Source organism: Castanea sativa, chromosome 5 (assembly GCF_040712315.1).
Source record: "Castanea sativa cultivar Marrone di Chiusa Pesio chromosome 5, ASM4071231v1".
Lineage (NCBI taxonomy): Eukaryota > Viridiplantae > Streptophyta > Magnoliopsida > Fagales > Fagaceae > Castanea > Castanea sativa.
Window position 1 is genome coordinate 44898195 of NC_134017.1, and position 144179 is coordinate 45042373.

The 144179-nt window shown below is 35.2% G+C and overlaps 4 protein-coding genes and 2 long non-coding RNA genes across 6 annotated transcripts; 4 read left to right on the top strand and 2 right to left on the bottom strand.

Annotated features, from left to right (window-relative positions):
• The first annotated feature begins 2190 nt into the window (after nucleotides 1–2190).
• Nucleotides 2191–3161, top strand: LOC142635263 (uncharacterized). Its single transcript, XM_075809452.1, has 2 exons — nucleotides 2191–2517; nucleotides 2859–3161. Exons 1-2 carry the CDS (start codon nucleotides 2191–2193, stop codon nucleotides 3159–3161), a joined length of 630 nt encoding a protein of 209 aa, XP_075665567.1.
• Nucleotides 3162–10723: 7562 nt separating this feature from the next.
• On the top strand, nucleotides 10724–28436 carry LOC142637365 (GDSL esterase/lipase At1g31550-like). The gene is made up of 5 exons (XM_075811645.1): nucleotides 10724–11069; nucleotides 11170–11394; nucleotides 25932–26077; nucleotides 27164–27440; nucleotides 28042–28436. Exons 1-5 carry the CDS (start codon nucleotides 10730–10732, stop codon nucleotides 28275–28277), a joined length of 1224 nt encoding a protein of 407 aa, XP_075667760.1. The 5' UTR covers nucleotides 10724–10729; the 3' UTR covers nucleotides 28278–28436.
• Nucleotides 28437–42186: 13750 nt separating this feature from the next.
• On the top strand, nucleotides 42187–60426 carry LOC142634190 (uncharacterized). Its single transcript, XR_012844074.1, has 4 exons — nucleotides 42187–42314; nucleotides 42413–42645; nucleotides 44005–44067; nucleotides 60227–60426. It is a non-coding gene; the product is annotated as an uncharacterized LOC142634190 (long non-coding RNA).
• Nucleotides 60427–62108: 1682 nt separating this feature from the next.
• Nucleotides 62109–70118, top strand: LOC142637006 (GDSL esterase/lipase At1g28600-like). Its single transcript, XM_075811298.1, has 5 exons — nucleotides 62109–62483; nucleotides 62584–62811; nucleotides 67750–67898; nucleotides 68795–69071; nucleotides 69749–70118. Exons 1-5 carry the CDS (start codon nucleotides 62228–62230, stop codon nucleotides 69982–69984), a joined length of 1146 nt encoding a protein of 381 aa, XP_075667413.1. The 5' UTR covers nucleotides 62109–62227; the 3' UTR covers nucleotides 69985–70118.
• Nucleotides 70119–101958: 31840 nt separating this feature from the next.
• On the bottom strand, nucleotides 101959–103554 carry LOC142635264 (adenylate-forming reductase 03009-like). Its single transcript, XM_075809453.1, has 3 exons — nucleotides 102810–103554; nucleotides 102224–102725; nucleotides 101959–102160 (listed from the first exon to the last, which is right to left on the bottom strand). Exons 1-3 carry the CDS (start codon nucleotides 103552–103554, stop codon nucleotides 101959–101961), a joined length of 1449 nt encoding a protein of 482 aa, XP_075665568.1.
• A 35915-nt stretch (nucleotides 103555–139469) lies between these two features.
• Nucleotides 139470–142441, bottom strand: LOC142634233 (uncharacterized). Its single transcript, XR_012844082.1, has 3 exons — nucleotides 141544–142441; nucleotides 140892–140943; nucleotides 139470–139771 (listed from the first exon to the last, which is right to left on the bottom strand). It is a non-coding gene; the product is annotated as an uncharacterized LOC142634233 (long non-coding RNA).
• Between the last annotated feature and the right edge of the window lie 1738 nt (nucleotides 142442–144179).

The following is a 144179-nucleotide window of genomic DNA, read 5'->3' on the forward strand; positions in this document are numbered from 1 at the left end:
TAAAATTAGGGATGACGGAATCATTTAAATAAACGTGATGGTGCTAGAACTGATTTGATGATAGTGGACGGGTCCAAGGGACACAGATACAAGGTGGACGAATCCAAGGGCCACGTGGCATCCCCCTATCATTTAAGTAATCTCCAAGAACTCTTAAGTGGAAACAACTTGCACCTCACGATTGACTCTAATAGTCCTAATATGAATAGAATTCTAATTAAGAAAGATTCCACAATATACACCATTAATGATGATCTCCCCTACAAGGAAAAGAACTCTAGGAAATACCAAAATCCAAGAGGTTCTCTCCTAAAAGGAAAGAACCTCTTGGCCAAGGCATGGATGTCAACCCTACATTACTATAAATACCCCAAAACCCTCACAAATCAAGGTACGCATAATTCATTAAAGCTCTGGCATTTTAGAGTTGTGTGAAGTTCTAACTTGACCTTCGAAGGGTATTAGGCCGGCACCACACTAGTACTCTTTGTTGGGTCATCTCTTTTTGTATTGTGCAAGTATTGTTTCAATCAAGGTAGTGGTTTTTTTGTCATCATCAGTGGGCGTCGTCTGTGGGAAAAAGATCGTTGAAATAAGCCATACGTACCACTTCCTGGACAAAAGTTACATGGTACTCACCCGTTCGATAGCAACAACCAACAATAATCAAGGTGACGAACCGCGTACCATGACCTTGGAGAGACAAGTTCAAACCCTCGCGGCAGTAATAGAGCGCCTAACCAAGGCAAAAGAATGCTAGCCTTGGTATGCAGGAGGAAGAGCAAAAAGGAACCGGTGCTGAGAGGAGAAACCAGGAGGGGCTTGAGGGTAGCAACGCTACAAGCAGACTAGAACGACAAGACACAAGCCGACCATCTGTCTCTGAAGCTGTCCCACCTCACATGGTCGCTGAGATGCAAATGATGAAGGAGCAAATGGATTTTATGATGAACGCCCTCACAGGACGGGTATCTAGTGATCTTGATGACCTAGTCTGGCAAACCGACTCGCCTTTCACGGCATCTATCAGTTTGTTCCCTCTTCCCCCGAAATTTTGCATGTCGCAGGTAGAGAGTTAAGACAGGTCTAAGGGCCCCTTAGACCACTTGGAATCCTTCAAGACCCTAATGCATCTTCAAGGGGTACTGAACAAGATTATGTGCAGGGCCTTCCTTACTACGCTGAAGGGACTTGCAAGAATCTGGTTCAGCAGATTGACGCCCAACTCCATTGGTACCTTTAAGGAGTTAAGCGCCCAAATTTGCCTCACACTTCATCGAGGGTCACAGCTATAAGAAGTCTACCGTGTGCTTGATGAACATTAGGCAGCGGGAAGACAAGATGCTAAGATCTTACATAACTCGTTTTAATAAGAAGGCTCTCTCAATTTACAAAGTAGATGACAAAATACTCGTGGCAGCGTTCACCAATGGGTTACGGAAGGGTAAGTTCCTATTTTCTCTATACAAGAATGACCAAAAACCATGTCAGAAGTGCTTTACAGGGCGACCAAATACATGAACGCAGAAGACGCATTACTGGCCCAAGAAGAGAAGCCCAGAAAAAGGGAAAGGCAGGAAGATGTGCGGCCAGACAGAGGACGAAAAATGGCTAGGACTGGAGAACAACGGGAGCACAAATGCTCTAAGCCACCTACGGGGAAATTCACAAGCTTCACCCCGCTGACTGCCCCGATCGATCAAGTGTTAATGCAAATTAAGGATGAAGGAGCCCTAACTTTTCCTGGCAAGTTGAAAGGAGATCCTAACAAAAGGTCAAGAGACAAATATTGCCATTTCCATCGTGATCACGGCCACGATACGGCTGACTGTTATGACTTGAAGGAACAAATTGAAGCTCTTATCAGACAAGGAAAGCTGCAAAGGTTCGTCAGCAAAGAAAAGACGGATCCACCACAAGACCAGGCTTCACGACGAGAAAACGAGCACCCCAGACCACCAATATGAGACATTAGAATGATCATGGGGGGCACTACGACTGCGGGGTCATCCAAAAAGGCTCGTAAAACATATCTAAGGATGGTTCAGAGTGTCTAACTGATGGGCTCCATACTGAAGATGATGAGGAATTAAAAAACCAATCATCGAGTTTTCGAAAGACGATGCACGACGTCTACACCACTCGCATGATGATGCGCTTGTCATCAGTATACGAGCGGGAGACTACAATATGCACCAAGTTTTGGTTGACAATGGAAGTTCAGCTGATATCCTCTACTACCCCGCATTCCAGCAAATGGGGATTGGAAGGAAGCGACTGGTTCCGAAGAATGCCCCACTCATCGGCTTCGGAGGGGCAAGGGTCTACCCCTTTAGTGCTGTCACATTGACAGTGACGGTGGGTGACTACCCCCAACAGATCACTAAAGACATGGCGTTCCTCATGGTCGATTGCTCATCTGCTTACAATGCCATCCTAGGACAGCTCGCTCTCAAGTCATGGAAAGCCGTGACCTCGATCTACCATTTAATGATCAAGTTCCATACCGAGTATGGAGTAGGACAGCTGCGCGAAAATTAGGTGGCCACGCGTGAATGTTACATAGCTATGATGGAGATGGACGACCACCTCTAAACCATGAACATAGAAGAATAGCAGACGGTAGCAAAACTAGTAAAAGAATCGGAAGAAGTACCCCTCGATGATTCTAGGCCCGAGCGAACCACAAGAATAGGTACTTCGGCCAGTTAACCAGTACGACAAGCACTCGCAACATTCCTAAGGAAAAACCAGGACGTATTTGCTTGGAGTCATGAAGACATGTCAGGGATCGACTTGTCGATCATAGTCCACAGGTTGAATGTATCATCCTCATTCTCCCCGTTTGACAAAAAAAGCGAGTGTTCGCCTCGGAGCAAGACAAAGCCATAGCCAAGGAAGTGCAGAAGTTACAGGAAGCAGATTTCATACGTGAAGTGTACTGTCCGGATTGGTTGGCAAATGTGGTTATGGTTAAGAAAGTCAATGGAAAGTGGAGAATGTGTGTAGATTTCACGGATCTAAATAGGGCCTGCCCTAAGGACAGTTACCCGCTTTCTCATATTGATACCCTAGTAGACTCAACTGCAAGACATGAACTTTTAAGCTTTATGGATGCATTCTCTGGCTACAACCAGATCAAGTTGGATGAAGCTGACTAGGAGAAGACTTTGTTTTGTACAAGCCAGAGGCTCTTTTGCTACAAAGTGATGCCCTTCAGACTCAAGAATGCAGGAGCCACGTATCAAAGATTAATGAACAGAATGTTCGCACACTAGATTGAAAGAAATGTGCAAGTTTATGTAGAAGACATGTTGGTGAAAAGCATCTAGGAGTCCGACCACTTAAGTGACCTCTAAGAGACCTTCGACACTCTTCGGTCTTACAACATGGAATTAAATCTAAGCAAATGTGTGTTCAGGGTAACTGCAGGAAATTTTTTGGAATTTATGGTATCCCAAAGGGGTATCGAAGTAAACTCGGAGAAAGTAAAGGCGATAATGGAATTTGCTCCGCCAAAGACGGTAAAAGAAGTATAAAGCTTGAATAGCAAAATAGCAGCCCTAAATAGGTTTGTATCAAGGGCGATGGATAAATGCCTCCCTTTCTTCCGCACACTAAAGAGATCATTTGAATGGACGGACGAATGCCAACGAGCATTTGAAAATTTGAAGGCATACCTCTTTTCTCCGCCGTTACTTAGCCCTTCCAAACCGGGGGAAGAGTTGTTTCTATACCTGACTGTCTCCGCAACAGCCATCAGTGCAGCTCTTGTTAGAGAAGAAGATAAGGTGCAAAGGCCCGTATATTTTATAAGTTGAGCACTCAGAGGAGCAGAAGAAAGGTACCCTTAAATGGAAAAACTAGCCTTCATATTAGTGACCGCAACACGAAAACTCAAGCCATAGTTCCAAGCACATACCATAAGTGTCCTAACGGATAAGCCCCTAAAAAAAGCTACAAGTAGCCCCGAAGCTGCGGGATGGATGGCATTATAGGCAGTCGAGCTAAGTGAGTTCGACATATAGTACCAACCACGAACCGCTGTGAAGGGATAGGTGGTAGCTGACTTCATCGCTGAGTTCACCCTCATAGAAGACCAGGGGGCAGAGGAAGTCCCTATGTGGAGTATCCACATAGACGGATCCTCTAATAGACACATAGGTGGGGCCGGCATGGTACTTCACACCCCAGAAGGAGATTAGATCAAGTGCATGTTCCATCTGGAATTTTCTACAACTAATAATGAAGCAGAATATGAAGCCTTGATAGTAGCAGGAGCTAGGAGTGTGGTTGTATACTCCGATTCCCAAATCATAACCAGTCAGGTTAATGGCAGTTATGAGTGCAAGAATGAACGAATGAAGTGATATCTTGAGGAAGTGAAAGGTTGAATTAGTAACCTCCATGAAATTGGTTCAAATCCCAAGGAAGGAGAACCAATGTGCCGATTGGCTTGCTAAAGCATCTTCAGCAAAACCTATGATAGTCCCTAACCAGGTATTATCCTTCATTCAACTCTCATCACTAATAGACAATACCGACGTGCAGGAGATAAGCGATGAACACTGTTGGATGGCCTCAATAGCCGCCTACTTGAAGGACGGCAAGTTACTAGACGACAAGAAGGCCGCAAAGAAGTTGAAGGTTAAAGTGGCCCAATTCATTTTAATTAAAGACGTCCTATACAAGAGGGGTTTCTCCCGACCCTGCCTGAGGTGCCTCGCCCCCGAAGAAGTAGACTACATTATGAGGGAGATCCATGAAGGAATCTATGGAAATCATTCTAGATTGGGGTCTTTGGTGCATAAGCTAATCCAGGCAGGATATTATTGGCTAACCATGCAAAAGGATGCCGATGTATATGTCAGAGCATGCGATAAGTGCCAAAGGTTTGGCAACCTCATAAGGCAACCAACAGAAGAGCTCACCCCTATGACTGCCCCATGGCCGTTCGCACAATGGGGGCTAGATATCATGGGTCCCTTCCCAACAGCGGTAAGACAACTGAAGTTCCTAGTGGTCAGCATTGACTACTTCACCAAATGGGTGGAAGCCGAAGCCTTGGCTACTATCATGGAAAGGAATGTACGAAGTTTTGTGTGGAGGAACATCATTTGCAGGTATGGCATACCCAGGGTGCTCGTCTCAGACAACAGGAAGTAGTTCGACAATGATGCATTCAGAGACTTTTATTCGCAACTGGAGATCAGGAACCACTACTCGTCACCTGCCCACCGCAAGCTAATGGACAGGTTGAAGTCACGAACCGTTCCTTGCTCAAAATCATCAAGACTCGGCTCAAGGGGGCAAAAGGCATATGGCCGGATGAATTACTGAGTGTTTTATGAGCATACAGGACAATGACAAGGACACCAATAAGGGAAACACCATTTTGACTAGCGTACGATAGTGAAGTGGTTATCCTAACAGAAGTAGGGCTCACGAGCTATCGAGTAAGGGACCACGACGAGAGTAAGAATGATGAAGCCATGCGCTTGCAACTTGATCTGGTGGACGAAGTCAGGGCAACAACCAAGCAAAGATTAGCGCGATACCAAAACCTCACAGAGACTTCCAGGTTGAAGATCTTGTCTTAAGAAAGGTAACCGGCGCTACAAAAGATACCTCCCAAGGAAAGCTTAGACCAAATTGGGAAGGACCGTACAGAATTACATCATGGCATAGGAAGGGAACATACTACTTGGAGACATTGGAAGGGCAAAAGTTGCATCACCAACACAGAGCACCTGAAGAAGTACTACCAGTAGACGGCGTCAAAGACGACGATAAAATCACACTCCTCAACCCCAGTTTATTGTTTTTTAGTTATCGTATTTTATTTTAGTTGAAGTTTTTTACTTATAGTCCTTTTAGCCCAACGGGCAAGTTTTTTACAGAACAATTTTAAATACGTGTTTACCGCAATAAGAGGAGTCATTCAGAAATATCGTGTTATCTCTACGCATTTATGCCTTTGCTAAATTTGAAAGGAAGGTCATCCAAAGGATGACGGTAATAAAATCCCAAGATGAACAGCTTCAGCAATAACTCGAATAAAGAGTGGACGGCCCAAACATTGTGCATATCCCAAAAAATGCATGTCCAAAAAATGGAGACAACAATGGGGTAAAACCACATAATGAACAGTTTCATCCAATTAGATGACAACTAAGCAAAGGATCCATAAGATGGGCTAAACCACGTTGGTTCTTAAAACAGTCCATAACTGGACGACTTAAAATAGTTATATTAGAACCACAAGTCCATAAGTGGACGGGTTTCTTAAAACCACAATTCCACAGGACAGATTCACCAATAGGATGAATCACAAGTCCACAAGTGGCCCAGTTTTTGAAAATCGTAATTCCACAGGATAGATTCACCAATGGGATGAATCACGAGTCCACAAGTGGGCGGGTTTTTCCAAACCATAATTCCACATGATGGATTCACCAATAGGATGAATCCATAAGTGGACGGATTCTAGTAGCATGCTAGAAACACAAGTCTATAGGACGGTTTGACAAAAACACTATTAAGGGTAACACCTTAAAATATAGCAAGACATAAGTAAAACCAGACGGATACATACTAGGTGGGGGCATTATGCCCTATGTTGTTTCGACGGGCATATACTCATTGTCACCAAGACGCCACATCCACCCGTCCCCTTCCATAAAAAATACCGACTCTTCTAGTTTCTATTGGAGTCAAGGGTATCATGAATAAGCCTCAACAACGGGCTCCTGGGTACAAAAATATACATACCCTTCGACTGAGCAATCTTAGTTGGATGGTAGTAGTGAAAAACTTCTTCCACCGTCAACCTTCATGCTCCGTTGGACATAGCCCTGTACAAGACTTCTACCCTAAGGAAGACCCTCTAGGCGTTTAGGGAGATCTGGGTGACAGACAAACTTAGATATTGAAGGAGGCGATGGTGGAGCGAACTTATGGGAAATCTAAGCCTGGCCTTTAGCATCTGCTCGTAGACACTGACACCTTTAACACCCTTATAATAACATCTCTCTGATTTTTCGGGTAGACGGAGAGGAATGTTGTCAGGTATTTGCTACTTGGCCCTAAGTGTTTTGAAGTGCGACTCTTTGACCAAGGACCTAAAATTGTTAAACGTCCACAAGGGTAGCATTATGAACTCCCTGAATCTGTCAGAACCGATGACGGATTGAATTGGGGGATCAGTGCCGTCTAGGTTGTCACTAGAGTCATCCTCTAGCCTGTCTGTCTCCAAACCCTCGTCCTTTAAGGAAGGATAGGTGGCGGAAGGATTCCTTTCTTCACTTGAAGTGTTAGGGTCTTTTTGACCTAACGGGAATCCCTCATCGTATCCTGTCTTGTCGCGGATAAATGATTGGTTACTTGATGCACTAGACATCTGTCACCTACACTTGACGGTAAACCCTAAGACACTGATGGATCTAAAATAGACGATGGTAGTACAAAATCAAAAAGGAAAGACCTTTAAGGAAAGAAGAATACATACCGGTCAGACGGGGATAGATGATGGATGATCTAGCTGAACGGTATGATTATTTGATACAGGCGACAGTGGTGCTCTAATCTCAAGATTTCTGCGAAAAGTGAACAATGAGCGGTGGAAAGGCAGGTTTATATAGAGGAAATGGCACAAAATACAAAGGGACGCTTCGTTTTGAGTGACGAGCTACTGGGTGAACGCCACATGTCCAGCGTTATTAATAACCCCTAGCCAGCCTGTCATGGAAGGTTTTGTTTCTTAAGAAAAGAATTGAATCGTCATTCCATGGGTTTGTCCATTCAGAGATCACGAACCCATGGAGTGAGGGGGCAATTGAAAAGGGTAAAATTATGGATGACGGAATCATTTAAATAAACGTGACGGTGCTAGAATTGATTTGATGATAGTGGACGGGTCCAATGGCCACTGATACAAGGTGGAAGGATCCAAGGACCACGTGGCATCCCCCTAGCATTTAATAAATCTCCAATAACTCTTAAGTGGAAACAACTTGCGCCTCACGATTGACTCTAATAGTCCTAATACGAATAGAGTTCTAATTAAGAAAGATTCTGTAATATACACCATTAATGATGATCTCCCTTACAAGGAAAAGAACTAGATGGATGCATACCAAGCAAGGGCATTATGCCCCATGTTGTGTCGACGGGCATATACTCGTTGTCACCAGGATGACACATCCACCTGTCCCCTTCCATGAAAAATACCGACTTTTCCAATTTCTGTTAGAGTCAGGGGTATCACGAACGAGCATTAACAACGAGCTCCTGGGTATGAAACTATACATACCTTTCGATTGAGTAATCTTAGTTGGACGGTAGCAGTGAAAAAATTCTTCCACCGTCAACCTTCGTGCTGCGTCGGACATAGCCTTGTACAAGACCTCTACCCTAAGGATGACCCTCTAGGCGTTTGGGGAGATCTAGGTGACGGACAAACCTAGATATTGAAGGAGGCAACGGTGGAGCGAACTTAGGGGAAATCTAAGCCCAGCCTTTAGCATCTACTCGTAGACACCGACAACTTCAACACCCTTATAATAACATCTCTTTGATTTTTCGGGTAGACGGAGAGGAATGTTGTCAGGTATTTGCTACTTGGCCCTAAGTGTTTTGAAGTGTGACTCTTTGACCGAGGACCTAAAATCGTTAAACGTCCACAAGGGTAGCATTATGAACTCCCTGAATCCGTCAAGACCGATGAAGGATTGAATTGGGGGATCAGTGCCGTCTAGGCCATCACTAGAGTCATCCTCTAGTTTGTTTATCTCCAAACCCTCGTCCTTTAAGGAAGGAGAGGTGGCAGATGGATTCCTCTCTTCACTTGAAGTGTTAGGGTCTTTTTGACCTGACGGGAATCCCTCATCGTAGCCCGCCCTGTCGCGGACAAATAATTAGTTACTTGACACACTAGACATTTGTCACCTACACGTGACGGTAAACCCTGAGACACTGATGGATCTAAAATAGTGACGGTAGTACAAAATCTAAAAGGAAAGACCTTTAAGGAAAGAAGAATACATACCGGTCAGAATTGGACACCAGACGGGGATAGATGACAGATGATCTAGCTGAATGGTATGATTATCTGATACAGGCGACAGTGGTGATCTGATCTCAAGATTTCTGCGAAAAGAGAACAATAAGCGGTGGAAAGGCAAGTTTATATAGAGGAAACGACACTGAATACAAATGGACGCTTCGTTTTGAGTGATGAGCTACTGGGTGAACGCCATGTGTCCAACGTTATTTATAACCCCTAGCCGGCTTGTCATGGAAGGTTTGGTTTCTTAAGAAAAGAATTGAACCATCACTCCACGGGTTTGACCATTTATAGAACACGTACCCATGGAGTGAGGGGGCAACTAAAGAGGGTAAAATTAGGGATGACGGAATCATTTAAATAAACGTGATGGTGCTAGAACTGATTTGATGATAGTGGACAGGTCCAAGGGCCGCGGAAACAAGGTGGACGGATCCAAGGGCCACGTGGCATCCCCCTAGCATTTAAGTAATCTCCAAGAACTCTTAAGTGGAAACAACTTGCACTTCACGATTGACTCTAATAGTCCTAATATGAATAGAATTCTAATTAAGAAAGATTCTACAATATACACCATTAATGATGATCTCCCTTACAAGGAAAAGAACTCTAGGAAATACCAAAATCCAAGAGGTTCTCTCCTAGAAAGAAAGAACCTCTTGGCCAAGGCATGGATGTTAACCTTACACTATTATAAATACCCTAAAATCCTCACAAATTAAGGTACGCATAATTCATCTCAGCTCTGGCATTCTAGAGTTGTGTGAAGTTCTAACTTGACATTCAGAGGGTATTAGATCGGCACCACACTGGTGCTCTCTGTTGGGTCATCTCTTTTTGTATTGTGCAGGTATTGTTTCGATCGTGCGAGGACCGTGTGACTAACTAGTGATTTTTTCGTCATTATCAATAGGTTTAGTTAATTGGTTAGGTTGTCATTTTTATATGAATATCACTGTCACATGAACAATAAAAGTCAATGATTTTTTATATGAGAGTTATTTTTATGTTAAGAAACAAAAATCACGTGGTTTTCAGTTAATTTAATTAGTAAAATCTTTAATGATTGTATAAGAGATCTGGGTTTAATTCTTGTTATACCAAATACTGTTTGGTGTTTTGGTTTGATAATAAAGAATTATCATTAGGAGTAGATACCATAAGTAGTAACTCTCTTTAAAAAAAAAAAAAAATTAATTTTTACTATAATTATCTTACGTGGTAAATTGTTATTAGTTATTGATTGATTTGAAATAGATCCACAATTTTTTCCCTATCATTTATAGTCATTCATCTTATGTGGTAAATTATGAATGATTACGAGTTAATTCATATAGATCCACAATTTTTTCTCCGTGAATAATACTCAACCATAAGAACATTTTTTGGCAAAATATATATAGTCTATTTGGAATCCACTTATTTTGTTGAAATTAAAAGATTTTTACTAAAATACTAAAAATAAAAGTAAAAGTTAGCTGAAATATTTTAGTGAAACCCATAAATAGTATTAAAAAGTACAAAAAAACCCATAAAGAGTAGCAAAAATAAATTAAATAATTAAATAAGTTAAAAAATAATTTTTATCAAACATACCCATATTATTATATTAAATATTTATTTATTTTTTCTATTTTCTGTCGTCCTATAAACTCTGTTTGTGGAATGGTTGGTCAGATTTTAGACATAAAAAGCAACGTGCTTATTTCATTGGAGAATGGAAACGCCTCTTCCATTGTAGCGGGATCCATGGCTAATCATCGTTCCTCTGTTTTCTCAATGAAATTACAATTTATCAAACTCTTCCTCTCATTAGCCACCATTAAAGGCGTGTTTGGAAATTGCTACACGTCAATCTTTAGCTTCGGAGACTCACTTACTGACACTGGAAACGACTACTTCACTGATCCAACTGTACAGTGTCTCTTTCCTCCATATGGAGAGAGCTACTTTCATCACCCCACAGGTCGTTGCAGCAATGGCCGTCTTGTCTTAGACTTCACAGGTGAGCAAATTGATGAGCCTCAGCTTTTTAATCTTTATTCTTTGCCCTCACATATATACATTATTGTTGATGGGATTTTCTTTTTGTTTTTTGTTGGTAGCTCAAACTCTAAGACTGCCATTGATAAAGCCATATCTTGTCTTTGAGAATGGGAGTACTGTAACAAGTATTCAAGAAGGAGTCAATTTTGCTGTTGTGGGAGCAACAGCATTGGATGCAGCTTTTTTCTTCGAAAGGGGACTTGATGTGTCTACAAACGACTCTTTAAGTGTTCAATTGGATTGGTTTAAGAAAATGCTTCAATCTCTATGCAACACATCGTCAGGTCAGTTTACTATCTAATCATCATCATCATCATCATCTTCTTCTTCTTCTTCTTTTTAGTTCTCAATTCCACCCAGTACTTTGACTAAAATAATAAACCGTTTGACTGATTAGGCCTCTAGACTAGTTAGTTTGGCTTTTCATGATTTTTTCTGCAAAAATTTTAGCTCCGCAAATTTTTGCAGAAAAAATCTTATGTAAGCAACTTGCAGAGAAAAAGTAAAGATGGGTAAAAGTAAATCTGTTGTGACAGGCAGTCGTCACATCCTTTAACTATAATATCTCTTTTTGCTTGCATACTTTAGGTTTCAAAAGTTTTCCATGTGTTAAAAGAGATAAATTATAAATATATAATTATTAGTTCTAATATAATATTTTCAAGGAAAAAAAAAACACTTGTTAATAATTTATCAGTTTATAAATGCAAATTTATTGTAACTATAATGTGCTTTTCTTAATATTTGTGATTAAATTCTTCATTTTTAAGAAAATTTATAAAAATATCATTTAATAAAATGTTAAATCCAACTTACCCTTTTTTTAAATTTTTTTGAGAAATGTTTGAACTTAACCCATTTTATAAAGGATTCTCTTTAAAAAAAACAAAGAAAAAAAAAAGTAGGAAGATACAACACTTCACATACAAATCATATTGTATTTTTTAGAGTAATTTTATGATCACAACTTTGATGTGGTTAAATAAGAGTAATTGTTTATCACTTTTATGATTTGCATCACTCATAGTCGATCACATGTAAAAGTTTTGGCACAAAAATTGTATTTATGATTTTTTTTTTTACCTATCATAATTTGTATGAACTATTGTTGTTATATTCAATGTAAAAATGATATTATTCTAATTACTATCTTAACGTAATCATTTAATTTTAAAAAAAGTTTTAAACACGTTATTATTTATTTATTTTATTTTATTGAGAATACATTATTATTTATTAGTTAATAAAAATTATGTGATTCAATTTAATGCCATTGGCCTAGAAGGCCTTTGGCAAGTTCTCATGAATTTGGTTTGGTAATGAAAATATGAAATGGTTAAAAAATGATTAATTTAATCATTTAATCATAATTTTAACAATTCTCACATATTTGGAACCCAAAACTTCAATTTTTAATATTTTTAATGAGAAGTATAGTAAAGTGGGAGGTCAAATTTAGGATCTTTACTCTCTACCATATTAAATTATTAACTCTCTCAAATACTAAATTGTTTAAAGAATGAAATTTAATCATTGAAAATATTTCAAAGCTCAAACACAATTTTCAATTGACAAATGAATTGTTTCAGCAATTATATTAAAAAAAATAAAACAGAGTTTCTGCTTCAATATGAGCATGACTGTGATCGTCATGAGTGACGCGGCACTTTGTTTTCTTTTATGGGAAATACTTTTAAGATAGAAATGATAATATCTGTCGGTTTACCAAAAAAGAAAATTAGTAACATTTTTCGTCATTTCCTTGTTGCAATAAGAATGACTATTTTTCTTTTCAACCATTTTAATGAGACAAACAATGTGATGGCTACGCAAAAAACAACGTGATGGCTACGTTCAAAAAAATTAAGAAAAAAAAAAAAAAAAAAAACCGTGACGGCTACTATTCTCCAAATAATTGCGGTTGGTGCTCATATGCTAAAACCGGTACGAGCCTACCAATCAGAGCAGCTAAAAAAAAAAATTATTCATAATTTGTATAAGCACTCCAGCTTTGATTTCATTAATTTCAGAATTCTAAATTTCAGATTTATTCAATTAAAGTATTTTCATCAATAAAATTAGAGAATTGAAATGAATTTTGGTGAAGTGTAGACAATAAGTTTTACATTTTAACTTAAAAAAATAGGATCATATTAACAGATGTACTTAGAATCATTATTTATAAATTATAATAGGAAAGTTTTAACCACCACTTTCATGGGTAATATAAAAAATTGTAAGAAAAATAAATTGCTTAGTCATTTTTCCATAGAATATTTCTAAAAATAGTTCCTCAAGCAATACTATCAAGGAATTTGTTAATATTTTCCATATATATAGAGTTTAAATTTAAGTTTCTGTAGTTTGAAATAATGCATAAAAGATGAGCTTATAAATCGAATGGTAAATTACATTCGGTTGACATGAAAATTGGCACGCATGTTAAAAACATATAGAACATGTAATTCAATGATTGGATTTTCAAATTATGAATTCAATAACAAGTTATTAAATGATATAACATTACTAGTTACACCAGGTGTATATGTTAAAAATATATAAAATGTGTAATTCAATAGTTGAATTTTCAAAATATGAATTCAATAATAAGTTATTGGGTGATGTAACATTATTAGTTACAACAGGTGTAATATGATCCTAATCCATATATATATATTATAATACTACAATGTGATTGTTTAATACTAGTATTTTATTTTATTTTTAGTTTAAAATCCAAAAACACCTAGACTCTAGATCAATTACAAAACACATATTGGATTTCAATTTTTATTTTTTCTTATAACTCTTCGTGGTTTTCATATTCGATATCTGACCATTGTGATTAACTTTTGTTTACTCTTATGAATGAAAATAATCACTTGATCAATGTTACAAATCAGTAAGTGAATATGTTTAATGCAATCACATGATTTTTCGCTCATAAAAACTAACAAAAGTTAGTCATATAGATCAATTTGAAAAATATAGAAACCTTAATAAATTATAAACCCAAACCCCGAGATTAATTTTGCATTTCGGCCTTTTATTTGGGTTAGTGAACCACTTTTCATCATGAGGTATGGGTCATGATTAGTCAAATACAGGAAATCAAAAAGTCTAATGCTACAACACAACGAACGACATAATTTTTGTCACAACTCACCCATGTGGTAAGTTATTAGTGGCAGAGAAAAGGTGATGAATAATGTAAATTCATAATTTTATCACTCAGAACTCATGATGAATTGTGGCATAAATTATGTAGCCAGACTTTTTGATTGTAAATGTTTTTCTATTCGGAATAAGTCAAAGTCCACTCTGGTATAATGTCCGTTTAGGTAACGCTTGATTCTTCAAAAAAAATTTAAGAAGTCCCTGCTCATAGCTGGCTGGACTCCTTTCTCATCTACTCTCTTTTGTTTATCCAAGTTAATAATCTAATAACGTGTCAAATAAGGTTGTGTTTTTTGTTATTTTGGGAGAGTTATTTTTGTAGAAGAGTTCCAATCAATGACGTTCATTTATGATAATAATAGCTATTTATCATTAAACTAAGGCATCAATTAGTTTTTGATGTAGGTAAGTGTAAAGTTGTGATTTACAATTATGTTTTATGTTGGCTTTATTCCATGAAAAAAAGTGTTGTAATTGCTTTATTTTGTTCCTTGTATTTTGTATGATTTTATTGTATTGGGTTTAGTATTAAGTTGGTGAAGAATCAAGCATGAATTTAAGAACAAGTGGATTTTGCAAGAAGCTAACCCGTGAAAAAGTCATGTGAAAAACATATGCTAGAAACTGAAGAGTTATGTCAGACTATTGATTTTCGAGAGTGTTTTGCGGGTAAGGCCTTTCTGCGAAATACTTGAAAATACCTGCGAAACTCTTTACCTAGAGGATTTAACCTAGAGGATTTTTAAATGTAACTTTCTTAACATTTACCCATACTATATATATCCCCATTACCCATAAAAGTAAAGGAGGCCATTTAGGGGGAAAAACCCTAAATAGGTTTTCAATAACATACACACCCATCCTTTTAGAGAGAGAGCTACTCATCCTTAATGAGAAATCGTTGTAGCCTTATCTCCTTCCCTCTCCCACTGTCATACCTTGAGAGGAGATTTGTATTCAAACACAACCCACACATTTTTAGAGTGTAAAGAGTGTTTTGGAGTTTGGGAAGCTTTGAGAATTTGCCAAAAGAAACCAGTAAGGCTTGGCAGATGCAATCAGGCATATTGCGGGATCTGGAAAGCTAAATAAGATACGATTCCGAGAAGTCTTATTGGAGTAGGAGCTTGGAGGATTTAGATGCATTGGGTAGATTAGGCTTGGAGGGTCTCTTGCTAATCGCATATCCCAACTTATGGTTTAGTAGATCGATTTACCACTTGGAGGGCGACGGAGAGGTTTTTCGCCGAGTTCTTTGGTTTCCTCTTTGATAACACATCGACTTGTTATCTTGTGTTTGCATCTTTCTTCCTTTACTCTTGTATTTTACTTTTATTGTTTGTTGGTCATGTTTATGCACTAGAGTAGTTATCGGTTTATTGCACCTCATTTACTCTTGTTCCGCACTTAGATAAGTTAGAGTTTTACCCGTAATATTTTATTTGGGGGTCTAAACAAGCTCTTGTGTATTCACACAAATCCGAATTTTCAATTGGTATTAGAGCGGGTACACTTGTTTTGGTTTCATTACCTAAGTGTGATCCTTGACCCCCTGTGTATTTTGTCATGGATTGTGTTTTGTATGCTTCTATGGATGTTATTGATTGTAACATGCCATGTGTTTGTGAAAATGCCACTATGAGTTTTAATCCTCATAATTGTGATGACATGTTACATGAATCTATAGGTGTTGTTGTTGATATTCCAAATGTCAAACTCTTGAAGAAAAAGGCTAAGAAGTTTTATGAGAATTTCAGCAAATTCATTTGTGAAAAGGATGATTTGATTGCTAAGCTCAATGAATCCAATAAATTGGTTGAAAAGTATAAGAAACTTGCTAAACATTTTTTTGAAAAACTAAAGGATTTTGCATGTTTGAATGTTTGAATATGGACTTGGATGCTAAACTTGTTTTGTCTAACAAACTTGTTGATGAGCTAAAATGTGAAAATGAATCTCTTAAGATGTATGCCAAGTGTTTGATTGCTGAACCTATTACTAAAAAGGATGAAAGTATTTTTGCAATCATGTTGTGGTACTTGATTGTATGTCTATTGTGTGTTTTACCTTAAAGGAAAATTGGTGTACATTCCTCCACACAAAAGAAATCAAAAGGTGGAGAGAAAGACTCTTAAGCCAAAGTCTCTGTTTAGGTCCTAATCTAAGGTTTTGGATGGATCTAAATTTGTTCTAAGTTGCCACCATTGTGGTGTGATCGGTCATATAAGACCTTAATATTTCAAATTGAAGAGAGAACAAAACCATATTGCTAAATCCCTTCCCAAAAAGCCTAGTAGACCTAAACACATTGTTTGTCACCATTTTGGTGCCTTTGGTCATCTTAGACCTTATTGCTTTAAGTTTAAAGCTCTTAAAAGAATCAAAAGAAAAGAGAAACTTGATCTTTCTAGAAGTTGTACTATGAAAGCAAAACCGGTTTTGGGGGAAAATGGTAAGTTGTTGGAAAAAGTTTTTGATGTTCTTACTTCCTTGTCTATATGTATCTCCAATTCTCATTCTTCTAACCCTCATCTCACTTCTCATAAGACACTCATTCTAGATAGTCGTTCCGTTTGGATGAGGGAGGGTTCATATGGTTGAGCTTTTGCTCTCTTGGTCCTTGATCTAATTCTTTCGATCTTTGTAAGACCCTTTATGCATTAGATGCTTCATTGTCATGCCTTTGTGCATCATGCATCTTTTTTTTTTTTTTTTTTTTTTTTGCATTTGATCTTACTTTTATGCTTTTGTTTTTGTGTGTGTAAAAAATCTAAAAACACATAAAAAGTGAAAAATTCAAAAAATTTGATCGTATATGTTTGAGCACATATCACATGTGACTTTGGCCTAATACCTTCATACTGATGGCGTAGTGCATTTACGAGCGTAGCTTGTTTTGTATGCACATCTATCTTTGTGGAAAAAATCTTGAAATCTACGTATGATTGTTGTAAATTGATCTTCAAGCTTGTTATGAATGATTAGTCAATAGTCTTGTTGATCTTGATACACGCATAGACTTGTGCCTATATATCTTTCCATGTTTTTTTTGTTTTTGTTTTTGCTCTATAGCTCATCAAATGTCAAATCTCAAAAAGAGATAATGAGCTGCAAAAGCTGTTGCACATACTGGTATTTGACTAGGAAAAAGGAAAAGTGGGCTTGTATTGAAATGTATGATGCCTCAAAAAGCCAAAGGCTTACTCTCTATATTGAAATATCAAATTTTCAAGCATCGATTCAAAATGAGATGTAATGTTCTTATATGATCAAAAGTTATAAGTTGTAAGAAGTTAAAAAGAAAAGCTTCAAAGTTTTGTGATCATTTACTTGTGGGATGTCATATATGTTCATTTCTATAATTGAGATAAACCCCTTGACTTGGTACTAGTTGTGTATGACTTAATTGAATTGATCCTTGAAACTTTACTCTAGACTAAGGACTATTCCACCTTTGATACACACGCACAACACACAAGTTTAATGTTCAATGAATGCCTATTTCATTTATGTGTTTGTACATGATCAAATGTGATGTGATGTGTGTGTTTAACCATATGTGGATCAAACTAAAAAGATTTTTGTTCTTTTTGTTTGCTTTTGGAAGTGATTTGTATTACCCATGTTTTTCAAAGTTTTTTAAGTTGTTTTTGTGTGAAAAACATGTTTTCTAGATGTTTTCGTGACCTATTTCATGTGTAAGTATAGTCGCAAGTTAAATGGTACAATTCTCAAGTTTTTCAACTTTGGACAGAGAATTTCGTGACTGTTTCGTGACTGTTTCATGAGTAAGGCTTTCCAGCGAAATACCAGCGAAATTTTCGCAAGAAGCTTACTGGTGAGTTACCCATGAAAATCTCTAAATTAGCTTTTTAAAGGGCATTTTGTGGGAAATTTGTTTTAAACTTCTCACATCTTCTTCCAAACCCCTAGTGTAATGTTTCTACTTCAAAACTCAATTAAATTCAATTTTTTTTCATTCCATTAACATCTCTAAGGTAATCTTTAACTCTTTTCATTGATTTTGATTGTTTGATTATGTTTTTGAGGTTTTTATGTTCATAGTTGAGATTTTCTCAAATAGGGTTGGAAAACCTTTTTTTTTTTTTTATCAATCTTTTTGACTGGTTCTTGTTTTAAATGATGATTTGCTTTTGATGTTGGCCTCTTGTGTAAAAAATAACATATATTTAGGCAAGTTTTTCATATGTTCATACATTGTTTAACATACATGTTTAGTGTGTGCACTCTAAATATTTGATAAAATGCCCAAATGGAATTTTCTCATTGTTTTGGACTCCGATGAGTACCAATTTTTGGGGATCACCATAATTATTCATTTTTATCATGTTTTGATCACTGGTGGTGTGTTTTATACACTTTTCCCAGTGAGTGCTTATTTATGCATTGGTCATGCATCTCACATGTATACTAGATGCACCTTTGCTACATACGCTTTAACACTTGACATGTTTTTACTTTCACTCATACTAGTTAAGTCTTTTTAGACATTTGAGCACATATAACATGTTCTTGTGATTATGTCATGCCTTCGGCTATACTTTGTTTCATCATTCTTAGCATGTCATGTTTACTCTATGCTTTGTAGCATTTTTTATTTTTATCTTTTGTTTGAGCTTCACTCATTCATCTTACATCCCTCATGCATCATCTTTTACCCTTGTTCATATCTTCTTTTCTTTCCCTCATTCCTCTTGATTCTTTTGTCTATTCGTGACAAAAAGAGGGAGATTGTACCAAAGAGTATACATCGTCATTTCTATATGACCCATGTGTACATTCTAAGGGAGAGAAATGAAATTCTATCTCATGCACATTCGTAGGGGGAAAAAGCCATAGGGGAGATGCATATACCAAGGGAGAGAAGACAACTTTTATGAAAAAAATCTTGTTTTGTCTTGTTCTACACTATTCTTGTTTTCTCGTTGTTATATAGTGCTTAGAGTTACATTTAGTATCTATACTTTGTTGCTTTCATCGCATTGTGTTTATGTGTTGAACATGCATACATCCTTATGCCATTGTGCTTTATTGGTTGCATGTTTGGATGATCAGTTTCTTTGCTATGTGATCATTGCAATCATTTCTATATGACTATTTTGGTGTATGATCAAGTTGCTCATATGTTTTACATCATATTTACTTGATCGCAATTTATTTGTTACATTATACTTGTCCTTTTATCATTTGCTTTATCTTGAGGGTCTAATGCATTTTGTGCAAGTGTTTCAAGTTATAGGTATATATGTTCCAAGTTCATTATAGCTCTTAGATTTAGGTGTGAGTGAGTTTTGTCATTGTTTCCAAACTCACGTTTAAGTCTAGAGTCTGTTATAGGGTGTTTTGTCACGGAATAGCCAAAGGAGGAGATTGTAAAGTTGTGATTTAAAACTATGTTTTATGTTGGATTTATTCCATGACAAAAAGTGTCGTAATTGCTTTATTGTGTTCCTTGTATTTTGTGAAATTTTATTGTATTGGGTTTAGTACTAAGTTGGTGAAGAATCAAGCATGAATTGAAGAACAAGTGGATTTCGCAAGAAGCTCGTGAGAAGCTAACCCGCAAAAGAGCCACGTGAAAAGCACATGGTAGAAGCTGAAGAGTTATGCCAAGCTGTTGATTTCGCGAGTGTCTTGTGGGTAAGGCTTTCCCACGAGATACCCGTAAAACTCTCTGCCTAGAGGATTTTTAAGTGTGACTTTCTTACCCTTCACTCATACTATATATATCCTTATTACTCACAAAAGTAAAGGAGGTCATTCAGAGAGAAAAACTATAGATAAGTTTTCAACAACATACACACCCATCCTTTTAGAGAGAGAGCTACTCATCCTTAGTGAGAAATTATTGTAGCATCTTCTCCTTCCTTCTCCCATCGTCATACCTTGAGAGAAGATTTGTGCCCAAACACAACCCACGTCTTTTAAGAGTGTAGAGAGTGTTTTGGAGCTTGGGAAGCTTTAGACATTTGCCAAAAGAAACTGGTGAGGTTTAGCGGATGTAATCGGGTGTATTGTGGGATCCGGAAAGCTAGACAAGACACGGTTCCTAAAAGTATTGTTGGAGTAGGAGCTTGGATGGCTTAGATGCATTGGGTAGATTAGGCTTGGAAGGTTTCTTGCTATTTATGTATCCCAACTTATTGTCTAGTGGATCAATTTACTGCTCGGAGGGCGGCGAAAATGTTTTTCGTTGAGTTCTTCGATTTCCTCTTCGATAACACATCGACGTGTTATTTTGTGTTTGCATCTTTCTTCCCTTACTCTTGTGCTTTACTTTTATTGTTTGTTAGTCATGTTTATACATTAGAGTAGTTATCGGTTTATTGCGCCTCATTTACTTTTGTTCTGCACTTAGATAAGTTACAGTAAAAGTAATCTAGCTGTAATATTTTATTTAGGGGTCTAAATAAGCTCTTGTGTATTCACACAAATTCAAGCTTTTAGTAGGAATTGAACCCTAGATCTTTTATTCAACCATCTAGGACACTAAGATTATGTTTGTTTCAAAGGTGAAACGTTTTTCAATAATTATTCCACTAAGGATCTGTTTGGATATAACTTATTGCTGAAAACTGAAAACTGAAAACACTGTAGAAAAATAATTTTAAAATATGTGAATAGTACTGCGGGACCAATTTTTAATGAAAAAGTTGCTTAAAAGTGAAATTTGTGAGTTTGTGAACAGTGCACAGATGCACTGTTCACGGAAGACTTGGTCAACAATTGCGGCTAAGGAAAAAAAAGAAGAAAAAAGCTGAAAACGCGAAATGGGCAAACGCAAAACGTAAACGCCGGATCCAAATCCATCCTAAATCTCTCAAAACCGTTTTTAAAAAAAAATTATTAGACTAATCAATGAAGTCTTTTTTATTTTTGTCTCTTTCAGTTATATTTTTTTTCTTCTCCTCCACGTATTCTCTTTAATGTTTTCCCATATTTGTCTATTTTTTTCACCTCCACCATAAGTTTGCTTTTGTTTTTTCTTTCATTTCCTTTCGCTCTATGATAGCTAAGGATGGCAATGGGGTGGGGCAGGGCTGAAGAATGGGGTTTTCGTCCCCGCCTCGCATGGTTTTGTCTTGCCTCATCCTCGCCTTGCCTCGTATGACGGGGAAAACTTTCTCACCCCATCCCTGCCCCTTGGGGCCCCTCGAAGCCCCATCCCATCTCGTAAAACTCTACTTTTTGATAATTTGCCCTATAACTAGTGCAATTTATTAAATGAATCTATTTCATTAATAAAAATATTCTTGAAATTATAAATAAAATTATCCCATCAAATCAAGTCAAATTTTAGAAAAAAAATTGAATAATATATCCAAGTGTTTAACAAGACATTCACAAAAAAAAAAAAAAAAAAAACTCACAGTATAACACATAACAAAATAAATGTAGAGAGCCACATCAGGTCGAATAAAATAAGCTAATATTGATATGTTTGTTTAAATAGTAGGGTTTTAGGGTATGAAAAATTTACAAATTTAACCGTCAGCAACACGGGGTAGGGATGGGGAGGGGCAGGATAGGGCGGGTCTAAAAAGTCTAAACCCATCCCCGCCCCGCTCCGTAGTGTGGGGCTAAAATCTTGTCCTATCTTCGCCCTACAACTTTTACGGGGTAGGGAAAACCTGCGTGGGGCAAAGTAGGGTGGGGCTGGTTAAGTGGGGCGAGGATAATTGTCATCCCTAGTGACAACCTATTGTCTGGGGATGTAAATTGTTTTCTCTTATATTATAATAATGATTGGGGGAGGGGAGGGGGGGAAGGTGTAAATTGTTTTATATTATATTGTAAAATTGATCAAAAGTGGTGGTTTTAAATTACCACAGTAACTTTCTTCACAATAAATTGTTCAAAAAGACTTGGAATGACAATTATTGTTGCCTTATGGGGGTGATTTTCTTAGTTTGTTGAGACAATTTAACCATTACATTTTTTTTAATCAGTGTTAAAATGTGACATATCATTTATCTCCTTAACCTTTATTTGAGGAAGGAAATTACTTAAGTTACTAAGCAGATAATATTTAAGAAAAAGCACAAAATTTCTAAATATAAATTATTTACCAAAATTTCTTGAGATAGGTTGAGTAGTCTTTGAGTTCATCACAATTAAAATTATTTTGAAATTACGATATTGATAATAATAATAATAATAATAATAATAATAATAGAGAAGAAAGAGTATAAATGTTAAAAAAAAAACAATAAAGCTATAGTTTACAATAAAAACTCACAACATTTCTCAATTTATTTATCAACCAACACGTGGGCCCCTAAAATCTGTAATTTTGTTATTATTATTATTATTATTATTTATTTTTTAGCATGTGTTAGGTGGTACAGACATTTGTTTGTTATTGTGAAATTGTTCTAATCCTACCTAATTTTTATTTTTAAAAAATACCCCACTTATATTAATTAGTTGAGTGCATCAAATTTTGAGAGAAAGATTAGACTGAATCCAAATTATTGTTTAATTGAATCTCTGAACCTAATTTTCATTATAAAAAGGATATTAATTTGAAAGGATACTAGTTTTATTTTTTTATTTTAATTTTTTTTATATACAAGATAGAATTCTACTCTAGTCTAATCTAAGTGTATATGTGTGTGAAGCTCCCTTCTAGAGACTTAAATCCTGACCCTTGCCCTCCACACCCCATAAGCACTCATACTTGTGGAGTGACCATCGCACCAAGAGTGTGCGGTGGTGAAAGGATACTAGTTTAATGACCCAAAATACTGCATTATAAATTATTGATTTGAAATGTGTTGATAAACAATTATTTTGTTAATCTTCATTATTTTTAGCAGAGTTAATCTACATTCTTGTATTCTAATTCCTTTTTGATTAATGGTTTGGTCCACCACAATTAAAATTCTGATTCGGCTACTGATTATTCCTCGCTATGATGAAGTAGTTTATAAACCTCTTGATAACATGATATTTCAAAAAATAAAATTTCTTGATAACAAGTTCTTTTATTGAATTATCCAATATGTATCATCGATTTCTTTAAAAACACGCTCCACTAATTAAGGTACGCACTTTGCGGAAATCTTTCTCTGAGTTGGCGATATTTGAGAAAGTATTTGATAGTACCATTACTAACCAAGTTCTTACAATAACCATTTTTTTTTTCTCGATTTAAATCTATTAGAGGTGAGAAGTGACCAACTAGATATAAAGTAAGGCTCAGGTCAAATTATCCCTTGTGCACTTATTCCAACTCGAATGGCCAACCAAGCTAGGGGAACATACTTTGTTCTTTTGGTCTATGTGATATTCTCCCACTTAAGGGTCTATTTCAAATTTGCTTACGTTGTTAAAATTAAAAATTTTTTGCTAAAAATATTGTAGATAAAGATAAAAGTTAGCTGAAATAAACAAAGTGACCTATGAATAGTACCAAAAAGTGCAATAAAACCCATGAATAGTAGTAAAAATAAGCTGAATAGTAAAATAAGTTGGCAAAAATAATTTTTGTCCAACGGACACTAAATGTTAATGTATTGATTATAAAAAAAATGATTATCAAAAAGTTTAATGTTAATGTACTTGTGCATATGAAATCATGGATGCAACCTTAACTAGTTAACCAGAAAGATATAGGTAGGGCTATCCATGGGTTAGGTTGGCTTGGGTTTGGGCTTGACTCGGACTCGACCTGATTGAGTCGGATTACAAAAAATGTGACCTGTAGCTAACCCGATATGGGTCGGACCCAGTGGTTCGGGTTATTGGTTGAACGGGTCGGATTTGTTCGTTTGGCAGGTTTGGGCTTCGAATTGGGTCACTCTTCACACGCCTTACTCTCAGCACACTCTCTCCAAAGCTCAGTTGTGACCACTCATCCATCTTGGCAATAGCACTACTCCAGCACCACCTCACGCACCGACGAGACGAAGCTCTATTCCGACCACCCAAGCCGTCCATTTCCTCCACTCAATGGTGAGTTTTCTCCATCTTTTCTTCCCACTTAACCTCACTGCCATGCTCCACTGCTGCATGTCTCCAATCCACCGCTGCCATCATCCACCCCCGCCAGTATCCAAGCTACCCTCCTCCATGAGCTTCGATCTACATTTAAGCTACCCATCTATGCACATAACCCAATCCCCATTTCGGCAAACCCACATCCACCTTGGTTGATCCACATCCCACATACCCATACCCATCGATCCACATCCAAGATGAAAATACACCTGAGAGTCTAAGACTAAGAAGTTGAGAACAAGAGGTTGAGAAGACTTAACCCATGGTGGAAAGTGAGGAAAAGTAGTGTCAGGTGTGGTGATGAGGCGGCAACGACAGCAACAGCTAAGGTTTGGAGAGGAGTGGAGTGTAGACTGTGAAGGCTAGAGGGTGTGGTGAAAAGTTGAGACTAGAGAGACTTGAGATTGAGATTTGAGAGTAGAGAGAACGGAGAGTGATTTTTAAGAGAGTGAGATTCTGATTTCTGAGAGAGTAAGATGAGATTGAGGACTAAGAGAGGCTTTTAAGAGAGGAACTGTGGAAGAGATTTTGATTTGAAGTTTAGTACTGCTTTTCGTGTGGACTGAGGCTTTGCATTTGTGTGTAATCTCGGCAACTCAGTGTTTAGTCTTATCACTTATCAAGTCAATCTTCACGTGTTCACCTAAAAGAACTGATTTTTTATTATTTTTTTTATTTTAAATCTTAAACTATCGGTCGAGTTGGGTAATACGAGTTTATAATACCTGAATCCACTACCCGAACCAAAAATTCGGTTTTTGTGAGAGGCAAACTTGAATCCGACTGACTATGGACTTTAGGTCCACCTACTGGGCCTCAAGTCGATGGGACCCAATCGGTTTGGTCGGGTCTTTTACCCGTTGGACAGCCTTAGACATAGGAATAAAAATTTCTCTCTACATTTGATAGGCTACTAATGTAATTAAGCTCAGAAGTTTCTTGGTCGTCACATGTTATTTTTCGTTCCTATGTTGACATTCAATGAACAGCTAGCTAAAAAAAAGTTGTTTATTCCTAACAATAATTTTACATGATAGTGTTTGTTGTAAAGGTTTTTTTTTACTTACTATATTTTATTCATTTTAGTTTAGATTCTCTCTTTTCCTCAAAAAAGAAAAAGAAAAAAAGATTCTCTCTAACTTTGCTTGATTTTCTGTATTATATAATGTGTTTACACTTTACAGTGCAACTAATTACCCTAGAAAAAATTATTGAGTATTCTCGAAATATCATAAATGTGTACTCTTCCCTCGCATATGAATTGTGAGTCCTACCATGAATTTAGTTAGTGAGACCCATAATTATGTGAGAGAGGGAATATGTATTTATGGTACTCTAGTACTCAATAATTTCCCATTTTTCAGGCCTTCAACATTTTTATTTTTAGATCTTGCACTAGATTTTCCTTTTAATTTTTGAAATTTTATTTATGACCAAGAAAAAAAAAAGTGTCTATTTGGTAAAAGACTTTACCTATTAGCTTTTTGTTTTTTGTTTCAATTTTTTTTTGAAAACCAACTAGTTTTACTTTTTGTGTAAACATGGATGACATGAATTTGGTTATTGTGAGAACTTGGTTAGTACCATTCTTTTTCTCTAGTAATGTGACGAACATTTACAGAATGCAATGAAATCTTTGGAAGTTCTCTATTTTTTATGGAGATTGGAGGCAACGACTGCAATATTCCATTTTCCATGTATAGGAGCATAGAAGAGATTCTGACTTTTGTGCCACTAGTGATTAATGCAATCGCTTCAGCCATTAATGTAAGAACTTATGTTTAGTAGATTGCAAAGTAAAATTATTTTCCTTTTAGAAAAATTTCTTGATTATTGCATCATGTTTATTTTTTATAATCATTATTGCACTTAGTGTAATAATTATCCTTCACAAATATTGTTTTTTGTTTTTTGTTTTTTTTTTTTTGAAAAACACACACACACAAGGAAGAGAAAAAGAGCTCTAAAACATCGCTTATATGAAAGATAGAAAACATCTTGAACAACCCCCCCCCCCCAAAAAAAAGGAACATAGAACTTCTATAAAGATGGTTATATCAGCATATGAGAGTGCAAACAATAGAGTGGGAGTCGATGTGTGACTTTTTCTTTGATACCAATAAAAGTCAGAAAATTACAAAATAGCTGGATGAATCCAGCTGTGATGTCCTGGAATATTGGCTGCTAGATTAGCTATACAAAAAACTGAGCTCAAGATGGCTCTGGGGACACAAAAAGGTTTATAGACAATACCCTGTTGTTGTAAAGCAACAAGATCTGCAACCATAGTCTTTTCCTGCCATCTAGTAGAACATTTAGAGTTACAAGCCTAAACTATGCTACTGCTGCTGCACAAAAACAAAATTCTGTAGAATCCCAAACTCCTAGCTTTTAAGGCTGTCTCCACGATTGCTTTCTGTGATTTGAATCTTTTACCATCAAGCAAGTTCAGCATGAAGTGAAAAGAACAATGAAATTTAAGTTTTCTGCTGATCACTGAGAGTTTAGTTTCGGTAACTTGAATGCTATAAATAAAAATATTCTATCCCACTTTTAAGCGTTCCACTTAAACTACCAACCGCAGTGTTAAATTTAACTTTTTTTTTTTTTTTCTCTCTTTAAAAAAAAAAAACTTAGATAACTTTATAAATAAAAAGTACGTGACAAGTTATGATTGGTAAAGTATAAAGTAGAACACAAAATATAAGATAGTGAATTTCTATTCAATTTGAAGTTGGAGATACTTTAGTTTGTAAATTGCATATGCACTATATGACACTGCACTCTAATTGTATTTCTATAAACACACTACCTTTAAAGAGACTTTTTCATGATTTAAACATTGCCTTGCAGGAGTTGATTGAGCTAGGGGCAGTGACTCTCATGGTTCCAGGGAACCTACCAATTGGATGCTCTGCAGCCTACCTAACATATTATGAGACTGCAGATACGGACCAATATGACCCCGAAACTGGCTGTCTAAACTGGTTAAACAAGTTTTCTGAGTACCAGAATGATCAACTTCAAAAAGAACTAAGTAGGATCCAAGCACTACATCCACATACCAATATCATCTATGCGGATGTTTACAATTCTTCAATGCGTTTTTATCGTAATCCAAGCCAGTATGGTAACTCAACCTTCTTAATAATTTTCTTTATTTTGCACATATTGACAAAACAGATTGGAGATTGCATTTGTTAGTACTTAGAAGCCCTCATACTTGAGAATAAAAGTCAAAAGACTAACTTTTGGAACCACAAGTCTCGTAAGGGAAGTATATTATGTGTTTTAAATCTGGATGATTTGCTAGAACCCATTCTTGGAGTCAAAGTATTTCTTAAGGATTGCATTTATTACACACAAATTGTTACATACACCATTTTTGAATTGAAACCATGACTTGAAGTCATGATTTTAAACTTGAAAATCTCACGGTTTCAGTTCAAAGGAGTTTCTGTGTTTATTACACAAACTGTTACACACATCCCATTGTTGAAATAAAACTGTGACTTGATGTCACGATTTTAAACTTGGAAATCAAAATTACAAGTCACTGTATTGGTTAAAAAAAAGTGTGTGTAACAACTTGTGTGCAATGAGTACCACTCATTTTTTTAGGAAACAATAATACATATCAAAACACACAAACACAAAAGTAATATATAGAGTTTGTTAAACAGACTTATAATACATTACATAACCAGAGTACCATTTCATGTTCATTTTAGGTTTTACTAGAGGAGCACTCACAGCATGTTGTGGAGGGGGAGGCCCTTACAATTACAACACATCAGCGAAATGTGGTGATCCTTCAGTGAGTGTTTGTGATGACCCTTCAAAGTATGTTAATTGGGATGGTACACACTTAACAGAAGCAGCATGTCGATGGATTACCAATGGTTTACTCGAAGGGCCATACACCATTCCTCAAATTAGTATCTCCTGTGTTTCACAAGATGCATAATATAAGCCGTGATCCAATTACAACTTTGTCGGGTTCTGTGAGTTTTGGCATTACCTGGATTGCCCTGTTGGAAAATTAAGCTTTGTTGGAACGTGTTGAACTAAATTACTTCGTTCTGTGGCCTCATAATGAGTTATTTAGTCCATAAAGTTAAACTGAGATCGATAATGTAATGTGACGACTTTAAAAAAGGAATTTTGCAAATTTGTTTGCACACACAATACAAGGCTAGCTATCAGGCCATACACATACGAGAGGTAAATATAAATGCATAGCTCATAAAAACTGAAATCATATCATTGAAATGGCCTGAAATATTCTTGTAGGTAGACACCAAAATAGGATCCATAGCCATATTATGAATTGTTATTTACTCAATTACAATCCCTTCATTTATAGACTCTAGAACCAAACTGAAAGTTTTTTTTTCCTTCTTCTTTCACAAATAAAACCTATATAAAAACAGATTTTGGAAACCTATTTCAAAACAAACCCTTTTTGAATGCAATGTTTAAAAATTGTGTTTTACAAATTGCAATTGTTCCAAGTGGGTATACTCTTTTTATGTCATATAAAAAAAATATATATTTTTACCCTTTAGATTACACACTTAAATGATCGCAACATATATAGTTGATTAATATTTTACCTATTTAAAAATTATTAACATAGTTTTCTTTAGGTAAAATTAAAACTGTATTATCAAAATTTCAGAATATCACATTATTTAAGAAGCAAAAAAAAAAAAAAAAAAATACTAGTTCTCAAAACAGATCTATCTTATCATATTTGGAAAAGCTAGCATTGCCAAATTAGCCCTAACAACTTGGAAGTTAACTAAAACAATTTGTAGGCTAATTTTTAGCTAAATTGAATGTTAATTGATGGGGGTAAAACCCAAGGCAGACAGATCTAATTACTTGAGTTAGTCATAAGCGATGGCGTTAAGAAAAGGGACGGTCTAAATGGACTAACAGTCAAAGAGCTAGTAGAAGGAATCGTGTCCCGGACGGAAGGGCAGGGAGACGGACGAACTCTTTGTAGTGGACGAATTCCAATAAGACGGGCGCAAGGGAGACAGTTTGCAAATCCACGTGGCAACTACGTGGCCTAAGTGATCTCCAACAAACCTAATATGAAAATGTCTTGTATCCTACGATTAACCCTAATCAACGAAGTCTCTACAAAGAAAGGATCCCGCAAAATATGTGTATTAATGAGGATATTTCCCATAAGGAAACACCTTCTCCACCAAGAAACGAAGGTTGGCTCTACACTACTATAAAAACCCAAAGCCTTCAGAAATCAAGGTACGCATGCGATACCCCAGCTCTGGCACTCTAGAGTTGTAAAAGTTCTCTAACTTGACCTTCAGAGGATATTTGGTCGGTACTACACTGGTACTTTCTGTGGGGTCTTCTTCTTCTTTGTTTCGTAGGTTTTTGTCTAGAGCACATGAGGACTGTGCGACTTACTAACGATTTTTGGCATCATCAGTTGGCGCTGTCTGTGGGAAAGATCGTATTAGAAGCCATACTACCGCTTCCTAGACAAAGTTGTATGGTACTTACTCGCTCAATGGCAACCAACAACAACGAAGGAGATGAGCCACGTACCACTACCCTTGAAAGACAAGTTTAGACTCTTGCAGTAGCTGTGGAACGCCTTACTAAGTAAAACCATGACCTGGATGAACAACTACGCCAAAGGAACGTAGGGCCTAACACTCATGGGGAGGAGCAAGATGGTACCAAGGCCGAAAGAATGGACCAAGAAGGACCGGAAGGCAGCAACGCCCCAAGCAGACAAGAGCGACAAGACACCAATCGTCCATCCGTCGCAGATACGGCTCCACCATACATGGTTGAAGAGATGCAGATGACGAATGAACGGATGGACTTCATGATGAACGCCCTTAGAGGACAGGTGCCAAGCGACCTTGAAGAGCTGGTCCATTAGACGAACTCACCCTTATTGCACCCGTCTCTTCGTTCCCCCTTTTGCGAAGTTCTACATGTTACAGGTAGAAGCCTACGACGTTTGTAAGGATCCCTTAGATCACCTGGAGTCGTTCAAAACTCTTATGCACTTGCAAGGCATGGCAGACGAGAGTATGTACTGAGCTTTCCCAACTATACTAAAGGGTCACGCAAAGGTGTGGTTCAGCAGGTTGACGCCCAACTCCATCAGTACTCTTGAGGATCTGAGGGCGTAGTTTGCCTCGCACTTTATCGTGGGTGTAATACCCCGATTTGATTTTATGATCATCACCGTCATTGTCATTATTTTTATTGCTTTCTATTAATATAGAGTTGAGGTACTTTTTGTGTGTGCATAGTAAGATGGGAGTAGACAATTTTGTGGTGTTACAAAATAGGTGAGAAGATTAAAGTTTTAACGCATACAATTTGGTGCGGTAGTTTAAATAATTAAATAAATAAATAAAAGAGGAAGACGTTTATGGGCCTCTTGGAGACTAAAAATATAAGTTTAAGTGGGTTTTAAACTACAGCCCACTACCCCACTAAGTCCACATCTTTGATGTGTTAAATATAAGGTGGAGGAAAAGTTAAATCAGGGTTTTAATAAGAAGGTTTCATCACCAAAGAGGATAAGAGGTGTTTTTCCCTTGGAGTTTGGAGCATATTAAAGTGAAGAGGCAATCAGATTTTTCAAGGCATGATTCTTACCGTCAGAAACAAAGAATTAAAAGTTTGGAAGATTAACTTGGAAATCAGTTGTGATGTTAGATGGTTCAAAAGTTGAATTTTGGTCCTAAAACTCTATTCATATTTTTACGGATAGATATTGCTGCTGTGTATCTATGAACAAAAGCATCACAATTTCGTTTTCATTAGGATATATATATATATATATATATATATATATATATATATATATATCTTAGGATAGCTGTAAGGTTTTCTACGGTGGATATATATATATTGGGTAGCTTTAACGTGTTTGGGGTTATGTATATTAACTTAAACCCTAAAGTATTAGCTGCTGCCTCTGAGTTTTGATAAATTCAAGGAAAACACATTTTTGGGTAGAGATACTTTGCATTAGTGCTATCATTTAGTTCAGCAAAGTATTTTACTAGTGAGTCAGTTTGTATAGTTTAGTAAAATTTATATTTTGTGGAGGATATTAAGTAATTTCCATGATTGATTATAGGTCCTATTTAAGAGTATTTTGAGGCTTTTTGGAGGTTGTTTCGGCTGGACTTTCAGATTGATTTAAGTGCTGTAAGTAATTAGGCATAATATGCACAAGTATTGTCCTTTAGGTTTTTAGAAGTTAAAAGTTTTTAAAAGATTCTCAAAAAGCATTTTTACACTATTGAAAGAGAAATTTTAATTGGCTTTTAAATAATGTTTTAAGAGAAATTTTGAATTTTAAATAACGTTTTGAATGTCCAAATCCCATTTAAAAGATGGTTTTTAAACTAAACTATTTTTCGAAAATACTTGAGTTTCAAAGTAAGTATTCTAAAAAGATTCTTGTTCTTTAAATTTGTTAAAACCAAGTGATTTCAAGCCATATTCCTAGTCTCCAAATGGTACTTAAAATGTTTCTTTTAGCAAATTGAAATTTTAGAATTACTCAAGAATTGTATTATATTTGTATAAATTCCTCAATTCCTATTTGGTTCCTAGAGGAGTCAAGCATCCTTTGATTTATGTATCAATTCAATATTGTGATATTTGATATTTCCCTATCTCTGGAATAATTGTTAATATTAAGAAAATTATTCTATTTTGTATATATTTTGTTTTGTGATATGTAACTCAAATTAAGTTTTTTTTAGAATTGATCAAATGTATATGTGTAAATCCGCTCATAGGATTGTATGTGAGAATATGTGTTGATCCCTCACCAGCAGGGGTTAGATGTTGGTATCCGCTCAAGGATTGTATGTGAGAATATGTGATGTGTATATGTGACGCTGTGCACTGATCAATTATTTGTATGTGTTTTTGAAATACTTTAAGATTTGATTACATATGCATTAAGTGATGCATTATATGTTTTGGAATAATTATTTTTAATATCATTGAATGAGTTTGTGAAAAATCAAAATACTCGTGCCTTGCTTGACTCTACTCCGTTGTGTATTCTGTATAATTACTTACTAGATGTGTGGCTCACCCCATCAATTAATATTTTCAGATTAAAGTTTAGTTGGGAATTAGAACCCTTGGATCGCTTTGTAAGGTGCAAGGTAGAGCGTGGAAGTTGTAGGCGACTTCAGTATTACTTGAAGACTCATAGAATTTTAGCTACCTTTGTTTTAATAATTCACGTTTAATGTAGTGGAAATTGTTTCCAATTTGTGGAGTTTTGAAAAGATTATTAGTTATTTTTGTATTTCCGCTTTAGAACTCACAGTATTTTGGAGATTATTATAAATTGTGGATTTTAATTATTGTAAGAGATTTATCAGTAGCATTGTTTATTTGGAGATTTATGGAACTATGTTTAAATAAATTATTTTTATTGAGCTAGGCAAGGTTAGCAAGTTAGTCACGCATCTAAATTCATGTTTCATGGATTTGGGTCGTGACAGTAGGGCACAGGTATAAGAAGTCCACTTCATGCTTAATAAACATCAAGCAAGGGGATGATGAAAACCGCTTCAACAAGGAAGCCCTCTCGATATAAGAAACTGATGACAAGATGCTTGTTGCTGTGTTCACTAATGGATTACGGAAGGGGAAGTTTTTGTTTTCCTTATACAAAAATGACCCAAAAACCATGTTAGATGTGCTTTATCGAGCTACTAAGTACATGAATGCAGAAGATGCACTACTAGCCCGGGAAGAGAAGCCCAAAAAGAGGGAAAGGCAAGAAGATGCACAGCAGGACAGGGGATGGAAGACAACTAGGACCGAAGATTGATGGGAGGATAGATACTCCAAACCCCCCACTAGAAGATTCGTAAGCTTCACCCCGCTAACTGCACCGATTAATCAGGTCCTGGTGTAGATCAAGGATAATACGGCCTTGACATGGCCTGGCAAATTGAAAGGGGATCCTAGTAAGAGGTCCAGAGACAAGTATTGTTGTTTCCATCATGATCACGGTTATGACAAGTCTGAATGCTACGACTTGAAGTAATAGATAGAAGCCTTAATCAGACAAGAGAAACTACAACGATTCGTCAGCAAGGAAAGGGCAGACCCACCATAAGAGTAGGTTGCCAGGAGGGATAAGGAACGCCCCAGGCCACCTCTAGGGGACATAAGGATGATTGTAGGGACCACCACAACTTCCAATTCGTCTAGGGAGGCACGTAAAACTTACCTTAGAATGGTCCAGAACGTCCAGCTAACGGATTTCGTTTCGAAGATGGCACGGGTCAACAACCCCGTGATTGGGTTCTCAAAAGAAGATGCTAGATGCGTCCATCACCGACATGACGATGCATTCATTGTTAGCATACAGTCAGGGCACTACAACACTCACTAGGTCCTGGTTGATAATGGAAGCTCTGTTGATATCCTCTATTACACAGCATTCCAGCAAATGAGGATTGATAGAGAATGGCTCATGTCGACCAATGCACCGCTCGTTGGGTTCGAAGGAACAAGAGTATACCCCCTCGATGCGGTCACATTGCCCATAACGGTTGGTGATTACCCTCAACAAATTACTAAGGACGTTACATTCCTTGTCATTGACTATTTGTCTGCTTACAATGCCATACTGGGCTGTCTTACCCTCAATTCGTGGAAAGCTGTAACTTCAACCTACCACTTGATAATCAAGTTCCCCTCCGAGTATGGGGTAGGAGAGGTACGTGGAGGCTAGGTGGTAGCACGCAAGTGCTTCATAGCCATGGTGGAGATGGATGACCATTTACAAACCATGAGTATAGAATAACAACAGACGGTTGCGGAGCCTATGGAAGGGTTGGAAGAGGTACTCCTTAATGACTCTAGACCTAAGCGAACGACCAAGATCGGCATCCTCGCTAGCCTACTAATCCACCAGGCACTCACAACATTCCTAAGGGAGAACCAGGACGTTTTTACCTAGAGCCATGACAACATGCCCGGGATTGACCCTTCAGTCATAGTCCATAGGTTAAATGTATCACCTTCTTTTTCCCCTATCCGTCAGAAGAAGCGAGTATTCGCACAAGAGAGAGACAAGGCTATAGCTGAAGAGGTTCACAAATTACAGGAAGCGAAATTCATATGAGAAGTGTACTACCTTGATTGGCTGGCCAACGTGGTGATGGTCAAAAAAGCCAACGGAAAGTGAAGGACGTGTGTAGACTTCACGAACTTGAATAAGGCGTGCCCAAAAGACAGCTATCTACTCCCGTGGATCGACGTCCTAGTAGACTCGACGGCAAGACACCAGTTGTTGAGCTTCATGGATGCATTTTCTGGTTACAACCAGATCAAACTGGACGAGGATGATCAGGAGAAGACCTCCTTCGTCACCAGCCAAGACCTCTTCTGCTACAAAGTGATGACATTCAGTCTCAAGAACGCGGGTGCAATGTATCAGAGGTAATCAACAAAATGTTTGAACATCAGATTGGGAAGAATGTCCAAGTCTACGTGGATGAAATGCTAGTGAAAAACCGATGGGAAGACGACCATTTAATACCTTCCGCTTTTACCACATAAAGCTCAATCCGAGTAAATGCGCGTTTGGGGTAACGGCGGAAAAATTCCTGGGGTTCATGGTATCTCAGAGGGGCATTGAAGCCAACTTAGACAAGATCCTGGCCATAATGGAAATGGCACCGCCTAAGAATATAAAAGAAGTACAGTGTCTTAATGGCAAGGTAGCGGCGTTGAACAGGTTTGTGTCAAAGGCAACAGACAAATGCCTACCTTTCTTTTGCACGTTGAAGAAATCCTTTGAGTGGAAGGTCAAGTGTCAACAAGCATAAGAGGACCTAAACACATATCTCTCCTCTCTACCACCTCTAAGTCCTTCCAAAGCTGAGGAAGAGTTATTTCTCTACCTGGCCATCTCCTAGCAGCCGTTAAGGCAGTCTTAGTCCCTTTAAGAGGACGGGTCTTATCCTCGACCAACTTAACCTGATCGTCATGAGGAGCAGCCTCTCCTTTTGTTCAAATCCCAAGGGAATAGAATCAACTTCAAACAGCTCATCAGTACCTGGCACCCACCGTGGGTGCAATAGCCCATATACTACACTAGCAGAGTGTTCCAATGTGTAGAAAAGAGATACTTCCTAATGGAGAAGCTAGCCTTCGCCTTAGTGACCGCAGCTCGCAAACTCAAACCATATTTCCAAGCACGCACAATGATTGTTCAGACACATAAGCCTCTACGGAGAGTAATGAGCAGCCCTGAAACCATCGGACAGATGGCGTTATGGGTAATTAAGTTGAGCGAATTTGTCGTGCAATACTGATCGCGCACTACCATAAAGGGACAAGTGGTCGCCGACTTCTTCGTGGAGTTCACCAATATGGAAGGCTAGGGGGCAGGAGAGCACCCTCAATGGAATATCCACACGAACGGTTTGTCTAACAGGCAGGTTGGCGGAGTAGGTATACTACTCCACTCCCTAGAAGGGGACGAGATCGAGTGCATGGTTCGACTCGACTTCCCTACAACCAAAAATGAGGCGGAATATGAAGCTCTAGTGGCAGGACTAGATCTTGCTAAAGTGGCAGGGGCCACAAGTGTAGTTGTTTACGAGTGGTCACGAGTCAGGTGAACGATGATTACAAGTGCAAAGGCGAACGGATGAAGAAGTACCTAGAGCAAGTAAAGGAAATGGGTGGAAGACTTTCAAGCCAAGTTTGTTCAAATCCCAAGGGAAGAGAATGTGCAAGCTTACCGTCTTGCCAAAGCCGCATCAGTAGAACACACGTTCATCCCCCGTAAGGAACTTTCTTTTGTTCAGATTTCACCTTTGATAGATAGTGTCGGAGTGCAGGAAATAGACTCAGGAAGCAACTGGACCACACCAATAGTTTCTTACTTAAAAGACAACACACTATTTGATGGTAACGAGGCTATAAGGAAGCTAAAGGTTTAGGCGGCACGATTCGTCCTAGTAAAGGATGTCTTATACAAAAGAGGTTTCTCCAGCCAGTACCTAAGGTGCCTAAGCCCCAAGGAAGCAGCTTATGTCATGAGAGAAGTCCACGAAGGGATCTATGGGAATCATTCGAGATCACGGTCTTTAATGCACAAGCTGATTCAAGCAGGATATTATTGGCCTACCATGCAGAAGGATGCCCAAGCTTATGTCAAAATCTGCAACAAGTGTCAAAGGTTCAACAACATCATTCGATAGCCAACAAAAGAGCTCACTCTAATGATGGCTTTGTGGCCTTTTGCTCAATGGGGATTAGACATCATGGGCCCATTCCCATCAACAATAACATAACTGAAGTTCTTAGTGGTCGGCATAGACTACTTTACCAAATGGGTGGAAGTTGAAGCCCTGGCCACCATCACGGAGAAAAATGTACGAAGCTTCATTTGGAAAAACATCATCTACAGGTATGGGATCCCTAGAGTCTTGGTCTCAGATAACAGAAAGCAGTTCGACAATGACTCATTTAGAGATTTTTGCTCACAGTTGGGGATCAAGAATCACTACTCCTCACCCACCCACCCTCAGGCCAACGGACAAGTTAAGGTCACGAATCAATCCTTGCTCAAAATCATCAAGACTCGGCTCGAGGGGGCAAAGGGCATATGGCCAAAAGAGTTGCCAAGTGTAGTACGGGCCTACAGGACGAAGGCTAGAACACCTACAAGAGGGACACAGTTTCGACTAGCATACTGGAGCGAAGCTGTTATTCTAGCTGAGATCGAACTCACAAGTTATAGGGTAAAGAACCATGATAAGAGCAGGAGACTTGGTGGACGAGGTTAGAGCAACAGCTAAACAAAGGTTAGTACAGTATCAAGACCTCATGGCCAAACACTACAACTCCAAAGTCAAACGTAGAGACTTCCATGTTGGAGATCTCGTCTTGAGGAAGGTGACGGGCGCCACAAGAGATCCCTCCTAGGGAAAGCTAGGACCTAATTGGAAAGGACCCTACAAAATCACTTCATGGCAAAGGAAAGACACCTACCACCTAGAGACGCTGGACGGGCAGAAGTTGCACCATTTATGGAATACCAAGCACCTCAAGAAATACTACCAGTAGACGATGGCATGCAGAGCACCACTCCTCATTTCCATTTTATTTCTTTTCAGTTAATTTTATTATCTACAGTACGTTTTAAGCCCAAAGGGAAGCTTTTCATTTTTTAAGAACAATTTTTGGCTTATGCACTTATCTATCATAATAAGAGGAGTTATTCAGACATGTCATGTGTATATATATGTCTTGCATCTACTATTAAGTCCTTAAGTGGAAGGATGCATCCCAAGGGATGCCCTAAAATTTATTAAGACCTTAAGTGGACGGATGCATCCCAAGGGATGCCTTGAAATTTATTAAGTCCTTAAGTGGATGAGTGCATCCCAAGGGATGCCTTGAAATTTATTAAGTCATTAAGTGTACAGATGCATCCCAAGGGATATCCTAAAATTTATTAAGTCCTTAAATGGACAGATGCATCCCAAGGGATGCCTTGAAGTTTATTGAGTCCTTAAGTGGACGAGTACATCCCAAGGGATGCCTTGAAATTTATTAAGTCCTTAAGTGGACAGATGCATCCCAAAGGATATCCTGAAATTTATTAAGTCTTTAAATAGACGGATGCATCCCAAGGGATGCCTTGAAGTTTATTGAGTCATTTAGTGGACGGATGCATCCCAAGGGACACCTTGAAGTTCACTAAGATGGACATGTGAACGGATGCATCCCAATATTCAGTAACTTATTAAGTCCAAAAGTTGCTAAGTTTATGGACGGATAAGAAAAATTGTGCAACGTACGACGGACCCCAAAAAGGAACGGATAGGTGTGTTTTACCACCTAGATGGAAGAAATCCGTTGAAATGTAATGGCAAAAAACATGTTCAGACATATAAGTAAAAAATATAAGCGATGGATATAAAAAGATAATAAATAAAAGCCCATGGAGGGCAAATGTTTACATCCAAAACCCAAAAACAATGGGTGACAGCAAAAATAACATAAATATTGTTCTCCCAAGGATTTTTGTGATAAAAAGAAAAAAAAACAGAGACAATAATGAATTTTTAAAAATTAAGGTTGGTCAACAGCGGCCTCCCCATCCTTCTCTTTATTGCTCGTCTTGGTCCCCTCAAGAGGACGAGTCTCATCCTCAACGGACTTAACCTGATCGTCCTGAGTAGCAGCCTCTCCGTCATCTTGAGCATTGGGAGGAGAATTAGCTTCAAATAGCTCATCAGTACATTCAGACTCGACGGGTCTAGTTGGGGTCTGGGCCGCAGAGTTAATAGAAATCTAAGACAAGTCTAGATTAGGGAACGAAGCCTTGACCTGATGGAAGCAGTCGTTGAAGTCGTCAGCAAAAGTATTGTCGAGCTCATAAAAGAAGGCATCGGAGTTACAGACCTCTATCTTCCCGTCCTCCTTAGCCTAGAGGACTTGCTTCCTTAGCGTGGAGATTTTCCCCTCCTTGTCCTTGAGCACGTTTCCTAGCACCTCGGTCTGCTTCTCCAACTCCTTCAGGGCCTTCTTCATTAGGTCAAGCTTCTTGATCTGGATCTCCTACCAGGCCTCAAGTTTAAGCGGCTTCGTCTCCACGACCTCAGCCCTTTCTCTCAGACGATCCACCAACTTCTCCTGGGCCATGCAACAATCCATCAGGCCCTTCATCATGAGCACCCCTTTAAAAAATAAAAAATAAAAAGGTTAGAAAACAGGGTAACAATGAGATGGGAAAGAGAGAAGGACAGATACACACTTGTGCTAAGCTGAAGAGGCCTGTCTCCCCCATGGCCTCGGTTGCATGGTTGCCCAAGTCCTCATAATTGTCGTCTTTGATGATGGACAAGAGCTGCCCAATAGTGTACCATGAGTCTTCGCAGAAGGGGACGGGGCACTTCTCAGAGACAGGACCTTGGCCCAACATCAAACCCTTCCTTTTCCCAGGACGGGGCGGATGAGGCAGTTTGGTGGACGGAGGCGTCTCCCCGACAGTTGGACCGGTCACCACCTTTGGCTTCTTTGGTGGACGGTCACCTTTGTCCATCATTTTCCTTTTAATAAAAGGCTTCAGTGGACCCATCCCCCCTGTAGAGGCACACCCTCTTTCTGCTTCTTCTTCACCTGTAGGGTGGCCTGTTGATGAATGTGAGTGCTCCTCTTGCCATCTTCCATCTTTGTGCCAAGGGGAACAGAAATAAAAGTTAGACGAAAATTACTAAAGAAGTTGAAAAAGTTAAACAAGGAATAGGCGACGAACTCACGTTTGCACACTTGTCTATCGTAGCGACGAGTAGTGGCCGTAAGCTCGAGACCCTTATAGTACCAGTGTAGGTTGTCCAAAGTGACGAGATTCTTCCACGTCCTCTCTTCCAACTTGATTTTGAAGATCCTCTCCAAAAAACTCCCCTGGTCAAGATTAACCTCTGGATGGTCCTGAGCTACAATAAGAGACAGTTAGACTAACAAGTAAAACTAGTAAGACAAGTAAATAGGCAAAATTTAAGCAAAGCAAAATGCCTACTAGATGGAGGCATTATACCCCAAGTATTATCAGCAAGAGGCATATTCTCCCGTTCTTTGGGATGGCACATCCATTTATCCCCCTGAATAAAGAAGTATCGATTCTTCTAGTTCCTATTAGAGTCAGGGGTCTCATACACTAGCCTAAGCGACAACTTCCTCGCCAGGAAGCTATATATACCCCTAGATTTGACAATTTCGGAAGGATGGTAACAATTGAAGAATTCCTCCACGGTTAGTTGACGTTCCCCATTAGTTAGAACCCTATATAATACTTCCGCACCAAGGAAGGTTCTCCAAGCATTCGTAGCAATCTGGGTGATGGTTAGCCCCAGGTATTGAAGTAGACGACGATGTAGAGCACTCAAAGGCAGTCTAAATCTTGCCTTGAACATTTGTTCATACACCCCGATGTCTTCAACATCCCGGTAATAACACTTTTTGAACTTGAAGGGTATACGGATGGGAATGTTGACGGGAATCTGATATCTCTCCCGAAGGGTGTCAAAGTGTGGTCTCTTAATAGTTGAGTTAAAATCATTAACCATCCACATAAGGGGAAGAAGGAACTTCCTAAAACCGTCAGGGCCAATGGAGGATCTAAAAGTTGATTTGGCATTCTCAACATTCTCCTTGCCTTCTGAATCTCCACTTGTATCACTCTCTGACCTGTCCACATTCGAGTCCTCATCCTCCTCCTCAGAAGGTGAGTTGGAAGACGGAACCCTTTTAGCATAAAAGGTGTCAGGGTCATCTTGACCTAACGGGTACACCTCATCGTAGCCCACTCCTTCACAGACACACGATTGCTCTCTCGACGCTTCACTAGACATCTATCATACCTACACGTGACAGATAAACTCCTAAGACTCTACAGGTCTGCATACGTGATAGACATACAATATTTAAAAAGAACGAGAAAAGAAAATTTTCAGTATAAGACGGAGAATACTTATAGTTGAATGGTGCAAAGAGGTGATGGGAATAGCGTAGCAGACAAGCACACTAAGCTGACGGTATGACAATTTCTTGCAGGTGATGATAGTGCTCTAACACTGGAGATTAGTTGTGGAAAGTAGAAATGAAAGGGAGAATCCACATATATATATAGAGGAAACGATGCGGAAGATGAAGAGACACTTCGGTCCGAGTAACCAACCATTGAAATTGTGCCACGTGTCCCTCCTGCATTTATGACTCTCAACTAACCTGTCAATCAAAACACAACTCCCCAGAATTGGGTTAGACCGTCACTCCACATGTCCGTCTGGGATATCTGGTGATGGACCCATAGAGTGAGGAGGCAGCTGATGGGGATAAAACCCAAGGCAAATGGATCCAATTAATTGAGTTAGTCATAAGCGACGACGTTAAGAAAATGGACGGTCTAAATGGACTAATAGTCGAAGAGATGGTAGAAGGAATCGTGTCCCGGACGGAAAAGCAGGGAGACGGGTGAACTCTTTATAGTGGACGGATTCCAATAAGACGGACGCAAGGGAGACGAGAAGCAAAGCCACGTGGCACTTATGTGGCCTAAGTGATCTCCAAGAAACCTAATATGGAAATGTCTTGTATCCTACGATTAACCCTAATCAACGAAGTCTCTACAAGGAAAGGATCCTGCAAAATATGTGTATTAATAAGGATCTTCCTCATAAGGAAACACCTTCTCCACCAAGAAACGAAGGTCGGCTCTACACTACTATAAAAACTCAAAACCCTCAGAAATCAAGGTGCACATGCGATACTCCAACTCTAACACTCTAGAGTTGTAAAAGTTCTCTAATTTAACCTTCGGAGGGTCTTTGGCTAGTACCACACCAATATTCTCTGTGAGGTCTTCTTCTTCTTTGTTTCACAGGTTTTTGTCTGAAGCACGTGAGGACTGTGTGACTTACTAATAATTTTTGGCATCATCATTAATTAAACATGAATTTAACTTGAATTTATATAGATTTGAAATCATTTTATTTTTGGTTCAGTAATTGTATCATAACTGAACTAATGATTCGCTAAATCACTCGTACAAACAAACACCAGTCCGACACAATCATATATCCAAATGTTATAATATTAACACGTAATGCACATGTTAATATAAAATTAATACGTGATACTAATGTTATTGTCCAATTTATTTGATAAAGAAAAACATCATGAAGTGCTGGATGACTCATGAAGTGCTGTATGAACTTTTATTCGCACTATATAAAATTTTCTATTTAAAATATAATACAATTAGGTAGTTTGCTTTCTTCCTTCCTTTATTCTTGTTGGATTACCGGTGAAACTCACAAGTTTTTCTCCGTCAATCATACTCAACTATAAGAACAGTTTTTGGCAAAATATATATATTTTCCTCACCCCACAGGTCGTTGCTGTAATGGCCGCCTTGTCTTAGACTTCACAGGTAAGCAAATTGATGAGCCTCAGCTTTTTAATCTTTACTTTGCCCTCACATATATACATTATTGTTGATGGGATTTTCTTTTTATTTTTTGTTGGCAGCTCAAACTCTAGAACTGCCATTGATAAAGCCACATCTTGGCTTTGAGAATGGGAGTACGGTAACAAGCATTCAAGAAGGAGTCAATTTTGCTGTTGTGGGAGCAACAGCATTGGATGCTGCTTTTTTCTTCGAAAGGGAATTGATAATGTGTCTACAAACGACTCTTTAAGTGTTCAAATGGATTGGTTCAAGAAAATTCTTCCATCTCTATGTAACAGTAACACATTGTCAGGTAAGTTTACTATATAATCATCATCATCTCCTCAATATTGGGAGAGCAATACAATTCAGACTTGTTGAAATTTATAGATTGCCCTGATAAGGAGCACTACCACAAGATTGTTGTTTTGAGGGCATTAAGGGAGCTTTTGTCATTTTGGAAGAAAAAGAAGGAATCATTAGCAAACAAAATGTGAGTGAATGAAAAACCATTCCTTCCTATCTTGACACCTTTAATTTTCTTTTGGTTCTCCTCTTTGGTTAGAGTTATAGAAAGTATATTGGCACAAAAAAGGAAGAGGTAAGGGGAGATAGGTTCACCCTGTCTAAGACCTCTAGAGGGGCGGAAAGGTTTTGTGGGGCTGCCATTAACAAGTAAGGAGCACTGAACAGTTGACACACATTCCATTATCCGGTTTACCCAAGTTGTGCCAAAATTCATAGAGAGTAAAACAGCTTTGAGGAATTTCCAATTGACCTTATCATAGGCATTACTCATATAAATTTTTAAGGCACCATAACCTTTTTTCCTTCCTTTCTTTTTCCTTAGGGTGTCAAAGATTTCATGGGCTAACAGTATGCTATCTGTGATGTTTCGACCTTGAATGAAATCATTCTGATAGGGTGTTATGAGCATGTCCATAAAAGGCTTTAGCCTATTTAAAGAATTTTTTAAATGATTTTGTAAATGACATTACAAAGGCTGATAGGTCAAAAATGAGAAACATCTTCAAGGAAGTGAACTTTAAGAATTAGAATAAGGAAGGTTTGGTTAAGGGATTTGAGGAGAGAACCTGAGTGGAAGAAAGCATGTGTGAACTGCTGATGTCCTGCCTCACAGTGCTCTAGAAATTCTGATAAAAAAAATACAGGAATCCTATCTAGATCAGGAGCCTTATGAGGCCCCAATTGGTGTATTGCCCATTCAATTTATGCATCTGTCACAGGTCTTTCAAGCAGCTCCTTCTAATGTTGATCAACCTTGGGGATTGGGAGAGAAGTTAGCTCCTCCAGCAGCTGATTTACTAATTTAGTATCATTTTCCTTGACCTGATCCTTAAAGTGCTCTACTAACATACTTTCTATTTCTGTTAAGTCTTCAGTCAAGTTACCATCAGCTGTCCTAAGTTGTAAGATTTTGTTTCGAGCCCTTCTTTGTTTGACCACTGTTTGGAAATACTTAGTATTCCTATCTCCTTGAGTAATCTAGTTAGATCTAGCCTTCTGAGCCCACATAATCTCTTCCTTATCCATGAGATTTTCTAGCTCCAACTTGAGCTACCTTTCCTTTTTAACATCCTCCACTGAGTGAATAGAGTGACTTCGTGTTTTTGAGAGGAAAGATTTACATATATTTGTTTTTTTTTTGAAGGGGACCAATCCATGGCACACTTTAGAGGTTGTTGACTTTAGTAAGGACAAAGGCGTAGTTGAGGTAACTTATCTTGGTGACAAACTTACGAAACCATTATAAGCTAGGTTTTTACTTAAATTATCTTCTTCTTCTTCTTTTTTTTTTTTTTTTTTTTTTTTTTACTTTTAAAAATAAATTAGTTTTTTACTGTTTTGTCTTATATTACACAAACTAGTGTGTAGCCGTATGCATATAAGTTCAAATTATACATAGTGTTAGTTTATAATTTTTTTAAACAATACATTTTTAAAATATCTAATGGTTTCTCATTATATATATATATATATATATATATATATATATATATAATTTAGATTTTAATTGGTTTTAGACTCTTTAGTTTTTGTATCCAATAATTCACTTGCCACAAAAATAAAAAACTTAGATGGACATGTGGCGAAAATTTGGATTCCAATTGAAATCCAATTGAAATATAATTAAATTTGGACTCTTCCATTTTTACACTCAATAATTCACTTGGCACAAATTAAAAATTAAACAAAATACATGGCGCAAAATTGAGAATCCAATTAAAATCTAATTGAATTTTCTCTCAGCTTTAACTATATATATATATATATATATAGAGAGAGAGAGAGAGAGAGAGAGAGAGAGTAGCATGTAACATGGATACACTTAAAGATATACAAAAAGATGCATAGTATAATTTCTATATATATATATATATATATATATAATTTAAATACTATTGATTAGGTATAAAATGTCTTGTAAGAATATTACTTCTTGTAAGAATATTTTGTTAACTCTTTAAGAAGTCTTGTAAGAATGTTCTTAGGTATAAAATATAAACAGTTCATGTTTATTTATTACTTCTTAATTTTTGTTATTGTGAAACACTTTTTTTTCACAATTTATTTATTCTAGACTTATTGATTTTTGTAGTTAATAACTCACGTAGATGAATATTTATGATTCTAAAATTAGGAAATAAAACTATCTCTAAAAATAAATAATTTCGGATACATGGCGCAAAATTGGACTTTAATTTGAAATTTTAATTGGACTTTCTCTTATATATATGGACTAGCACATAATCCATGCAAATACATGGATATGCATTTAAAATTAAGCAAAATTTTTATTATAAAATATAAATAATTAGTCAAATTATTTTTATAAAAATAGCATGTAACACATGCATACATATAGACACATTTAAAATTAAACACAAGTTTTATCTTAAAAATATAAATAATTAGTCATTTAAAAAAAGTAAACATAATTAGTCACCTATTAAAATTCTTACCTAAATTTAATACTACTCATGATAATTTTTTTTTTTATAATTTTTAATAAGATAGAATGTGTGGTGATTTTTATTGAGTATATGCGATTTAAAAAATAAAAATTTATAGTTCATTAATATTAGATTCTTAGTATTTTGCACTCATTAACTTCATTTAGTACAAAAATTTAAAAACTTAAGTAGATAATTATGGTGTAATATCATCGCATAAATTTAGACACAGCGCAAAACTGAATTCTAAATTCAAGTTTTAATTGAACTTTCTTTAACCTTTATATATATTAACATTAATTGCTTTTTTTTTCCCATAATTTTTTTTTTAAAATGGATTATTAACCATTACCGTAAGACCATTCGTTAGCATTTCCTCTCTCTCTCTCTCTCTCTCTCTCTCTCTCTCTTTATATATATATATATATATAAGATGAGTTTAAGTTAAACCTGATGTAACTCGACTATAGTTACACCCATTTTAGACCATTGATTCTCATTAAATCTATCGGTCAGCAAAAGATTACCTCTCACATTATTAATGTAAGGACACAATTTAGCCCGAACCCACAGTCAGAAGGGGATGGGTCTGAAAGGCCTTTTACAATAAAATTTGTAAAGAGTGAGTTTGAAATCTAAGTTCTAGTGATGTTAGATAACAAAAATGATGGGCTTTGATCACAATGATACCCACAGGGAACTGTTTATATGAAAGAATCTTCTCCTCGGACACAAGCCGAGGATGATTTATATTATTTCTTCCCAAGATAGATTACAGTTATGGATAGTGAGGTATACAGTGTTTTTTCTCTCTTTCTTCCTGATCCCATTTGCTGAAGGTCCCTTCTTCCTTTTATATCCCCTCCTTCTTCTCCTCTTCATCCTCCATGTCAGAGTTGGATTGTTGGTTTAGATACTTGTCCCATCCACCTCCCTTAAAGTCTTTGGAGACAGGAGCCAGGCTAAACTCTGATGCTCAGGTCTCACTTCCCCGTTAATGCGGCCAGAATAGCAGTTGCAGAGCATTCAATGCGGGGGCGGTGGTAACAACTTTATCTTAGATATTCCACCACCCTTCTTCTTATCTTCCATGTTTACCCTTACCTATAGGATTTTTTAGAACATTGTCTGTGGATGTTAACCAGCCCTTCACCTTCCTCGAACTATCTTCTTGGACATACTTGTTCAGGCATTACCTCTTTACTATTTAGTATTGCTTTATGAGTTGACATTCATACATCCTCGGACCATTCAGTGTCCTCGGATTGGGCCTTTAGCCCAAAGAATACTCTTGGGCCACCCCACACATATTCCTGGGCCCAATGACCTACAATAGCCCATCGAGATTCTCATTTTGCTACCTCGGGAGGAAAGGAGGATCTCGACATCTGTTACCGTTAACTTGTGTACACCACACATCTTTGCTGACAGGGATGATGACTTTTGAACTGCCCAGCGCACATTCTTGACATTTTGGCATGCGGAGCGTCCCCAAATTAAATTCTAACGTCTCTCTGTTCCCCACGCTTAGCGACATGACGCGCATCTAACGGTTGAGGGTTGCATTGGGACATAGGCGGGAATTTTCCCGCTTCATAATTCCCATTGATATAAATACTAACAATTCAAAACCTTTTTTACACACTAAAACACTCGTTCAATGTATCTGCCACCCTTTGCAATCTACACGCGCCTTCACATTTACCAAGTATTGGGCCGAGGTGACTTTGTCATTTTAAAGTAAGTTCTCCCAAATTCTCTTTTTCATCATCTTTTTTCTTCCTTCTTTCTCTTGTGTTTCTTTATCCTCTACTCATCTATTTTCTTAGTTCTTCCACCATACCCACACCTTGCTCCCACAAATGGGTAGATTTTCATCCCTAGTAGATTCAGACGAAAAAATAGGACAATTTAAGGCTAAGTACAGAATTCCACTGGGGTGTCTGTTACATACTATACAGAAAAGGAGTAGTATGAAAAAAGACAAACGGGAGAGGTAATAATCCCGATGATAGCATTCATAGAAAAAGGGATGAAAATCCCAATGGGGACCATTACCAGGGATTACCTTACTGCGTTTAGATTAGCTCCTACCCAATGCGCCCCAAACATGTTTAGGATTCTGGGTTCCATAGATGCCTTAAATGAAAAGATGAACCTAGGACTCACCCATCATGATGTGAACTAGGTTTATAACCTTCACTTCCTAAAGAAACAAGGTGGATATTACCTAAAATCTAGGTATCCAGAAGTTAGATTAATCCAATGCCTCATTGAATCCAACAAGGGTATGAAAAATGACTTCCTAATCATATCAGAGGATTGGCACGACGGCATGCCCTGTCCAACAAGGGAGGGGAAACCAGGTGAAGTTTTGGATCCGGTTGAACTGTTCATAACCATTCTTTTTAAACCTAGGTTTATATAAAACATTTACTTATTCTAACTTTGTTTTTCTTCTCAACAATTTTGCAGACACACACGCAGTGGATCGCCATCCTCATCTTGTTGATTTCGCAAGATTAGACAAAATACTGCAGGCTGAAGTATTTGTGCACACAAACAATCAACTCCGAGCAGCTTGTTTAATCCTTGGCTACGAACCTATATCCAAAGCTTTCCAGGCCCCGAAGTGCGTGATCAGAGTCAAGGACCTACGCTTACACCAGATAAGTGTTGCTGTCGAAGATTTTCTGTTACCTGAGGGAGTTCCTATTTCTCAAGCTACCCTTATCACACAACTCATACAACCCTTACAACCTATACTAGACGATATTCCCCTCGTCCCTCTTCCAACTCAACACACATCTAGCGAAGCAACCTCTTCTCAACCTAGTATAAAGGAAGAAGAAGAGATTGTTGAAGTATTAGATTCTGAGGTCGAGTTTGAAGTTTTCAATCAACCCCTTCCCTTAAAGACCAAGTTGTTGTCCTCGGCACATCCTCTTCAAATCCCCCACAAGGCGACACCCAACAATCTGACATAATGGGCATCCAACGTAAGCTTAGACAAAGTCTTAAAGATGTGCTGGAAGCTCAAATGGGGACCCAAGAACTTCTAAAGGTACCTCAAACCAAGTCCAAAGATAGAGGTACCGAGAAAGTCCCTCAATCCAACCTTCCTTTTCCTCCACCTGTCCAATCCCAACGCATCGACCAACTGATCATAGGAGCAAAAGGGATCAGCAAAAGGTGAAGGATGTGCTTGAGGGAGGGAAAGACGCCCTTCCCAAGGAGCTGGAGCCCCCAAAGGGAGGAAAACAGGCTCGCATAATGCAGACGAGGTCAAAAAGACAGGCCGAGACTCATGCACCTGTAACCTCCCCAATTTGGGCACCCCCAATGATCATGGATGACCATGCGGTTACCGCCAATGCATCCATTAGGAGTTCTAACACAAGGACAGTTGCCTGCGTAGCAGATGCTCTGGAGCAAGCCCTTTTATTGCTCGAGGACATGGGTGAGCTCAGGCGAATGAGGGACCAGAATGTCTTCATGACTTTAAAGAAGGAGCTTGCTATGGTAAGAGTCCCATTCAACCATTTTTTTTTATTTTTTTTTATTATGCTTAAAATTTTTAACTGTGCCTTCTTGCTTTACTATCTCTCGTGTATAGGCTGTCTAGTCTACTCACAAGGTTGAGGAGATCGCTATTAGCACATACAAATCCTTCAAGGCTGAAGAATTAAGGGCCAACAACGCCCAGAGGATCCTTGATATAAAGGTCAAAAAAGTACAAGAGGTCACGACTAGTTTGAACAAAGCTAAGAATGAAAGATCGAGCTCTAAGGCTGCTTTAAAAGTAGCCGAGAGGCAGGCCGAGACCCAAAGACTACAGCTTAAACAAGCCGACGAGGATTATGCTGCAGCAAAGAAGTTGATTGAAGACCTCAAGAAAGATTTAAAGGAATCTGAGCGGGCAAAGGAGGAGGCCATCAAAGCCAAAGAAGAGGCTACCAAGGCCAAAGAGGAGGCTGAGAAGGCAAAGGATCAAGCTGAGCAAGAGGGCTATAAAGTCGGAGTGGTAGAGACCACCGAAAATTTAAAGCTCAAGTCTCGGAGGTATGTAGGCATTATTGCCTCCAAGTATGGAATGAGGCACTTTCCCAAGCTGGGATTGATGCTTTTTCCAACCTTTGGAAGACAGAAAATGTCTACTTCCCTCCAGCCATCCGAACTTCTGCCCCTCCCCAAACCAAGGATGGTGCTGCCATTCACGGAGCAGAGGATAAACAAGGTGATGTGGTTGAAGACCCTGTCTCCACTGAAAGTCAGCCTCAAAAACATGCTGAACCAACAGTAGGGGTGGCATATGAGGATACACAGCCTCCCAGTGATCCCAAGGAATCTTCCCAGGACAAAAAGACCAACGAAGCACTGGAGCTTGTCTTAGCGACAGTTCCCATAACCATAGAGGAAGATCCGAAAGGCAAAGGGATAGTTGCGGACTCTTTGGCGCAACCTTAGCTTCCAAAAGATCCTAAAGGTTATCTAAAGATAAAGCTGAAGCCATGAATGCTCCTCTTCTCTCCAACTTTTCTTTTTATCTTTATTCAATGTAATTTTGACAACTTGCAAGTAAATGTACTTCCAAAGAATTTCAAATCAATGAAAAAAAGAAGCAAGTTATTTCTACTATGGGTTTAAAATTTATTGCCCTTCTTTTTTCTATATTTGTTATCTTTTTCATCTTACTTGATGCTTGCTTGCCACAATAGAACAATAGTCTATTTCCTTCCATAAATTAATTAGCAATTCTAAGGAAGCAATCTTGCATGAATTAGGCAATAAATATGTTCAATATACTTGCAAATGCTTTAAGTGATGCTCATGAACTTCTGTCCATTTATCACTATTTTGGGAGTCTTCAAGATTTGCAAGCAGAATGGCAAGCTTAGGCCTAGATCCATGTTAAACATAAACTGACCGAGGATTAAACATAATTAAATTTTAACCCGTGCCCAATAGAATATCAACATACATAAGATATATGGATGACATGAAGTGTTAATTTCCCCAAAGTGGATGATCCGAGGACTAGACATAATTAAGGCTCTGTTCAACACTTAATAAAAATATTAATTTATACAAGGTATGTGGTCTGAGGATCCAGGCACGACCAAGCTTCAGTTTGATACTTTCGAAAAATGAACTGAAGTGTTAATTTCTCCAAAGTAGATGATCTGAGGACCAGGCATAACTAAGGTTCTGTTCAACACTTAATAAAAATATTAATTTATACAAGCTATGTTGTCTGAGGATTCAGGCACGACCAAGCTTTAGTTTGATACTTTAGAAAAATGAACTGAAGTGTTAATTTCTTCAAAGTAGATGATCCGAGGATCAGGCATAACTAAGGTTTTTTTCAACACTTAATAAAAATATTAATTTATACAAGGTATGTGGTCTGAGGATCCAGGCATGACCAAGCTTCAGTTTGATACTTTAAAAAAATGAATTGAAGTGTTAATTTCTCCAAAGTAGATGATCTGAGGACCACACATAACTAAGGTTCTATTCAACACTTAATAAAATATCAATTTATACAAGGTATGTGGTTCGAGGATCCAAGCATGACCAAGCTTCAGTTTGATACTTAGAAAAATGAACTGAAGTGTTAATTTCCCAAAAGTAGATGATTTGAGGACTAGACATAACTAAGGCTCTGTTCGACACTTAATAAAATATCAATTTATACAAGGTATATAGTCCAAGGAGCTAGGCATGACCAAGCTTCAGTTTGATACTTAGAAAAATGAACTGAAGTGTTAATTTCTCGAAAGTAGATGATCCGAGGACCAGACATAACTAAGGTTCTGTTCAACACTTAATAAAATATCAATTTATACAAGGTATCTGGTCCGAGGAGCTAGGTATGATCAAGTTTCAGTTTGATACTTAGAAAAAAAAACTGAAGTGTTAATTTCCCCAAAGTAGATGATCCGAGGACTAAACATAACTAAGGTTCTATTCAACACTTAATAAAATATCAATTTATACATGGTATGTGGTCCGAGGAGCTAGGCATGACCAAACTTCAGTTTGATACTTAGAAAAATGATAATCAACGCAACACTGTGTCAATAGAAATAAAATGGTAGAAGTGATTTTCATTTAATAATAGTACCTTTGTAGGTTATTTATATTCCAGAGACGTTGTATAACATGTTCATCTAGATCTTCAAGATAGTATGCCCCTATGCCTGCAACTGAGGTAATATAATAAGGTCCTTCCCAGTTAGGCCCCAGTTAGGCCCATGCTGGTTTTTTGCAGTACCTAAAACTTTCCTTAGTACCAAATCTCTAGGTGCAAGTGGTCGTAGCTTCACATGGGAATCATACCCCTGCTTGAGTTGGTGTTGATAATAAGCTAACTGAACCATGACATTCTCCTGCCGTTCCTCAACTAAGTCTAAGTTTTTTTCTAATAAATTGTCATTACTACCAGGGATGAAAAAGCTCGTCCTTAGTGTCGAGAATCCAATTTCCAGAGGGATTACAGCCTCAGCTCCATAAGTCATAGAGAAGGGTGTCTCTCTAGTGGATATTCGAGGTGTAGTTCGATACGTCCACAAGACATATGGAAATTCTTCCACCTATCTCCCTTTAGCATCATCAAGTCTTTTTTTGAGCCCATTAACTATAACTTTATTGACTGCATCGGCTTGCCCATTCCCTTGCGGATATGCTGGAGTGGAATATCTATTCGTGATGCCTAGATCACAACAATATCTTCTAAAGGCCTTACTATCAAATTGTAGGTCATTATCTGGAGAGTGTGAGGGATTCCGAACCTGGTGATAATGTTTTTCCAGATAAACTTCTTGGCTTCCACATCTCTAATATTTGATAATGGCTCAGCTTGAACCCACTTAGTGAAATAATCTGTTCCAACGAGCAGCCACCTCCTATTCCCTACTGCTTTTAGGAAAGGCTCTACAATGTCCAAGCCCAATTGAGCAAAAGGCCAAGGACTAGATAGAGGATTAAGGATACCCCTTGGTTGATGGATGTTGGGAGCAAATTTTTGACATTGGTCACATCTCTTTGCATAATCTTGTGCCTCCCTCTGCATATTGGGCCACCAATACTCTTGTGTAAAAGGTATATGATATAAAGACCTTCCTCCTGTGTGACTTCCGCTAATCCCTTCATATAACTCTTCCAAAAGTAATTTTGTTGCATCTGGGTATATACACAGCAAATATGGTCCTGAAAAAGAGCGTTTATACAATTTCTGGTCCTCAGATAGCCATAACCGAGATGCTTTCCTGCGTACTTTATCTGCTTCAGGCTTTTCTTTGGGCAAGACATCATCTTTAAGGAAGGATACTATAGGATCCATCTAACTATGTCCCACCCTAATTTGATGAATTCTGATGGCGTTGCTATTCGTCCCAGTGGATTTACATAGATCTTCAATAAGGATGACCCAAGGTAGGCTTTGCGCTGAGGATGTCGAAAGTGTGGCCAAAGAGTCAGCATGGGTATTCCCACTCCTGGATACACGTAATAAGGAAAAAGACTGAAATTTGGACTGTATATACCTGACCCAGATTAGGTATCCTTGCATTCTTGGATCTCTTGCCTCTAACTTCCCTTCCACTTGGCCTACCACCAATTATAAATCCAAAAACATTTGTACTTTTTTTCCACCCATTTTCTAAACCATGTCCATCCCTACTAGTAAAACTTCATATTCTGCTTCATTGTTGGTGGCCGAGAACCCCAGTTTTAGGGATTTCTCAAAAGTAATTCCCTTAGGGGACACCAGAACTAGCCCCACACCTGATCCTCTTTGATTCGCTGCTCCGTCCACATACACTTTCCATAACGAAGGTTCTTTGCACGAGATCATGCCAATTGATTTTTCATCCATGTCCAATCCCTTAATATTCTCTTCTAATGAGGGCTCAGCAAATTCTGCTACTAGATTAGTAAGGACTTGTCCCTTTACAGAGGTGCGAGGCATATATTTGATATCAAAAGCCCCTAGGATGGTACCCCATTTGGCAATCATTCCCGTGTAGTCAGCACTCCGAAGTATAGACTTAAGAGGGAGTTTAGTTAAAACAACAATTGTATGAGATTGGAAGTAATGGGGAAGCTTACGCGTAGCGTGCACCACTGCTAGGATTGCTTTTTCCAATGGTAAGTAATGCACCTCTGCCTCATGCAGAGACTTGCTCACGTAATAAACTGGTCTCTATACATTATTATCATCTCGTATAAGAACCAAACTAACGGCATGATTAGCCACCGCAATATATGCGAACAGAACTTCATCAATTTCTAGCCGAGACATAATGGGTGGTAGTGAAAGGTACTCCTTAAGTTGTTGAAAAGCCGAAGCACACTCCTCGGTCTACTCAAATTCCTTCCACTTATTCAACAACTAGAAGAAATTACTGCACCTATCCGCGAACAGAGAAATAAACTGATTGAGGGAAGCAGTCATCCCTGTCAACCTCTGAACCTCTTTGGGATTCCGAGGTGGCTGCAAGTTGTTAATTGCCTTGATCTGAGCTAGATTAACTTCAATCCCTCGGTGAGATACCATGTAGCCTAGAAATTTACCTGATCTTACACCAAAAGAACATTTAGAGGCATTAAGTCGCAACTTGTACCTCTTTAGTGTCTGAAAAGTGTCATACAGATCCTCCACATGCATGGAAACTGCTTTACTTATCACCACCATGTCATCCACATATACTTCGATAGTCTTTCCCAGTTGTGGCTCAAACATCGTAGTCATCATCCATTGATAAGTAGCCCCTGCGTTCTTCAAACCGAAAGGCATTACCTTATAATGGTAATCTCCCGTAGGAGTGACAAATGCAGTCTTCTCCTGGTCCTCAAAAGCTAAAGGTACTTGGTGATAACCTTGAAATGCATCTAAAAAACTCATCTGAGGATGCCCAATAGTAGCATCCACCAACTGATCTTTCCGAGGCATTGGGAAAGAATCTTTAGGACAAGCCTTGTTTAAATCTATGAAGTTCACGCATACTCTCCACTTCCCATTGTTTTTCTTTACTACCACTGTATGAGCTAACCATTCAGGATAAAATGCCTCTTTGATAGCACCAGCCTTCAGCTTGAGAACCTCTTCCTTAACAGCCTCGGAATGCTCTTTAGAGGAACGCCGAGGTGGTTGCCTCCTTGGCATCACAGTTGGATTGACATTCAAATGATGACAAATGAAACTCGGATCAACCTCGGGAGCCTCATAAGCATTCCATGCGAATACATCCACATTCTTCTTCAAAAATATAACCAGCTCTGCTTTTTCTTCAAGTGGCAACTGAACTTCTACCTGAAAGAATTTTTCAAGGTCGTCACCTATAAAAATCTTCTCCAATGCTTCACACACAGGTTCTTCTACCGATGGTACCTTGGGCGTGGCCAGAGACATTGATTGCTATGGCCTTCCCTCAGCTGAGGCTGAGGACTTCGGCCCAGGTTGATGCAGAATTGCAGCCGCCATGCATTGTCTAGCCACAGATTGACTCCTAAGCAGTTCCTCGATCTGATCCCCAGATGGAAATTTAATTTTGACATGTAAAGTTGAGGACACGACACCCAGAGCATGCAACCAAGGTCTTACCACAATGGCCGTGTAGGGAGAATAGGCGTCTACCACAATGAAATCAACGTTTACCACTTCTGGGCCTGTTGAACAGGCAACCTAATTTTCCCCTTTGGTATGACAGCCTTCTCCTCAAAGCTTATTAAGGGCGAATCATAAGTTGTAAGATCCTCAAGCTTTAAGTTTAGCCCTTTGAACAAGTCAGGGTACATGATATCTTTACCACTATCCTGATCAACCATTACCCTCCTCACATCGTAACCCCCTATCCTCAACGTAACCACCAAAGCATCATCATGTGGTTGGATAGTCCCGATCTTGTCCTCTTCTGAGAAACCTAAAATTGGTAGGATATTCCCTTTAATCCTTTTCGGCTCAGACCTAGAATCCTCTACTAGGGTCCGAGCTACAGACATCACCCTAGAAGGATGAGAGCCAATTCTTCTGGGTGCAGCAAAAATAACATTGATCGTGCCTAGAGGAGGCCTTGATGAAGTGCTGCCCTGGTTCATCGCCCCTGAGTGGTTTCTCTACCCATTAGGCCGATACAATAATTGCTTTAATCTTCCCTTCTTAACCAACTGCTCCAAATGGTTCCATAGAGTTCGACAATCCTCAGTGGTATGACCCCTCTCTTGGAGATACTAGCAATGGAGGTTCTAGTTGCGCCTCATGGGGTCCCCCACCATCTTATTGGGCCACTTAAAGTATGGTTCATTCTTGATTTTCTCCAACAGCTGATGCACTGGCTCCCTAAAGATGGTATTAACCACTTGAGAAGTGTTAGGGCCAGTTTGTCAGGCAAAATCTCTTCGGGGCCTGATATTGTTGTATTTGTCCGACCTGAAATCCCTCCTCTCCTGAGGGATAAACTTCGCCTTTCCTTTACCTTGCTGTTGATCTTCCTCAACCCTTTTATATACATCAATACGATCCATGAGCGACGTACACTCTTTACAGGCTTTTTGGTCAAAGATTTCCTCAAGTCGTGCTTTGCAAGTAAGCCGACCTTGAAGGTTCTTATCACCATGTCATCAAAGTCCCCATCAATCTCATTGAACATCTCCCAGTATCTATCTGAGTATGTTTTCATGGTTTCCCCTTCTCTCATGGCCATGGATAATAACGAATCCAAGGGCTGAGGAACTCTACTGCATGTGATGAAATGAGAACCAAATGCCCTAGTAAGTTCCCTGAAAGAATTGATAAAACCTGCCCTTAAGCCATCAAACCACCTCATCGCCACAGGTCCTAGGCTGGAGGGTAAGACTTTGCATACTAATGTTTCATTCTTAGAATGCACCACTATCCTCTATTTGAAATGACTCACATGCTCCACAGGATCTATTCGACCATTGTAAATGGTGAAAGCTGGCTGTGTGAAGCGCCGAGGAAGCTTCCCTTCTTCCACCCTGCGCGTGAAGGGTGACTTGGAAATTTGATGTAATACCCTACCCATAGCATCATTTCCCAAGCCCAAGCCCCTAGAAATGGTTTTTTTACCCTTACGTTCATGCAAGTTGTCTTCCTCATAGGAGAAAGACTTATCCGGGGGAGTTCTTGACCTTGGCCTGTAACTACCATCCCTAAAGCCTTCAGAAGAAGGGTCAGAAAAGGAAGGAGTTCACCTTCGCCTTTACGGCGTAACTTCTTCTTCAAGTGGTCAATTTCCTTCTGCATGGCTTTAGCATTTTCCTCGTAAAGAACTCTGTTTCCACCTCGTGAATGACTCCTACTTCTGCTAGTGTGCATTGTATGTACACTACTCTCTTGGTCCTCATCTTGCTTAAGATGCAAAGAATGATCCTCATGCTGGGACCCCACAGACTCTGCACGGTGTGGACCTGAGCTTACCATCATGCTAAACCTCCTAAAACACAAGATTTTCCACAAATGGCGCCAATTGTAAAGACACAATTTGGCCCGAACCCACAGTCAGAAGGGGATGGGCCTGAAAGGCCTTTTACAATAAAATTTGTAGAGAGTAGGCTTGAAATCTAGGTTCTAGTGATGTTAGATAACAAAAATGATGGGCTTTGATCACAATGATACACACAAGGAACTGTTTATATGAAAAAATCTTCTCCTTAGACATAAGCCGAGGATGATTTATATTATTTCTTCCCAAGATAGATTACAGTTATGGATAGTGAGGTATACAGTGTTTTTTCTCTCTTTCTTCTCAATCCCCTTTGCTGAAGGTCCCTTCTTCCTTTTATATCCCCTCCTTCTTTTCCTCTTCATCATCCACGTCAGGGTTAGATTGCTGGTTTAGATACTTGTCTCATCCATGTCCCCTGAAGTCTTTGGAGATAGGAGCCAGGCTAAACTCTGATGCTCAAGTCTCATTTTCCCATTAATGTGGCCAGAATAGCAGTTGCAGAGCATTCAATGCGGGGGCGGTGGTAACAGTTTTATCTTAGATATTCCACCGCCCTTCTTCTTAAATTCCACATTTACTTTGTTTACCCTTACTTATAGGATTTTCTAGAACATTGCATGTGGATGTTAACCAGCCCTTCACCTACCTCAACTTTACATAGCCGAGGACATAATTTTCCTCAAACTATCTTTTTAGACATACTTGTTCAGGAATTACCTCTTTACTATTTAGTATTGCTTGATGAGTTGACATTCATATATCCTCGGACCATTCAGTGTCCTCGGATTGGGCCTTTAGCTCAAAGAATACTCTTCGGCCACACCACACATATTCTTGGGCCCAATGACCCTACAATTAATATGTAATTATTATTTACCATGTCTAACTCATTTAAATTAAATTACCCACATTCACCACCTCACTATTAATAATCATCTTCCTATCCATCAAGTAAATCACCTCGGCAAAGATTGAGGATTGGCAAGCTATATTAATATCAGATGCAGCAAGTGGTTTCAAGAGGTTCATTGAACAAGCAAATTCAAGTAAAATACCTCGGCAATGATCTTAAAATTATGTACATTCGTGTAATATAATCTAATTCTATCCACCACCAATAGTCTAATACTAAATTTACACCATGATGACAGTCCAAAAAAATTTACACCAAAGAAGGAGGAATCAAAAATAACTATATATATATATATATATATATATATATATATATATATAGTTCTTTTTGCCTTCTCCTTCTTTGGTGAAGGTTAAACTATTTTACAGTTATACTCTAGTTATATAATGTATTATAAACCTGGTTTAAAACAATATTATTATTATTTTCGTGTGTGTTCTAATAACTATTACTGTTTATTCAAAAAATTATATATAAACACAGACTGGACCAGGACCACCCAATTCTAGGCGCTCATTGGTTAATTGAGCATAAATTTGCAATATGCGCTGTTTTTGGGTGGACTTGGAACCCTTGGATTTTATGTGGGATCTCTTCTTTTTGTGGTCCCTATTTTGACCTTCTGTACTGAGCTTTGTTGCTCACAAATACACAATATGACATCGATCAAAATGCCCATGCTACTAGTTTGCAATCCTGGGTCATTGGGCTTGAGCTCTTGAGTGTTGGAGCCCAAAGAAAAATGGATCAGAATAGATGACAAAGGACAATTTTTTTTTAAGGAAGGACAAAGGACAAAAATTAGATTCAATATCTTATGTATAATAGTAATATATTAGGTTGTTAAATTAAATTCAAACACATATTTGTATTACATTTAATTTTTTTTTTAAATATAACATATTTTGTGTTTGTTTAGTCAATACAATCAAGTGTGTATTTATTTATTTTTTAAGCTTTTAGAAGAAGTATTTGAATTCAATCGAGGAATCTAAGATATATAAGGTAATATGTTGAATACAAATTTTTTTGTCACAATTTTTGTGTTCCACTTTATATTTTACTAACTGTATTTATTAAAAATTTCATATAAAATAATCTAGGTTTAAAAATGAATTTAAAAAAAAAAAATCATATTCATGGCATAACACAATTATTGAAAAAGAAAGAAGAGGACAAAAAGTGGGATATAGTTTTTCTATTCCTGCTAATAGACTGTACCACTTTTGCCATAAACTATATACAGTGTTCTCCATCTCTCATAGCTTACCTACTACAATTTGGATTTGAATGGCGGCTTCGGTACTAAAAGGAAAGTAATTTGACTTTTGAGTATAAAAGCCACAATGCAACCAACAATACGATAAGTGTGCTTGGGAAGTGATTAGAGTTTTTAATTTATTTTTGTTATTATTTATGGGTCTTATTATAAGCTGTTCCCAAACGAACTTGATAAATAATACTCTCTCTCTCTCTCTCTCTCTCTCTCTCTCTCTCTATCTCTCTCTCTCTCTCGTGTCAAACGCGACATTAGATTTTTCTTTTTAATGTTTTAACTCGCGGAAAGGAATCACTTTATCTCAAACACTAATTATAATTATAATTAGTTTATAACCATGCATATGTTTGATACAATTAAAAATAATCATTGTTAATACAGACACATGAATATAATATATATGTTTCTACCTACTTACCTAGCTAGTAACAGATAGTAAATATTCATAACATTATAAGTGGCTTATAAATTTGAATTATTTTTATTTACACAAAAAATGGCTCATTAAAGTAAAATCATTCAAACTCTCTTTTCTTTCAATTTTATATATAGAGTTAGATATATGATTATGTTTTTTTTAATGGTTTATTTACTTGTTTTTTTTATGCTTTATTAATTCATTTGGAACAAAAATTAAAAAACATAGACAATACACATGGGCCCAAATTAAACTCTAATTGAAATTCAATTTGAAATCTAATTGAATTTTCTCTCAATTTTGGTTATATATATATATATATATAAATTTTCTATGTTAACTAGTCACATTTTCAAACATACCATTGATAAACCATCAAAGTCATAAATGAACCAATCAAATTATTTATGCTTAGCTCGAAAAAAAGACTGTTTATATTTGATTATTTAAAAACATGCTGCACTTAATTTTACTTATAGGACCTACTATTCAACAAACTAAAACCAAACATAATAATATGTTTATGAAAAAATTGGTGAATATGAAACTTGGTTTGACTATATATTATATTATATGTTTATTAGTGTATGTGTATTAAATATCATTATATAACTCTTGAAATTAATTATCTAAATTTTTAAATAAGTTTATATAATATCAAATTATTATTTATAATTTACTGGTAAATATAAATATTCCATTACATAGTACATTTCTTTTTAAAATTTAATTATTTACAAATAAGATTGGTGAATATAATTTTTATTTGTTCATAATTGAAAGCTATTCTAACTAGTTAACTATAGTAATTTCTCACTTGAACCTCTACTCACTACAGGAACATGCTGAGGAGCTTTAACAATCTGCAAGTGGAACATGTTTATAGAAAAGCAAACCGATGCGTAGATGCTTTGGCTAGAATAGGTAGCACTAGTGTTGATGCTTATATTTTGTTTATTAATTCACTGCCTGTGGTGGATCAGCTATGTCACCTTGATAAAGAGGGAATATCTTGTACCGAAGTTATTTCTATCTAATTCCAGCAATCCGTATTTACCAAAAAAAAAAAAAAAATTTTAGCAATAATATAGTTATTGACTATTAGTGTAGATTTAAGATTTGTGAAGAAGTAATAAATTTTATATTTTTTACTTTATATAGAGAGAATAAATTTATAAAGCAACTTGTGAATAAACTTGAATTGGTTCGGTAAGAAATGAACCAAGTTTGAACTTGAAATCTAGCTTGGTTGTGAGCTAGATCCCAATTCCTAATTGAAATAATATTAAATCAATAAATCTTAAACTTTTAATACTCAGCTCTAATTAAACTTATTTAGAGCATTATCATAGGTTATGTATTTTTACATTTTGGCAAAATTTTAGCTAAACGCATCTCAAAACCCTTGGATTAACAACATCAAGCAAAAAAAAAAAAAAGTGAAATCACTAGAAACAAAGTCCAAGATGAAGGGGAATGTTCTTTAAGTCAATGAACAACTATTCGACCCCACAACAGAATAACCAGAATTAGAGTAATAAATGAACAGAGGTTAACTATGTTAAGTTGATGAATGCCTCTTAAGAAGATGAAGAGGCCATTGTTCCTTCTTTGAAGATGATGACATTTTGTTGCCTTGGAGAGAGAGTGTTGGAATTGTGAATGGTTAATTGGTGATTTTGTGATTTGTTTGTAACAGAGAAGAAGAGAAAATTCTAAAACTAAGAAAGTCTAAGGGAGGAAAAAACAAATTTGTGGAGAGAGAAAAATAATAAAGCTAAAACAATATTTAAATAAAATGAGGAAAGGGGATCAAAAAAAAAAAAAAGAGAAAGGAATAAAGAGTAAAGTAAGGGTTTTCTTTATTATAAATTATAGAAAAACGGTCAAGTTTATTCTCCAATGATTCTCTCTCTCCAACCTAACTAACTTTTTCTCCTTTTGAATTTTGGTTAAGTACAAATATCTTATTCATTTGAAACTTTTTCCTAGCATTGTTATTCTCTTTAATCTTTGGTAGCCTTTTTGCTATAGTAATTATAAAAGTATAAGTACTAATAGATTGTGGGGAGTAAAAATCGAAATTTAAGTCTTCAAAAGAAAGTTTCACACACACACATATATATACATTTAAATTAAGTTAAAGTAAAAGTTATATCTTGTATAAAATTAAATCAGTGGTTTTTTATATAAGATTTCTTTTTATGTTAAGAAACAAAAATTACGTAGATTTCAGTTAGTTCAACTAGTGAAAATTTTAATGGTTGTATATGAGATCTGAAATTTAATCTCTGCTATACCAAAAACTATTTGGTGCCTTAATCTGATGATAAAAAGTTATTTTTAGGAACAAATGCCTTAGGTTGTAACTTTCTTTAAAAAAATCACAATTTTTACTATAACTATCTTGCATGGTAAATTGTGATTAATTACAAGTTAATTTTACTTAGACCGATTAATTTTTCTCTATCAATTATACCCATCCATCTTATACGGTAAATTATGAATAATTACCAATTAATTTACATAAATTCACAATTTTTTTTCCATCAATTATACTCAACCATAAGAACAGTTTTTGGCAAAAGATATATATATATATATATATATATATATATATATATATATATTTTTTTTTTTTTTTTTTGGTGGTATTAAATATATATTTTTTATTTTTATTTTATGTGGTCCTATAATAGCTGTTTGTGGAATGGTTGGTCAGATTTTACACACAAAAAGCAATGTGCTTCTTTCATTGGAGAATGCAAATGCCTCTGACAGCCATTATAACTTTTAAGATAGGACCTGGCCGCCCCTGTCTTCCATTCTAGTGGGATCCATGGCTCATCATCGTCCCTCTGTTTTCTCAATAAAAATACAATTTATCAAACTCTTCCTCTCGTTAGCCACCATTAAAGGCGTGTTTGGAAATTGCTACACATCAATCTTTAGCTTCGGAGACTCACTTACTGACACTGGAAACATCTACTTCAGTGATCCAACTCAACAATGTCTCTTTCCTCCATATGGGGAGAGCTATTTTCCTCACCCCACAGGTCGTTGCTGCAATGGCCGTCTTGTCTTAGACTTCACAGGTGAGCAAATTAATGAGCCTCAGGCTTTTAATCTTTATTCTTTGCCCTCACATATATACATTATTGTTGATGGGATTTTCTTTTTGTTTTTTGTTGGCAGCTCAAACTCTAGGACTGCCATTGATAAAGCCATATCTTGGCTTTGAGAATGGGAGTACTGTAACAAGTATTCAAGAAGGAGTCAATTTTGCTGTTGTGGGAGCAACAGCATTGGATGCAGCTTTTTTCTTCGAAAGGGGAATTGATAATGTGTCTACAAACGACTCTTTAAGTGTTCAATTGGATTGGTTCAAAAAAATTCTTCCATCTCTATGCAACACATCGTCAGGTAAGTTTCCTATATAATCAACGTCATCGTCAATTCCACCCAGTAATTTGACAAAAATAATAAACCGTTTGACTGATTAGAACTCTAGACTAGTTAGTTTGACTTTTCATGATTTTTTCTGCAATAATTTTGGGACCACAAATTTTTACAAACATTTTGGCACAATTTTCTTATGTACCTCTGGATCGAATGAAAATATCAGTTTTTTGTTTTTTTGAAGGCCCTTTCAGTTTTTTTTTAGTGGGTTCTGTGTATTGTTGATGAGACTCACTGATTTTTTTTTCAAGGTTTCTTTTATTAAAAAAAGGTCTCATAGTATTATTTATAGATTTAAAAACTATTTTACTACAGTGTTTTTAAAATCGCATAGAGAAAAAGTCATGATGGGTAAAAGTGTCTCATTTTACTGGCATACTTTGGGTTTCAAAAGTTTTCCACATGTTAAAAGAGATAAATTCTAAATATATAATTATTAGTTCTAATATAATATTTAAAAAAAAAACACACTTGTTAATAATTTATTAGTTTATAAATGCAAATTTATTGTAACTATAAAGTGCTTTTCTTAATATTTGTGATTAATTTCTTCATTTTTAAGAAAATTTATAAAAATATCATTTAATAAAATGTTAAATCCAACTTACCCTTTTTTAATTTTTTTTTTTTTGAGAAATGTTTCAACTTAACCCATGTTATAAGGATTCTCTTTAAAAAAAAAAAGTATGAAGATACAACATTTCACATACAAATCATAATGTATTTTTTAGAGTAATCTTACGATCACAACTCTGATGTGATCAAATATAGATAATTGTTTATCACTTTTATATGTACTCATTATATTTTTTGCACCACTCATAATCGATCACATGTAAAAGTTTTGGCACAAAAATTGTATTTATGAGTTTTTTTAACCTATCATAATTTGTAGGAACTATTGTTGTTATATTCAATGTAAAAATGATATTATTCTAATTACTATCTTAACATAATCATTTAATTTTTAAAAAAAAGTTTGAACACGTTATTATTTATTAGTTAATAAAAATGAGGTGATTCAATTTAATGCCATCGGCGTAGAAGGCCTTTGGCAAGTTCTCATGAATTTGGTTTGATAATGAAAATATAAAATGGTTAGAAAATAATAAATTTAATTATTTAATTATAGTTTTAACAATCCACATATATTTGGAGTCTAAAACTTCAATTTATAATGATAGATTAAATTTAGGATCTTTTACTCTGATATCATATTAAATTATTAATTTTTTTAAATATTAAATTGTTTAAAGAATGAAATTTAATCATTGAAAATATTTCAAAGCTCAAACACAATTTTCAATTGACAAATGAATTGTTTCGGCAATTATATTAAAAAAAATAAAACAAAGTTTCAGCTTCAATATGAACATGACTGTGATCGTCATGAGTGACGCGGCACTATTGTTTTCTTTTATGGGAAATACTTTCAAGCTAGAAATGATAACATCTGTCGGTCTGCCGTATATCAAAAAAGGAAATTGATAACATCTGTCGGTCTGCCGTATATCAAAAAAGGAAATTAATAACATTTGTCGTCATTTCCGTGTTGCAATTTGCGATAAGAATGACTATTTTTCTTTTCAACCATTTTAATGAGACAAACAACGTGATGGCTACGCTTAAAAAAAAAAAAACGTGATAGCTACGTTAAAAAAAAAAAACGTGGTAGCTACTATTCTTCAAATAATTGCGGTTGGTGGTCATATGCTAAAAAAGAAGAAGTTTATTTCAGTACCTACCAATCAGAGCACCTAAAAAAAAATATTATTCATAATTTATTTCATTACCTTAAGTTTCATTTCATTAAATTCAATCTTCTAAATTTCAAATTTATTCAATTAAGATATTTTCGTCAATAAAGTTAGCAAATTGAAATGAATTTTGGTGAAATATAGACAATAAATTTTACATTTTAGCTTAAAAAAAAAGGATCATGATAACCAATGTACTTAGAACTAGTGTTTATAAACTATAATAGGAAAGTTTTAACCACCGCTTTCATAGGTAATATAAAAAATCTAAGAAAAAATAATTGCTTTATCATTTTTCCATAAAATATTTCTAAAAATAGTTCCAAAAACAATACTATCAAGGAATTTGTTAATATTTTCCAAAAACTATATATATATATATATAAAGAGAGAGAGAGAGAGAGTTAAAATTTAAGTTTTTGTAGTTTAAAATAATGCATAAAAAATGAGTTTATAGATCGAATAGTAAATTACATTCGGTTAGCATGAAAATTGGCATGCATGTTAAAAACATATATAACATGCAATTCAATGATTGAATTTTCAAAATATGAATTTAATAACAATTTATTGGGTGATCCCAACCCATATGTGTGTGTGTGTGTATATATATATATATATTATAATACTACAACATGATTGTTTGATACTAGTATTTTATTTTATTTTTAGTTTAAAATCCAAAAACACCTAGACTCTAGGTCAATTACAAAACTCGTATTGGATTTCAATTTTTATTTTTTCTTATAACTCTAAGTGGTTTTCATATTCGTTATTTGACCCTTGTGATTAACTTTTGTAAACTCTTATTAAAGGAAAAATTCACTTGATCAATGTTACAAATCAGTTAGCGAATATTTTTAATGCAGTTACATGATTTTTCTCTTATAAAAACTAGCAAAAGTTAGTCATATAGATCAATTTGACAAATATTAAAACCTTAAAAAATTATAAACCCAAACCTCGGGATTAATTTTGCCTTTCGGCCGATTTTTTTAGGTTAGTGAACCACTTTTCGTCATTAGGTATGGGTCATGATTAGTCAAATATAGGAAATCAAAAGGTCTAATACCACAACACAAACAAATGACAATTTTTGTCACAACTCACTCATGTGGTGAGTTGTTAGTAGCAGAAAAAAAAAGTGATGAATAATGTAAATTCACAATTTCACCATTCACAACTCACGATGAGTTGTGGTAAAAATTATGTAGCTAGACTTTTTGATTGTAAATGTTTTTCTATTCGGAATAAGTCAAAGTCCACTCCGATATCATGTCCGTTTAGGTAACACTTGATTCTTCAAAAAATTTTAAGAAGTTATAGGCTCTTAGCTTGCTGGACTCCTTTCTCATCTACCTCTCTTTAGTTTATCCAAGTTAATAATCTAATAATGTGTCAAATAAGGTTGTGTTTTTTGTTTTTTTTGGGAGAGTTATTTTTTAAAAGAATTTCAATTTATGACATCCGCTTTTAATAATAGCTTTTTATCATCATACTAAGATATCAATCAATTTTTTATGTAGGTGAAAATTGAACTCCAAATTTTTTATTCAACCATTTAAGACACTAAGATTGTGTTTTAAAGGTGAAACATTTTTCAATAATTATTCCACCAAATCTCTCAAATTTTTTTATTTTTGACTAATCAATGAAGTCTTTTTTATTTTTGTCTCTTTCAGTTATTTTTTCTTCTCCTCCACAGATTCTCTTTATTGTTTTCCCATATTTGTCTATTTTTTTTACCTCCACCACAAGTTTGCTTTTGTCTGTACTTCATTTCCTTTCCCTCTGTGACAGCCTATTGTCTGGGGGTGTAAATTGCTTTCTCTTATATTATAAAAATGATCGGGGGGTGTAAATTGTTTTCTATTATATTATAAAATTGATCAAAAGTGGTGGTTTTAAATTACCACAGTAACTTTCTCCACAATAAATTGTTCTAACAGACTTTGAATGACAGTTATTGTCACTTTATGGGGGTGATTTCCTTAGTTTGTTGAGACAATTTTAATTATCACATTTTTTTTAATTAGTGTTAAAATGTGACATATTTTTCCATCGTTTATCTCCTTAACCTTTATTTGAGGAAGGAAATTACTTAAGTTACTAAGCAGATATCTAAATAGATATTTAAGAGCAAGCACAAAATTTCTAAATATAAATTATTTACCAAAAATTCTTGGGATCGGTTGAGTAGTCTCTGAGTTCATCACAATTAAAATTATTTTGACAGTACGATATTGATAATAATAATAATAATGAAAAATAGAGAAGAAAGAGTATAAATGTAAAAATAAAAAAACAAAAAAAAGCAATAAAGCCATAGTTACAACTTACTACTCACAATAAAAGCTCACAACATTTCTCAATTTATTTATCAACTTGCACGTGGGCCCCCAAAATCTGTAATTTATTATCATTATTATTATTATTATTATTATTATTTTGTTTTTTTTTTTTTAGCATGTGTTAGGTGGTACAAATATTTGTTTGTTATTGTGAAATTGTTTTAATCCTACCTAATTTTTATTTTTTAAAAATACCCCACTTATATTAATTAGTTGAGTGCATCAAATTTTGAGATAGAGATTTGACTGAATCCAAATTATTGTTTAATTTAAGCTCTGAACCTAATTTATATTATAAAAAGGATATTAATTTGAAAGGATACTATTTTAATGACCCAAAATACTGCAGTATAAATTATTGATTTGAAATGTGTTGATAAACAATTATTTTGTTAATCTTCTTTATTTTTAGCTGAGTTAATCTTCATTCTTGTATTCTAATTCCTTTTTGATTAATGCTTTGGTCCACCACAACTAAAATTCTGATTCGGTTACTGATTATTCCTCGCTATGAAGTAGTCTTTTAACCTCTTGATAACATGATATTTCAAAAAATAAAATTTCTTGATAACAAGTTCTTTTATTGAATTATCCTATATATATATATATATCATCGATTTCTTTAAAAACACACTCCACTAATTAAGATACGCATTTTGCGGAAATCTTTCTCTGAGTTGGCGATATTTGAGAAAGTATTTGTAATGTGTAAACATGGATGACATGAATTTGGTTATTGTAAGAACTTGGTTATTACCATCCTTTTTCTCTAGTAATGTGACGAACATGTACAGAATGCAATGAAATCTTTGGAAGTTCTCTATTTCTTATGGGAGAGATTGGAGGCAACGACTACAATTATCCATTTTTCATGTATAGGAGCATAGAAGAGATTCAGACTTTTGTGCCACTAGTGATTAATGCAATCGCTTCAGCCATTAATGTAAGAACTTATGTTTAGTAGATTGCAAAGTAAAATTATTTTCCTTTTAGACAAATTTTTTTATTATTGCATCATGTTTATTTTTTATAATCATTATTGCACCTAGTGTAATAGTTATTCTTCACATTTATTGTTTTTTTTTTTTTTTGAAAAACACACACACACAAGGGAGAGGAAAAGGGATTCTAACATCTTTATATGAAAGGTGAAAAACATCTTGACTCAAGATGGCTTTGGGGACACAAAAAAGTTTACAGACAAATACCCTGCTGTTGTAAAGCAACAAGATCTGCAACCATAGTCTTTTCCTGCCATCTAGTAGAACATTTAGAGTTACAAGCCTTAACTATGCTACTGCTGCTGCACAAAAACAAAATTCTGTAGAATCCCAAACTCCTAGCTTTTAAGGCTGCCTCCACGATTGCTTCCTGTGATTTGAATCTTTTACCATCAAGCAAGTTCAGCATGAAGTGAAAAGAACAACGAAATTTAAGTTTTTCTGCTGATCACTGAGAGTTAAGTTTTGGTAACTTGAATACTATAAATAAAAATATTCTATCCCACTTTTAAGTGTTCCACTTATACTACCAACCACAGTGTTAATTTTACTCTTTTTTCTCTCTTTTTTTTTTTTTTTTGAAAAAAAAAAATTAGATAAATTTATAAATAAAATGTATGTGACAAGTTATGATTGGTGAAGTATAAAGTAGAACACAAAATAGAGGGCAATGAATTTCTATTCAATTTGATGTTGGAAATACTTTAGTTTGTAAATTGCACATGCACTATATATATATGTAAAGCATTCATCATATATGACACTGCACTCTAATTGTATTTCTATAAACACACTACCTTTAAAGAGACTTTTTCATGATTTAAACATTGCCTTGCAGGAGTTGATTGAGCTAGGGGCAGTGACTCTCATGGTTCCAGGGAACCTACCAATTGGATGCTCTGCAGCCTACCTAACATATTATGAGACTGCAGATACGGACCAATATGACCCCGAAACTGGCTGTCTAAACTGGTTAAACAAGTTTTCCGAGTACCACAATGATCAACTTCAAAAAGAACTAAGTAGGATCCAAGCACTACATCCACATACCAAAATCATCTATGCGGATTTTTACAATTCTTCCATGCGTTTTTATCGTAATCCAAGCCAATATGGTAACTCAACCTTCTTAATAATTTTCTTTATTTTGCACATATTGACTAAACAGATTGATGATTTGCATTTGTTAGTACTTAGAAGCACTCTTATTTGAGAATAAAAAACAAAAGACTAGCTTTTGGAACCACAAGTCTCGTAAGGGAAGCATATTATGTAAATAATATGATTTTCTTTCTGCGAACAGTCGTGACATTTACTTACAAATAGGCACCAGAGTCTCTTGAATAAATCAGTTTGTTTTAAATCTGTTTGCTAGAACCCATTCTAGGAGTCAAAAGTATTTCTTAAGGGTTGCATTTATTACACACAAATTGTTATGCACACCATTTTTGAACTAAAATCATGACTTTGAAGTCATGATTTTGAACTTGAAAATATCACGGTTTCAGTTCAAAAATAGAGTTTGTGTTTATTACACAAACTATTACACAAATCCCATTTTTGAACTGAAACTATGACTTGAAATCACGATTTTAAACTTGAAAATCATAACTACAAGTCACTACTTCAGTTAAAAAATAGTGTGTAACAACTTGTGTGCAATGGGTACTATCCATTTTTTTAAGAAACAGTAATACTTATTAAAACATACAAACACGAAAGTGATATATAAAATTTTGTAAATAGGTTTATAATACATTACATAACCAGAATAATTTTATGTCTATTTTAGGTTTTACTAGAGGAGCACTCACAGCATGTTGTGGAGGGGGAGGCCCGTACAATTTCAACACATCAGCGAAATGTAGTAATCCTTCGGTGAGTGCTTGTGATGACCCTTCAAAGTATGTTAGCTGGGATGGTGTACACTTAACAGAAGCAGCATATCGATGGATTACCAATGGTTTACTAGAAGGGCCATACACCATTCCTCAAATTAGTATATCATGTGTTTCACAAGATGCATAATATAAGCCGTGATCCAATTACAACTTTGTCTGTTATTATGTGGGTGCTATGAGTTTTGGCTTTACCTGGATTGCCCTGTTGGAAAATTAAGCTTCATTGGAACGTGTTAAATTAAATTACTTCGTTCTGTGGCCTCATAGCGAGTTATTTAGTCCAGAAAAACTGAAATCGATAATTTAGAAAAATGTTTCTCTCCAAACTAGTTTGGATAGAAACCCTACAAACTCATCATATATCTTTATATTGAGTGTGAATTTTGAAAATCTAACCATTAAATTGTATGTTCTTATTACATTCTTAATGCTTACAAAATTTCAAGAATATCAAAGATCAATTGCTATATCATCAAATAAATATTATAATTTCAAGTTTTTGTGATTTAAAGTTGTATATAAAAAATAAGTTAATTGATCAAATAGTAAATAATATCCAATTTGAACGAAATTTGATATGTATGTTAAGAACATAAGGAACATGAAATTCAACAATTAAATTCTCAAAATTCACACCTAAAAAAAATATATATGAGAAATTTGAAGAGTTTCTCACCAAATTAGTTTGGAGAGAAATTTTGTTCGATAATGTAATGTTGACCACGTTAAAACATGAATTTTGCAAATTTGTTTGCACGCACAATACAAGGCTAGCTATCAGGCCATACACATACGAGAGGTAAATATAAATGCATAGCTCATAAAAGCTGAAATCATATCACTGAAATGGCCTGAAATATTCCTGTCGGTAGAGACAAAAATAGGATCCATAGCCATATTATGAATTGTTTTGTTATTCAATTACAATCCCTTCATTTATAAAAACTGGTGTCTCTGTGTAACTAACTGCGAAGGAATCCTCAGAATGGCCCCCATATTTGGAAATTTCCTTAGTTCTAGTGTTTTGCGATCATACACTACCAACCATCCTTTTATATCTTGTAAAAGAACCAACCCATCCTCCCAAATTTCTAAATTTTTTTCAAACTTGAGATGGGGGCCCGACCCTAAATTTCCTTGTCCCAAGTCCTTTTAAAACGACTTTTGCTCATCACCCATATATCAAAGCAGCTGGTATCCATATCAAAATGTTGTTCAATCAGGCATACAGAATCATTGATAACTACAATTTCCACCATAGACTATAGAACCAAACTGATATATATATATTTTTTCTTCTTTCGCAAATAAAACCTATATAAAAACAGATTTTGGAAACCTATTTCAAAACAAACCCTTTTTAAATGCAAAGTTTAAAATTTGTGTTTTACAAATTGCAATTGTTCCAAGCGGGCATACTCTTTTTATGTCACATAAAAGAAAAATATTTTTACCCCTTTAGATTACACACTTAAATGATCCCAACATATATAGTTGATTAATTGTACCTTTTAAAAATTATTAACATAGTTTTCTTTAGGTAAAATTAAAACTGTATTATCAAAGTTTCAAAATATGGCATTATTTAAGAATCAACAAAAAAACTAGTTCTCAAAAGAGATCTACCTTATCATGTTTGGAAAAGCTAGCGCTGCCAAACTGGCCTTAACAACTTGGAAGTTAACTAAAACAATTTGTAGGCTAATTTAGCTAAACTGGATGTTAATTAAAGATGAATTTGACTTGAATTTATATAGATTTAAAATATTTTATGTTTGGTTCAGTAATTGTATCATTACTGAACCAATGATTCGCTAAATCCCTCGTACAATCAAACACCGGTTCGGCACAATCATATATCCAAATGTTATAAAATTAACATGTGATGCACATGTTAATATAAAATTAATACGTGATACTAATGTTATTATCCAATTTATTTGATAAAGAAAAAAATCATGAAGTGCTGGATGAACCTTATATTCGCACTACATAAAATTTTCTATTTAATATATAATACAATTAGGTAGTTTGGTGCTTTCTTCCATCCTTTGTTTATTCTTCTATGTCTTTTTCCAAATTAGATTTTTTTTTAGCATCTTATTTCTACACCTACCCTATATTTAAGTAATTCATTTTTAGGAATGCGTATAAAATATCCATCTTATTTCTACACCTACCCTAAAATCTTGTCAAATAAGCTTTGGAATCAAATAGAAGAGCCAAAAAATAAAAATGAAATCCAACCTTTCTGACCTTATATCCACCCCTCTTTTTTTAGAGAAACCTTGAACCTTATATCCATTTGACTGTAAATTTGGTTCATAATCTTTTAATTGAAATTTCCCGTCCCGCACTGGCATTCCTAGGATTATGCCTTTAAATTATGACTCGTTCAAGTGATAGCACATGCAAGATATTAGAGTCAACCTATAATGGGTTGCTTGGCTGGTAATCATTTTTTGCATCTCAATTATTAGGATTATTTGTACTTCACAATTAATTTAATTAAATCAACATATACCTAATCTCACAAGTTACAAATGATTCGGTTGGGCTCCCTTTCTCCCATATTTGCAATGTTTACTTCTACTTAGCCTACAAGTAGAACGGAAAAAAAAAATCATATAAAAAGAAAGTTTAGGCATACAATTTTCTTAAATTAAATTTAGACCGTGAGAGAGCTATCATCAGAAGCAAATGCCATAAGTTGAAACTCTTTAAAAAAAAAAAAAAAAAAAAACTTTAGACTTTGAGTAATGGGGGAAAAAAATCCATTATTCATATTCAACCTACTTCATCTAGTTGTGATAAAAGTTGTAAAAAAATTTGTGCTTATAGAAGAATTGTATTATATAAAATTAACTGGTATTCTTTCTATAATAATAATGATAATAATAATAATAAGAGACATGTGTTATTTTTTATGATTTTTTATTTTTATAATTGTTAGATGTATATGGAAGGTTTGTTTATTTGATAATATATTAAGTTTTGAAATTATTTCACTCACTAAAGAATATCTAATACAACCCTTTTAAAGAGGAATAATTATTTTTCATTTTAAAGAATAGCTATTTATAAGGAATTACTATTCCTTGTAATAAAACATAACCAAACTAAATAATAGCTAAACTATAGGAATAACTATTACATTATAGTGTTTATTACAGTCTACCAAACGTGCCCTTAGTTACACATGGTGTCCCTTGACTACTTATTATTGCAATTAACCCTTCCATGGAATTATCCATAGTGAAATATAAGGTTACTATCACTCTTTTAGCAATGTATCTTTAGTCCTTAAGTTCTCAATTTAATCTTTTGATTATTCTTATATTCTTATGGAATTTGATTCCATTGAATATAAATTTTAGTAATCCCTTACTATAATGATTAGGTCCAATAAATTGAATAATCAATCCCAATTAAATGCATCTCAAGGAAATGTTTGTCTCTTATTCAGATTATGGATTTTGTCTTGAGAAATAGTGTTCGCAACATGATATATGCAATTATCCAACATACTAATACGAAGGTATTAAAAACCGTGCTAGATATTACTTCGGTATACATCAAAGTAATCTACACTTTAAGTTTGAGTTTAAATTCATCTTTGGATTGGGAGTTAATGCATTTATCAATCAAGAAATCATTTATTCAAGTTAAAGTAGTTTATATAACAACAACAACTCATAGTATTCTAGTTAAATGTATTCCAGTTTATCAAAAAAAATAGTTAAATGTATTCCAAATACACCAAAAAATCAATCAAAAGTCTCAACTTCTACAATCAAGATACATCATCACGATTGATATGTTATATATGCGATTATCAAACACACTAAGGTATTAACCATGCTAGATCTCCTTCCAATATACATCAAAGTAACCGACTACAAACCAAGGTTTATGACTTTACAACTACAAACCAAGGTTTATGAGTTTACAAAGAACTTGTGATTTAGATCTTCTGTATGTGAATCTCATTCCCTTATTTAAATCACGTACAATGCTTCTCAAGGACTACAACAAATAATGTTCAAATGTTCATATAATTTTTAGATAATGAAATTTTTTCATTAATTAGAAAATCTTACAAATTAGATTTTAGAGCACAATTTCCAACACTTCATTTCATTAGCAAAACTTTGTATTTTTACTGCTTTCATCATATTTACTACTTTTTGGATCTGGTATTTGATATTTGTGATTGATATTTCTGTTTGTGTGTAGTTTATAATACACTTTTGAATTAATTGTTTATTTCGCTATAGTTCACACAAGGATCTAATGGCCTGTTGGGAAGTTTAGAGAGGGAGGAGAGTAGAGGGGAAGAGAGTAGTGGAGAGGAGAGTAGAGGAGAATGGTTATCCTCCACCTTGTTTAGATGTTTTTAAAATTAGTAAGGTAGAAGGGAGTAATTAGCCCTTCCTCTTGTTTGAATGTTTTAAAAATTAGGAGGGAGAGGAGAGGAAATGATTTAAATAGAAAAATTTACCCCTATTTGAAAATGGACTTGCAACATTGGTCTATGATTAATTTGTTAAATTAAATAATTATTTAATCAACATTTTCATTCCATCAAATACCACTAAAAAAAAGTATAAAACTACTATTAACTATTATAAAATAATTTTATTACCTCAAAAAAAAATTATAATAAAAAATCAAAAACCTTCTCCAATTTCCTTAACTCTCGAGAAACAAACAATTCCCACAGTTTCTCACTCCCCAAACAACTCAGAGCTTCGATCCTTACCGGAATCCAGCTTGGCCCCAATAATACCGTTTCGTCTTGGGACTTGGCTACCGTCGCATTGTTGGACGCCAATGACTATCCCTTAGCCTGGCATGGCGTCTCTTGTGAAGGCGGCGATGACGGTGCAAACTCCGGCAATGTCACCGCTATCGTCCTCGAAGGTCTCGCACTCGCCGGTGAGTTGAAGTTTCAAGCCCTCACTGAGCTCAAATCGCTCAAAAACCTCAGCCTCGTCATAAACAACTTCACTGGCCGGGTCGAGCCGGTTTTCGGCACGATCACTACTCTGTAGTATTTGGATCTATCCAATAATAGCTTCTACGGCCCGATCCCGACCCGGATTAACAATCTCTAGGGATTGAATTACTTGAATTTCTCTCAAAACAACTTCGCCAATGGGTTTTCGAGCGGAATTCGGAACTTATAGCAATTGAAAGCGTTGGATATTGTTTTTGATCGTTGCTCTGTTAGTTTATGGATTTGGGTATTGGATCTTTGGATCTATGCAATTAGAGACTTGATGTAGTATTTGGTTTTGAGTTTCTTTTTTCTGTTTGGTTGCTGAGAAAATATTGGATAGAAATACTAAATTTAGTAGAAATTGTGTTTGGTTTGTAAGAAAGTATTGGGAAGATTTGTCATTTGTAGTGTTAAATTTTCTCAGGAAACAAAAAAAGATTATTTATATAATCAGTTTGTAATTTTGTTAATTTAGAAAGGTTAAATTAGAGAATTCATTTGGTCAATAATTTATCTACTCTACTCTCCCTCCAAGTCTCTCCAATTTGGGAGAATTAAAAATGAGGGGTTAGAGGTAGTTGAAACCCCTCCAAATCCTTCCCCCTCCATCCTTAAAAAACTTCCAAATAAGGTAATTGAATTACTCTCCATCCCTCTACTCTATTCCCCTCCTTTTTTAAACATCCAAATAGGCCATAAGCTAGATTTTTAGAAAATAACCAGTTTTGACATCATATTCATATGGCAAGACGTATAATATACATATCACAAATATGATCAAAATGTACATATGCGCTCTATAAAGGTAAAATTGATAGATATTACATACATATGAGCATGTACTAGTGATTTAAAGATTTTGATTCATAAATCAGAATGACATAATCTTGATTGTTGGTTATATATTCTTACACATCTGTTATTATTATTATTATTATTTTGAAAGAGTTCAAGAAGCAAAACTATAAATATATTGATAAAAAAAAACAAAGACAAATGAGCATTATGAGTTAACAGAGTAGTACTCAACTCCATTTAAATCAATTGATAAAATATTTTATATGTTGTTTTATATGTTGCTGAATAAGAGATTTGACATTTGATTATATATATATATATATGACATTCAAAGAATATGAAAGCGGATACCATAGGTAAACTCTATTGTATTTTTGTTTTTTAATTAAAAGGGCTATAAAAAAAGAATTATATTTGAATAATATTGAGCAAGGAAAAAAAAAACTCAAGTAACGATATATTAAGATTCAGTCACACAATAGAAAATTAGAAAGCTCTACTTGTAGAGAGAGAAAATTTTCTATACGCAATTGTATATAAAGCTTAGAGTAACACTCAAGGCTCTTTTCTTTACATACGAGAACCAGAGTAGAGTGGAAAAAGAAGGAAACTGAACAAACAAACCATACAAGTATCACTAACCAATCAACTAATTTCCACCATTTAATTAGCTTAAGTATTTACATGTCGTTTAGCACTCCTACCACGGTCCACACAGCAACATGTCGTTTAGACAGAAATCCAGCTCTAACTTCATCATGTGGCCATTGTTGGTTTGTGCTTGATCTGATTCTCAATACAATAAATAAATGAAGGGGAGAGGTAACAGTTAAGGAGGCAAATCCAAATCCTTGATCCCAATAATAAAGGAAAGTGGAGCCCAACCAAGTAAAGCCTAGCCAAGCCAATAAAAGTTTAGACGCAACAATATTAAAGTTGATTTTGCCTGGGTTAGCAAAAAAAAAGTTGATTTTGCCTAATTCCCCTCCTTCTCCCACTTTCTTTATCTCCACGAAAAATTATTAAATATTCTGAGAGTATTATAAATGTATATTTTCTTCTCTCAAATAAATTATAAATTTTATCATAAATTTAAGAGAAATGATATGTCCATAATATTTTTACAACATTTTTACAACAAATCTTAAGTGGCAGGTTGTTACTGGTTGTTATTGTTGAGGCAAAAAAGTAATCTTAGTGTTAAGTTCAAATTTGAACCAATAATAACTAACCACCTATGATTTGTTGTAAAAATGTTGTGGACGTAGCACCTCTCTAAATTTAATTAGTAATACTCACAGTTATATGAGAAAAAATAATACGTATTTATGATACTCACGAGTACTCAATATTTATCATATGTATGGCATTGAATTTTGACTATGGTTTGATTTGGTTTAGTTTGGCCTCGAAGTAAGTACAGGCTGTCGTGATTACTAAGATTTTTTAGTATATGAATAATGGAACATAAAATAATAATAATAATACTTTAATCAATAATTAATGGCAACTGGCAAGGCAACTAGTGAGTAGAGTACAGAGAGAGAGAGAGAGAGAGACGTAGTCACGTGGAACTGGGAGCACATTTTGTCCACTTTCAAGTTTCAAACTAATAAATTGGTATTGTGGTGTGGTCCCAACACATAATAATTTACTATTTATTAATAATACATTTCGCATACGTGGTCCCCATGGAAGAAATCATGCTCATCTGTCTTGCATTTTCACATGGTTGTCAATTCCGTATCAATCGGTAATAAGAGATATATATATATATATATATATATATATATATATATATATATAATTTACTATTTATTAATAATACGTTTCGCATACGTGGTCCCCATGGAAGAAATCTGCTCATCTGTCTTGCATTTTCACATGGTTGTCAATTCCGTATCAATCGGTAATAAGATATATATATCGTTTCGGTCACTATTTTTTTTTTTTTTTTTGGAGAACTTTTGGTCACTAAAATTGGTATTCCTACTTTAACATTCTTTTTTCATCATCTGTACATGTATTTTTGTAGGAACATGTCACGGCATAAAAAGCTTCACTTTCACGTCACATGACTCATTGTCTCGTATAATTATTATTATTATTATAAATCAGTACTTCTTGTCTTGGAGAAACTGTTTGTGCTGAAAAGTGAAAAAGAATAAACGTTGGTATATGTCGGCCCGTTTCGAAATCGTAAAAAGGCCTGCTAGGCCCATGTATGATATTTGGACTACGGATAGGCTGAGCTCACAATCACCAAGGATTTAGTGGTTAGGTAGGTTTGTGGTCTTAAAGTGTTTAGACAATGTCTAGAGTTCAATCCCTCACTTCATATTATTTTGTTATGAATTTTGGGCGATGAGTCAGGGTAATGGGCTGAGATAACGGGTATGACTAATGGGATGGGCTGGCCCAATGGGCACCCATGGATAAAGAAACCAACCATAGCTTGTTTCACTGGGCCATTTATGGGCTTTAATGTTACTGAGCTGGACTGCCCATTAGCTTGGTGGGCTGGCCGGCTACTGGGCCAGCCCATGAGTGGCTATTTGATGACCATTAATAATGGTGTATGGTATTGTTACAATTTTAAATAGTTCAGGACAAGGGGGCAACCAAGCTCATATAACCAGCATCAAAGAAAATCATTTATTAAAGTCAGCCCTCAGCGCTGTTAATCCCAAAGCATGAAGCCAAGGCACTATTTGTTTGGCCTCATTGCTGTTACATACTATGTTTTGGAAAGGTAGTGTGGGCTTAAGTAGAATAAGCATAAGGAGACTAGCATGCACTTAATAGAGTCATTACTTGACTTTACAAGTTTACACACAGCCCCTCTAAAATTGGCTGGGCATACAAATTAGTTATATCCAGGCTCTCCTCCCCATTGTTGGCATAAGACTTGTTAAGACATTTTACAACAGTTAAACCAACAAAAGTAAAATTAAAAGTACAAACAATTAAAACTAATAGTTAAGAAGTGAAGTGTAGCATGTAGATGAGCTTTGTCCCAATTTATTTCATTTGAACTCTATCTTTAGGAAAGACAAATTTCAAGTGAATTAAATTTTATTTTATCTCGTTTTTAGGAAATTCAAATTCTAAACTTGTTTTGAGGAAAGACAAATTTAGGACTTATGAACTTGTCTTTACAATAGACGATTTCAACTTGGAGAGCACAAAAGAACATTATATGCATGAGGTTTTTATTTTTAATTAATTAATTTATATATTATTAATCAGAATTTATTGATAAATAAAACGAGAAGTCTATGTTCACGATGGTCAACGCAAAGTATCATAAGAAATTACAATCAAATAAAAAAGAGAAACTAATAGAATGCTAGAAATAAAAAATGGTAGTCAAGTGAATAAATTTCGGATTTTATGAAAACAAATGTGTAACAGCCTGGTAGGCAAGCATATCTGCAAGCAATTACAATTTTATTTTCCTTTTCTTTTATTTTTAATGCAGGCTATTCAATTTCTCCTGCGCTCTCGTGAACGACTGAATTCTCATGACTCTGATAGTAAGGTTGAAGAGACAAATTTGCAACAAGTGGACCTTGTTCAAGTGAGTTGTAGTTTCTCAATGACATATTACACTTGTAAGATTCCAAAAGTACAAACATAAAAGGAAAAGGGAGGATTTTAAGAATCATAAAGCAACAACTTGAAGGAAATTTGATTATGATTTGGGTGTAGCCTTTTAAAATATGTTGTAGCATAATTGATTTGCCTTTCAGGGAGTGTTCTAGAAAACTTACAATACTAAGGTTTTAGCCCTTTAGATTCACTAAAGCATTACATTCGTTCAACCAATGAAAATGACTTTGGTTTTATGTGGATAATGAGTTTAGAAAGCATGCCTTCACAAAACTGCCATCATCATCTCTATTAGTACTTATGGAGTAATAATAAGATACCATATATATGACAATAAGAAGTCATATCTGTGAAACAACATTTATGCATTCAATTTTTTACATTAGTTTTCTTTGTTAAATGCAGCCAAGAATCATGTTATTATGTGATCATGTTTTTAGTTTATAATACTTACTAATTAGCAAGTAAAAGGCTACTGAATAACAAAGGAGCAAGACCAAGTCATCAACCCTATTATTAAAACGACAAATTGATTATTACTCTCTTATTTTCAAAAACTCATCTATAGTATGAAAATTTAAATAGCCTTATAAATTATGCCATTGGTACTTACAGAAAATGAAAGGAGAATGTTAATCAGATTTCATGAGAGAAAAAGATAACAAAAATGGACTATAGACTCCTTTAGGAAATAATTACTTTAGTAGTACTCTATTATCTTGGCTTTCACTTTTTATCTGTACAATTGTAGTATAATAGAGACATAGATATACACTGGAGTTATTATGGACCCCCAAAAGTAGGCGTCGTTCTGGGGACGCTTAAACTTAATAGAGAAGTAGAAGGAAACATTGAAGAAGGGAAACAAGTGACCCCAGAAGATACAAAATGACATAATGCCATTGTGATAGAGACATTATTGTCCTATATATATATATATATATATACACACACACACACACACACACAGAGTACACCTACCACATTTCCATTTGTAAAGGCAAAAGAGCCTTTCTTCCCCTAAAAAAAAAATTTAACTCAGTAAATTTTAAAACTTATTTGGAAGAAGATGGAATCTTACTTAGTTCTAACCTTGCTGGCTGCATTGCAGTCTCTGGCCTCTTTACATATATGCAAATATAACCATAATGGCCGGCCATTTTGCCCCCTAATTTTGCTGCTTCCACATGTACTCTGGGATGACCTAGAATACTCACAATGGGGATTGTGAAACAAATTCTTTAAATTTATATGATGTTACACGTGATTTTTCACCTTGATTAACACTTCTATTAATTTTTTTTTTCTTGTTAAACCTGCTTGAATTGGATGAACCCTTGCTAACAGTAATATGTGTGATGGAAATTTTGTGGATTGCAGGTTTGGGAAGAACCTTTTCCTTTGAGTTAGACGAGAACAACCAAGTGGTATGAACTACTTTCCTTTTCAAAACTTGCCAACTTTTTGTCATTTATTGAATATCATTGCATCATTTACTTCTATTATGACACTGTGTAAAGGAGAAAGCAAAGAAAATGAGTCCTTTATTTAGGCATTATTGATGGTTTACATTCATATAGGTCATTTAGAAGCACATGTTTGGTATGAAACCAACATCACACTCTTGTATCCACACTGGTTACTCAGCACATATTCAAACAACATCATTACAGTTTGTAATTGTCAAACAATCTTTTTTTAACTCACTTCTGACCAATAACCCAAGTAATTAAGCATCATGGTATTACGGACTTAATAATTATTACGGATTTAATAATTATTACAATTACATTCATATGTGATTTGTTAATATATTTTTTTTAAAATTATGCTTAAATACTTTTAGAACTTATCACACTAAGTTATTAGTCTAGGATAAGTGTTATGTTCTAAGAAAATTTAAGCATACTTGGGTATGTCTGTTCTTAACATATCACAGATGAATGTAATTAAAATAATTACTACCTTTGTACTAACAAATTTTGGTGTAGGTAAAATTTTATACATATTGTATCACAATGGATAAAAGTTGGATGGACAAGAGGAGGGATTCAATGGAATATTTTGAAGGTGTTGCCAAATTCATGGAATTTTCTTCCATATCTGTGCGCAATGGGAAGATCTTATGTCCTTGTGCTAAATGTGTGAATTTGATTTTAGGACTGCCAAATGTTGCGTGTGATCATTGTTGGGCTTCGGGGATGATTAAAAATTACAATCTTTGGAAATTTAATAGGGAATCGGCGACTGCTACGATGGCTACCAAATGTGGGAGCTCTCATTTGCAAGAAACCCTAAATCTATATGGTGATTTTCGTGAGATGTTGCACGATTTGTGCCCCACGCATGAAATGGAACCCGAACCAATGGAAGAAGGTCCAACTGTGCAGCAACCGACTGAAGGTCCGAATGATGATGCCAAAAAGTTTTACAATATGATAGATGATGTAGACAAACCTTTATATGAAGGTTGTACAAAATTTTACATTTTCTCAGCCATTGTCATGTTGTTCCAATTGAAGACTCTTTGTGGTTGGACCAACAAGTCATTTACTATGTAGCTTCACCTTTTGAAAGATTTACTTCCTTCAGATGCCAAGTTGCCAAAAGACCATTATAAGGCTAAAAAGATAATCTAAGATTTGGGTTTGGGTTATGAGAAGATTCATGCTTGTCCCAATGATTGCATGTTGTCTTGGAAGGAAAATGTTAACCTCGAGGCATGTCCTTGTTGTACCGCTTCAAGGTGGAAAACAAATGAGGCATCTGTTGCTAGTAAAAATGCTTCATTTAATAAGGGAAAGAAGAAAGCTGCAAAGATCCTATGGTGGTTCCCTTAAAGCCAAGATTGCAGCGACTATTCCTTTCACCTGATTTGGCTAGTTCTATAAAATAACATGTTAATGGTCGTACTGATGATAGGGTTATGCGGCATCCTGCTGACTCAGATGCATGGAAATTTTTTGACACTAAGCATTTAGATTTCTCGTCTGACTCTTGTAATGTCAGACTTGGATTAACTACAGATGGGTTCAACCCCTTCAGAATTATTAGTACTAGTCACAGTACATGGCCTGTCATGTTGGTCCCCTACAATCTCCCACCTTGGCTGTGCATGAAACGGTCATCTTTGATTCTATCATTAGTTATTCCTGGTCCTACCTCACCAGGGATTGTTATAGATGTGTACTTGCAACCGTTAGTAGAATAACTAAGGGAGTTATGGGACGTTGGAGTACAAGCATACGATGCATTTTCAAAAGAAATATTCCAATTGTCGAGTTGGAGTACCAAAGGTGGGTTGGCATGTCCTTCTTGTGCCTTAGAGACCGACTCTTGATATTTGAAAATGGCCACAAGTTCCATTACATGGGACATAGGTGATGGTTGGATGTTGATCACGATTTTCGGAAAAGAAGATATGTTATTTGAGGGATCTAATGATACACGATTGGCTCCTGTACCACCAGTCGCGTAAGAGATTATGCTGCAAACTGAAAATTTAGTTGGACGTTGTCTAGGAAGGAAATGTCAACTTGCTTACAATAAAAGAAAGAGAGGAGAGGTAGACCAGTGTGGTTGGAAGAAGAGAAGTATATTTTTCACCTTGCCTTATTGGGAGGATCACAAGTTGCGGCACAATCTTGATGTGATGCATATAGAGAAGAATGTGATGGACAATATACTTGGCACACTGCTAAACTTAAAGGAACAAACAAAGGATAATTACAAGGCACGCCTTGACTTGGCGGACATGGGGATAAGGAGTGAACTTCACCTACAACGAAAAAGTGATGATAAGTATACTATACCGCACGCTTGTTTTCATATGACTTCATTGAAGAAAGATGGTTTCTTGCAAATTTTGAAGGACGTAACAGTGCCTGATGGGTATGCTTCCAATATCTCATGCCATGTGAATATGAAAGAATGCAAGATATTTGGTTTGAAAAGTCATGATAATCACATCTTCATGCAGCAACTTTGTCCAATAGCATTACGTGGGTCTTTGCCATCTTATGTTACTAGGCCTTTGATAAAGTTAGCTTGCTTCTTCAGAGAAATTTGTTCCAAAACCCTTACGGTTTTAGATATTGCGGCTGTTGAGGCAGACATTGCAGCGATACTGTGTGAATTGGAAAAGATATTTCGTCCATTTTTCTTTACAGTGATGGTACATTTGGTCATGCGTTGAAGCCAAGAATGGTGGTCCAGTGCACTTCCACTGGATGTATCCCATTGAGAAGTAAGATGTATGTAATATTATTGATCAACTATGAGCTTCATGTGCGCGTTTGAATAACTATTGTCAATCATTAATCTTCTCATTCCTTTATAGGTACCTCTCACACCTAAAGTCCTACGTACGAAATAGAGTTGATCTAGAAGGGTCTATTGCTAAAGGATACATAGTAGAGGAGTGCTTAACATTTTGTTCACAGTATATGGAAGGAGTTGAAACTATATTTAATTGACCCACCAAGACGATTGAGCAGTTAACAGGGGCAGTTTTGAGCATGGCACTAAACAATAGAGAATTGACCCAAGCTCATCACTACATTTTATTCAATTCCGAAAACATTAGCCACTTTCGTGAGTAAGTACTACGTATACCAATATGATTGCATGTCAATCCAATGTACGTTAGGTATATTAACCCTAATAGAATTGCTTGCACAGGATGCACAAAAGATTGATGGAGGACGAACTCCGAAAGGGCCACTATTGTATATCTGATGCCATTATATATAAGCACCGCATGGAAAAGTTTTGTAGTTGGTTTAGGTGTCACACACGCATGACATTTTCAACTTCTTAAACTTGTAACATTGTCTTAACTATAATTATAATACTGATAATAATAATTTTGTTTGGATATGTTAGGTGATGTCATTGACTGATGTTGATAGGGAAAAGGGAAGGAGTTAGTGATACCCTTATTATATAGTCCAAATGGCCATATAATTATGTAAAGCGGCTGAAGTATTATGTCATAAATGGCTTAAAATTTAGGAGTGTAAATGATGAGGCAAACAGAAAAACATAGAATAGTGGAGTTAGTGTCACTACTGATGGTAGTATTACGTACTATGGTGTTTGAACTGATGTAATTGAGTTGAGTTATTTTGACAATATCAAACATGTGTTATTCAAGTGTAAATGGGTTGATGATCAAAATAGGAGAGAATATAAGACTAATGAATTTGGGTTTCCTATGGTGAACTTTACACACTTCATGCATGGTGGGAATGAAATGATGGATGTGAAGGAAAAAATCTAGTTTTGTATCTCATACAAAACACATAGCGGAAGCAACAAACAAGGATCTATTTCATTCATGATTGATAACGTGCACTATGTAAATTTCAGAATTTAAGAACAAGATAGCGTACCTTGGTGTGGAGAAATTCAAAAAAAAGATTAAAAGCACTTGGGAACACTTTTAATCTTCACTCCAATTCCACTTTACGCCCAAGATGTGTGGTCTCTCAATCAGTTTCCAAAGGGAGAATGAAAATGTGTCTCACATTCTCTCACACACCGTTTCTTATTTTTTACTCATAAAAAATTCTGTATGTTTCTCCCTTTATAACTAACTGATTATCTAATTGGGCTGGCCTATTAGGCCTTTCCAATTGGGCTTTAGTGTGTGGCTTGGAGTGGGACCAAAAGGGACCAATAAGACACTAGCTCCAATGGGCCTTGGGCTTTTCCGTCAACTCTTGACAAGTCCAAAGTTACCATTAATTATATTTAATACCACTATATAAATATAATTGCACTCTAGGCCTTATTAATAAATTATATCCCAAGACTTTATTATACACGTAACCCCTTTATAAAATATTCGTAGTAACACAAAGTCATAAATGTAGACTGCTACTTTGTAAATTACTACATCTTATCCTTGAGTACCCGGTTTAATCCTTTAAAGTTATTCATTATATATTTATAAAATCCAATTTCATAAATATATACTTTAGTAATTTCTTACTAAAGTGGTTAGACCTAACTCTCTGAATAACTGAACCCATTAAACTTATCTCAAGGGAATATTTTATATCTCTATAAAGAGATTATGAATTCCATCTTGAGAATATATGTTCCATCAACACTAAACGTGGCTGCCCAACATACTGAGGTTTTGACCGTCACTTTAGATCTCACTCCTGATATATCAAAGCAACCTACACCTCATGATCAGGTCCATTATTCTCTCAGGATTAAGAGTTCATGCAAATAGAAGTCATGAGATTTATTATTCATTTGACAGTCGTTAGGAGAATAATAAATCTCACAGCGGTCCTGTTCAATATGTCTTAACTCTTAAAACATATCAACATATCAACTAGAAGTATCCACTTCCATGATCAAGACAAATCATCTTAATTGATACGCTATAGTCTTCGCAGATGAAATGCCTAATTTCATCACCGACTACGAACTATAAATTCTGAGTTTACAAAGAACTTGTGATTTACATCTTCTGTGACTTTTCACATAAATCACATACAATGCATCTCATGGACTATATGATAATGTCCCATATTCATGTTACCATTATTTTAGATAATAATAAAATAACTTTATCAATCATAATATTAAGTCATACATCATGTCATACATCATGTCATACATAATGTCATACATAGCATCATACAATAGGATTTAAGGGCACAAATCCTAACAGGATGAACCATATGTCTTGGCATCTCAAGCTACACAAGTTTTTTATGTGGAAGATAAAAGACACAAGGATTGGTATGTTATTGTCAAAACTAAAGCTAGGGATGTGTTTGATGCCAGTATTGGTCCCTAACGTGACGAGGATGACACATAGTTTTTCTAAGAATGTTGCGTACAATATAAGTACTAATGAGGTTGCGAGTGACAACCTTGGTTGGGCTCGGGATGATGTAGAGGGAATGACAATCGATACCTCTATCATTGCTGAAAGAGATCTTTATGAAATGGACAACTTAGACGATTATGAGTTTCTTGACGATGAGTCCAACAATGAAGATGACAACGAGGATGAGTACACTGAGGATGAGTAGTGTAATAGTTTATTGATGTATTATGTGTAATTATGTGTAATTAAGTATTTATGAAGCTGTAATTTTCTCTCTATTTTTCATTTTCTTGCTTTAATTTTTAGTTATTATGCATCCAATTCCTTCCCTTGTTGACTATTGGATTTGAAATTCATTTCCTATCAACTTGGATATATGTTCATGTGGTGTTGGGGTTTCATTTCATCATTGTTGTAGTGTTTGGCAGAGAAAAGCACTTAAACTTGGATATATGTTAGTATATATTGTTAGATATTAAAATGAGATATTTTACTTTGTCTTTTTGACTTACATTGTATGCAATTGATTGTTGTCTATAAGTAACATTTTGTTTGTGTTGTAAAGTTGTTGGATGCAAGAATGAGAAGGAAACGTCGATAACCACTTGTTGAAGTTGGTGAAGGATTGTCACGTTCACGACAGAGGGTGGAGGAGAAGCTGGAGGCCGCCCTTATTGTTGAGGAGGCAAGAGCGGATGCAAGTGATGATGACACACAACCTCCAAGTAGTTTACATGTCTTGAAATGTAACGCTTGATATTTATTACTAGATGCATATTTTTCTTGTGGTGTGATATAAATCAATTCCACAAATTTTTTTATGTAAAGTTGCAATCTTAAAAGAAATTAACGCATAAAACAACACAATCCTAATAGATCTTCAGTAGCATCCTCATAAATAAGGGCAACTTGCAGTACAGCTCCTTGCAATCATGATTGTTGTTGGGTTTTGAATTTGCTGCAACCATTAATGAAATACCAAGAAATGAAAAACCATTTAGAAAGATACACCCATTAGCTAGCATCTCAATGTTCTTGAGGAAGTAACAAATTACAATCAAACAAAGTCATTAAAATACTTAATAGTCTATAATAGTTTTTTGGGTGATTACTTTACATATATATATATATATTTTTTTTGGGTGATTACTTTCTCTTTGCTATGAAATTATCCTAGAAGATGCAGGCACAAGGGTCCACCCCTTTTATATTATAAGCTAACAAGGTTCATCTTATGAGTTTCATGATAAATAAAGTATCTACTAGACATGACAACAAGTGTGAATAGGAAAAATGCTAGTGTTATAAACCTATTCATATCTGTCCCAAAATATTACATCAATAATCTGGGAAGTCTAGGGTATGACAAATATAGAGGCAATTGTATTTGCTATAATAGCTACCATGTAGTTCTTTTTTCATGTTAATTAGAAAGTTCTTTGGATATGGAGACCATTTTCTCCTTTATAAATGCAAAGCCTTTCATTTTAGTATAGTATTGTCTTTCCAATTTTTTTTTTCTTTTAAAGAGCTTTCATCTAGTGCTTCATGACCCATTAGGCTACTTTAACCAAAAAAAGTTTTTGAAGATATTTCATTAAGCTTGTTCAGTGTCTCTTCCTCCAATGCATGCATTGTGTGAAGGCTTATTTTCTTACATGTAACCATATCATAAATGTTTTGCTTATGTGTAGTTTGGTAAGCTTTTTAACATCATTAATAGGTACTCTATGTGTTGTTTTAAGTCTTTTTTATTGCTTTTTTTAAAAAAAGTCTTTTTTATTTGACAAATAATTATTTTATTGATTGTTCATTTTGTACAATTTGAATAGGTTTGCATCTCAAAGTTCCATAATTTTTTCTGCATTATCTCAAATGTTGGTTATTGTATTTTCTACCTTTTTTTTATTATGTGATTCTCGTATTTCTAAACCTTTTTTTAATTGTTTTATGGAAAATCTGATTTATGCCCCTGTGTTGTTGTTGTTGTATTCTCTCAAAAATATATTCATTTCAAGAGCTTTTTACAGTTCTTCATGACTCACTAGAGATTAGACTGCTTCAATAATAAAAAAAAAAAAAAATTGAAGGCATTTCAATAGACTTGTTCAGTGTCTTCCCCTATTGCATTGTGTGAAAGATTTTTTTTTTTTTTTTTTTGTAATTAGATAATAAATTTTTTTGCTTATGTGCAGTTTGGTAAGATTTTTTACACCATTAATCAGTACTCTGTGTTGTTTTAAGTCTTTTTCACGTGACAAATAACTATTTTATTGATTTTCATTTTGTACAATTTGAATATGTTCGCATATCAAAGTTCCCATATCTTTTTTGCATTATCTCAAATTCTTCTACTGGTGTGTTCTACTTTTTCCTTTATCAAGTGATTTATTTCTATGCATTTTTTCAATTGCTTTATGACAAATATGATTTGTACCCCTATGTTATAGTAGTATTGTCTCTCCAAAATTTGATTCAGGAGGTCAAGGCCTATGCTTATGGCCTAAGTGGAACCTTCATTTGTTGGGGTATCAAAATTAAAATCCTCTAGTGTTGAGCACTTGAGCTACATACAGTAACTTTTCTCTAATTGTGAACTTTGAAAATTCATTCCTAATGGTGGTTTACTAGATGTAGATGATACTCAAGAAACCCCAGTATCCAATAATGGGCATAAAAAGTGTGGGAAATTGCTGATGTAGCAAATATGGAATCTTCCAGAGAACATGAAAATTGAATGTGGGTTAAATTCACGCGGCCAACCGATTGGGGAGAGCGGGCAAACATTCAAAAGGTGGTTGGGCCCTTTTTGCCTCAATAATTATTTGTACCCACTTGTGCCAGCTGCTTGGACGAGTGTCCCAGTTTGCTACAAAGTAGATTGTTGGGTAGAGATTGAGCCAGTATGAAATTAAGCTACTTCTAACTATCATGTACAGCCGTATGTGTGCTAAATGGCATTTTCAGTAGGGTGGACTATTGCACTATGCTAACTTAATTTTTGCATTTCAGAATCGGTGGATCATAGAACCAGCTATTATCCTACCAGTTGATCAAATGAACCGGGCAATGCGTCAACTAGGGGAATTGAGGAGGAACCAAAGGAGCAAGTTGAAAAAGCAATGCTACAAACCTAAAATGATGAAAGAAGATGTCATTAAAAAAAAAAAACCAAATTGGGTTGACGGTCAGTAGTACAATATGATAGTTGACTATTGTTTTTTGGATAAAACACAGGTATTGCTATTTTCTTGTTGTATTATCTTTTAGTGGTAATATACATGATGATGGGGTATTTGAATTTACCGAGTAGAGTTTATTTAATCGAATTTTTTGTTTTGTTTTGTTGGCGGGAATGTGTTCGTAGATAAAAAGTAACAAGAACAAGGTGAGTTGTAGTAAATAGACGAAGGTAGCAAGGTCTGGGCCTAGAAGTTTTGCCCAAACTGCTGACATCATGGTAAGAAATGCATTATACAACAACTAGCTAGGGTTTTAATATTCTATTATTTTAGATTCAAATGTAGCAAATATAAAGAATTTGATGAAACTAATTTACTGATAAATCTGATTATTTTGTGTGAATTAGTACGAAATTTTTAGCATTTCTTGCCTCATTAGTAAAATTTCAAAATAAAAACTAATGCAAGAAATACATGTGAGGTTTCATGTTATGGCAGAGGAGAGCACATAGTTAGGGTAAGGAAGAGAGAGCTTTTTTGCATGTTCATGAGTGTTAATAGACATTTCTTCTGATATTTCCTATTAGTGATTCGTGATTTCATTAAGAATTATGTTTGCCACTTTTTAAGCAAAATATTGATTTGGTATATGGCAATTAGTTGTTCTTTGAATGTGCTTTCCTTTGTTACCTTCTCTGTGGAAAACTAAATAAGTTGAAAGTGGAGAGCTCCAATACAATTGGCATGCATATGCACACAGGCACATACATAAAACACAAACCTTATCTTGCATTCACTTTGAAAAATTTTAAAAATGTGAGTGGCTATAACCCAGTGCATAGCCCATTGGCCCAATTGATTGTATGTTGTAGAATTAATGGGGTAAATATTTCAATGTGAAGTTAGCATTGTTTAAGCATTTATAAACAATGCTAAATAAGAATAAGTGAACCAATGAACAGATGAGACCGTTGCTAGGCAACCCACCAAGTAAAACCTAGTGAAAGTTATTTTCCTACAAACAAAGAATAAGTGAACCATTTAGTGCTGACTTTCTTTCTAACAACATATTAAAAGATAATTTTAACATTGCTTGTGTGTGCTGTTTTAGCACAAGTGAGCCTTTTAGTTAGAAATGAAATGGACTAAAGAGTCAGGAGAGACAAGATGATTGCATTAAAAATTGAATCTTTGACAGCAAAGACAAGTGAGAGAGGGGAAATGTGAGGAAGTTGAGTGAAGGAAATTGGGTTGGGGTAGTAGCCAATATATAGAACTTTGGGATGGGGCTAGCTAGGGACTATTTCAGCCACTATGACAACTAACTATAATGGATTTTAGGAGTGTTGGGACCAAAAACCGCTTGATACTAAGCATTCACATAAAGAAAACAAAAAAACTTGTCTATTTTAACGTAATAATGTACAAATTTTATTTTATTTTTCAAAAAAACTCATAGAATTATTTATTTTACATCATATTGCATGTTATGTCCCAAATTCCATTTGTTATGTTTGGTTGTCGATCGCCACGTCATATCACCAACATAAATTTTCACTATTGTAATGAGACTGTTGAATATGATGTAGGCAAAAGAAAGTGGGGTAGTAGTGGAGCGTGCAGATGTCTATGCGAAAGTATAGATTACCAAAGATGGGGTTCCTATTAATCCCCAAGTGGAGGAGAACATTGCAAGCCCTATATCAAAACTTATTTCTTTTGTATTTCGTGCTTGAATTGTTTATAGAAAGTAATATGTTATTTGGTTCTTGTGTGAAAACAGGCTAAGATGAATCAAATTTTAACTCAAGAGGACAGATCACTACGAGGAGAGCATGGTGAAGGAATCCTGTGGTTGAAAAATGATGCGTTTGCTTAAGTGATGGGTTCAGAACGCTGTGGATGTGTACGTGGGGTGGGTTTTGGACCAACCCCATTAGGAAGAAGTGGGTCCAACCTTTCACGCTATACATTGACTCCACCGTCGTCAAGCGAAATAACACATCGGATTACTGAATTGGAGACTTCTCTTGCATCTGTGATGGACCAACTTTCCTATTTAGAGGAGAGGCATCAAGAGAATCTGGCCCAAGCACTAGCCCAATTAGATGCGCGACATGAAGAGCAACTCACCGAAGCACTAGCCCAATCAAATGCAAATCATCAAGAGCAAATGACATAAATGATGTTGCACATGAAAGAAATGTTCACCCAATTTAGCCCACTTATGCATTCTTCACAGCTTTCTCAACTACTAAAAATGTTGCATTTAATTTAATGAAAATTGCATGTTTATTGCAATGCATTGTTATGTGCTACTAATACGATGTGTTTAATTTATTCAGGATAGCACTGCATCTAAATGAGGACTCTTCATGGATATTGATCAAATTATTTTGTATGACTGTTTGGCTAATCATGAAGTAATATTGTAGACACGAATATTATTTTGATATTTAGAAAGGTCGATCATGCCATTCAAAGAATGACAATCTTTTTTGGGAACAAAACTTTTTAGTTGAATCTTTTGTATATGTAGATAGGTACATTGATGCTTTAACAACATAGAAGAGTTTAAGAGGATTAAATAGTGAAGCCATGCATTGTTCTCAAGGTAAGTTTGGAAAGTATTATCATAGTTTAGTTAGTTAAATGGGTTGGTGTAATTTTTAGTTTAGATAAATGGGTTGTTGGTACAATTTGGTTTGATAATTGTGAAACAGGTAAGTGGGTTTGTTGGAGGAGAAAGAGATTACAGTAACTTGAAAGGGGACACAAGGCCTTTGGTCTATCCAGCTGGCTTTCTTTATGTTTATTCTGCAATTCAGTATGTTACAGGAGGAGAGGTCTATCCAACTCAGGCAATTTACTTCACTCTTGTTTCTATTTTTTTTTTTTTTTGGTGGGTTTCTTATAAAATTTGTTAAGTAACTGGTATATATGATTGATGGGTCTAGTTAGAAGATTATTTTGATTTAACTTGGTTGGAATTATCTTAGTGGAACAAGTTATTGTTTGTCATATTGAATTGGGAACAAGCTGAATGAATGTTGACTGCCTAGTTGGTTTAGTTGGCACTGGGCACAAACAACTAGTGCTGATATTTACTAAAGTAAAATGAATGGTCTTGCGGGGGAGTTATTTTGGTTGTAATTATTTTGTTGTAAGCCAATATCCTAAATCACCCCCCTCCCCCAAAAAAAGGAGGCCAGAGGCCCTTTTATTGATGGCTACTGAACTCTATATATGCTTACACTAATACGTGATTCTAGATTGCCTCATGGTTTATATTCTGGTTTGTTGATGCAGATTTTGTTCGGCCTTTTGTACATCATAAATCTGGGAAGTATTATTTATCTATGAAGACTGATGCGTTATGAAATGTGCTTTAGTTTGTTTAAGATAAAGTGTTGAGGGTTAGAAAAAAAGTACTACATGTTGAACATTTTTGTCTGTCTTCTTTTTTGTGATTAGAAATGCAACTTGTTAATTTGCGTTACCTAAGTTAACAATATCTATTTGAATTTGTGAACATAATAATCTTAGTCATAACTCATAAGTTGCTCTTTTGTCATTTTCTGTTGGACATGTATATACTAACATAATAGCCTCTTTGATGTCTTTGCAAATTTACTTCTTATGATTTTATTGATTGAGAAAATTCCAGCTTGTTATTTTGTTGCATTCAATTCCGGAATTGAAGGCAACAAATAAGAAGGTGGAATTTAGTGTGTGATAGGTTCCCTATAGTTGCGTTCATAAAACTTATAGTAGTGTTTGTAGACAGGAATTTGCCATTTGCCCAGAATTTAAAAAAAAAAAAACTATAGCCGCATTTTTAAAATGCGGCTATAGCCAAATTAAAAAAAAAAGGTTATAGTTGCGTTTTTAAAATGTGGCTGTAGTTGTTCCCTATATACGCATTTTAAAAATGCGGCTAAAACGTGTTATATAGGCGGGTAATGTATAACCTAGAGCCACAATTTAAAAATGTGGCCTAAAGATAAGACCTATAGTCACGTTTATAAAACGCGGCTATAGCTGTCCCCTATAGCCGCATTTCTGAAAATGTAGCCATTGGTCCTAGCCTATAGCTGCGTTTGTAAAAACACGGCTATAGACCAGTCAGACCTATAGTTATGGGTTTTAGGCCAGGGCTAAAAACGCGGCTATAAAAAACGTGGCAATAGGCCGAATTGACCTATAGCCACATTTTCACTTTTTTTTTGGGTAGTGAATGAGATCTCTGACAGACGTAAGGTGAGCAATAGGAGAAAATGTTTCCTCATAGTCAATGCCATATTCCTAAGTAAAGCCTTCGGCAATGAGGCGAGCCTTGTATCGTTCAACAAATCCATCAGCCTTGGTTTTGATCTTGTAAACCCACCTACAACCTACTCCAGATTGACTAGAAGGCAAATCAACCATATCCCAAGTGTGATTTTTGTGAAGAGCATCTAGTTCTTCGGACATAGCTTGCTGCCAAAGAGGGTCAGTGTGGGCCTTACGATAGGTGTGAGGCTCATAGAGGTTAGCAAGATAAAAAGAGTAGTGATAATCAGTGAGATAAAGAGGAGGAATGCTTACCTGAGTAGAGCAACGAAGGTTAGGACCAACAAGAGGCTTAGGAGACAGTGGTGCCACAGGATCCAAGACAGGTGGGTCATATGTCAAGGACAAAATCGGAGATGAGTTGTCTGAAGAGGCTGCCGATATTGAAGAATCCTCAATAAATTCAGGATAAAAAGGAAGGAAAAGATTAGTAAAAATGGGAGACTCTGAGGAAGAGGATATAGGAAATTGCTGAGGACTCATGAAATGACGATGTTCCTAGAACTCAACATGACGGGAGACACAAAGGCGATGAGTAATGGGGTTATAGCAATGAAAACCCTTTTGGGAAACACCATAGCCAAGGAAGCAACAAAGATGAGCATGAGGTTGGAGCTTTGTTCGTTCATGGGGAGGAAGAGAGACAAAACAACAAGCACAGCCAAAAACCCGAAGAGATGAGTAGTTAGGGGTTTGACCATAAAATTTGTTGTGTGTGGTCAGTGAAGGAACACGATTAATGGTGTAAACAGTAGTGAGTGTGGCCTCACCCCAAAAGCGCTCAGGAAGAGAGGTAGAAATGAGAAGGGCGTGGACAACATCAAGAATGTGATAGTGTTTTCGTTCTGCACGACCATTTTGTTGAGACGTATAAGGACAAGACCGATGGGGGAGAGTACCTTTGCTATCTAAAAAGGACAAGAAAGATTTATCATTATATTCTTGGGCATTATCTGACTGAAAAAATCTTAACGGTGTGATTGAACTGTGTTTCAATCATTTTATGAAATGTTTGGTAAGCGGACACAAGTTCAAACCTATGGTGAAGCAGATAAATACAAGTATATCAAGAAAAATCATCCACAAATATGACAAAATATCGAGATCCCCCCTCAGTTGGAACCAGTGCCGGACCCCAAATATTAGATTGTATAAGATCAAAAGGTGCAGAAGGAAAAAATTCACTATTATTAAAGGGCAATTTTGTTTGTTTGCCAAAATGACAGGAAGTACAATCAAATTTTGGAAACTGAATTGAACTTAAATGACTCTGAGAAGCTAACAACTGAAGACGAGACAAAGACGTATGACCAAGACGAGCATGCCATAATTCAGGTGAGAAGGTGGTAGTAGTAGCAGCAGCAGAGACAACTTGTGAAGGAATCTTCAAGTCATGAACCTCAAACATACGTCCAACCTTACGGTTTGTCCCAAGCACTTGACCCCTCTAGGGATCATGCACATCCACACCATGATTAGTAAAAAGAATATCTACTCCTAATTCACAAAATTGACCAACAAAAAGCAAATTGAGGGACACTTTTGGAATATGAAAAGTGTCACTAAGGGATAAACTAGGAGTAGAGATTGTTCCTTTATGACAAACAGGCATAAGGGTTCCATCAGCAGTGTAAATATAGATAGGATGTGCTAAGGGTGCCTTATCAGAGAATTGTGATTCATCAGGGGTCATATGGTTACAACATGCAATATCAAAAAACCAAGAATGGTTACCTGAAGTGACAGAAAGGGCAGTGGAAGTTCGGGAGAAAACCTGCTAAACTACTTCCTTAACATCAGTTGTAGAAAGTGAGGAAGCCAAAGATGGACTTGTAGGAACTGATGGATTTGAGGGACACATAGTAGCTGCTCGAGGAGGAGGAGCTTTATTCTGCTTTTGCATGAATTTCTATAGTTTGTGACAAACATAGATGTCATGGCCAGTGGCACGGCAAAAATTGCAGTGAGTACCTTTTGAAGACTGAGAAGAGGGACGCCCAGAGGTTAAGTGTGGATGAGCAATGATTGTAGTAACGAGAGATTGTGGGAATGTAGCCAACACATTGTTAGAGGATGACATGTGATATGTAGGCCGACGGTTCTCTTTGAAAATGAGCTCCTTGACTGTAGCACTAGGAGAAGAAGTAGGAGATTGGCTAAGCAAAGAGGCCCTAGTAGGCTCAAAATCCTCATGTACACCCATCATGAAATGCATAAATAGACGACGGTCTCGATATTTGATAAATATCTCAATGTCCTCAAGATACAATAATGGAGGATTTGTAGTAGAGAGTTGTTCACACATAGAAGAATTCTGAGAATAATAATTAGAAATAGAATGACCTGTCTCTTGGTACATTTGATAAAACTTTGATTCAATGTGGAACTCCAAGCTTGAATCATTGTTGCAATTGAAGTGATTGAACAGAAATATCCAAGTAGCCGCAATAGTACCAAGACGAGGAAGAAGACTATGGATGGAAGGTACAAAGGTATTGATAAACTAAGACAAGATCTTACTTTAAATACTTTCCCATTATTCTAGACGTGCTTCATTATCATCCTCTCCAACAGTAGTCTTGGAGACATCGGCATTAGTTGTAGCTTTGGACTTTAGGTTTTGGCACTGGTTTGGAAATCGAACCATTTACATACCTCTATAGTTTACGACCTTTGAGAAAGACAGTCATATTCTGAGACTATGCATGATAAGAAGTATGACCATCCAGGATAATTGTGATAGGACGTATAATATCTCATTCGTTTTCTTAAGCCATAATGAATAAAATGACCAAAAATATAAATTTAGAGACCTCAAATGAAGATACAAAGCCCAAAATCAGAATCTACGCGAAAAACTGAGCAAGATAGGCCTTGTTGAAATTTTTTTACTTTGGTCAAAAAGTCAACCCAAAAGTTAACAGTCAACAATACTGGCAACGGTCAACCGTCAGAGGTCAACTTTTGACGTGTGATGACGTAGGTGGATGACGTCACCTAGGCTGACATGGCTTGACGGATAAACAACTCTGGCGCGTGAGGTGCGTTGGCGTGTGACAAGCGCGTGACAACGATGTTTTTGGCGCGTGGAGCATGTGGCTTGTTATGGCAACGTGTGGTGGTGCGTGGAGGGGCGTGTGACCTTATTTCAGGCTGTCATCGGTTGGGTTTTTCTTAGAATTTGTAGATCTGTCAAGGTATGCATTTGCTTTGGTAGTTTGGTGAATAGAATGGCAAGATCTGAGTGTTGCAGTGGCTGTGAATGTGACGGTGGTAACTCGCTTTTGATAGTGGCTACTGGATGAAGGCGAGGGCAGTGGAAGAATGCAGGAGATGATCACAGGTACCAAAAATTTAGAGTTGTGGCTTTGATACCATGTTAAGAATATAAAGTGAGAGAGAGAAAGACTGAATAGTCTGTATATTCTGTATAAATAATACTGTACAATAGAGAGCCTTATATAGGCTAAGTATGTGTGACGTACAAGCAATATGAGTGTACTGCAAGTACTGTATACTGGGCTAGGCCCGATAGGCTAGGCTAGACTAAACTAAACTATATACTAACATATACACCCACTAATGTGGGCAATTTTTGAGCCAAAATGTGTATATCTTACCATTTTTTCTATTTAAAACTCATTGATGTGAGTGCTCTTATTTTTGCATCTTATTTCTACACCTATATATCCTTTACACATTGAGAGTTTCAAGTAATTCATTTTATCACTAAGGTAAGGTAAAAAGGTGGGAGGCAAGTGTTGGCACATCAAGTACGGGTTCGGAAATAACATATTTCTCTCTATATTAATTAATAAGTAGTTTGGCTTGTAATTATTCTTGCATTTCAATTGTTAGGATTTTCAGTATTTTAGAGTTCTTTTAACTGTTAAGGACTCAAGTTTTTTTTAACTCAACTGATATGTTTTCTGTTTTTCTAATGAAAATATCAATGTATTAAATTCTCTCATCTCCAACGGATCTATGCAATGCTTTTAACTATATGAACATTTACCAAATCTTACAAATGATTCGATTGGACTACCTTTGTCCAATTGCCCCATATTTGATACGTTTACTTTAGCTTGGCCCACCAGTCAAACAAGGAAAAAAAATTGAAATAGTTCTCTAAAACTAGTTAAGAATAGGGGTGTGCTCGGTTCGGTTTTAGTCGGTTTTAATGGGTATGGCCAACTGAAACCGAATATTTCGGTTTGTGAAATTCTCAACCGAAACCGACCGAAATGGCTAGAAATCAATCGGTTTTGGTGTATTTCAGTTTCAGTTAGTTTCGGTCGGTTTTCAATTTTCCAAAGAGAGGGTTTTTGAGATTTTCAAAACCGTAAGTCCTTAACTTTAATCACATATTAAAAACAAAGCAATAGAGCAATAGAGAAAGAGAGAGAGAGAGAGAGAGAGAGAGAGTTGTTGAACAAATCAGAACGATAGGGAAAGAAAAACTTCCAACAATATTTGTTCAACAATTTACACACAGATTCCAACATAAAATTGAAAATATTTTGAATTAGAAAAAGGGTCCAGATAGAACTTTACTGTTGCTGCACCATAGTAGGAGTTGATATCGAGAGCTATTTGTTTCAAGTTTGTTACCTCATGGTGCACAAGCCTAGCTCCTCTTTGGATAAGTTTGTGATCAATATATGCTCCAAGTCCTTGAAGATAGCTTTGAAGGTGCATTGGTTTTTGATGGTTGAGATTGAGGATTCAGATGATAATGAAGGGATTAGTAGGATTCAAGAGAAGTGTCAGCTTGTAGCCACTTTGATGGGCGAGTGGCCTTCTTTGATTTGGCCTCTAACTGTGACATCTTCTAGCCTTGGAAGTAAAAATCAAGTGTTGAATAAGTTGTAATCATCCAAACAGCGGAGAAAGAAAAAAAAAGAAAAAGAAAAGAAAAGAATGAGAAGGTGCTGAAGCGAGAAGGGTAGAGAGAGACACAGAAAATTGGGGAAGGGGCGGCTGAAGAAAAGAAAAGAAAAGAATAGGGGGAGGGGGGTATTTATATCATGCCACTACTAGGGTTTTAAAAAATTAAATAGCAAAAACCCACACGAAGGCTCGAACTGGGGATCAGTTAGCCAAAACGCAGGGAGCATACCACTAAGCCACTGATCAGTTATGTCTAAAAGTTATATATATATATATATATATATATATATATATATATATATATATATATATATATATCGGTCTGCTCGGTTGGTTTCGAGGTGAAAAAATCCAGCACCGAAACCGAACCAAAATATTTCGGTTTTCTAAATTCAAATCGAAATTGAACTGCACCGAAACCGAACCAAAAAATTGAATTCGGGTCGGTCGGTTTCGGCATCAGTTTTTTGAACACCCCTAGTTAAGAATGTGAAATCCTTTTGTCTCTCCATCCTTCATATTCAAACTTAGGCTTAATACCATCTAAGGAACATGTATGAGGTGCTAAGAAGGAGGTTACATAAGTAACTAAATGCACATTTAATTTATGGGAAGCAAAAAATTTCTTTTTTTTGATAGAAGATAGAATTCTACTTTAGCCTAATATAAGTGTATATGTGTGTGAAGCTCCCTTCTAGAGACTTGAACCTTGGATCTTGCCCCCCACACCCCACGAGCACTTATACTTGTGGAGTAACCATCGCACCAAGGGGAAGCAAAAAATTTCTAGATATTAGTGGTTTCCATTTTGTTACTGTTAACACTTATTTTTTGGTGAGAACGTTGTAATTGTAACTCTTAGTTCCTTAAATATCCATTTTCTCTAATAATGTAATGGTGATTTATAGAATGCAATGAACTCTTTGGAAGATCTCTATTTCTCATGGGAGAGATTGGAGGCAACGACTATAATTATCTAATCTTTGCGGGAATAAGCATATAGGAGATTCAAACATGCGTGTGATTAACGCAATATCTTCAACCATTAATGTAAGAGCTTATGTTTACCTAAAATGCAAATAAATTTTTTTTATAACAATTATTTTGAATATTACTTTTGCTTTATAGTGCTTTTGCAATTATTAGAATGTTAGAAACTTCAAGGGAGTTGGTTGAAATAAGCCTCAAGATATCCATAAGATCTTAGGTTCAAAACTTCTTTATAGTGTCTTGGAGTCATCTTCAAAGGATTTCTTCCAGTAATAATGTATAAAAAAAAAAAAAAATGTTAGAGTGAAACAGAATCTACACTACAACAAAACTCACAAATTTTCTATAATTTACTCACGTGCCAAGTTATGAGTGGTAAAGTAAAATTGATGAGTCTACAATTTCATAACTCACAACTTGTTACATAGCTAAGTTGTGAGTTTTATTATGTTACTAGTATTTAAAAAAAAAAAAAAAAAAAAAACAGTTAAGAAAAAGTAGCTTCCTACAGTAACAAACTGACGACCTGGACCTATCACATACTGATGCCTATCAACTAAATAACAACAAACAGTGAATTGCGTGAAGAATAGCAGTTACACTGTATAGAGACTGCAACTACATGTCGCACATGAAATTCCATTTTGTTTCTATCTTTACATTCCTTCACTTCCGCATGTGCATGTTTGATTTGATCAATTGTTTGATAGCAATAGTTTCTATTTCTAGTTTTGAACTTAGAAGAACCAGAAGTGATAGTAGGCTTTATAGAGCTTCTACCTTGAGTTTGAGAGGGGGTCTTAGAGATATACTAGCCTAATAGCATAGGCTCAAGCCCAATTTTTCTATGTGTGCATGTCAAGTCTCTTACTTGTACTAAAATTCTATTAACCATAGTTAATGTATGGTTAGTCTAGAGTTTAGTTTACTATATATACTTACGCTATTGTTAATTATAACACATGATTTGTATTACATTCATATATTAAAGATGTAGCCTTTAAAAGTTTCTTCTGTGGATGTAAGCCGTTCAGTGGAACCACGTAACCCTTGCGTGTTCTTGTACGTGTTCTATATTTTATACTTGTATCTTGTTTGGGTCATATTTTATATATAATTGGCTAATCGTTTAACAAAACACACTTTATTCGTAATTGAGTAAATCTAAATTGAGTTTATTGCAATAAGAAATATGTTGTTCAAACATATCAAGTGTTATTATTAAATACATGTAGATTGATCTAAGTAACAAGTGAAGAAAATTTGTTTTATTGAAACTCGACAGATAGCTCGACAGATAGCTACTATCGAGATTAAATGGGAAGCTTGTCACAAGCTCGATCTATCGAGAATTACAATTTCATAATTTCCTGATATGAAATTCAACCCATGTTGATGTATTTGTTTAGAATTTCTTTTCTCACAACCCTAGATATATATAAGGCTTATTTTAAGAGTTGTCACACATAAATATAGAAACCAAGAGTCTAATTTTCTCTATGAGAAGCTACTGGGTTTGTATGCCATAGAATTTTGTAACCAAGTGCTTCCTGATCTTTATTGTTGATGAAGTAAAGGACTTTGCAACCAACAATAGTCATTCAAGTTGCTGGAGTTAATCATGTACTGGGATTCGTACAAAGGAGTTAGTCACAGATTGAAGATTTGTGTATCAAAAGAAAGAAGGCTACTATAAGATCAAGTCTAATTGGGTATTGGAGTGAAGGTTCAACTGTAGGTTAGTATTTTGAGATAAGCCAGAGTAATTGTAAGATTCCTTGTATTTATAATCGCTTGATTATTGATTAGTAGATTCTTAAGAGTTGTGACCTTAAATTTATCCGGTGGGGTTGCCTTGCGCAAGATTTTCTTCATTTGTCAACAAATCACTGTGTCAATTTAATTTTTACTGCATTTATTTTATTTGGTGATTAGTTAATGCCTTCACGATTTGCATGTAATTTAACCTAATTAATTAACTTAGGTAATTGAATTAATTAATCAGAGTCAAACTATTTTAACCTAACACATCTATTCTAGCACATTCAATATAATGTGTCGATGCTAATATTTAACAAATAATATAGCAATGGCTTTTAGTAATATACTTTGAAGAAGCTATAAAGATCCTTGTAAAACAAAGGGATAAAAAAGTCAAACTATGGACAAAACTAACGAAATATACAGAAGTATGCAACACACGGATAAGCAGGATCAGTGCACGTGTACTCTTAAGAATAATTGTGACACCATGACATGAAGGTATAGCACTTGAAACTTGGATCAACAACCTTGTACATATAGAAATAATAGATTCACAAAAGCCAAAATGGTAATGTTACTTTTACATATAGAAACTGGAGGTGAGAAAAACTTCAAAATGGTAAATATTTATGAAAAAAATAAATTAAAACTAAAATTTAGTGCACAGTGACAAGGGATTTACGAGTCCCATATGGGACCAAAGGCAGAAATTCCTGCAGCCTTGCACGCATTGACAACATCTTTGCTTCCTTCTGGATTGCTGGTAACAATAACAACTTCAGAGCTCCAATTTGTAGCAGCATCAACGCTCAATTGAGACACATTTGGACGACCAGACACAGCAGTATCATGGACAATCACCTTCTCTTTTGGCCACCCACTTACCATTTCTTTTATTTCTTTTCCAAAGTTTTGTTCTATTCCCTTGGCCACCCAAACCAACCGCACATCAACAGAACATGGCTGCAAAAGGAATGATAAGAACACACAAATTCCTGAACCAGTTGCCACCAACAAAACTCTATCATACATATTAACAAGATAAGGCAAGCCCACAAAGTGCACTTTTCGAACCCACAAATGGCTTGGTGGATTTGATACCAAGGACTTTGTGAAGTCACCAACAGCACCCGCTAACATCATGTGCTCTTTCTTTCCATCAGAAATTACGCCAAATGCGTGCCATTCAGATAAAGGGGATGGACTAATCCTACCCAATATACCAGCTTTTACTCCGCCATCAAACTTTATGAACGCGGCGTGGCCTGAAGGAGCGTAGACCTTAACGGGGACACGTCTTACTGTCACCCATGGCAAGATGATTAAGAAAGTGATGGTCATGGTGAACCAAAACTCTTGCCGTTTGATCAAGCTGGAGCTAATGTCTTTTATGTAAGATTTGGTTTTTGGATCATAAGAGATTGTAAGAATAATAAAGATCCAAAGGAGAAGAAGAGCAATCCATCCAGCAAAGCGATGAGTTCTTTCGAATACGTTGTGATGGAGATGGCGAACTAGGGGGAAAGCTGCCAAAGAAGAGAAGCAAAGAAGGCCAAGAATGGTGGAGGCTATACATATGATCTCATGAGAAGTGTTTTCTCTATCTTTGAGAGTAAGGACTAAGGCATATATAAGCCATGCAATTGAAGAGACACCACAGCCACTATGTATACCTCCGAGGCTTTGGAGAAGGGATGCTGTGGCTGTCTTAATAAAGAGAGGCACCCATGACCTTCCCAAGAACTTGACCGCAAGCCAGAAAAAAACACGCAATAAGGCCTCACTTCTACACACTGTCAAAGCAAGTATATTGGCAATGGAGGAAAGTACAGCCCTATTCCTCGCATATGGGAAATGCCCTGTGGCTGCAAGAACCAAGCCAGTAATGTTTAGAATGAAGCAAATAGTAAAGAGTAGATTGTAGACTGTGAACAACCCTTGATCGAACAGTATAATCGAAAGCCTCAAATCATTCTTTCGAGTAGGCTTTGATGCTTGTTCACGCTTACTAGCAGCCAAGTGTGGGAGTGGGTTTTGCTTGATCTGTTTCTCTACGTCGTTCTCTTGTTCCACAACCTCCAAACCAATATCTTCATGATCTTCGTCGTCCGAGTCAAGATCACAAAAGTGGCTACTGCTTTTGCTTATAGACCTCTGAATAAAAGACAACACTTTGGGAGAGCCAAGCCAGGGTATCTTATCGCTAATGAACTCTTCTGGTGCAGGTATTTTGATTGCAAGGGGATCTGCATAAGGTTTGATCTCAAACGCCATGCCTCGGCAGCTCCAAAAACTTACTGGGATTTGCATATTTTTCTAGCACAAGAGCAAGGAAGAAGAACAACAAGAAATATAGTTAAGAGGATAAAGAAAAAAGAGAGCTAGCTTGACCGAGGATTTCCACTGTCTGTACGTTTCATGCACAAAAGAAATGTTGATTATGTAGGCCTCTGTGAGGATAGTGAGTCTTCTAGGGCTGACTATGCCTAAGTAAGCCCTAGAAGCCATTACTGACCTTCATATTCATAAATGTTGATTATGAATATGATTTTGTCAAATTTGCCATTACTGGCCTTCATGTTTCTTTGTCTTGCTTCTCCTATATATAGGTGTATGTTTCTTAAAAAAAAAAAAAAAAATTAATAAATTAAAGTCTAAAAAACCTATCCATGTACGGAAATGGATATTATATAATTTTGAAAGATGTGTCTAATAATAGCACTAACTAACCTTTATGTATCATGCAGCAGCTTTGCAATCTAATTAAAGAAATTAAAAAATATATATAATGAAGTGTAAATTTGTAAGGCTTTTAAAGTTGGTGGGTCAAAATTTTAATTTTAAAAACAAAAAGTTAAAAGTTTCGATTTTATTCAAAAATTTAGTCGTTAACCCATGCGATGCATAAAATAATTAAATAAAAATAAAAAGTATTTATTTTGCTTAAAGATTTATGATTTAACTTAAAAAATGTATAACTTGAAAATGAATGAAAATAAATAATTTTTTGTTTAATATGATGATTTAGAAAAATTCTTTTTCTTTTAAATCATTGGTTCCACATAAAACATTATGACATGGGCTATTCTGTGATGATTTCACATAATACTCAACTGCAATTAAATCTACTATCCACCACCAATCTAATCTATACTCAACTGCAATTTTTTGTTCAATATAATGGTTTAGAAAAATTTTGTTTCTTTTATATCATTAGTTCTGCATAACACATCTCAGTGTGAGCTATTATATAGTAATGACTTCACACAATACTCAACTGCAATTAAATTTACTATCCACCACCAATCTAATCTATATTATCTTGATAGTAGATTTACAAATTGCATTCTCATATCCTCCATCATTTAGAAGGTAATTGAAGTAATGATTACATGTAATGCATAAATTTTATTCTTTACAATATGGAATTATTAAAATAAAATCTAATGTTCTGGAAGTTTTTTGAAATAGAATATTAAATTTCTTAAAAATTAGTTAATAGAGTTTCTATTTTACCTAAAAGTGAACTATCACAATTAATGAGAATTTAATCATTTTTTGCAGGGAGAAAATAACCTTAGGCCCAATTTTTATTTTATAGCAAAGGATGTTGTAGTTTTTTTTATTATATTATTATTTTTTTTTTTTTTTGAGAAACACACACACACATACACACACATATAGGGGAAGAGAGATGAAATAAGGAAATACACTCATACGTCAATACCAAAACTGCATGCGGTAGTAGTGTCGCGGAGCAGATGATAAATCCCTTTTCAATATCATACATTACCGATATGGGACGACTCAACAATACTGAATATCTTTTTTTTTTTTTTGAGAAACACACACACACATATATTACCTAAATCTATACCATGCATGTGTAATTAGTTAGTCCATTATGATAGTTCCAAAAAAATGCTAGTACCTATCTAAATGAGTTTTCTTTTTAATGATGCCATAAATGATGGAGTTTAATTTAAGTCATTTAAGATTCAATGTATCTAATAATTTTTTTTAAAAAAATATATAATTTCAAAAGTCTTTTAATTATAAATGTTAGATTATGAATAAGATTTTGTAAAATTTGCCATTAATGACCTTCATGTTTCTTTGTCTTGACTAAAATAAATTAAAGTCTAAAGCTAGCCAAATACGAAAATGGATATTATGAGCCCATTTGGATAGGCTGCTATGAAATCCTAAACGCGCGTTTTTATTAAAATCGTCAATTTGCATGGGTTTGGTATTACGATTTTACTAAAAATTGCGCTATTTAAGACTTCAAATATTACGTTTTGAAACTAAGGTATAGAATAGCATTTTGAAAAACTTCACTGAAAACGCAAATCAAATTATACATTTTAAAGTTTGAATACCTAAAACACCCTCAAGTTTTTGCTAAATGACAAAAACACCAGCTAGCAAATAACCTCATTGGTCACCCTCAAGCTTGCTCTCTATCCAGTGGCAGAGCCACGTTGAGGCCGAGGGGGCCATGACCGCCCCCCCCCCCCCTCCCAAAAAAAACTTGAAGCTTAACGTAATTTTAGCAACTTACCTAATCTGCACCACCGTATAGTTGCAGACAGCACTCGCTTTCACTGGCAGATGCATCTGGGTAGGCATCGGCTAAATAAGCAGTCTTCACACTTTTCTTAGCTCATCTCCTTTAAATCTCCAGCATCCTAACTCTTCTACCTTTTTTCTTCCAATTTTTCTTTCTTTATTTCTTCAGTTCTTCCGTCATTTTTGGGAAGCACAGAGAGTGACTTTTTGATTTTACAAAAGCAACATTTGTCAATTACCCATCTACCTCCACCACGTGTATGGTTGAAACTAGAAGTCTCAAAACTTAGACTCCCTAGGTGGTCAAGTAATGGTATGGGTCATAAACTCTATTATGACTTTTCTTTCCTTTTTTTTCACCACTTTTATGACTTTTCTTTTTCATCTTTATTTGTTAAATGAACAAAACAAACTATTATTATACTTAATAAAAATATACAACAATACATCATGTTATTTTTTTTTTTTTGAAAGAATACATCATGTAATTGGTTGTACTTAATTATATTTTTTTATATATTGAAATTTGGCTCATGATTTAGCAGACAAACTAAATAGTATTCAAACCAAACGCTAAGCCCTTTTTGGTAATTTGCACTAAAACAACAATTTTAAACTAATACTGTTCACAAAGTTTGCCAAATGTTTTATTGTGATTTTTAAAATTGTGTTTTTAAAATGCTTATTTTAAAAATGCTATTTTTGAAAAAGCACTTTTTTAAATTGCTTATCCAAACAGACTTTGTATAAGTTTTGAAAGACGCGTCTTATACTTGCACTAACTAACCTTTAGAACTCAGTCAGCATGTCTTAAGAAGTTGACTTTGGCGCACAAACGAACAAAAAATCTAGACCTAGTGAAAAGCTTTCTCGCATAAGACGTGAGAACGTCTTCTCTGTTCACCTTTTCTTTTCTTTATTTATTTTTCCTAATATAGAGCAGTACGATTTTGTGATTAGTACTTTCAAATTTTTGAACTTTAATTGAATTAAATGGTTTATCAGGTATTGTAAAGTGTTCCTTTTTCCAAATGAATTTTTCTTCCTTCATACATAATGAAGGCTTCTCTTCATGGAATTTTCATGATTTATTGTGTTAGATACTAGAAGATGATTTTTTTTTTTTTAAGATTTGAATTTCCAGTAATAATAATTTTATTTTCTTAAACGAATTAAATGTTAATTAATATGCTTGAAAGTTATTCAGAATATTAGGTCAATATTGTGCTTTGGTATGCTTTTTCTAGCTTATACCCCTCTAGACTTGATGTGAGGTAAAGTGCAGAATTTTAATTCCGATCAGTAATGACTAATGAGTGATAAAGAGCTAACCATACCCTTGCATTCCTAAAGTTAGATAGATGTATCGTGTTTTGAGTGTTTGTGCAAACAATTATTACTGCATATTTGTAAACGTTTGCTCATAACATCAAGAGGTACGTGAATAAAATCTTATTATTTCTTATCATTAATGGTGTTCTTGGTATGTTCCTTTTTCTTTTTTGGTTGAATTTTATATGTGGTTTCAGAATTTACTCTGCTAAGGCTAGAACAAAAAATTGGTATTCTTACAACAAATGGTTTTTAGGGTGTATAAAGCTTAACTAATTAACTATCTCTGAGAGAGAATCGCAATAGTAAGGATTTAAATTTTATAATGCACAAAATTCCAAGAGGTATAATCTCTTTTTCTTTTTTTCATAGAGCTATCTATTAATTTGTATTAATATCATCAGGTCTGTTTGTCGAGCCTATGTACAAAAACATTAGCCCAACGGTTTAACTGTATAAAAAATTGAATTCCATTTGGATTTTGACTCTTGAGAAAAAATTCTATGGCTGACTTTGAAGAACTGAAGGCCGAATAACTGTCAAAATAAAGAAAAGAAGAGTTAGAATCAGTTGCAGAGTTGAAGAAGATGTGTTGAAGCTTATAGCAGAGCTGCTAAAAAGCTGCTGTCGTTTTAGGCTTAAAAGTAATAAAAGATGTAACATGTAGTTTTACTAGTAAATAAAATAGACAGTTAAGCATCACGTGCGTAACACGTGTTCTCTTTGTAACTGTTTTTTGGCGGTTAGTTTAGTTTTTCAGTCGTTCTGCTGTTGCTTACCTCCCGTGTATATAAAGCAGATCAAGGTGGATATGATTATTTTCTAATCAACTCATACAATTTCTTCCACAAATCTTGTTAATAACCCAAGTTAAAACATGATTAATTTATTATTTTTGTGATACGAAGAATGGACATTCCATAAACAAAACATGATTAATCTGATTAGATACCTATATAAGTTAATTTACAGAACAAAAACAAAATAACAAAAATACAAGATTGTATGTTGAAGAAAGCAAGGTCGTAAGGGACCCACGATCAATTATTAAAAAAGAAAAGAAAAAGAAAGTCTCATACCCAATCAAAACGCGTAAGTTCTGTCATGATAGGCCCAGGATACTTCAAATTTATTTATTTATTATTTTATTTTATTTTATTTTTTGTGGGTACTAGTTATAACGTACTGTTTGTTTTCATAAACTGATAGTGAATTAAATTCACCATTTCAGTTAGTATTATTATTATATATATATTTTTTGGTAAAATAGGGAATTTAGATTAAAGCACCAGCTAAAAGCTTATATGAAATACAGAAGTAGGATTTAAATACAAAATAAAACAATCTCTAGAAGAGTGTCATTCCTTGGTCAAAAGATACGCATAATAATTTCGTTCATGATGGATGTGGTTGATATTAGCTTTCTCAAAAAGCTAGAGGAGAGAGCACCACAAGAGTGAGAGGCATCAACCAAGCTGCAGTGAGCTTGAAGAATCTTGAAGGGGGAGTTTTCCATGATTCCATCCAACGAGGATGCTGTGTTGCCTTAACAAAAACAAACTTCCTTGTTAAACTAACTCATCAATTTTATAAATAAGAGGAAGTATTTTAATGGAACGGTGGATAAGTGGCGTTATCTACCATGAGGATAGGGATGGAGGCATTAATTGACCATGGCCCCCCTAAATTTTTTTAAAAATATATTAGTATATATATATATACAATCATTTTAGTAATTTTATTCTATAAAATTACATTTTGCCCCCTTAACAATATCATTGATTTTTTTTAGAGTAATGTTACAATTACAAACTTATCTACAATATTTTTATAAATTGTTGAGGTACAAATTCTTATTTGTTCGCATCTGGGCCTATTACTTGCATCACTTTTTTACTTACCAATAATCATTATCAGCAATATACCTCTAGCACTTTCCTCATTTTTAAGACCATTAAAAAATTTATAGATTTAAAATCTAAAACAACATATATTAGCCCAAAAACATTTGTTCAACAACAAAAATCACTAATAGCAGAGCTAAAAAAAATTAAGTCCAATTAACCAATTTTACTCAAACAAAAAACTGGCCCTTTAAAAAGGTTTAAATAGAATAATTATGTCTTTACCTAGTAAATGCACACATTAAAAACTCAAAAAAAAAAAAAAAAAACTAAGAAGTAGCTGAAATAGAGGTCAGAGTTGCCCTCCTTAACTTAAAGTCCTGGCTCCGTCCCTGCATGAGGACCATATAATTTCTCATTATGGAGGACATTTATGAATCCAGAAAGTTTTTTTTTTCTTGCCAAATTATGAATGCATAAAGTGGAATTTAAATTGTTACTTTTTTTGTGTTCTCATACAGGATGCCAATTGATTATTGGCCTTTTTATCAAAAAGTCTAAAAATTTATACTTTACAACAACTTGCTTAGGTGTCAACTAGTGATTGGAGTGTTTTAAGTGGTGTACCCATGTTTAAATAATGTAATCCAATCATTAATTAATATCTAAAACAGTTATAATAAATAGGAATGACAAAAATTTCCCGACCCACGGGTACCCAACCTGACCCTAATGGGCGAGTTTTACTCGACTTGTGAAAAAATAGGGGCGGTTATGGGTTTTAAACAAACAACCCATAGCGAGTTTGGGTTAGGCGTGGGTATTATTCATACCCACCCCGAACTCAACCCGTGTATATATATATATATATACCTAAGTTCCTAGTATATATATCTTATTTTCTCTCAAACCCTAATCTCACTTCACTATCTGCCACTTCCTCACTCTTCACACTCACACAACCACTCTCTCACTCCCACTCTTACTTTCAACTGCCGAGTCAGCCTAACTCCTCTTTGCTGTCGACATCGCACATTGCTCCATGCCCTTTCCCACCATGACTTGGTTATTTCCCATTATCCTTTAACTTTTTTCGATTTTTATTTTTTGGGTTTCGTTTCTCTATTATTGCAAAAATATTTAGGATTTTGTTTTGTGCACTTGTGTAGTTGTGTTTGTGGTTGAAAATGAGAAAAATAATATCTTATTCGCTAAAATTACTTAGTTTTCCTATCATACTTGTGTTTTTCTTATTTTCAAATGTGATATTTTTTAGGGTTTTACTTTTTTATTATTTCATCAATGAATGTTTATTATTTAGGATTTCTTTCATTGTCAAATGTGATATTATTTAGGGTCTTACATTTTTTTTTTTTCATCTTGAAAATTATTTAGGATTTTTTACTATGGTTTTTATTTTGAAAGGGAAATCTAAAATTATGTTGTATTTCTGTGATATAAATATGATTAGGGCTTTATGTTTTATTTATTTATTTCATCTTGAAATTTATTTTGGATTTTTGTATTGTCTTTTTGATTTTTGAAGGGAAATATGAAATTATTGTGTTTGTGATTTAGGATTTCTGTATTGTGTTTATGATTTTGGGAGGCCTCAATCCCCGATGAGGGTAGAGGAAGAGGATCCCTCACCTATTGAGGTGATGGGGATGAGGATGAGGATGCAAAAGGAAAAAGGAAGTGTATCTCAGATTTTTGGGATCGTTTTAAAACAAAGAAAGTTAATGGGAAATTTAAAGCTCAATTTCATCATTGTCACAAGTATTTCTTTTTAGATCCTAAACAGGGCACTAACCATTTGCGTGGTCATATAGGGAGAAGTCCACAACTGAAGTTTAAAGATATAGGGGATATGCAACAATAATTGTATTTTTGGAGTGAAATCAAACGCCAGCATTTGTATTTATAAAATGAAATCAAAATTTTATTCTTATATTTTCCTGGCTATAATTTGATTAAGTTTATTACTTTTTTATATTCATTTTTGTTGTAGGTTCTTCACCTATGCTAGAAGATTCTATAATTCAAACAATTCTTGATGAGGTGGATTAGTTTGACGTTGATGTCCTACCTTTTGTTTTTGATGGTGTTGACATCTTTTTGGCTATTGTAATTTCTTGGACTTGTGGGTTTTATTTAGTAGCTTTTTAAACATTTGACTTGTTGTAAAGCTTGTAATGATCCTGGAGTTGTGGAATTTATTTGGTAGATTTTTGAACATTGAACTTGATGTAATTGTCCTAATAGATATGTATTTGGACTAGGTTACTAGTTTTTTTTTTTTTTTTTAATCTTTTTAAGAACTATGGTTAATATTATTATCATTTGTACTTTAGCTTATGTTATTATTATTAATTTTTTTTTGGGCTCAAAATGAATGTTTATGATTGAAAAACAGTGGCTGGGATGAAACATTTTATTTGTTAGTTTTATGATTATGTTTATTATTTATTTGCTCAACTTATGTTTTATTTGTTTTCACTACAAGAAAACTGGCCTATTGCGGCGGGTGCGAAAACTGCCGCTATAGGTCGCCTATTGCGGCGCTTTTTTGTCCCACCGCTATACATGAGATCTATTGCGGCGTACTATTGCGGCGGGCCAGTGACCCGCCGTAATAGACCTACTTTAGCGGCCTTCGGCTTAGATATAGCGGCGGGTCAATGACCCGCCGCAATAGACCCTGAAATTGCAGCGGGCCTATTGCGGCGGGTGTAAAAACTGCCGCTATATATCGCCTATTGCGGCGCGTTTTTGGCCCGCCGCTGTAGATGAGATCTATTGCGGCGTTTTTTGTGACCGCCGCTATAGGTAAGGCTTTTGTATAAAATCAAGTTTTTGTAGTTTATAATAATGCATAAAAAATGAGTTTAAAGATCAAATTGTAAATTACACCCAATTGGCATGAAAATTGGCATGCATGTTAAGAACATATAGAACATGTAATCCAATGGTTAGATTTTCAAAATATAAATTCAATAATAAGTTATTAGTTGGTGTAACATTTTTTAGAATTATATCAAATGTAACTTGAACCCAACCCTATATTTCTCAATTCAATGTGAATTTCGATAAATTTACCGTTAGATTACATTATCTTCATATATTTTTCATGCTTAAAACATTTCAAGGTGATCAAAGATTAATAGTTATGTCATCAATCAATTGTTTAAATTCAAGTTTTTGTAATTTAAAATAACATATAAAAGATTAGTTCAAAAATCAAATGGTAAATTACATCCGATTGGCATGAAATTTGGCATGCATATTAAGAACATATAGAAAATGTGATCCAACGGTTGGATTTTCAAAATATGAATTCAATAATAAGTTATTTCTTGGTGTAACATTTTTTAGAGTTACATTAAGTGTAATTTGAACCCAGCCCTATATTTCTTATTTCGATGTGAATTTTAACAAATATACCGTTAGATTACATTATCTTCATATATTTTTTGTGCTTACAAATTTTAAAGGTGATCAAAGACTAATAGTCATGTCATCAATCAATTGTTTAAATTTAAGTTTTTGTAGTTTAAAATAACGCATAAAAGATGAGTTTAAAGATCAAATGTTAAATTACATCCGATTGGTATGAAAATTGGCATGCATGTTAAGGACATATAGAAAATGTGATCCAACGGTTGGATTTTCAAAATATGAATTCAACAATAAGTTATTTCTTGGTGTAACATTTTTTAGAGTTACATCAAGTGTAACTTGAACCCAACCCTATATTTCTTAATTCAATGTGAATTTTGACAAATTTACCGTTAGATTACATTATCTTCATATATTTTTCATGCTTAAAAATTTTTAAGGTGATCAAAGATTAACAGCCATGTCATCAATCAATTGTTTAAATTCAAGTTTCTGTAGTTTAAAATAACGCATAAAAGATGAGTTTAAAGTTCAAATGTTAAATTACATCCGATTGGCATGAAAATTGGCATGCATGTTAAGGACATATAGAAAATGTGATCCAACGGTTGGATTTTCAAAATATGAATTCAATAATAAGTTATTTCTTGGTGTAACATTTTTTAGAGTTACATTAAGTGTAACTTGAACCCAGTCCTATATTTCTTATTTCGATGTGAATTTTAACAAATATACCGTTAGATTACATTATCTTCATATATTTTTCATGCTTAAAAAATTTCAAGGTGATCAAAAATTAATAGCCATGTTATCAATCAATTGTTTAAATTCAAGTTTTTGTATTTTAAAATAACGCATAAAAAATGAGTTTAAAGATCAAATGGTAAATTACATCTAATTGGCATGAAAATTTTCATACATGTTAAGAACATATAGAAAATATGATTCAATGGTTGGATTTTCAAAATATGAATTAAAAAATAACTTATTGGTTGGTGTAACATTTTTTAGAGTTACATTAAATGTAACTTGAATCCAATCCTATATTTCTTAATTCAATGTGAATTTTGACAAATTTACCGTTAGATTATATTATCTTCATATAGTTTTCATGCTTAAAAAATTTCAAGGTGATCAAAGAATAATAGCCATGTCATCAATCAATTGTTTAAATTCAAGTTTTTGTAGTTTAAAATAATGCATAAAATATGAGTTTAAAGATCAAATGGTAAATTACATCCAATTCGCATGAAAATTTGCATACATGTTAAGAACATATATAAAATATGATCCAACGGTTGGATTTTCAAAATATGAATTAAACAATAACTTATTGGTTGGTGTAACATTTTTTAGAGTTACATTAAGTGTAACTTGAATCCAATCCTATATTTCTTAATTCAATGTGAATTTTGACAAATCTACCGTTAGATTATATTATCTTTATATATTTTTCATGCTTTAAAAATTTCAAGGTGATCAAAGATTAATAGCCATGTCATTAATCAATTGTTTAAATTCAAGTTTTTGTAGTGAAACCTAAAGTGAGTCATTTATTTTTCTTTTTTCTTTTTCTTTGTATCGAAACCTAAAGTGAGTCATTTATATATACATATATAAATCTAAAGTAAAATGTTACTTTGTTTTTAAAAAATAGGGTAAAAGATTAGTTTGTTTTTATTATCAATTTTATTTTATTTGAAATAATTTTTTTTTATTTTCATTAATTTACACATGATTCTTAATTAATAAAAAAAATATTAAATATTACTATCTATATTAAATATAAATATAAATATAAATATAAATATTACTATTTATAAGATATTTATGTATTAAATATTAAATATTACTATTTATAAAAGATTTATTTATAAAACTTAGTTATGAACCTAAGTTACCTTAGTGGTTAACACGTGTGACATGTAGTTTTACAGGGTCCCGTCCAGGGTTCTAACCTTCACAAAAGCCTTTTTTTTTTTTCTTTTCATTTTTTAAGTTACTATTATTTATCAAAACTACGTCGTTTTGATTCTATTTAAAACACAACATTAAACCCTAGCCTACACGTTTATCATTCAGCCGCCCCTCCCTATTTCCCATTTCTCCTAATCCTTTTCATTTTCTTTCTCTCATCATCTCTTCTCAGTCGCCCCATCCCCTCTCCCCTCCCTATTTCGCATTTGTCTACATGGATTCCTCTTTCCACAATGTAAGTTTTCTGCGATCCATGCTTTGTTTTTGTTTTTATTTTCTGTTTGGATGCTGAGAAAACCGAGTTGCAATGGCAGAAAAAAAAAAAAAAAAAAAAAAAAAAAAAAAAAAAAAAAAAAAAAAAAACCCTACTCTCTACATTTCACTCCAGCCGCCTCACCCTCAACCTCATTCTTTTCTTTTCTTCTCTCTAAGTTCCATCTTCCATGCCTCTCGCAACCTTCTCTTTCTCTTCATAGTTTCCTTTTGTTGATTTCATAGATGATTTTTTGTGTACTGGTTTTGTTAATTTTGTTGTTGTTGTTGTTGTATTTTTAGCCTCAAGGAGATTACATAGATCTTCACAGAAATAGATATGGGTACTGAAACTGATTCAAATTTTCGTACAAAGTCTACGAGGTTTGGACTTTTTATTTTTTGTTTTTTTTTTCCACTAATTTTTAGCTTGTTGTTTGGTTACTGCGAAAAGTAAGAAACACGGCAAGAAAACAGCAAAAACAATAGTCAAAGAAAAAGGGTAGTTGTATTTTTACAATTTTGTCACTTGTGGATGTTCAATCATCAATGTAGCTGAACGATTTAACTTGATCCATTAATACCGTTTGACTTTTTCTTTTTTACTTAGTTGGAATATAGTTCTTACTATCCACGAGATCTGCAATTTTGTCCCTGAATTTTTTTTTTTTGAATTTTGTTGTAAGCAATAAAGAAAAAGGTGTTACATCAGAACTTTGTCAACTATGGATCTAAGCACGAAACTGAGTGGACAAAAATTAAATTTAGAACAAATTTTAGTGAGAAAAAGTGTACTATATATATATATATTTTTTAAATGGTTACCTTAATTGCATTTTACATATGCGTGAGAATGGTAGTAATGTCTATCAAAGAAGAAAAAAAAAAGTGAATGGTAATAAAGTGTTTTTAATATTAAAATATAAAATGCCTTCTCTTTCTCTTTCTCTTTCTCTCTCTTTAACAAATTATCTGTTATGCTTTGTTTAAGAAGTTAATTTTGCAATGATGCAGCTTTACGTAATTGGAGTACCTACTTTTGGGATTGGTTTCAACGGTTCCTTCTTTCTTAATACCAATGCTCTTTGTTGGGAAGGTAAATTCTTTAACTTTTTCAATTATTTTTTACTTTTTTCTATTAATGGAGAAATCCATGAAGATTGTTGGGTTGCATATCATTGTGATTTGTGTCATGTCTATTAGCATGTATATACTAAATTGTCCGTGTATTATATTTGTTTTGTATAGATTAAAGTATTCAGCTTTGTTCTTGAAATGGCATTTTAAATAAAATTGTCGAGTTAGCATGGACCATGATGGGTGTATCCAAACTATATTGTAAGCTTTCATTTCCAAAAAATGTTATGAACTTTAAATTGACTATATTACTTCGAGCCTTTGTAATCTATGTGAATTGGGAACCGACGGCCATTTAAAACTAGTATATTGACCACTTTGAGTGCAAGCGCACGAGGAAGCTTGTGAAATCCACAAGCGCTCTTAGATTGCCCAGTTAAGGTCCATTTTTTTTTCTTACAAGTTGTTTTTGTTGAATTTTGAGATAAATTTATCATTTTTTTTTATTGATTAATTTTTGGTGGTGTTGGGGTTGAATTGTGAATGAAAACAAAGCCCCGGTTCTTTTTTTTTTTTTTTTTCTACTACTATCTACTTGCACTTATAAAATCTTTTGTACTTACGTTTGTCAAGTTGGTGAATTTTGTAATTTGCTCTACAACCTCTTTGATTTCAGTTTGATTTGGTGAAATATATTATTGCTAGGCATGCTTTTTTTTTTTTTTTCAATTGGTGTCACGGATTTGTTAAGACCTATTTTGGTATCAATTTTAGATGGTTTGATTGATGAAATGGCAAAACCATAGGTCAGTGCTTTGTTGGTAAAACCATAGCTTGCACCACTTCCATTCCCAACTCTTTCCCATAAAACCCACCAAAATCCCAGGTCAGTTTTTGCTTTTACATTTTTGTGGCTTACATGCAGCATCAATTATAATTATAAAATTACATAAATTCAATGAATCTTAAATCTTCCGCCTCATATTGTCAAGAAAGAGAAAATGACTTGAGTAGTCATTTGAAATATCAATGGCTTTTAACAATTTAGAATTATTTGGTGTTAATTATCTTATCTTTTCCTCTCCCTTGGGGCCAAAAACTCACTAAAAAAAAAGAAAGCTATTGATCCAATCCTTTTTCCCCATGTTCTTTTTTTTTTTTTTTTTGTGATAAATTCCCCATGTTCTTTTAGATCAGTGTCTATCATGCCAAATACTATAGGACAATAATGGAAGCCAAATTTGGTTACGTTACGTGTACGGGCACACATGTTTCATGCCAATATATTACAGAGATGGGACCATTCCCTCTCTCTCTCTCTCTCTCTCTCTTCTTCAATATTCTTTGCTTTTGTTTTGATCTTGTCATTTCATCCTCAAACAAAGAATCAAAAAATTATTTTAAAGGTGATCTGGGAACTTACCTATGTGCTAGGTGCCTTTAGGAAGACATTTGTCTTTGGTGCTTAGGTGAATGCCGCTTCTTTGTATATTGCAGCAGGACCAAATAGGCCCTCAAGGAATGATTTTTTATATTATTTTATTTTTTGTAGCTACAATGGGAGGTGAATTTTGTCCATGTCATGTATATTTTGTTCAATAAAAGTATATTAGAAAGTGGGGTTTGGTAGGTCCCTTCATGTCAAACTAAAAGTCTAAAACCATTGGGAGAATAGAAATTATTTCTAATTCCTGTTTTCTAGATTTATTTGATCCTCTTTGTTAATTTTTCTTCCTTTGTCTTGTTGTCTTATTTTATTTTTGGTCATTATGTGTTGGCAACTTCAATAATGAATTCGCAGCTTAATCTGGTAGTGCTTAGTATTGTTGTAGTCCACAATTTTAATCGTAGTGTGTCTTGAATATGGTTTATGAGGGACAGCTTTTGCTTTCTCTTCTCTTGGCATTTGTGGGCTTTCTGGGAGTTACATTGGTATACATCGTAATTTGTTAACTTGGATTGTTGCTGCTTGATTTCCTTATCCCCCAATATCTGGCAACAGAGAAGAGCTTGGCTTTCTGAGTTAGAAAGGATTTATCTTTATATTTTTGCATTCTTTGAAATATAGTTGTTTTTTCATTTGTTGTTTTGCAACTCCTATGATTCTCTGTGCATACATTGTTTAATATATTGTTCCCTCAAAAGGAATCCTTGTTCCTTGTTGCACCAAACTTCTGTAGAGATCGATTGATGCTGAATGTGGTTTAATTTGGGGCCATTTTATGTTTGCAAGGCCATCACTTATTTGAATGTGGTAATTTCTCTTATTGGTATGGTGCAGGTAGATTGATGCTGATCTTGTGGTTGCCCAGGTTGAGTCCTTCAAGTTATTGGTTTGTCCTGTGATTGGCATGACTTAGGCTTTTTGTGAATCAAATTCTTTTAACTTACACATTTGGTCTTGGCATTATTATTTGTAAAAATTCTGTGAATCAAATTCTTTTAATCTATGTATTTGGTTTTTGCATTATTATTTGTAAAAATATGAATTGTGGTTCATTATGGTGTTATAAAATATGTATTGGAAAATATGTATTGTAGGTACATTTCAGGTGCTATAGAATTAATTTTAAAAAAAAAAAAAAAAAAAAAAGGCCCTATTGCAGCCTTTGAAAAGTGCTGCAATAGGGCATAGCCAAATTCCAAAAAAAACAAAAGGCTTATAGCGGCGGGCGAAACCGCCGCTAAAAGGTACATAGGGTATGTTGTACATGAAGCCCTATAGCGGCGCTTATTGACCACCGCTATAGGTGACAACCTATAGCGGCGGGCCTATCCCGCCACTAGAAGGCCACTTGACCCGAATGGCAATCTCATATGGCGGCGATTTTATGCCCGCCGCAATAGACCAAAATCACCCCTAAAAGGTATATCTACAGCGGCGGGTTTTTGTACTGCCGTAATAGAGATATAGCGTCGCAACAAGCCTGGCGGGTTGAACCGCCGCAATAGCCCTCGCCGCATTAGGTTAAATGTACCTATAGCGGCGATTTTTGGGGCTTTAGCGGCGGTTTTGGCCCGCCGCAGTAGGCCAGTTTTTTTGTAGTGTTTGTACGAGCTGGATTTCAGATTTTAAAAGTGGGTCATAGTTCATGGGGATTTAGAAAATATAATATTTTTGAAAAGAAAAAAATTTGGAGGAGCATGGCGGAGCTCGCGGGTGCCTGTAGGGGCAGGTATGGGGCAAACAAAAACCCTTTAGTTTGAAGAAAAAAAACTGGTTTTGTATCTCATACAAAACACATAGCGGAAGCAATAAATAAGGATCTATTTCATTCATGATTGATAACGTGCACAATGTAAATTTCAGAATTTAAGAACAAGATAGCGTATCTTGGTGTGAAGAAATTCAAAACAAAGATTAGAAGCACTTGGAAACACTTTTAATCTTCACTCCAATTCCATTTTACGCCCAAGATGTGTGGTCTCTCAATTAGTTTTCAAGGGAGAACGAAAGTGTCTCACACTCTCTCACACACCGTTTCTTATTTTTTCTCTTCTCTAAAAAAAAATTCTGTATGTTTCTCCCTTTATAACTAAATGATTATCTAATTGGGCTGGCCTATTGGGCATTTCCAATTGGGCTTTAGTGTCTAGCTTTGAGTGGGACCAAAAGGGACCAATAAGACATTAGCTCCAATGAGCCTTGGACTTTTCTGTCAACTCTTGACAAGTCCAAAGTTACCATTAATTATATTTAATACCACTATATAAATATAATTGCACTCTATGCCTTATTAATAAATTATATCTCAAGACTTTACTATACATGCAACCCATTCATAAAATATTCATAGTAACACAAAGTCATAAATGTAGACTGCCACTGTGTAAATTACTACATCTTATCCTTGAGTACTCGGTTTAATCCTTTAAAGTTATTCATTATATATTTATGAAATCCAATTTCATAAATATATACTTTAGTAATTTCTTACTAAAGTGGTTAGGCCTAACTCTCAGAATAACTGAACCCATTAAACTTATCTCAAGGGAATATTTTATATCTCCATCAAGAGACTATGAATTCCATTTTGAGAATATATGTTCCATCAACACTAAATGTGGCTACTCAACATACTGAGATTTTGACCGTCACTTTAGATCTCACTCCTGATATATCAAAGTAACCTACACTTCATGATCAGGTCCATTATTCTCTCAGGATTAAGAGTTCATGCAAATAGAAGTCGTGAGATTTATTATTCATTTGACAGTCATTAGGAGAACAATAAATCTCACAGCGGTCCTATTCAATATGTTTTAACTCTTAAAACATATCAACTAGAAGTCTCCACTTCCATGATCAAGACAAATCATCTTAGTTGACACGTTATAGTCTTCGCAGATGAAATGCCCAATTTCATCACCGACTACGAACTATAAATTCTGAGTTTACAAAGAACTTGTGATTTACATCTTCTGTGACTCTTCACATAAATCACATACAATGCATCTCATGGACTATATGATAATGTCCCATATTCATGTTACCATTATTTTAGACAATAATAAAATAACTTTATCAATCACAATATTAAGTCATACATCATGTCATACATAATATCATACATAGCATCATACAATATGATTTAAGGGTACTAATCCTAACATAGTTAACAAGGCGAGTTCGGGTTATAGGAGGTGGGTTCAGGGATAAAGAAACACGCCCAAACCCACCCGTTACCATTCTTAATAATAAAGTAGATGCCCAAATGTGTGTTTTTAGGATAACTCTAAGACAATCCATTCCTAGCTTCATCTATTTGTTTTCATAGCTGCCAACTCAACACGGATTTAGTTTCCTCAAGATGTTGGCGGTCTATTAATAATTGAGCTAAAAAATCATTTTCAAAGTACAGCTTTTAAATATATTTTTCTTTGGTATTACTTAACATTCAATTTTTAAAGGGTTGAAAAAAAAAGAAAAAAAAACACACACAATAGCAAAGTGTTAGGTTCTAAGACCTTAGGGAGTAATGTATTAGAACTTCAATATGTATTATGTTGGCAAACTACGATCAAAACATTTAGTCTACGTTTAGATTTGCTCAAAATTTGGTTTAATGTAAGTTTGGAATCAAGTGATTACAGGAAATTAATGTTTCATTTCTGCAAGGCTCGATCAATCGAAGAATAGACTTTATCGATTGAGAATCGTGGATTAGGAATTTTCTATAGAATTTTAAGTTCGACCCAACAGCAGGTCAAGCCTAGTAAGGATTAGGGTTCAAGCCTAGTAAGGATTAGGGTTTCAAATGTACTTCTTCTAGTATATAAAAGAAACCCTAAGCACGTTTTTTTAAAAGGTTTTTCCGAGAAAGAAGAGTATGCATCTTTTGTAGATCTAGGGTTTTGTACCAAAAAGCTCTCTAAAGTCTTTGATAAGTTGCGTGTTGTTTGTGAGATCTAGAGGTATTTACCTTCATACACACACTTTGAACTATCAAGATCAAGATTCACTTCAAGAACTTGATGGTTTTTTTAGTTGTTGCATAAAGAACTTTTAAGGAGATCCAAAACCTTTGAGTGGAGTCTCAAAGTCACAAGTAGGTGAACTTGTGGTTGCTGCAGATCAAGAAAAGAAGTAATCTGTGGATTCGGAGCTGTCACGTGGTCGTGGTAGTAAGTTTTCTATTCGAGGTAGAAATAGAATGTTAGTGATCTAAGTCTTATTGTACAAACTTTAATTCTTTCTTAGTGGATCTATTTTTTACCTTGAAAATAGCTAGGTTAAATTCTACCAGGTTTTTTTCCGGTTAGGTTTTCCTTGATGATCAGATATTTGTGTTCTTTATATTTCCGCATTATTTACATGATATGATTTATATCTGTTAATCTAGAACTGAATAATTTATCTAAGTAATCACTTGGCTAAATAACTAGGTTAAACATACTGTATTAAGGGGTCTAAAACTTTACACAAAGAAACCATACCTATATGCATAGAAGTATAGAACTAGTACAGTCGTACTTGATTTTTTAACGGAAGTCGTGCTTGATTTTGAGTGTAATAGCGGAGGTATGAGTCTATAGTCTTCTAATGAGCATACATCTAAATATTTTTGTTTCATTTGTGCATTAATTAATCCCTAACTCTGTGATTGCACCGTTGGACGCTGAAAATATACATGTAACGCTAACGCATAGCATATGTCATTTGAGATAAGCCCTTTTCCATTTCGTGAAGAGAGAATCAATTGTGATCTTGACTCTTTCCTTCCACCCATCGGCTAAGAAATTTAAACAATAGAATTCTGAATACGTTATATAAAACCATTGAATCTATATGTATCATTCTCATTATATTAAAAGGTATAGAATTCAGAGTAAACTTATCCCGGGCATACATGTATAGATATCACATTGTATATTAGAATATGTAGCCACTTTCGTTGACGTACGCCACACATACATAATTAATGTCCATAATTTTATTTTTGTGCACCATGTTCATATATATTATTTCTAATATTCACATTTAAAATATGAAATGAGTAATGTGTACTGATAATGAACAATAAGGAGTATGTGAGATTCAATAGTATTATAAGGAAAATTTAGATATAATATCTTAATTGTAGTACATTGGGTTCTCTAATTAAATTCAAATGCAATAATTCACCACATTTGAGATAATTGTTGCTTTTCAGGCATCTCATTCATATGCTATATACATATTTCCTTTCACACCATGTAGGTCTCACACAATTTTAAAATCTAAGTAATGTAAGAAGGACAATACATTTATCTGATTCATAAATTAACTATTACTCGTTGCCCCATACTTTACCAAGGGTCTACAAGCAAGATATTAGAGAAGTTCAAATCTTCTGTCTCATTTTTCTTTATGCACTTTTATGTTTCACAAATAAAAAATTGACACATGTCAACCATTTTAATTAATTTCTAAAATTTTATGTGGTTACCTAAAATAAATAAGACCCACCACCAGAACCAAAACATCTCCACTACCACCAACCTTTGCTGGCAACATTAGGCATCCGGCGCCATCAACGTGGCCAGTCACAACCACTGTCGTTGTCCTGCCTTCAACTGACAAACATCTCTTTTTCCGTCCTTGGACGATGTCCACCTCACTATTTCATCTAGATCTGCGTCCTTGTGTAATAGACCATGCCAATATGCTTTGTGTTTTGGATTGAAAGCCGAAAGTCATCTACTTTCTAGGCTCTATTGTCATTCAAAAATATAAGAAGGAAACTGTATAAATTTTTTTTGTCTTGAAGATTGAAAAAGGAAGGCTAACGAAACAGTGAAGGTAGGGAATAATTACAAACAAAAATCAAACTTCTTATGCTTGGGCTTGGGCTTGCTGAACATAAGAGGCGGCTCTTCTGTCAAAACAAAATGTACTTTGTTAACATATATAGTGTTGTGGGCTTTAGGCCCAACTAGTTTACTTGTATAGCACTCTTACTTGTACTACATTAATATTTACTTGTACTGCACTCATATGCCTACTATATAAAGGTACTCATATATATTCTTTCAGTGAGAAATACAATACTATTGAATTCAGTATTTCTAACATACTTTATATTTGGGTTTGCAGAAAATAGAGGCGGTGGATGGCCTTCTCAAGCTGGGTTGATGGTGCCGGTGACCTCTTCCTAGTGTCTCCAACAAGGTGGGTGGTAGTGGTCTAGTTGTCATGGATGTGTTGGATTTTTACTTATTTATTTATTTTAGGTAGCCCCAAAAAATTAGAAATTAATTAAAGTGGTTGACATGTGTCCATTTTTTATTAGTGGAATATATAGTGAAACAAGAAAAGTGAGATAAAAGATTTGGTCACATTAGAGAGGCATAATCGATTGACACACTAGGACCGATTAGTAGCAATCATTTTTTCAATAGCCATTTTATCTACAAATAATTCAAAAAATAAAAAATAAAAATAAAACAATGCAACCAAATGATGGGGCTAACTAACACTTTTTGCCCATAGTCTTAATTATAAATAATAATTTTAATTTAATAAGAACAAAACACTATGATCCCAAATTGGTGTCGGTCATAAATCCGCACAGATTAGTTAAAGTTGATCACACATATATTCTTTTTCTCCATTATATTCCATTTCAATGAGATACTACACTATATATCAACAGTTTGTAAAAATGTTGTAAAATATATTGTGCATGTAGCATTACTTGTAAAATAATTTTAAAATGCCACCTTAGCTTCTGATTTAAAAATAATAATTTATCAATTTTATCTAAAAAAAGAATTAAATATAAAATAAAAAACACGTTAATTCTGATGGAATTCATCTTGACCATGAACACAAAGCCAGAGCATATAAGACGGAACTTAATTTGATTAAGTTTATTCCTATTTTTATTCATTTTTGTTGTAGGTTCTTCACCTATGGCAGAAGATTCTACAATTCAAACAATTTTTGATGATGTGGATTAGTTTGATGTTGATGTCCTACCTATTGTTTTTGATGGTGTTGACATCTTTTTGGCTATTATAATTTCTTGGACTTGTGGGTTTTATTTAGTAGCTTTTTAACCATTTGACTTGTTGTAAAGCATATAATGATCCTGGACTTGTAGAATTTATTTGGTAGCTTTTTGAACATTTAACTTGATGTAATTATCCTAATGGATATCGTATTTGGACTAGGATACTATTTTTATTTATTTTTTTAAGAACTATGGTTAATTTTATGGCTCCTGATTACACTGATGGGTACTTGAAGAACAAGAAAACACGAACCAAACAGAAGGCATCGGTGTGATACCAGCCAAATACCCTCCGAAAGTTAAGTTAGTGAATGAGAAATCTCTAAGAACTATATAGTAAGAAAGTTAGGAATTTTCTGCATACCTGGAAAAGGAGGAGAACTGTTTCTTATATAGTGATGGGGAGGAGACCTAGATCCCCAAAATACAAGGATTTTCTTTATAAGGAGAAGGTGGAGTTAATGCCATCGAGATCTTGGGGATACTTCCCATTTTGGGAAGGTGAAATTTGTGTGGTAGGGTCTTTGTGCGTGGTGTGTAAAATGTTTCCATATATGAATATGTGTGTAGACCATGTAAAGCCACGTAAGATCTGTTGTCATGCCTTTCTATTAGTAAGGGTCATCCGTCGGTCTGGTAGGAGGACTCACCTGTCAGCTTCTTTTGGTCCTATTTGTGTAGCTGTTGGTTCCTAAAGGAGTCGACGGTTTCTTTGGGGCTGACGATTCTTTTTGAAATAGTCAGCTTTATTGCTTGTACAATTCCCTTTCCTTCACAGGCATTGTTGTTTAAGGATCCCAATTTTATTACAAAAATACCCTTATCAATGATTAAAAATGAATGTTTATTATTTATTTGCTCAGTTTATATTTTATTTGTTTTTGTAAAGTTTTTTAGATCCCTTAAAAGCACGTACAATTAGATTAACCTAGTTAATCAGCCAAGTTATTACTTAGTCCAAATTTCAGATTTAGGTAAACACAATCATATAATCATATCATGCAAAGCAGCGGAAATATAAAGAACACAATGATATGATGACCTAGGAAAACCAAACCGGTAAAAAACCTGGGGAGGATTTAACCTAGCTATCCTCAAGGTAAAACTGCATCCACTATGAAAGAATCGAAGTTTGTACAATAGTAACTTAAACCACTAACATCCTATTGCTACCTACCAGTAGAAAACTTACTGACACGACCACGTGCAAGCTCTGAGACCACGAACTCCTTATTTCTTGGATTCTCCAGCAAGTACAAGCACTCCCGCTTGTGTATCTTTAAACTCTTATGGTAGCAATTGAATAATCATCAAGCTCTTGAATAAATCTCCTTCTTGATGATCCTAAGCTTGTGTGAAGGCAAGCATCTCTTAGATCTCACAAGAGATTAATAGAAACAACAATATGAGCAATCTCAAAAATGTGGCTAGGGTTTGCGTTTTATACCTAGGGCAAAACATAAAACCCTACACGTCATATGAGCTTAGGCCTGAGTTGGAAATTTTGCAGAAAAAATAATCTGCACGACTTTTGATCGGTCGAGTCTAATTCTCGATCGATCGAGCTAGGTAGATTTACACAGTAACTTCTGCAGTTAACTCGATTCCAACTTTACATGAATGACATACTTTGGGCAAGTCTTAAACAAGACTAAACACTTGTTTTGATCATGATTTGCCAATAATACACATTAGAGTTCTAATATATTAGTTCCTAACTACTTATAACCTAACAGTTTTGTATGAGCTGGATTTCAAATTTCAAAATTGGGCCATAGTTCATGGACTTTTAGAAAATATAATATTTTTGAAAAGAAAATTTTTTGTAGGAGCAGGACGCGGAGCTCGTGGGGCCTATAAGGGTGGGTATGGGGCAAACAAAAACTGTTTGGTTAACAAGGCGAGTTCAGGTTCTAGAGGGTAGCTTTGGGGATGATGGAAAATTTAGACCCCGATTGATAGAATTAACAAGATTTAAACCCAACTTGTTCATTGAATTTATTATGAATAAACCTTGTTAAAACAAACAAACATCAATATGATGTTAATATCATGCATAGCGGAATAGTAAAATAAGACAATATCTGATGACCTAGGAAAACCAATTAAACAAACTAGTTTCACAGTAAAAAACCTAGGGGGAAACCTTCCTGAAAAGCAATCCACTATAGTAAAGAGAAGTTTTAGATCTAGTACAAAACCTTTGTCCCTAGACTCTACAATTCTCGTAGATAAACTTACAGCAGAAACCTTCTACCGATTCAGAATCTTTGAACTCTTCAATATATGAACGCCACCCTTTTGCATGAATCCCAGTACGTGACTAACCAATGATACACGGATCCTAGTACGTGACTAACTCACCAACTTGAAGAAGATTGTTGGCTGCAAAGTTCTTTACTTTATCAACAATGAAGATCAAGAAACATTTGGTTACAAAACCCTAAAGCGCAAAGACGTAGTAGTTTCTTGGAGAGAGAATAAGGCACTCAGTCACTTTTTCATATATTCTCTATGTGCATACCCATGATGACGGCCTTTAAAATAAGCCTCATATATGTTTAGGGTTATGGGAAAAGAAACCCTACACAAATATTTTAGCATGGACCGAAAATCAGATCTGAAAATTCTGATTTTATAATTCTGGATAGATTATCTGTCGAGGTATTTGTTGAACTTCGATAAATTATCTGTTAAGGTATCTGTCGAGCTTTAATGAACAGCTTTTCTTTACTTGTTTCTTGGATAGTTTTGCATGGCTTCAATACTAGACTTGAACTCTTGTTCCATGAAGTACTAAACCCATCATAAATCTACCAAATTAAAAGTAACGTGCGTTTTGTCAAAAAATTAGCTAATTTTCATAACATATGTTCTAACAAGTTCTACATATGTCCTAACAGGGGATAACTGTTTTTACCCTCAAGACAATCCATTCCAAGCTTCATCTACTTGTTTTCATGGCTGCCAACTCAACACGGATTTAGTTTCCTCAAGATTTTGGCAGTCCATTAGTAAGTGAGCTAAAGAAATCTAACGAAAGCTACTGCTTATTTGGGCGGATTTTGCAAAACCAATCATTTTCAAAGTACAGCTTTTAAATATATTTTTCTTAGGTATTACTTAACATTCAATTTTTAATGAACATAGATCTAAATTTTTTTGCCTCATTTGTGCATTAATTAATCCCTAACTCTGTCATTGCACCGTAGGACGCTGAAAATATACATGTAACGCTAACGCATATGTCATTTGAGATAAGCCCTTTTCCATTTCGTGAAGAGAAAAATCAATTGTGATCTTGACTCTTTCCTTCCACCCACCGTATAAGAAATTTAAAGTTTTAAACAATAGAATACTGAATACGTTACATAAAACCATTGAATCTATATATATCATTCTCATTATATTAAAAGGTATAGAATTCGGAGTAAACTTTTCCCTGGCAAACATGTACAGATATCAAATTGTATATTACAATATGTAGCCACTTTCGTTGACGTTCGCCACACATAAATAATGTCCATAATTTTATGTTTGTGCACCTTGTTCATATATATATTGATGAGTCCAAAAACTCGGAACCATCTCACATTCAATGATGAAGCTAATGTACATTATGCATTTATTAAAAGCATTCAAGCCAAAGAGTAACGCATGGAGCAACGGTAATAGAATTGTATTTACTAAGACATCAACTTGTAATGCACTAGCTATTGCAAAGTAAATACTAATGTTATTAGTTCCATTTCGGACTCCGTTTCGGTTTTTCTAGTGGAACGGAATATTTTGATACCGGCTTATTTCGGCGTACTATTTTAGGGTGTTTCAGGGTTCCTAAATATATATATATATACACACACACACACACACACACATGAACACACACACACACATACAATATAAAACTTTCAATTTAAAGAAGTGTTACTATTATATAAAAAAATGAATTTAATTAACTTTTTAAAATTAAATAAAATAACATTAAAAAATATTTATTTATAATTGTCTACAAATAAAATTCACATTTTGGATAATCTTAAAAAAAACAATAAATGTGAAAGTCAAAGCACAAAAGTTCTTAAGATTTTAATTAGTATATGAATCTTAAATCTATAATAATAAAAGAAGTGTTACGTTCACAATATTTTTACAACAAATTATAAGTGTTTAGTTGTTATTAGTTTTAATTTAAACCTAGAATTAAAATTAAATTTTTTTTTACCAATTACAGCTAATATCAACCTATTATTTACAATTTATTGTGTAAGTATTGTTAAAATGTTGTCAATATAACATTTTTCTAATAATAATAATAATAATATTAATAATATTTTTAAATAAATAAATAAATATTAATATAAAGTTATAAACCATTGTACATGATAGACCAAAAATGTATTGACCCCCTTGTGATGAATTGACCAATTAATTAGCCAAGTAAATTAATTAGATTCAATTACATGCAATGAGCGTGGCAGCACAAACAAATCACCAATTAACTAAATATGCAGCGAAAATTAAATGACATGGTGATTTATTTACGAATGAGGAAAATCTACACGGCAAAAACCCCATCAGGTGATTTTAAGATCACCACTCCCAAGAATCTACTATTATCAAATGAAGCGGTTACAAGTAAAGGAATCTTAGTACCTTATACCAACCTACAGTTGAACCTTTATCCCAATACCCAATTGGACTTGTTCTGTAGTGATAATCTCTCCTTGTATTGCACGACTCCTAGTACTTGACTAACCAATAGATGCGCGGATCTCAGTACGTGACTTGATCACCAACTTGAGAAGGATGTTGGCTACAAAGTTCTTCTGTTCTTCAGAAGTTGCTTGGTCACAAAACCCTACAATGTAGAAACACAGTAGCTTCTTTCAAGAACTAGGACAAACTAGGTTTTTTGGTCACACTTGAGGAATTATGCTTTTGTGCAATTGTGCTCTTGGCTGTGCAACTTGATACAGCTTTTAAAATAATCCTTATATATGTTTAGGGTTGTGAGAAAAGAAAGCCCAAACACATAATCACAGATTGGATGAAAATCAGAACTAAAAAACTAAATTTCATAAACCTCGACAAATACCCTAGCTGTCGAGTAGCTGTCGAGCCTCGGGCTGAAATGGCTCTTTTAAACCTCGATATATGCTAGCTGACAAGCTTTAATGAACAATACTTCTTCACTTGTTTCTTGGACAGACTTGCATGAATTTAACACTTGAACTTGAAACCTTGTTTCTTGAAGCATTAAACACATCCAAGATCTACCTAATTACAAGTAAAGTGTGTTTTGTCAAAGGATTAACCAATACATAAAATGTTGACATATGTTCCTAATATCCAATCACATATGTCATAACAGTACACAATGAGGAAAATAAAAATAATACCTCTGACTGACATTTGCTTTTGGATTTTTTTTAACTTTCTTTGTCATTTCCAAAGTTACTCACATGATGGGCTTAGAAAAGTTGAAATTTGAAATCAATAAAAGAGGATAGAATAGAACTGGACTCTGGAAGACACCAAGATACTTAAGAGTCAAGCCAATAGAAAATAAAAGAACAAAAGCCCAGTCCCACTAACCAGTGGATACAAAACGGAGAAGAAGAAGTTAAAGAAGAAGAAGAAGATGAAGAAGTGGGTTGGGACGCTGGGTTCATTCAGGCAAACAGCGGGCTGACGTCGTTTGGACCTTTACTCTTTTTTATTATTATTATTTTTTTTAAATTAACAAGCCAAATATTGTATTGGCCAGAATTTACATTTCAGCCAAAATTGTTCCGAATGACTAGAATGGCACAAAATGGCCTGAAATCTGACCCGAGGTGGAATGTGGGGTATTCTAGTATCGGTTTGCATACCGGTACAAAAAATTCCAGTCGTTCTGACCAGAATGGAACGGTATCAATAACAATGGTAAATACAAAGACCCATTGCTCTTCAAGGTGGAATTAGCTATAAAACAAGAGAAAGATCCAAGCATAGAGGTACACAAAACATTCGATTTGAAAACTATTCTTAAACCAAATCCTTTTTCTAAAATCTTTCTCTGACTTAATCTTTGGAGGGTTTTTGGCAAACACCACATTGGTGTACTCCATTTCCAATTTGAATCTTATTGCAGGTTTACGTTAGAGACAGTAAATTCCCTTCATCCATCACCAGAGATGGGGAACTCAATTGCAGAATTTTTGATTCATCAGTTTGGCACCATCTATGGGGATGTGATCATTCAAGCCATTTTCTTTTCCCAAGTGACAAAAGAGATCCTCATAATATGAAATGGACCCTGAACAGGCCATACAATAGATTCAGGCTCTCATAGCCAGCATGGAGGAATTGAGCTAGAATGAGCTGAATCCCAAAATAAGGAACGACAACGGACTACTGAGAACCAAAATGAAGAAGAACAACCACGAAGAATCGAAGGAAACAATAATGAGGAAGAATCAGATAACCAAATTAACTAGAGGATGAGGGCGTCAGAAGAGAACTCATCAAGGATGGAAAGCGAACTCCGTAACATGAAGAGAGAAATGGAAGAACTCAGGAATGTAGTGAAGGACAAAACTGTGGAGAACCTAGATGAAATGATTCAAAGGACAGATTCATCATTTACCACTGAGGTGTTAAATCATCCTTTCCCACCAAAATTTCATCTTTCCCAGCTAGAGTCGTATGATGGTTCAAGGGATCCTTTGGAGCACATTGAATCGTTCAAAACCCTAGTGCTCTTGTAGATAACCCTAGACGACGTACTGTGTAGGGCCTTCCCAACAACGTTGAAGGGTGCAACCAGATTCTGGTTCGGCAAAGTACCCCCAAGCACCATTGACAACTTTGAGCAACTTAGTAAGGGCTTCGTCTGTAATTTCATTGGAGGACAGAGACCCAAGAAGCCAACCGGGCATCTTCTCAACATCAGTCAAGCAGAAGGAGAGTCGTTGAGATAGTACGTGACTCGTTTCAATAAAGAGTTGCTACAGGTGGACGAAGTAGAGGATTAGGTCATCCTAATAACCTTCCAAGCAAGTTTGCTGCCCGTATATTTCTTCTTCTCAGTCACTAAGAGCCTGTCGAGGACAATGGCAAAGCTGTTCCATAAAGCTTAAAAGTATATGAACGCAGAAGATGCGGTGATTACGAAAGAGATGACAAGCAAAAGGAAGAGAGACGAAGGAACCAGCAGGAAACTCGACAAAAGGAAAAAAGCGCAAAGCACAGGGCATGTCGTGGATAAAAATAAAAACCTACTAGATTGAAGATCAAAGTTTACTAACTTCACTCACTAGTAATACCCATTGAATAGGTACTGATGCCAATAAAAGACAAACCTTCTTTGCAATGGCCTAGGCTTATTTATGCTCTAGTAGAAATAAGACACAAGAACAAGTACTGCAGATTTCACCAAGACTACAAACATTGCACTGACAAATGCAGGCATTTGAAGGAGCAAGTGGAGTTCCTGAGTTTTCAAGGATAACTGCAGAAGTTTATACGAAAGATGGAGCCATATAGATGACAATAGAAAGACGAAAAAGATAAAGAATAAGAGACAGGTGGCAAGCTCCTGTAGGCGAAATAAGGATGATAGTAGGAGGACTAGCAACAAGAGGATCTTCTAAGTCACCAAAGAAGGCATACGCAGAAGAAGTAAATAGTGTTCATTCACAATTCCCGTCATCAAAGATCCTAATGAGTAATGAGCGAGACATTATCTTCTTAGAAAGAGACGCTCGCGGCATTAGACAACCTTATGAAGATCCCCTAGTGATAATGCTAAGAATGGAGGAATTTAACATTCACAGAGAATTGGTTGAAAATAGGAGTTCAGCAGACATCATCTATTTGCCCGCATTTCAATAGATGAAGCTGAGTCAAGAGAGGCTTTGACCTTTCACTTCTCCTTTGGTGAGCTTTACTAGAGACAAGATTATTCCTAAAGGCGTTGTCAAATTGACTGTAACCACAGGCACGTATCTAGCCTAAGTTTCCAAAGAGATTGATTTCCTTGCGGTAGATTTTTTGTCAACATACAACGTCATCTTGGGACGACCGACACTCAACAAGCTGAAAGTGGCAACATCAACATACTACCTAAAGGTAAAATTCCCTATAGCCCATGGTATAGGAGAAATTCAAGGAGATCAAGTCCTTGCAAGGGATTGTTACCAAGCCACCCTAATGTCAAGTGAAAATCATACATGGATGATATGAGCCAAAGCCTATTTTTGAACCATCAAAAGCATCACAAGACATCAAAGTCATCCCAGGAGATCCATCCAAAGTTTTGAAGATAAGGTCAGCTCTTTCATGTGGAAAAATGAGGACATGCCAGGAATTGATAGGGAGATCATTTAGCATCGTCTCAACGTAAATCCAGAGTGCAAGCCAGTACAACAGAGATGAAGGATATTCGCATAAGAATGCAATAGAGTAGTAACAGAAGAGGTGGAGAAACTCCTAGAAGCATGCTTTATAAGGGAGGTTTTTTACCCAAATTGGCTAGCGAATGTAGTTGATGAGTCCAAAAAATAAGAACTTCGTCATTCAATAATGGAAGAACCTAAGATACGTAATGCATTTATGGCGAGCATTTATGCCAAAGTGTAACGGACGGAGCAACTAGAGAAAGACGTTACACAAATCAAAACACCAATCTGTAACGTCTCAATCACTAAAAAAACAAAAAAAGAATGAATGTAGATATTTGTTACTTATTAAAGACAAAGATGGCTATAAAGTTAGGAAGAGACAGCACCAAAAGGGACACCAACTCTCACCCTAAAAACTATTCTCAAGTCGAATTCTTTTGCAATATACTTCAATTGAATCCCATTCTAACTTAATCATCGGAGGGTGTTTGGAAAATACCATACCGGTGTATCACTTTTTCTCTATTTTAGATCTGTTGCAGGTTCGTCCTTGGACGAAGCCATTACCATTGTCCAATCACACTAGCGAAGATCTCAACTATTGATTTCTGCATCATCAATTTGGCGTTGTCTGTGGGTAGATTTGCAAAGCCATACAGTTTCCTAAGTTGACAAAAGAGATCTCCATAGTGCAAGATGGACCTTGAGTAAGTTGCATAACAAATTCAAGCTTTCACAACGAGCGTAGTAGAATTGATGTGCCAGAATGGAGAACTATGAAAAGCAGTTGAGACCCTAAATGTATACGAGCGGCCTGAAAGGATGAAAGGAAACAGTAGCAAGAGGACAAGAGCTTCAAAAGAAAATCCATCTAGGATGGAAGGTGAACTCTGTAGCATGAGGAGAGATATGGACAAACTTAGGAGGATCGCAAAAGAAAAAGATGTGGAGAACCTGGATGTAACAATCCGAAGCACAAATTCATCGTTCACCACAAAAGTGTTGAATCAACTTCTTCCACTGATGTTAGTAGCAAAACTATCTTACATAACCCAAGAGTACACAAAGGTAGAAGATGCAATAGTCACAAAAGAATTGACCGGCAAAAGGAAGAGAGATGAAAGAACAAGCTGTCACCCCGAAAGGAGGAAGGAAACACAAAGCTCAAAGCAGACTTCGAATATAAAGAGAAACCTTCCAAGTTGAAGGTCAAGTTGTGCTAACTTTACTCCTTTGATAATGCTCGTTGAACAGGTTTTAATGCAGATAAAAGATGAGCCATTTCTTCAATGGCCTCAAACCATGCTAGCTCCAACAAAAGGCAGGGATACGAGTAGGTATTGTAGGTTTCATCAAGACCACGGACATCGTACTGATGAATGCCGAAATTTGAGATGGCAAATAGAGGCCTTGATTCGTCAATGACGGCTGCGGAATTTTGTACGAAAGACGAGTTCACACAAGCAACAACAGAGAGACGGAAAGAATTGGGGGCAAGAGACAGACAATACCAAGGCCCCTACAGGTGAAGAAAGGATGATGACAGACAAGTTAAATGCAAATGGAAGGAGTTTATGAAGTTATTCTCGTCCATAGAGCATAAAGTATAAAAAAAAAATACTGCCAACAAGAAACTTTGGAGAATTTTCTTTTTCATATAAGTGTATTTCCATTTTTATTTCCTCCTTTTGCTAGGATTTCTATCATTCAAAAATAAATCGGGAAATGTAGTATTATTCAGAAAAAAGGTCATTTTCACATTAAGTGTATTTCCATTTTTATTTCCCCCTTTTGCTACGATTTCTATCATCCACGAATAAAGCAGGAAGAACGATATTGTTCAAATCAAAAGAAGAAGCCATGAATACATGGCAAAAAGTAATCAATGCATAACTAAGTCATCACGACTAAAAAAAGAAGCCATGAATACATGGCCAAAAGCTATGAATGCATAACTAAATCACCATGACTAAAAAGAGAAGCCATGAATACATGGCCAAAAGTTATGAATGCATAACTAAATTGTCATGACTAAAAGTAGAAGCCATGAATACATGGCCAAAAGTTATGAGTGCATAACTAATCATCATGACTAAAAGAAGAAGCCATGAATACATGGCTGAAAGTTATGAATGCATAACTAAATCGTTGTGACTAAAAGAAGAAGCCATGAATGTATGGCCAAAAGTTATGAATGCCCAACTAAAACTTCATGACCAAAAGAAGGAGTCATGAATACATGGCCAAAAGTTATGAATACATAACCAAGTCTTCAAGACCAAAAGAGTGACGAATACGTAATGAAACCATCATTGATACATCGATGATACATAATGACATCGTCATTAATACTCGACTAAAAGAATCATGACCAAGGAGTTATCAATGCATAACTAAATCGTCATTAAAAGTTATTGATGCATGACTTATAAGTAGAACACAATTGCCATTCACACATGGTCACAAAAATGGCTACGAGTTAACATGCCAAGGATGAGGCAATTGAAAGTATAGCATCAAAATATTCAAACATGAAGCAAAATATTGCCGAACCAAGGATAATAAACATGCTCAAAATGATTGGGCCCACAAGATTTTTCTTAGAAACTAAAAGTGGGAAAATATAAAATTGCTCAAAACAAACAAGCCCAAGAAATCATTTTTCAAAAGCTAGAAATAAAAGAAGTGTTTCAGCCTTTCAGGGAAGATTAGAAGGAAATGGGTCAACAGGAGCTTTGGTAGTGACAATAGTACCTTTTGCCCCATCATCAACATGACTAGCTCCCACGCTATTTGAAGGATGATCCGCCAGAATCTCCTTCTCAGCCACCTCCATGTCAAGAGTAGAGAAGTCTAGATCCGGATGGTGCTTGGCCATATACTTGCGAAAAAGTTCAAAACCATCCACGTAGTAATCACACAGCTTGTCTGAATACTCATCAGAATTCTTGAACTTTTCCACCGCTTCATAACCGGCCTTTTGAAGTTTGAGTTGGGCATTGTCAATCTACTTATCATTCAATTTGGAGAAGGCCTTCTTGTTGTTCACCTCTCTCTCTAAAGTCTTTAGATGAACTTGAGATTTTTCCATCTCGTTAGAAAGGGACTTACCCTTTGTCTTCAGCACTTCATTCTCATACAAAAGTGAGTTTGCGTTGGAATGGGCCATCACGATCTTTTTCTCATAATCCGAATATTTCTCTGAGATGTATAGAGATTCACCTAACACCTAAAGCGCAAAAAAGTGGAAGGAATTAAAGGAAAAACCTTCATACAAATATACAATGAAGTTAAAGAAAAATACCTGCATAATCTTCTGGACATGAGACGACATCAATTCATTCGAAGTCTTGGTCGTCAAAGGCTTTATATCCTTAACAGAAACAACATCACAGGCCCTCGCCACAACACAGTTGGCATCGTCCCAAAGGATTCCAACTACTGCCTTACCTCGCCCTTTGCTTGTGGGCACACCATCAACTTGGGTAATCATCTCCAAGGACGATGTGGAAGAAGGAGGACGTTGGAGAGAAAGTAGAATAGTAGAAGAAGTAACTATAGGATACTCCCTCTTGGACGGTTCATTGTCTCTCTGACGTTTCCTCAACAAAAGACCTTCTTTCAAACCTGCCATCACCTTTTTCTACTGGACCTCAGCCAATTTCCCTTTACTAAATTGGGCTGCCATTCCTAAAAACCCAAAAAAAAAAAAAAAAAAATCATAAAAGGGAAGGCATCCAAAGGCAATGTGACATTTACAAGATCAACACACTTACTCTTTTTTGAATCTTGACGTTCTTTTGAACGAAATAAGAAGGTTTAGGACGAAGGAAGTGAAAAAAAAGAGACTACGGAGAAATGAGTTTGTCAAAGTCAGGGAATCTCAATGTATTTCCTAACTTTCTCTAGACAATGACTATATCGTTTTTTAAGGCGAGGACGAGCAAACCCTGTACACGTGTAAAGAATTCTTACAAGATCAAGAAATAGCAAATACATGAGTATGCAAATACATGTACAAAAGATCTCTAGCAGAAGGACCCCTATCATCCATTTCCTAAAAGAATGACAATTCTTGGAGAACAAGACAGAAGCATGAAAGGTATCAGAGTCACCCACTTCATCATTATTGATGATGTCTTATAGACGAGGACACTCCCTCCAATATCTCCTATGTGCTAACTCAAAAGAAGCCAACTACGTATTGCAAGAAATACACGAAGGAATCTATGGTAACCATACGGGATCAAGATCTCTGGCAAGAAAGGCACTTAGAGTAGGCTCCTATTGGCCAACACTACAGAAGGATGCACATGAGCCCGTCAAAACATGAGACAGATGCCAACGTTAAAATTCAACAAGGAGAGCTAATGGAATCAATAAATGTTCCCTAGTCATTTTCCCAATGAGGGATCGACATAATGGGACCATTCGTAGTGGGAAGGAAGCATATAGTTTGTAGATTTGGGATTCCTAATACAATAATATCAGATAATGGGAAACAGTTTAACAACCCCAAGTTTCAAAAATTTTGCCGGGATTTAGGTATCAAGAACCACTACTCTTCCCCAAGACATCCTCAAGCGAATGGCCAAACCTAAAGAGATATTATCAGTAAGAAATTCCAAAGTATTCCAAAGTTCCTATCTTTATCTGAATGTATTTTCTTCTATTTCCATTTCATACATGATGAGATATTTTCATCTCCCTATCAATAAAGGGTGAGGAACAGTATTATTTAGAAGTCATTATTGTAGATATTTTTATTATAAAGCTATTAACTACTTTGACATTAATACATGACTTAGAAAAAAGTTATTAATACATAATGAAATCGTCATTTATACATGACTTAGAAAAAAATTATTAATACATAACAAAATCGTCATTTATACATGAATTAGGGAAAAAAAAAGGTTATTAATACATAACACAATTGTCATTTATACATGAATTAGAAAAAAGTTATTAATACATAACAAAATTGTCCTTTATACATGACTTAGAAAAAAGTTATTAATACATAATGAAATCATCATTTATACATGACTTAGAAAAAAAAGGATATTAATAAATAACGCAATTTTCATTTATATATAAATTAGAAAAAAGTTATTAATACATAATGAAATTGTTAGTTATACATGACTTAGAAAAAAGTTATTAATACATAACGAAATTGTCATTTATACATGACTTAGAAAAAAAAAAGGTTATTAATACATAATGTAATTGTCATTTATACATGACTTAGAAAAAAAAAAGGTTATTAATACATAATGCAATTTTCATTTATACATGACTTAGAAAAAAGTTATTAATGCATAACGAAATCGTCATTTATACATGACTCAAAAAAAGTTATTAATACATAATGATAGGCCAAGAATGTATTGACTCATTGTGATGAATTAACCAATTAATTAGCCAATTAGATTTTTTAATCAGATTAACATAGACAATATGCATGGTAGCACAAACAAATCACCAACTAATTAAATATGCAGTGGAAATTAAAGTTGACATGGTGATTTGTTTACGAATGGGGAAAACCTCCAAGGCAAAACCCCACCGGGTGATTTTAAGGTCACCACTCCTGAAAATCCATTATTATCACAACAAGCGGTTACAAGTAAAGGAATCCCAGTACCTTATACCAATCTACAGTTGAACTCTTACCCCAATACACAATTGGACTTATTTTGTAGTGACAATCTCTCTTTTTAATGCACGGCTTCCAGTACGTGACTAACCAATAGATGCGCGGATCCTAGTACGCGACTTATTCACCAACTTAAGAAAGATGTTGATTGCAAAGTTCTTCAGCTTATCAGTTCATTAACACGATGGAGATCATGAAGCGGCTTGGTTACAAAACCCAACGACGTACAAACGCAGTAGCTTCTTCAAGAGAAAATGAACTAGAGAAAACTAGGTTTGTGGTCACAATTTGCATAAACACAACTTTGCTTCACACTCATAAAACTGTGCAACAAATAATCCTTATATATGTTTAGGATTGTGAGAAAAGAAAGCCTAAACATGTATTCACGGATTGGATGAAAATCAGAACTGAAAATTTGTTTTCTATAAATCTCAATAGATAGCTTATCTATCAAGTACCTATCGAGCTTTGGGCTAAAACAACTTTTTAAACCTCGATAGATACTAGCTATCGAGTTTTGAAATCCAGCACTTCTTCACTTGATTCTTGGACAGACTTGCAGGGCTTTAATACTTAATCTTGAAACCTTGTTTCTTGAAGTATTAAACACATCTTGAATCTACCCAATTACATGTAAATTGCGTTTTGTCAAAGGATCAGCCAATTCTAGATTGACATATGTTCCTAACATGAATCACATATATCCTAACACATAACGCAATCGTCATTTATACATGAATTAGAAAAAGTTACTAATACATAATAAAGTCATCATTAATACATGACTTAGAACAAGTTATCAACACATAATAAAATTGTCATTTGTGCATGACTTAGAAAAAATTATTAACACATAACGCAATTATCATTAATGCATGACTCAAAAAAAGTTACTAATACATAACGAGATTGGCATGAAACTTAGGAAAAAATTATGGAGAATTCATCCACAAAGGTTACTTAAAATTGACAGAATTCCATGAAAAGATAAAGCTAAACCTCGAACATGAGGTAGAATGTAACAAAATATCAATATAAATAAACTTGCCCAAAACAAGTGGGCCCACGAATATTGTCACGCCCCAAATCCCAAGGGGTCCAAAGCCTGAGAAAAATGTCTCAAGTACCTGTAAAATTTTCATTTTTTTGACAATTCAATCCACATAAATCCTATCAAGTACCAGCATCAAGAATTACTATAATAATTCCATTGCATATACTCTCAAAGTAAGTCAGAGCTCTAAGCCTTAATTACAAGGACCATTGGCCACAAAAGAATAGAGGTCTGAATAAACAATTACATATCAATAGCTTGTCCCATCAGTGGGAATACAGTCACAACCACTATAATATACAAAAAAAAAGAGTCAAGCCTATTCTAAGATGTACAACATCAAATAACTCCATCACAAAAGTTCAGCCTCCATCAATAGTTAGTCTAACTACTCTTAGCCACCAAAAATTTGTCTCAAAATATTGTTGCCTACTCTGAAAAGTTTATAAAAATAATGGGATGAGACAGTGCCCAGTAAGTAGCATAATTAATGGGGGTGGGGGAAATGCAAGTTTCATCTTCAATAATAATAATATGACAAGAATGATTAAGTAATGAAACACAAAGTTTCTCAAAGTAAATACCTTGAAACTATATACTAAAATCTGTAATCTGTAGGCATTAACAATATAATTTTCAAAGCCATAAAATCTAACATATAGTAAATTTTCTCAAAAATACCACACTACCACATAGACCGGTCAGGGGATCCACCCATTTACAATTGGCATAATATTGTCCTTTCTGGTATGCAGACTCTTGGCCCTATGGACAGCAGTCTCACCCATACCCTCAATGTTTTTCTCTCTCCCCATGGGTAGCAGAGAGAGTGCGTCAAATAAGACCACTCTTGCATATGGTCTCTTGGCCCCATGGTCAGTAGCCTCACCCGCATACAATCAAGAAACCCCTTCCCCCCACTGGGCAGCAGGGAAGAACGCGTCATCCAAAGTGAAAGGGCACCGACTTGGATTTGATTTCCGTTATCACAAAGACTACAAAAACCAAATCGGGTGATCACCGGAAAATCACACATGGTATGGTGTTAAAACCACATAAAGCTCACAGGTTACGTTACTTCCAAATATATAGTTTAAATCTAGGTAATTTCAGGAAAACTTGAAATAATCTAACTTCCACAAGGTTTGTAAGGTTTTCAACTTCATTCTTGTCAAAAGATTTTATATCAATTTCCCAATAACAAGACAAGATAAGCATCTTTAGATTTTCTAATAAACCTAAAGTTCATAATTTCCTTATCAAAGAATAAATAAAAGATGCTCATATTTTCCATATCAACAATTCATGCATTTTCCCAAATGCAATACCAAATATGATGCATTTTCATATATATAATCACACACACACACACACACACACACACACACACACACACACATATATATATATATATATATATATATATTAAGGTTACGACACAATAGTTTTAGGAAAATATAGTTTCCATAGGTAGTTTCCAAAAGTGTGTCTAACCCAAAAACAACATTTATGCAATATGATTATTTTCCAAAATCCCATTAAAAAGCTACTTACCTCTCAACCGCAAAAGCCTAACTCTCCAAGCTCCAAGGAGATTACCTAGAACCTAAGCAATATCAAGTAAACCTATCATAATAAGTATAGAGTTGGAAATTGTATCTAGCCACAATTTAGGAATTGCCAAATAAACACTTAATTAGGCAAGCCTAATATTTAACCTCATCAATAACATATTCTTCTTTCCAAGTTTCTCAACAAATTAATTCACAAGGCATAGACTCCAATTTATAAAGTTAGCCCATTCAATATCATCTCCAACATTATGACTAGCTTCCATAAATTTACACTACATCATTAAGAGACCCATGAAAGCAAAAATCAAAATATCCTCCAAGACAAGAAATTTAGAACTTCAACTAACTCCAAATAAACCCAATGGCAATGGAAAAATTGAATTTACCAACCATCACACATTATAACTTAAAACCCCTAAATTTTTCCACCATACATAAACCTTAAGTAGCCATTTTTAGCACAAATTATATACCCACTCATCAAATAATTCCACCAATACAAAACCCATACATACAAACACATAAATATCACTTCTAATGCTCATAAATCACATGGGTATCATTATTAAAGCTTAGATAAAATAACCTCAAACAAAAGTGTGAAACCCACCAAAAAGATTAGAAATTTTTACCTCAAATAAAATGATGAAGATGCTTAGGGGTTCCCAAGTATTTTTCCGGTGATCTTGCCAAAAAAAATGATGGTGAGATGGTGTGGTTTGGAATGGAGGCCGGCGGGTGAGCTTGAGAAATGAGTGTGTTTAGGTGAAGAGAAAAGAAAGAAAAATGAAAGAATGAAAAGAGAGAGCCGGCCAAAAGAGAGAAGAGATAAGAGAAAAAGGAGTGGTGGGGAGTGGGGTTAGGTGAGGCACGTGGGAACCCAAAAACAAATCTGACCCTTTGCAACTTGAGATGAGGAAGAGGAACCTGAGCGCTTAGAACTTGGGCAATCTCTAGCAAAGTGTCCGAGTTGCTTACAAACAAATGAAATCTTTACCCCATCACAATTTTGTCCATCATGAAGTTTACCACAACAAGAGCAAGACTTCTTATCACCAGGCTGAGGATAGGCATTCTTGCTATGCCTAGAAGATTGTCCTCTATTACCTGAGTTTTTAAAGAATCATTTCTTAAGCCCTTACCCTTACCATGTTGAGAAATAAAGGGCCCTTGCTTCTTTTCACTCTCCTTGGAATTGGGGTTGTACTTATAATCTTCTTCGAGACTCATCGCTCGCTTCACAGCCTCAGTAAAAGGATCCACTCCAGAGACTATAATGAGAGGGCGAATCCTACCATCAAGGCCTCCCCAAAACTTTTTCACTTTCTTGGACTCATCCGAAATCAAGTAAGGAGCAAAGCGAGAGAGTTCAACAAACTTAGCAGCATACTTTTCCACTGTCATAGCCCCCTGAACCAAATCAGAAAATTCTCTTGCCTTACGGTCCCTCACTACATCGAGGAAGTATGCCCCATTAAAAACTTCCTTAAACTTCTCCCAAGTAATGGGAGTGCCCCTTCTCAACTCCATCCTCAGAGAGCTTGACCACCATCTCTCAGCAAGACCCTAAAGAGTATAAGTGGCATACCTCACCCTCTGAGCATCAGTGCATTCAAGGGCTCTTAGTAATTTTTCCATCTTTAGCAGCCAGTTCTCTGCTGCTATAGGATCAGGTCCCCCATCAAAAGTTGGAGGGTTTTGCTTATTGAACTCCCCAAAAAGGCAACCCTCCCTCCCACGTTCACCACCTTGGACTGCTCTAGCAATCCTAGCATAAATCCTGTTTGCCACTGCCACCTCATCAATCTCACCACCATCAGGAGTGACAGGTCTCTCACGCTCTTGGCGTTGCCTATGGCCATGCTCAGGAGCTGTAACCTCATCCACATGCTTTACTTTACGTGCTTTCTTTTTAGGAGGCATAGTGTACCAAAGTACTTATACCTATACCCAAGAAACAAGCAAGCAAATCACAAGGCAACATAGAAGGTTAGCATAGAAAAGATAGATAAGAAAAAGGAATAGCAGGTGGAAGTTGAAACAAAGGTATAAAATAAAGAATTCATCAACCCCTAATGCTTTGACTTATATCAAAATCAATTCCTATTTTCAAAGTCTACAGAATCATAACCTATGCTCTAATACCATAACTGTCATGCCCCAAACCCCAAGGGGTCCAAAGCATGAGAAAAACGTCTCAAGTACCTGTAAATTTTTCATTTTTTGAAAGTTCAATCCACATAAATCCTATCAAGTACCAACATCAAGAATTACCATAATAATTCCATTGCATATACTCTCAAAGTAAGTCAGAGCTCTAAGCCTTAATTACAAGGACCATTGGCCATAAAAGAATTGAGGTCTGAATAAACAATTACATATCAACAGCTTGTCCCATCAGTGGGAATACAGTCACAACCACTATAATATACAAAAAAAAAAAAAAAAAAAGAGTCAAGCCTATTCTAAGATGTACAACATCAAATACCTCCATCACAAAAGTTCAGCCTCCATCAGTAGTTAGTCTAACTACTCTTAGCCACCAAAAAGCTATCTCAAAATATTGTTTCCTACTCTGAAAAGTTTACAAAAATAATGGGATGAGACAGAGCCAAGTAAGTAGCATAATTAATGGGGTTGGGTGAAATGCAAGTTTCATCTTCAATAATAATAATATGACAAGAATGATTAAGTAATGAAACACAAAGTTTCTTAAAGTAAATACCTTGAAACTATATACTAAAATCAGTAATTTGTGTGCACTAACAATATAATTTTCAAAGCCATAAAATCTAACATACGGTAAATTTTCTCAAAAATACCACACTACCACATATATTGGTCAGGGGATCCACCCATTCATAACTAGCATGATATTGTCCTCTCTAGAATGCAAACTCTTGGCCCCATGGACAGCAGCCTCACCCATACCCTCAAGGTTTTTCTCTCTCCCCATGGGCAGCAGAGAGAGCGCGTCAAATAGGACCTCTCTTGCATGTGGTCTCTTGGCCCTATGGATAGCAGCCTCACCCACACACAATCAAGGAACCCCTTCCCCCCATGGGCAGCAGGAAAGAACGCATCATCCAAAGTGAAACGGCACTGACCTAGATTTGATTTCCATTGTCACAAAGACTACGAAAGTCAAATTGGGTGATCACCGGGAAATCACACATGGCATGGTGTTAAAACCACATAAAGCTCACAGGTTATGTTACTTCCAAATATATAGTTTAAATCTAGGTAATTTCAAGAAAACTTTAAATAA

Excerpts from the sequence above, each read along its gene's own strand:
- LOC142635263 (XM_075809452.1), top strand. The coding sequence starts at position 2,191 with ATGCACCAAGTTTTGGTTGACAATGGAAGTTCAGCTGATATCCTCTAC. Across the intron at positions 2,518-2,858 it reads AGTTCCATACCGAGTATGGA|CGAGTGTTCGCCTCGGAGCA; the intron begins GTAGGACAGCTG and ends TGACAAAAAAAG.
- LOC142637365 (XM_075811645.1), top strand. The coding sequence starts at position 10,730 with ATGGTTGGTCAGATTTTAGACATAAAAAGCAACGTGCTTATTTCATTG. Across the intron at positions 11,070-11,169 it reads TCTTGTCTTAGACTTCACAG|CTCAAACTCTAAGACTGCCA; the intron begins GTGAGCAAATTG and ends TTTTGTTGGTAG. Across the intron at positions 26,078-27,163 it reads CAATCGCTTCAGCCATTAAT|GAGTTGATTGAGCTAGGGGC; the intron begins GTAAGAACTTAT and ends ATTGCCTTGCAG.
- LOC142637006 (XM_075811298.1), top strand. The coding sequence starts at position 62,228 with ATGGCTCATCATCGTCCCTCTGTTTTCTCAATAAAAATACAATTTATC. Across the intron at positions 62,812-67,749 it reads TCTATGCAACACATCGTCAG|AATGCAATGAAATCTTTGGA; the intron begins GTAAGTTTCCTA and ends GAACATGTACAG. Across the intron at positions 69,072-69,748 it reads TCGTAATCCAAGCCAATATG|GTTTTACTAGAGGAGCACTC; the intron begins GTAACTCAACCT and ends TGTCTATTTTAG.
- LOC142635264 (XM_075809453.1), bottom strand. The coding sequence starts at position 103,554 with ATGGCGTTTGAGATCAAACCTTATGCAGATCCCCTTGCAATCAAAATA. Across the intron at positions 102,726-102,809 it reads TCTTTGCTTCTCTTCTTTGG|TTTGGATCTTTATTATTCTT; the intron begins CAGCTTTCCCCC and ends CTCTTCTTCTCC. Across the intron at positions 102,161-102,223 it reads CCATGTTCTGTTGATGTGCG|TGGGTGGCCAAAAGAGAAGG; the intron begins GTTGGTTTGGGT and ends AGAAATGGTAAG.